The 142,658-nt window shown below is 49.7% G+C and overlaps 2 protein-coding genes, 1 long non-coding RNA gene and 1 other non-coding gene across 7 annotated transcripts; 2 read left to right on the top strand and 2 right to left on the bottom strand.

Annotated features, from left to right (window-relative positions):
* Nucleotides 1-22,173: 22,173 nt before the first annotated feature.
* MKI67 (marker of proliferation Ki-67) lies at nt 22,174-48,416 on the top strand. Its single transcript, XM_060126572.1, has 14 exons — nt 22,174-22,265; nt 25,237-25,315; nt 25,406-25,521; nt 28,604-28,670; nt 30,569-30,614; nt 31,061-32,131; nt 33,426-33,601; nt 36,554-36,875; nt 36,962-37,083; nt 37,191-37,362; nt 39,203-39,358; nt 40,303-45,587; nt 46,471-46,914; nt 48,183-48,416. Exons 1-14 carry the CDS (start codon nt 22,174-22,176, stop codon nt 48,246-48,248), a joined length of 8,214 nt encoding a protein of 2,737 aa, XP_059982555.1. The 3' UTR covers nt 48,249-48,416.
* Nucleotides 48,417-50,476: 2,060 nt separating this feature from the next.
* Nucleotides 50,477-50,583, bottom strand: LOC132507669 (U6 spliceosomal RNA). Its single transcript, XR_009536248.1, has one exon. It is a non-coding gene; the product is annotated as a U6 spliceosomal RNA (small nuclear RNA).
* Nucleotides 50,584-54,151: 3,568 nt separating this feature from the next.
* Nucleotides 54,152-99,897, bottom strand: PTPRE (protein tyrosine phosphatase receptor type E). 3 transcript variants are annotated; one of them, XM_060125623.1, is made up of 19 exons: nt 99,779-99,897; nt 92,370-92,475; nt 91,967-92,040; nt 90,202-90,338; nt 84,829-84,919; nt 80,334-80,410; nt 79,595-79,631; nt 77,685-77,782; nt 73,283-73,402; nt 71,884-72,047; nt 68,210-68,345; nt 67,784-67,933; nt 67,366-67,459; nt 66,286-66,362; nt 64,964-65,098; nt 61,535-61,660; nt 60,494-60,660; nt 58,967-59,102; nt 54,152-57,120 (listed from the first exon to the last, which is right to left on the bottom strand). In XM_060125623.1, the coding sequence occupies exons 1-19, from the start codon at nt 99,888-99,890 to the stop codon at nt 57,046-57,048; spliced, it is 2,112 nt and encodes a 703-aa protein (XP_059981606.1). In that variant the 5' UTR covers nt 99,891-99,897; the 3' UTR covers nt 54,152-57,045. The 3 variants fall into 3 exon arrangements, with proteins under 3 accessions (XP_059981606.1, XP_059981609.1, XP_059981607.1); XM_060125626.1 differs by lacking the exons at nt 92,370-92,475; nt 99,779-99,897 and adding an exon at nt 92,137-92,194; XM_060125624.1 differs by lacking the exons at nt 54,152-57,120; nt 92,370-92,475; nt 99,779-99,897 and adding an exon at nt 92,137-92,194 and having other exon boundaries at nt 57,154-59,102.
* Nucleotides 91,186-93,798, top strand: LOC132506857 (uncharacterized). 2 transcript variants are annotated; one of them, XR_009535976.1, is made up of 3 exons: nt 91,186-91,862; nt 92,046-92,115; nt 92,338-93,798. It is a non-coding gene; the product is annotated as an uncharacterized LOC132506857 (long non-coding RNA). The 2 variants fall into 2 exon arrangements; XR_009535975.1 differs by having other exon boundaries at nt 92,046-92,139.
* Nucleotides 99,898-142,658: the final 42,761 nt, after the last annotated feature.

Raw genomic sequence — 142,658 nt, 5'->3', positions numbered from 1 at the left:
GAGATGCCATATATACCTAATGGATGGCTAAAATCCCAAACACAGTACTTGACAACTGCAAGTACTGACAAGAATATGAAACTACAGGAGCAAACTCTCATTCATTGCCGGTGGGAATGCAAAGCAGTTGAGCTACTTTTAGATGACAGTTTAGCAGCTTCTTAAAAACTAAACATACTCTTATCATCTGATCCAGCAACCACGCTCCTTGGTATTTCCTCAAATGAGTTGAAAACTTACATCCACACAAAAACCTGCACATGAAAGTTTATAGCAGCTGTGTTTATAATTGCCAGTACGTGGAAGCAATCAAGATGTCCTTCCATAGGTGAATGGATGAACAAACTGTGACATCCATGCAATGGAATATTGGTGACAAAAAGACACAAGCCGTCAAGCCATGAAAAGACATGGAGGAAACTTCAAATGCATGTTGCTAAGAGAAAAGAATCTGTATGAATCCAACTACATGACATTCTGGAAAAGGAAAAACTAGGAAGACAGTAAAAAGACAATGGTTTCCAGTGATTCAGGAATTTGAGGGAAGGATGAATGGACAGAGCACGTGGGAATTTTAGGGCAGTGAAACTATCCTATATGATACTGATGGCTACACCTTTGTCAAAACACATAAAATGTACAACACGAAGAGTGAACCTTAAGGTAAACTATAAACTTCAGTTAATAATAATGTATCAAGATTCGCTATCAGTTTTATCAAAGGTGTTGCATCAATGCAAGACATTAATAATAGGGGATACTGGGCTGGGGGGAGGGGTGTTGAGGAGGAATATGGGAAACTATACTTTCCACTCAATTTTTTCTGTAGACCCCAAAATATTCATAAAATATATATATATATATATATTTTTTTTTTTTTTTTTTTTTTTGCAGTACACGGGCCTCTCACTGCTGTGGCCTCTCCCGTTGCGGAGCACAGGCTCCGGACGCGGAGGCTCAGCGGCCGTGGCTCACGGGCCCAGCCGCTGCGCGGTATGTGGGATCTTCCCGGACCGGGGCTCGAACCCGTGTCCCCTGCATCGGCAGGCGGACTCTCAACCACTGCGCCACCAGGGAAGCCCTATTAATATTTTAAAGAGGCTAGATGTGAGAACAAAATTGGAATTCCAAGTATGGAGATGTGAGCTTGAATTTTTTTTTCACTGTAAGCTTGTCATAATGGAAGGGGCAAGTGGTACTAAGGAAAGTCGAAATCCACCAGGAGGCACCGGTGTTAAACGTTCAGAGAGGTCTACAGGGACACAAAATTAGAAAAGTTTACTGGGTTTGTTAACAAGGAAGGAGAGCCATCTCTGAGAATGGGTTTCTGTTAGTGAAAGGCTGACATGGGGGCTGAAGGGTTAAAAAGGGAATGACTGGGCAGTGAGTGAAGTGTGTGCACAGACCTTCAAAAAGCTTTCCAACTAACTCAACACTATTGAGAGGACTAATGATAAATGAAGGGAGATTCCAAGATTCTGGACTGAAGACTGAAAACTGCTAAGATGTCAGTCTTCTCAAAATTATTATAAACTCAATATATGCATAATAACCAAGACAGCCTTGAAGAAGAATAAACCTGGAGGACATACATTACCAGAAATAAAGAGATCCAAAACAAAAACAAAACAAACAAATATATATATATATATATATATATATATATATATATATTTAGGGCAAAGTGACGCATCAATGCAGAGGAGAAAGGACAGTGCTAGGTCAATTGGATGTCCATTGGGGGAAAATGGGAAAATATATTGATTTATATATATTAATTATATATATTATTTATATATATTATTTATATATTTATATATAATACATATTATATTTTATAATATTTTATATATATTATATATCTTTATATAAATATTATATATATATATAGTACACACACATACTCCTATCTCAAACCATTCACAAAAACCAATGCTAGATGGATTGCAGACAAAGGTAAAATAAAACTTTTAGGGGAAAACTTAGGAGAACATTTTTGCGAACTTACAGGAGGCAAGGATTTCTTAAACAAAACCCCCAAAATACTACAAAGAAAAATCATTAAACAGGACTGTGTTACAATTAGAATTAAAATGAGAAGTGCCATTAAGAGAATGAAAAGCCAACCCACAGAGTAGAAGATTACACCTGTGTATATACTTATGTGTGTATACATGTATGTCTGCCTTTATCTGTATCACAAGTACTGACATTCTGAATATATTTTTAAACACAAATTCATCAGCAAAAGACAATCCAATGGAAAATTGGGCTAAAAACTTGAACAGAGACTTCACAAAAGAGAACAGCCGAAGGCCTTCAAAAATATGACAGTGTGCTGAATGTCATCATTCCACAGGGAAATATGTTGAAAACACAGTGAGGTCATGGTGACACCCGTCAGAAGGGCTCAAATAGGGTGTGGGGTCATCCAGGTGCTGCTGGTGGCTGTGAAAACTGGACAAACGCTTTGGAAAATGTTGTGTCACCCAGCGTCTGCTAAAGGAAGCATAGACTTTTATGCCTGCTAGAAATTGCCCTCTTAAATACATACCCAACAGAAACAAGGACATGTGCCCCAAAAGGTACGCACGAGAATGTTCGCAGCCTGCGACAAGCTCGCAGTAGCCACCATCAGAAATGACCCACTGTCATCAACAAGGGGATTAACAAAGACAATGTGATCTCATCACACAAAGGAACAGCACTCTGCAACGAGAATTAAAGATCTACAGCTGCAGATGGAGAGAGAGGGGGTTCGTTTTATACGAAGGCAAAAGTTAAAAGATAAAAGCCTCTCACACAAGTGTGAAGAAAAGGAAAGACTGCAAGAACATTCTGGAAAAGCTGGAGGCAGGTGGACAGGTGGTAACTGACTGAGCAGGCCCTGAAAGTTGAACTTGGGCCGAGAAGGCCAAAAGCTACCCTGGTTTACCCAGAGAACCCAAGAGGTTGGGGCACTCGTGGCACAAGGGCCCCTGGGAGCAGAGGGAGGGGTTTCAAGGGTGGGAGTGGTACTGAACGTAGGTCACAAGGCAGCGAGAGTCCCCGTCCCACTCTGCTTACCGGGACACTGTACCTCCCCCTCCAGGGGAGGCCAGAGGTCCATAACAGAGGTCCCTGGGCCAGCGGTCACTGGACACAGGTGAGGACAGGAGCTCCTGTAGGAACAGAGGGGTTAAGTGCACACAGCCCACGGATGCTGAGATGCCAGACTTTCTCCCACTGGGCAGCAAGGCTTGTCCCCTCCAGGCAGGGGACACAGGGAATATCCTCTGGGGGATCCGAATGTAACCGAAAGTGGCGTTCAGCTGCTCGCCACTCAAAAACCAATAAAGAGGCCAGGTTGGTGGAAAGGAAAGTTTGCTTTATTTTGGAGGCCAGCAACCATGGGGGAGGGCTGAGTCGACCCCACTGACAATCCGGGCAAGAGCTTTTATAGCCTGAGGAAGGGGGCTCCATGCAGAAACAGCACAGGCAGCCCAGACAGTCATGTTGAAATTGGTCATCAGTTTCATCCTGATCAGCATCATCTTGATTGTTTTAAGTATCAATATAATTAATCTTCAGTTCCAGGGTCGGTTTGTTCCCATCTCCTTGAGGCCAGTTCTCGGAACTGTGGCAGCTCATGTCGTGGTTACAGCCTGGTCATCATGTAGTTCACTTCTCCACCTGGTGGAGGCTTCAGTATCTCTAAGACAGCTCCCAGGATGTGGCTCAGAATATGATCTACAGCCCTTGAGGAGGAAGTAAAGGTCCTGGACTTTGCTTAATGACTAAACTATTATTGTTCTGTCCTGTCTGACTGATTTTCCTTGCTTCTGCATTTTCTCACTTCTCTGATTAAACTTCTTCTTTGGCTAAAGTTTTTCCACAGACAAAAGGCAGGCGGAGGACATGGGGGGCAAGGACCACAGGGTCCTGCTCTGTTTCACGACCACCCGTGAGGAAAGACCTACAGACCTTGACATGGGGTGGGAGCTACAACCCACTGCCCAGCTCCCAGCCCACAGCCCCAGGAACTCAGAGATGCCATGGGCATTATGTCATGTGTGTATAAAGGTGAGCAGACAGGAACCAGTAGAGGAAAGCAGACCACCCAGTAAAGAGTGACCAAAACAAATGCACAGAAAGAAGCCTGTTGAGGGAGACTGAGACTGTGTGTGAAGAAGGGAAAAGCTTTCCTTAATATGCCCGGAGAGAGGAGACCAGAGCTCACAACCGTATAACGTAGACAGAGATCATGAAAAGGAATGTTTGGAGAACAGAAGAGAGTTATTGGCAACTCAGAATATTATAAGAAAGATGGAAAAAAGTCAACGAAAAGATTGGGGCGCAAAATCAAAGAAGTTTCACAGAGGAAAAAAAAATTGGTTAACAGGAGAGAAAGAAAAAGAAAATTAAAGAATCATCCCAGAAGGTCAAATATCCAAATAATGGGAGTTTCCAGACAGAAAGAACTGTGAAGGCTAAGGGGAAGAAATTAGCTAACAAATCATTCTAGAAAATGTCCCAGATCACAAAATTCTGGATGAAAGGGGCTTACGAGAAGCCCAGTACAACTGATGAAGCTGGACCCATAGGAACATACACTATGGTGAAAATTCAGAGCTCTGAGGACAGACAAAGGATCCTTCGAACTTCCAGAGAGGAAGAGGCAAAAGGAAAAAGAGGCCCGTCTAGGGATCCAGAACCTTAGCAACAAACCAGGCAACAAACCAGGAGCCAAAGACAGTGGACAGAAGCCACCAAAGTTCTCAAGGGAAATTATTTCCATATTTTTCAGACCCAGGCTTCCCATGAGCCTTTCTTAGGAGATGACCAGCAGGTGTGCTTGAGAGTTAGAAAGAGAAAAAAAGCGTTTCTGGAACACAGGTGTCAGGAGCAAACAGTGCAGACTGGATGGCCCAGGACAGGAGCTCTGGGAGAGGTTTTCCTCAAGAAGGAAACCTGAGAGTAGGGAAGGCACCCAGAGGTCTTGAGGGTTAACACAAATGACCTCGTGATGAATGCACCACACTGACCGATTGGGAGAGAAAATGAAAGAACACTGACTCCTGGAAAAACAACACAAAAAAATGTGCAACAAACAGTGACCGTAATTTACTAAGTGGCTGAGCTTCGAACAGCATTTATGTAGTTGTGACGGCGGACACGGCTCTAATCAGGATTGCAGGGTAAGTATAGGAAGCGGACGGGTGGACATAAGGGTATGAGTGTGTAGGGTAGGCGTAGAGGTAGGGACAGGGGTGCATTCCAACCTTCACAGAGAAAAGACCATGCTTAAAACTGAGACGCCCGGGAGGAGTCATGCCAGCACAGACTACATCGGTACAATGCAAACGGGATGACCTCGGGGGGGGGGTATCACGGGAGGGATGACCTCGGGGGGGGGTATCACGGGAGGGATGACCTCGGGGGGGGGTATCACGGGAGGGATGACCTCGGGGGGGGGGGTATCACGGGAGGGATGACCTCGGGGGAGGTATCGTGGGAGGGATGACCTCGGGGGGGGTATCACGGGAGGGATGACCTCGGGGGAGGTATCGTGGGAGGGATGACCTCGGGGGGGTATCACGGGAGGGATGACCTCGGGGGAGGTATCGTGGGAGGGATGACCTGGGGGGGGGTATCGTGGGAGGGATGACCTCGGGGGGAGGTATCGTGGGAGGGATGACCTCGGGGGGAGGTATCACGGGAGGGATGACCTCGGGGGAGGTATCGTGGGAGGGATGACCTCGGGGGAGGTATCGTGGGAGGGATGACCTCGGGGGGAGGTATCGTGGGAGGGATGACCTCGGGGGAGGTATCACGGGAGGGATGACCTCGGGGGGAGGTATCGTGGGAGGGATGACCTCGGGGGGAGGTATCGTGGGAGGGAGGTGACATAGACAGGGGAGCCCTGAGTTGGGGATGTGTGCTTTTCAACAAACCTTGTAAAACTATTTTGTTTTTTTAAATCGGGTGCGTGTACAACTTTGATTTCTTTTTAAAAAAATTAAATTGTTGTTTCATGAGCTGTGTCACCACTGCAACGTAGTATACTTATGATTATGACCCTCTACAAAAGAACCTTCCGCATGGAGTTTTTGTAAACATAAAATGAGATGATCCCAGTGAAGACCTTAGCAGATGCCTGACACAGATTTCGCAGTCAATAAATGCCAATCTTTTCTTTCTTTCTTTCTTTTTTCTTAACTTCCAGGAGGACAGGGTGCTAGCCAGGCCAGCTCCAGGGCTAGTCCAAGGACTGCTGGGGAAAGGGTGAAGGAGCCTCAGCACATGGAAAACACCCCCTGGCCCCCTTAAGCTGAGCCAAGGCCACCAATCATAGGTTCTCCAGTGTTTCAGCAACCAAAGACCCAGAGACTTCTCCCTATGCGGCCACAGCTATACGGGCAGTGAGTGCTAGCAGGAATATGAATTGCCTCTAAAGTAAAAGAATGAAAAGCTGGAGAGTGTGAGGTAGTTACTGGCTTTCCCTAATTTAAAAAAAAAATGTGTAGATTAATTAAAACATACACAACGTAATTAGCATCAAACAACACACGTCTGTGAGCACAGTTTTCTGACTGATATCTGGACAGATCTACGGCCCATTTAGAAGGGAAACTGCAGTCAAGCCTTCCTGAATTCCAAGTCAACCTAGACAGTGTTGGACCACGGCAGATAACACATAGGAGCAATGCAGGTAAATCACTCCTAGAAAGCTAAAGGCGGTAGAGTGGTGAAGCTGTGCCTGTAGGGTCTCCCCACCGTAAACAGGAAGACATCATCGGGTCATGGTGATCCAAAATTCAACTAGGAAACAAACTCCTCAAACAAACAATGGGTTACCCTGCTTTATGTAAATCAAATCGTCTGGGTTTGTGAACCTTGTGATATTTTATGAAATAAATGTATGTGATGGCTCCATAACATCTGGAGCCAAAGGATACGTTCTTGCATCTATAAGATACACATGTTGCCCAAGTTATAAACAAGGTCATGAATAGGTACTGAGAAAATACCTGCAAACCAGGGTTAAAAAGCTATTAGGAAAATTTTCCATCAAGTTTCAAGTTTCATCAACTGAAGCGAATCTTCGGATTCCTTAGATGACTGCAATCATTATTTCACAAGTGGATCTCAGTCCCACGGGTGATTGCCAAGTGTCGAGTTAGTCACCACAGGCTCGCCCCTGCAACAAGGAGTCACAGACCCACAAGAAAGGCCTCTGCTCTCCTGTCGGTGGGCTCCTGGGGACCACAGACGTAGCCCCCTCCCTGATGAATCCCATGTCCCCTCCCCAAGCCGGTTCACAGTGTTTCCCAAAGTCATCTGACCATGGGACCCTTTTTCAAATGCAGTCTTTTGGGACTCTGTGCCACAGAACACACTTTGAGAAACAGCATCCGGATTCACTCATGCTGTAAACCTTGAGTGTGTTAGACATTGTCAGAGCCAAAATGAGCATGACACATTCCTGACCTCAAGAAAGTGACTTAATAAAATCAGGTGCCTCCCCATGAAAAGATTTCAACATTGCTAATTATTAGAGGAATGCAAATCAAAACTACAACAAGGTACCACCTCACACGGGTCAGAATGGCCATCCTTAAAAAGTCTACAAATAACAAATGCTGGAGAGGATGTAGAGAAAAGGGAACCCACCTACACTGTTGGTGGGAATGTAAATTGGTGCAGCCACTATGGAGAACAGTATGGAGGTTCCTCAGAAAACTAAAAATAGAACTACCATATGAGCCAGCAATCCCACTCTTGGGCATATGTCCAGACAATACTATAATTCAAAAAGATATATGCACCCCTACGTTCATAGCAGCACTATTCACAATAACCAAGACATGGAAACAACCTAAATGTCTATTGACAGATGAATGGATAAAGAAGATGTGATACACACACACACACACAGGAATATTATTCAGCCATAAAAAAGAATGAAATAACGCCATCTGCAGCAACACGGATGCAACTACCGATTATCACACGAAGTGAATAAGTCAGAAAGAGAAACAGAATCACGAACATAGAGAACTGACTGGTGATTGCCAAGGATTGGGTGGGGATTGGGGGAGGGATGGAGTAGGAAGTTGGGATTAGCAGATGTAAGCTTTTATAGAGAGAATGGATAAACAGCAAGGTCCTACTGTATAGCACAGAGAACTATATTCAATATCTTATGATAAACCATAAAGGAAAAGAATATTTTTTAAAAAGAATGTATATATATATGTATAACTGAATCACTTTGCTGTAAGCAGAAATTAACACAACATTGTAAATCAACTATACTTCCGTTAAAAAATATTGACAAAAAACAAAAAAAGAAAACTGTTGCTATTAAGGTGACTGTTATTAAAAAGTAATGATAATAATCAGGTTCCTCCCAAAAGAAAACAATAAAGAAGAAAAAGAAATCAGGACTTACTGCGGGCCTAATATACACTAGGCCTGGGAGAGCGGGTGTGGGAGTCTGCTGGGGCTGCCATCATGAAGTACCGCAGACTGTGCAAACAACAGAAATGGATTTTCTTACAGTTCTGGAGGCTGGAAGGCCAAGAGCAAGGTGTTGTCAGGGCCGGCTTCCTCTGAAGTCTCTCTCCTCGGCTGGTAGACGGCCATCTTCTCCCTGTGTCCTCACTTGGTCCTCCCTCTGTGTGTGTCTGTGTCCTAATCTCCTCCTCCTATAAGGACATCAGTCATATTGGATTAGGACCCACCCTAGTAACCTCACTTTAACATAAATTATCTCTTTAAAGACCTTATCTTCAAATACAATCACATTCTGAGGTACTGGGAGTTAGAACTCCATCAACGTATGAATCTGGGGGGACACAATTCAGCCCATAACAGCCATTTCACTCATCTTATCTCATGTCATTCTCAAAATAAACCCCCAAAGTCAGTATTATTATTGCTCTCCTGTGAAAGTTGGCACCACAGTGATGAGGGGTGAGGAAAGATGGTAAACCCAGGTCCACATCTCTCCAAAGCAGCTGCTGCTCCTTGAAGATGCATTTTCCTGCCAAAAGAAGACTTAACGGATATTATGCAGAATGTGAGAAAAAAACTGAATGTGTATCACTTTTGTAACATTTTAGAAGTGAACCTGGTCATTATTTCTCATTGGAATAAATATCCAATTACAAGCAGACATTGCTAATGAAAAAATAATATTTCCAAAATGTTAAGAATGAGGTTTTTTTTTTTTTTTTTTTGGCGGTACGCGGGCCTCTCACTGCTGTGGCCTCCCCCGTTGCGGAGCACAGGCTCCGGACGCGCAGGCCCAGCGGCCACGGCCCACAGGCCCAGCCGCTCCGTGGCATGCGGGATCCTCCCGGACCGGGGCACGAACCCACGTCCCCTGCATCGGCAGGCGGACTCTCAACCACTGCGCCAGCAGGAAGCCCAGTGAGGTTATTTTTAAAACAAGTACCAAGTGAGCTGTTCTGAGCTTCTAGGTGCCCACGTCCTGTCAATGAAAGAGCAGGTTTCCCTGAGTCTGCTCGGAGGCAGGTGGACCCCAGGACAGACAGCACAGCCCTGGTGCCGGAGGCTCTGCTTCTCCTTGGTCCTAATCTCACTCGCCGGCAGCACGGTTATCTCAGCACTTCCTTTAGGTCTTTCCACACCATTCACCACTTAGTCCACACTCTTTGAATAGGCCTTAGTGGAGTATCATCCTCACCACAAAAAACAGATGAGGCAGCGGCCACCTCCTTCACGTAGTAGTGCGTGAAGAGAGAGTCCTTTACACACAGAGAGGCTGCAGAGAGGGTGTCTGGAGCAGTGGAATCACACAAAGACCTGAGTGTCGCCTGCTCTGACACAGACCACTTGTGTGCCACAGACCAAGTCACTTCACCCTCTGAGCCTCAGGTCCCCATCTGTCAAATAGGGGTGGTTCTTTTCTTAAGTTCTTTTCCACTGTGGTTTATCACAGGATATTGAATATAGGCTGCTGTGCTCTACAGAAGGACCTTGTTGTTTATCCATTCTCTGTACAACAGTTATCACCTGCTAATCCCACGCTCCCAGTCCACCTCACCCCCGACAACCAAAAGTTCGTTCTCTATGTCTGTGAGTCTATTTCTGTTTTGTAGATAAATTCATTTGTGTCATTTTATATTCCACACATAAGCGATATCATATGGTATTTGTCTTTCTCTGTCTGACTTATTTCACTCAGTATGATAATCTCTGGGTCCACCCATGTTGCTGCAAATGGCATTATTTCATTCTTTTTTCTGGCTGACTAATATTCCATTGTATACATGTACCACATCTTCTTTATCCCAAATGAGGACGATTCTTCTCCCACGAGATTGTCACGAAGCCTAACGAGATAGCACAGGAAACGGGGGACTGTCCTGGCCGGCTCACAACAGATGGGAGACACTGCTATGACCTCCGACACGATCAGCATCAGTGTTTGTATTAAGTGACAATGCAAAATAGAGCTTCAGTCTGTGGCAAGTGCCAAGAGGCACATGTGGCCTCGGTGGGGTGGTGAGAGAAGAGTGAGGGCCGGTTCCCAAAGGACGGGCTTGCTGTACACAACCGGGCCCGTCCATGGCAGCTGCAGAAGCCTTTGTAACCACGCAGGACCCTGTGAGGCCTTTCCAGAACAAACCCCCACTCCTGTCCTCCGCCTGCCTTTTGTCTGTAAAAAAACCTTTAGTTAAAGAATAAATGTAATCAGAGAAGTGAGAAAATGCAGAAAGAAAGGAAAACAGTCAAGCAAGAAAAAATAATAGTACTTTAGCCATTAAACCAAGTCAAGGACCTGCAGTTCTTCCTCAAGGACTATAGATACGATTCTGAGCTACGTCCTTTGAGCTGTTTTGCAGATACTGAAGCCCCCTCCAGGCGGAAGAAGTTAACTGGATGCTGCCCACATGCACGCAGACCTCAGACTGGTTGGAACCAGAAGGTAGATGATGGTGACTCTCAATGACCTCACCACCAGCCAATCAGAAGAATGTGCCCGAGCTGATCACGCCCTGCTCCTTGAACACTGTAAGACTCCTCACTGCCCCCCCTCCAGCGTGGGACACACAGTCTTAAAGGCGTTAGCCCGCCGTGGCCCCCTTTGCCCGGCGAAGCAATAAAGCTACTTCCTTCTACTTCACCCAACACTCTGTGTCTTGAGATTTAATCCGGCACTGGTGTACAGAGGCCAGATTTCAGCAACACCTTCACCTGCCAGGTTGTACGCTCAGCCCTAAGGCGGCCATGTGCCTATGGCACCTAAGTCCCAACCCACCGTTCCCATCCAAGCAGGGACTCACAGCTCAGGCCCCCGAGGCTCCCCGCTGAGGTGAACCCCAGAGCCCTTCTCCACTGCTTTGTAATCAAGTAAAGCTGCTAACAGTGGAGATACCTTTTTAAAAAATGGCCAGGGATTCCTAGAGCCACAGGAAGAAACTACATAACCTAGGTGTTAATGGTAAGGAGGCCTGAGTCACACAAAGCCATAGGATTCATGTTCCACCTCAGAAACTTCCAAGCTGTGTGATCGTAGAAGCATTATCAACCTCTCTGTTTCCTCATTCAGAAAATGGGAACCAGGGCCAGATGAGAGAGGCACACATGTGGCTGCAGGGGGCCGGGGCGGGCATTGAATTTAAGGAGGGGCTCTCAGGGTCATGCAAGTGGAGGGTCAGCCTCTGAGAGCAAGTGCCATAGGGAAGAACGACACTGACTCCATGTTGGATCTGTTCCTTTTACTTTAAACTTTTGTGCTCTGTTGCCTGTGCTTAGCCATGCTGGCTCTGCATCTTTTGTACAAATGTTGTCTATAGCCTGAAATATACAGGATAACCTATTCTCAGGGCTCTGACCTTTAAGAGTCCATTCATACAGAGATAAAAAGTTGCAGAACAGAGGATAGCATTTGTCTTGTTGCAGGTTTACAGGAACATCGTGACCTGACCTCCCTGAACAGCTGTAAGAACAAAGGATTCCGACACCAAGAAATCTGCAACAACCAACCACACCCCCTCCCTCCCTCACCTTGCCTTTAAAAGTGCTTTGCTGAAACCCTTCAAGGATCTTGGGGCTTTGGGGGCACGAGCCACCTGTGTCCTTGCATGGCCCTGCAATAAACCTTTCTCTGCTCCAAACCCCAATGTTTCCGTTTGTTTGGCCTCACTGGGCATCGGGCACAGGAACTTGCATTGGGTAACACAAACCCTTCCTTAAATTTTGCACCCCAGGACCTCATACGGTCCTGCCGCTGGAGGGAAGAACCAGAGTATCTAGGGCAGAGGAGAAACCTGCAGTGCTTAGCAGAGCACCTGACATAGGGCGGACCCTCGATAAAAATTATAATCATGTTAACTAACTCAACAGTCGACGCAGTAAGCTCAGGAAGATAGATTCTAACCTCCCGCACACCTCTCTCACTTCAATCTCTCTCCAAAGTTTACCTGAAGAACATTCCCAACAGCACAGAAGTGGAACTTAACCAGAATGGGGTTCATTCCTATCCATACCCCAATGTGACATCTTTGGGGTGGTTACTGCTAAGTCTGACTACTGAGATCTTCCTCTAGAGGGCGCACTATTCTAATCCTATAAATAATACTCAGGATCCGCTATAGCAAGTGTCACACCCATCACACCCTATCAGTAGGTCTCTCGGGTATTTTTCCCCTGCAGGCTGGGTGCCTATTGACAACATGGAATGTCATATTCATCCTTTTAACACACTGCCTGACATTCAGTGGACACAATAAATGCCTAAAACACATAATGGCTAATTGGGCCAATATGTCTAAAGTTTCCAAGTTAGTAAATTTATACAAAAAGGTTAAAGTTTTCAGACAGTAAGTTATTATTACAGCAGTAGTAAATGATTCAAAAGAATTAGCTCCATGTTGCAATAATGATCCAAAGCCTTCATGAGACAGTTAAAGCCATTTCTCCCATCGTATTTTGGAACAGACTGGCACTTAATTCAGAGCTTTTCAGTTGATAACGGTTTATATCCCCATCAGTCCTATTCCGGCAGCACTTAGTTTGGGTTTGTTTTGAGAAGGATCCGTGATTCCAGGAAACCGAGCAGACTGAACCCCCTGGGTCTCCGGGGCCCACCCTGCCGGGCGATACAGCGCAACCCACGCGTTGGCATAGGCTGCGGGGTCTACATCCCCCTGGGTCAGCACAACTCTGAGAAGTGCAATTACCTCAGCACAAACGCTAGACGGAAGCATGGAACTGTCTTCCCTCCAAAGTCTCGTAACAGCGGCCTTTCCGGTGGTTAGCGCCAGTCACAGCGTCGCGGTTCTGCACCTGCGCTGACCTCGCCGCGCTCCCGCACCGGAGCCTGCGTTTCTACCCGAAGGGCGCAGTGGGCCCGCTGCGTCGCCAGATGGCGCTGCGGCCCCAGCCTTCGCGCTCCGGGGGCCGCGTGGGCTCGGGCCGGCGGGTCCCCTCCGCTTCCGGGTGGGACAAACAGAAGCGCCTCGGACCGGTGGCGCTCCGGTCACTCGGCTCCAGCAGATGGCGGAAGGCGACTGGGCCTGATGCGGGTGGACTGCTTTTTTTTTTTTTGCTTTCAAGGAAAGCCCAAAAGCTGGATTTTTGTTTGAAATGCTAGCAATTACTGTACTTTAAACATTTTAACAGAAACTTCTTTAAGGGATGGGCACGGGGCGGGGCTACGCGTTAGGCCCGTTGGGGACACAGCAGGACTGAGGCTGCGAGGCCCCAGGAGGCAAGTCCAGGCCCCGGCCTCACATACAGAGAGGCAGTAAGAGTAACGTAAGGAACCCCCTGTACCTATCACCCAGCTTCAACAATTGTTGTATGTGGGCATCTGGTGTCATCCATATACCCCCAGGACATTTCCACCTCCCACCTCCACTGATTTATTTTGAAGTAAATCCCAGATATCCTATTTCTTCCTCCATAAATAGGTAGTGTGTATCTCTAACAGTCAGGACTCTTCTAACATAACAATACCTTTGTCACAATAATAATACTATTATCACACCAAAAATATTTCCTTAATATCATCAAATACTCATTCAGTGCCCCAGTTTCTCCACTGCCTCATGGATGTGTCCTTAACAGTGGATTTTTCCAAATCAATTCCAAAAAAGCCCATGAGTTGCTTTCCTTTGATTTGAAAATGCTTTTTGAATTCCGGTAAAATTTTTCACATACCAAAAACCATACAGATCTCAAGTGTACAGTTCTCAGAGTTTGGTCAAATATAAATACTTGCGTGATCAACATATCAATCCAAATGTAAAAGCTTTCCATCACCCCTGAAAGTCCCCTCCTGCCCCCTTGCAATCCATCCTGCTACCACGCAGCCCACCAGAAACCACTGATCGTACTTCTGTTATCATAGAGGAGTTTTGCCGTTCTAGAAAATCACATAAGTGGGCAGGCAACATGTACCCATCTGTGTCTAACTTCTTTCACCCAATGTAATATGTTCTTCGAGGTTCAGTCACAATGTCCTATGTACCAAGACTTAATTCTTTTTATTCCTTTGCCATGTTTCACCGTGTAAATATAACACAGCTTATACTGTAACATAGCCTCTTAGGACATACCCTGTTGGTGTATTTGGATTGTTCCCAGGTTTTGGATATAGCTGCTCACACAAGTCCTTTTGTGGCAATATGCTTTCATTTCTCCTTGGCAAATGCCTTGGAGTGGAACTGCTGGATCCTGGGAAAGATGTATATTTGACTTTATAAGTATCTGTCTGAGACTTTCCAACCTGGTCACACCACTTACATGCCCACAGCAATGTCTGAGAACCCCACGCGCTCGGCAGCCTCCCCTGCATTTGCTGTTTTCTGTCTTTTTAATTTTAACCCTTCTGGTGGGTGTGTAACCGTATCTCCGTGTAGTTTTAAATTGCACTTCCTGGTGTTTGGGGAATGAGTTCTAGTTCTCTAGGTTCCTACTTATCTGAAAATGTCTTTATTTCACCCTTTTTTAAAACAGGGTGTTTTCCTTGGATATAGAAATCTAGGTGGACAGATTTCTTTTTCCATTGACTGCCAGGCCTTGCAGAGTCTTGCCCTGGACTTGGGAAGTCCAGCCCCTGGCTGAGGACCCTCAGCCGAGGTGTGTGCGTGCCTGCCCTTCTGCACACAGTCCCTCCTCTTGCAGCATCACGCCTGCCAAACCCGTCTTTCTCAGCAGCCCATTCTCCAGTCTCTGCTCCCACGGCAAGGGGAGATGCCTCCTCTCCACTCGGTCTCACCTCCCTGCACCCGCACAGAAATTGGGGCCAGGAGGCACATGGCTCAAATTGCGTGGTTTCTTCTCTCAAGGATGCCAGCCTGAGCTGGCTGTGGCCCAGTTCCCACAGAGAGTGCCTTACCTATTTTGTTGCATTTTATGATTGTTTGAAGTGGGAGGGTGAGTCTAAAACCAGTTTGCTCCATCATGGTTGAAGTCCAAGACCTTCTCATCTGTTCCTTTAAATAGGTTTTTTTGCCCTCTTGTTGTTGTTGTTGGTTTATTTTGTTTTTGTTGTTCCTTGCAGTATACTGAAGAAAGCAGTTCCTTGTCCTGCAGGCTTGCCCACATCTGGATTCCACCTCTGCCTCTTACTTGCCCCTCTCCCTCGTGTTTCCCGGACACTGGTATTTCCATCTGGAGGCCAAATCCCATTCCAGCCGATTTCTTCGCAGACCACTCGGAGGTCCAGGTGTATACTGCTCTCTGCTTGCACTCAATGCTCAGTCTCTTTCTGTGATGTGAGTAGCCTTTGATGATCATTGCCTGGATTTATCTTTTCATGAAGGATTTGAGGAATGGTGACACTCTTTTACAAGTTCCCTTCTCCTGTCACTTACTGAATGCATCTGTAAAGAGAAACTCTCCCTAATCAGCTGCGTGGTTGCACTGAGGCACAGCTCCTGGAAGAAACGCAGATGAAAGTTTGACCTTCTCCCTTGCTTTGCCAGAGTGGACTGGTTTCCTTATATCTTTCGAAGGTGTCCAGTGAGTTTCTTTTCTTTCTTTTTATTCTGAAGGAATCATTGTGAACTTGAGGAATTTAAATACATTTTGTGCATTTCAAGTCCCTGTAGTTATTCAATATTTTTTTAGCTAGAGATCAAAGTTTCCCCACTTGGGACACGGGAGGCCTCTTCACAGCGGCTCCTGGGTCCTTTAGGCCTGACCCCAGTAGTCTCTGAGAGGTATCCTTGCTTTTTACTTGTTGATTTTATTTATTTATTTTGGGCTGTGTTGGGTCTTCATTGCTGCGCACGGGCTTTCTCCAGTTGCGGTGAGCGGGGGCTGCCCTTTGCCCTGGTGCGCAGGCTTCTCACTGCAGTGGCTTCTCTTGTTGTGGAGCACGGGCTCTAGGCGCGCGGGCTTCAGTAGTTGTGGCTCGCGGGCTCTAGAGCGCAGGCTCAGTAGTTGTGGTGCACGGGCTTAGTTGCTGTGGGCACGTGGGATCTTCCCGGACCAGGGCTCGAACCCGTGTCCCCTGCATTGGCGGGCGGATTGTTAACCACTGCGCCACCAGGGAAGCCCCATCTCCTTCCTTGCTTTTGAGTGTGACAAGTCATTCCAGGCTTATCCTGCTCAGTTCTTGCACCTGATACAGGATTTACCATTTCTATCGGGAAACTCGGTTTTCTTTTAGTAGGAAACAGTATTGAGAGACCACAATCTAGGAAGTAAGGACACTCATGACTATTGGGTAAGTTCTAGGTCCTTCTGGGAATATATCAGGAAATATGTCTTCTCTTTCACATTTTAAAAGAAATATATACCATGAATTCATACTGCCATTCCCAATTCAAAATCTACTTACTGTAACAAGGAATCCAACTCTGCTTTTTGATATTTGACCGCTGACAGCTTTGAAGCCTCATCCCTTGCCTCCCTCCCCTCCCCCACCTCCCCTGCCTGACCCCACGTCTGAGTGAGCTGATAAGAAGGGCCAGATGCTCCCCGCTTCTAACCAGCAAGCCCCCGCCACCAGCTTACCCTCATGCCGGCCCCGCCTCCTGACCACAGCAAAACCCCAGCCAGGTTCTTTTACTCACACTCTCAAGCCATTTCAGACCTGGTGAGAGGCCTGCCCTGCTCCCCCGGAGACCTCAGTTATCTGAGTCATGAGACTTTCATACCCTCTGGAGGACGGACGCGGCACCATCAGGCCCTACACACAAATCAAACCTGAGGGGAGGGTCCCTTCTTTGCAGGGTATCCACAGAACACTTCACTGTTTGATTTCATATTTATAGCCTTTTTTCTTAGGCTGAAAAACTCTCTAGTGATACTCACGTAATTACCTATTTGCTTTCTCCCATTATAATAAGTTCAGAATAATGATATCAATATTACCACCAATGCAATTATTGAAAACTGCTTGATATTATTTTTCAGTTCATTTATATCCTTGGGGAATGGCTCTCAAGGGATGCACCATTCAATTATTGTGTTTTAAATGACTTCAAAGTATTGCTCTTCGTGTGGCTCTGTTGCTGCCTGAATGTTAGTTTCACTTTAATTTCTACTTTAGGGTTTTCTATATCTTTGATTCAATTGGTTTCATATTTATATAAATATTAATATGATTCAAGAGTCAAATCTATCAAAGAAGGAAAGTTCAGGGAAATCTAGCTTTTCTCCCTGTGCTCCCTCCTCCATTTTTACATTATATGTATTTCACATTATATGTATATCACATATATCATAATATATATATTATATACATATATATACATATGTAAACTATATGTATATTGTTTCATTTTAATAAGAGCAAATATGCATGTATATTCATAAGCCCATTTTTTAGCTAAACGTAGCATATGCTATGTGCAACTTTTCCCACTTTATCTTTTGCACTTGATAATATTTGGAGGCAATTACTCCATAGTAGTTTACAGAAATATTAAAATCTTTTTGTTTGAATAGGCCACTTAAAGCTATTGAATCAATTGATGTATTTGATACCAATCTTGTTACATTTTAAAATATACGTTGATATAGCTATGTAGTCTTTCACCATGTTATCTGTATTCTCTGTCTCTCTTTTCTGTATGCTTAGATATTTCAGAGTATTTGTAGTTATGGTCTAATGGCTGCACTTACACTGACAGCTTTACATAATATCTTTGTCCCTTCTTTTTGAGCCCACTGGTGTCTTAATATGAGCCTTCTTGATAATTAGCTAAAACCTTCTCTGACACAATATTTAATTTGAAGTAATATTCTTTTACTCCCAGTTCATACCTAGAAGGCAATCAGAGAGCTTATTTTCTTTTCCATATACCCTCACCTCTACCCCACCCCATTCGCTATTAGTTGGGTTACGTCTACATTGTCGGAGCTTATACCCTCTACAAAAGATATTCTTTTGCTTAAAACCATCACATAGCCTTAGTTCTGGACTTACGTTTATATTTAATATTCAACACTGAAACTTACTAAAGGTATCTTCAGTTTGGGGTTATCTGAAGCTTGATCACCCCAAGTAAGGATGTTTAAGACAAGTTTTCTGTAGCCTCTATACTTGAAGGCCTCTTTGTAAACCTATATCTTCCTGTCATGCTTCCCTTGTTCTCTAGGGAAATTATTCTCCTCACTGTTCTCTCTTTTGTTATGATAAATGTCTAGGACATTCCATTGCAATTCATTTCTTTATTACTTAGGTGACAGGGTTTTCCTACAGTATTAATATAGGAGGTTAGGACTCATAACTTTTTAGCTTCAAATTTCTAGGGGTCCCTATTCTATTCTTAGCAATAAGTGTTCCAAGTTGGCCTGTACTCTCTTCAGGTTGCTTGATGCACTGGTTTGTATATGGTTCCTCTCTCACCTTTGTACCTAGGGTCCCTGTCTTCCTCAATTTGGAGTCTATCACCCAGCGGGAACCATTGAGTCTGGAAACTCGGTTGCTTGTCAGTGTACAGTATTTGTAAAGTAAATATTTCAGCCTTGCCAATCACGAACTCTTCGATACATTGCACAGCAAAACTTCCTTTATGAGTGGACATATGTAAAGGACACTGTTTTAAAACTGGCAAAAGAGAAAGAGAGTCGATCTCAAGGAAAATCACCTTTCCCTACCCAGAAATTTCCAATGTTTCAAAGGCAAAATTTTAGTTAAGGCTGTAATGAGGGCTTTCCCAATGATAGATATACACCTAGAATTCTATAATCTTCTAATAACTACATATAAATAATCATTGATCATCTCTAAAGATTTTATTACAGTAAAAAAATAACACAATTACTATAGGATAGAAACTTGTCTGAACTAATTATTAGAGTATTGAAATTCTGTTCTCAAGCAACTCAAATATCTAAACCTAAACTCATAGATCTTTCCTTTCATTTTGCAAGAAACACATACTGAAAAGTGGTTCCAGGAGTTTCAATAATGACACACCCCTCACCTCCAGGAAAGAGGGTCTGTGAGATTCTCTCCAGGGGCACCGTCTGGCCCTTGGAGTCCAAGAATTATGAAGACCACAGAATTGAAAGGTTCAAATTGTTAGTTACTCAAATCTTTGACAATGGAAGGAATAATCTTTTATAAGAGATTATCAATTACCTATCTAGTTCAACTACTCACATATCATACACCTAGAGGTCATAACCTTCTCCAATAAAATTGTTTCCTTCTATGTCAGTTCCCCTTTGAAGTAGTGATTTCACTCAGCATCTTTTGGGGATCTAGATATGCTGGCAGAGCCCTGCACTGTCATCTGCCTGTGGATATGCCAGTGCTCCAACTTGAAGTGAAGCCATTCCCAGACAGAGATCATGGAATCCAATGTCCTTTCAAGGAATCCAGGGATCAAGGACCCCACGTCCTTTCTAATCTTATTTTAGTTTTATTTTCCCATAGTGTAAAAGTGAGGAAATGAAACTAATCCCCCAGAAGGTTAATAGTATCCAGGCATCTACACTACCCAACCCACATCAGCTCTGTCACAGAGGATTAGGAGTTGGGAATTCTACACATTCACGTTGTTTTTCTAGGTGCTTTCCCACATTGCTGTAGGCAATCTATCTCTGCGTTGTATCTCAGGAATAGAAAGGCTCCAACTTTTTGGTCTCAGGGTCCCTTTGAGCTCTTAAAAATCACTGAGGACCACTAAGAGTTTTTGTTTATGTAGGTTATTAACTGAATATTTTTTAAAATTTCATTTATCAATTAATTTTAAAGCAATGATGAACCCATTTCATGTTTCACATAGAAACATCTTTTTTTAATGAAAAATACCTCTATTATCCAAAACAAATTAGTGAAAAGAGCAGCATTATTTTATATTTTATATAAAATATATATTTTACTAAATCAAGTATCACAGCAAATCTCTGTGATACCTGATTTAATAAAAGACAGCTGGATTCTCACATCTGCTCTGCACAGGGGAAATGCCACCCTCCACACACGAGAAATGAGTGAAAAGGGCAAGGACCGTCTGTTATTACAAAGGTGGTTTTGACCTCCTGGATCTCCTGCAAGGATCAAAGAGACCCTCGGGTCCCCAGAACAGCAGCTCTCGATCAAGGAAAGCCAAGCTCCAAAGGTGTGGAGTGAGCTGGAGGGCGGCGGCCATCCCCAATTCACTTCGTACCACGAGGGCCTGCAGAAGCTCTCCCCTCCCCCTGTCCCATCACTCATGTGGAGGAATTCTGTGGCTAATTATTTTACAATTCATCCATTTTGTAGTGCAGCAGGTTTATTAATTAAATAATTTTTTCTAAGAGGAAACCATTGTAAACCTATATGTATGGCAATAGCAGAGATTAAATAAATTATGGTTTCTAAAGCCAAATACTTTGCCGTCATCAAAAAGAAAGGAGGAAGACGTACTCAATATTAATATACTCGGAGTTTGTGAAGCAGATAATACAAAGTACAGAACAATGTGTAAATTATGATAGTCTTCGTGCGTTTTTATAAGAGAATAATGCATGTGTTAACTGGGAAAAGACACGAGAAACTGCTTACAACAACTGGTTATTTTTAGGGACATATAGGAATTTTAAAAAATTGTAAACCTTCCAGCAATGAGTAACATATTATGTACCACTGTTAACTGTACAGTTGTGTCTGGTCCTTAGAGAAAAGAAGGCAAGAAGGGTTTCGCGGCGGAGGGACCCTGTTGCATTTCATACCCGTAGGTGCCATGGAAGCTGAGGACCCTCAGGTGGCCGTCTTCCGCGGATGCACTGGAGCCAGCCCGGCCGAGCCCGTCCGCCCCGCCCCGCCCCGCCCCGCCCCGCCCCGCCCCGCCCCGCCCCGCCCCGCCCCGCCCCGCGGAGCCCGTCCCGCCCCGCGGAGCCCGTCCCCGCTTGCTCCGCCCTCTCCTTTCCCATTGGTCTGCCTCCTCTCCCCTGCGCCCAATCGCAGCGCTTAGCGCCAAATTTGAATCGGTGTTATCGTTTGAATCTGGAGGGCGCGGCGGCGGATTTCCGCGCCAGAGCCGCTAACGCCGGGCACCTCCGGGACGTCTCTGGGCAGGGTCAGCGGGCCACCGGCGAGGGCGAAGGCGGGAGGAGCGGGGACTGGGGCCACGGCGAAGGTGGGGGCGGGCCAGGGGACTGAGGCCCGGTCCCTGCAGCGGAGGTGGGCGCGTCGCCGGCCCCTCCCGGTGCGGACTCGGGTTGCTCGCCGACGAGCGGCGGAACCACTGCTGTCGCCCCGGGAGACTCGTCCTGGGTGAGCAGCGGCCGGGGAGCTTCGGGGGCGGGGGCAGCCGGAGGGGCGGAGGCCGCGTGGACCACTCGGGGCTATGCGGCCACCAGCGCCGGAGCGCGGCCTTGGCCTGGCTCGTCCTGGGCTCTGGCGTGGGGTCTCGGTGGGAACTCCCGGGAGCCAGGAGCCTGGCGGGCGGCGTCCTGGACGCAGGTCTCTGGAGGGCGCTGGGTGGTGGAGGCAGCCCCGGGCCTGGCTGGGGCTTCCACCGGGGTCAGGTAAGGCGTGGGTCGGGGCGGCAGGGGCAGCGGTGAATAGTACACGCGACCCCAGTTGGTCACTTACAAGTAACTTCTTAGCTCTTTGCTTTAGAATAACCCTCACCCCCTGTGTGTTTTATTTTTGTTATTTTGTCAGTGGCGTGTAGTCAAAGGATTGCTTGTAAGTCGGCTTCAGCAAACCTTTCGATGCCTGACCTTCCGGTACGGATTATAGTCAAAATTCCTGTTTAGAAAATGGGTTCTACAAGACGCCTTGTTACCATTAAAAGGAGCGGGGTCGACGGCCCCCACTTTCCACTGAGCCTTCATACCTGCTTGTTTGGAAGGTGAGCCCTGCCCACCCGCGGACAATTTAGACAATTTAGCTTAAAAAAACCCCTCAATATTACTAACCAGAGATTAACAGACGAGATACACAGCTCCAGGAGTAGGCAGCCCTCGAGTGTGCTCAGGACTTCCTGTGTATTGTCAATGCTACTGGTTGTTTATTATGAAATAGAATTCGAAGACAATGTTTACATAGTTGTGTTTTTTCAGTCAAAGAAAAATTTTTAAATTGATTTGATAAAAATATAACTGGAGAAAAATGTAAAGTCCTGCTTCACTTCAGACTGTCTTTAGAAAGCCATTGTGTTCATCTGAAATCTCTCCAAACTGGGCATTCCTTGGCTGCTGGGGGATATTATTGAACAAGTGAAGGAAGGAATCTGTGCATGGCTTGTCGGTCTTTTTGGAAAAATGGAAATGGGAAGGAAAGTCCTTCTGGTTGCATTTTGAGAACTTCTCTTTTGTTGCCTTGGTGTTGGTGGTGGCAGTAACTCTGGTCCCTGTGTAACAGGCACCATTAATCACACCGCCTCTCCTTTTCTAACATGTGATGGATAAGTTACCCCCCGTGGAACCCTGTGTGGTGGAACCCTGACCCCCTTCTGCCCCACACCCCATCCTCCCACCAGCCCCACTCCTGCCACGTTCCACCACACTTCAAGCTCTTTCTCCCCTTGGTGCTTTTAGCCAGTTCGAACTTTCACCTCTGGAATTTCTCTACCCTCCTACGTGACTGACTGCTTTACAACTTTCAGAGACAGGGTCCATGTTACCTGAGAAGGAGCCTTTACTGAGCCCTACTCTTGTCTTTCCTAACCCCACACATGGTGATGAGGATGTGGCTTGCCTGTCTCACTACGAAGCTCCCCAAGGACAGGGACTGTCTAGTTAATAATTCTGTACTCAGTGTCTGGTGTGGGGCCTGGCATATGAGAGGTGATCACTGTTTAGCACTCTGGCAGTTGTCCAGTCATCACATCCGCTGGGAAATTGAGTTTGGAATCAGTGTGCGGCAGTGGTTATCAACTGAGAGCCGTATTGCCCCCCAGGAGCTATTTAGCAAAGTCTGGAGACATTTTTTTCACGTCACAATGTGGGAGGCACACACCACTGGCGTCAGGGAGCAGAGGTCAGGGTTGCTGCCAAACACCCTACAATGCACAGGACAGCTCCCGCTATAGAGAACTAGCTGGCCTCAGACGTCAGCAGCACCAGGGTTAAGAACCATTGATCTATAGCGTCTCCTGATGGCCGTCTCCTGCCAAACAGATTCTCAGTTCTAATGAGATCGTCTTTTTCTGTCTCTTGCTGGGATGTTCTGATACCTAAAAATCAAATTCTCTTCTTTGGCTTAAAGTAGCTGTTCACTTTCCACAGCTTCCACTCTCTTCAAAAGGGAAAAACAAAAAATATTTTGGTACCAAATAGCAGTAATTCTGTTATCATATTGTAGTGATTAAGTGTATTTTTATGCGAGATTTTATAATCCAGAAACCCACTCGTAAGTGTTTGGTCATGGTACAGGTAGGAAGGGATATTCTTAGACTCCAGAGGTTCGTATTGAGTACAGAGAGGAGGCATACGGTCTGTTCAAACATGTAAAACCACAGGATGGTCACAGGAACACCAGAGACCCAGAGCCTTGCTAAGGGCGTCTTTGATTAGTTTCTGTGTAGGTTTGGGAATTCTTCCTTCAGCTGCTTCCTACTGATGTTAGTTTTCTGTAAAAAGACAGGTTGCATCTAGATAATTTGTTGTTGCTCGTAGATTAGTGTCTGTAATGATAGGAGGCTTGTGACTGTCAGTTAATAGTGTAGTTTATTTATTTATTTTTGGCTGCATTGGGTCTTCATTGCTGCGCACGGGCTTCCTCTAGTTGCAGCGAGTGGGGGCTACTCTTTGTTGCGGTGCGCAGGCTTCTCATTGCGGTGGCTTCTCTTGTTGCGCAGCACGGGCTCTAGGCGTGCAGGCTTCAGTAATTGTGGCTCGCGGGCTCTAGAGCGCAGGCTCAGTAGCTGTGGCGCACGGGCTTAGTTGCTCCCTGGCATGTGGGATCTTCCCAGACCAGGGCTCAAACCCATGTCCCCTGCATTGGAAGGCGGATTCTTAACCACTGCACCACGAGGGAAGTCCCAATAATATAGTTTTAAAACAATAAAAAGCTCACAAGTTATGAGCATTTACTGTGTGCCAAGCAAAGGACAGACATGAGTAACATTTAATTTTCTGAAGAACACCATGATATGTTTGCCAATGGAGTCCTCTTTGTATATGAAGAAACTGAGACACGGAGAGGTCCTAGCATGAAATAACAGCACTTTAGGTGTTGATTAAACCTTGAAACATACATAGCATTACCAATAAACATACATAAACCTTTTTTATAGGAAAAAAGAAAAAAGCACAGAGTACAAACGATAAGTATTCTCCAAACTGATGTAAAGTACTCCTTTAGTTGGATCTTATAAGCATAGATATTTTAGTGAAAGGCAATTCAATTTTGTATTCTAATATTTTCCAGTATAATTATTTTTAAGTACTCTTAAGTTTTAATGATTTAAAATAGTTGCTTATACAATACTTATAAAAATTGGGGGCAAAATCATTTACATTGCCCAGTTTGTCTTTCCTTTATGTCATTACATTTACAGATCAAACATAGTGTCAGGGGCTTCCCAGGTGGCGCAGTGGTTGAGAGTCCATCTGCCGATGCAGGGGACACAGGTTCGTGCCCTGCTCCGGGAAGATCCCACATGCCGCGAAGCGGCTGGGCCCGTGGGCCATGGCTGCTGAGCCTGCGCGTCCGGAGACTGTGCTCCGCAACAGGAGAGGCCACAACAGTGATAGGCCCGCGTACCGCAAAAAAAAAAAACAAAAAAACATAGTGTCAGATGCTGTTTTATTTTGAATCACTGATGTAAGTTTTTTAAATTGCAGCAACCTAAAAAATCTTTATTCTTTTGAATTAAGGAGTATCGAGTGTGACATTCGTATTCAGCTTCCTGTAGTGTCCAAACAACACTGCAAAATTGAAATCAATGGACAGGAGGTGAGCGGGTTTTGGAAGTCTGTTTTCTAAAACTTTTCACTTTTTATCCATTTATTAGTTTACATGTTTTCCTCTCTTTTCTACTTGTAGGCAATATTGTTTAATTTCAGTTCCACAAATCCAACACGAGTGAATGGATCTACTTTTGATAAACCTGTACAGCTAAAACATGGAGACGTGATAACTGTTGTTGATCGGTCTTTCAGGTAGGTAAGAAATGGGCTAAAAAGAAATAGACCTTCTGATCCACCAAAAACTAGCCTCACAGTCCATCAGTGATCCTTCTGTAATGCGGGTGAATGTCAACATGTTTGAGGTTGCCATTCGCAACACAGTCTTTATCTAAATTCATACGGATCTAGAAGCAATGGCAGGTGAGGTTTATTGTGTGCTCCAGCTCAAAGATTAGAGAGCACGTAACTATGCCAAGGTGGCCAGGCCCCAAAGGAGGTTCATTTGGTTGCAAGTGTTGTGAAACTGCATTCATTTTATTTTTTTTATTTTAAAGTAAAATACACTCATAGAGAAAGTTACAAAACGAGATGTATGACCCAGCTTACCATGAAGTGAGCAGCCTTGTGATAATCGCCCGTCACGGACCGAACTGTGCTCTCCCTAAATTCCCAAGTTGAAGTCCTGACCCCCGCCCCCAGCTCCCCGGAATGTGGCTGTCTTTGGAAATAGGACCTTGAAAGAGATGATTAAGTTAAAATGAGGCCATTAGGCTGGGTCCTAATTCAATCCGAGTGGTGTCCTTATAAGAAGAGGAGATTAGGACACAGAAGCCAGGGAAGGAGGTGTTCAGAGTGATGACTGTGCCAAGCGGCAGCAGAGGGCGGCCAGAGCCCAGGAGAGAGGCCCCAAGGAAGCCAACCCTGCCGACACCTTGATCTTGGACTTCCAGCCTCTGGAACTGTGAGAAAATAAATTTCTCTTGTTTAAGCCACCCAGGGTGTGACATTTTGTTATAGAACTAATACACCACCCAAGTCATAAACAGCATTTCCAGAAGTTTCTTTCATGCATCTTCTAATCATTACTTCTTCCCCGCACCAAGTAAACCACTAATGTGGCTTTTCTGATAGCATGAAAGTCTTTAGAGTTCTACTACTAAGCATGCATCTCTAACTGCTATGGTTTTGTCTGCCTTTATCAAACTCCATAAAGTAGTAACTGAGTTCTGCTTTTACGGTTGTGGGATTCATAGCCTGGATTGGGATGGATGGATTCATCCCAGTTTGTTCCTCTCGCTGCTTAAGGATTTCACTGAAATAAGATCCACAGTTACATACACAATTAATTCATTCTGGATGGACATTTGAGTAATTTCCAGTTTCTGAAATGAGTCAGAGCTTGCTTTTTATGATCAGATATGGTTACATTTTTACTAATCTGTCCTGGGTGTTTGGAAAAAATGTGTGTTCCACAGCTGCTACATGGAGTGCTCTATCTGTGTAGGTCCATCAGATTCTAATTCCTGACTCTAGAATCCTAGTAAAATTTTCCCCTGATTCTTAGTTACCTGGACAGGTAAGCTGAAATCACGCATTGAAGTTTTTTTTTTCTTTTTGTTTTTTACCTTTGTCAGTTTTTTGCGTCCGATATTTTGAGGCCATACTATGGGTTTAAATTAAGAATTATCTCCTCTTGGTGTGGATGAAGCTGTATCATGTATCATTCTGAAATGTCCTGTATGTTTAGTAATGCTTTTTTTTTGTGTGTGCTGGACGCGGGCCTCTCACTGTTGTGGCCTCTCCTGCTGCGGAGCACAGGCTCCAGACGCACAGGCTCAGCGGCCATGGCTCAGAAGCCCAGCCGCTCCGCGGCATTTGGGATCTTCCCGGACCGGGGCACGAACCCGCGTCCCCTGCATCGGCAGGCGGACTCTCAACCACGGCGCCACCAGGGAAGCCCTTAGTAATGCTTTTGATGAGAGATTTCATACTATAGTTTTTTTGTTGTTTTTTTTTAATCACATTGCTTTCAACTTTCATAATCCTTAAGGTTTAGATGACCTTTTGGAACCAGCTGTTAGGTGCACTTTTGTCTATAACTGGTTGATCTTGACGGATTGACCCTTTTATCATTATAAAATGTGCAGTGTCTCTGTGAATAATTTTTATCTTACAGTCTATTTTGTCTGGTATTGGTACAGCCTCTCCACCTCTCTTCTGGTTCCTGTTTGCATGGTATATCTTTTCCCATCATTATCCTTTCATTCTATTTGTGTCTTTGACTCTAAATTGTGTCTCTCGTAGGCAGATGTAGTTGGATCGTTTTTGTCATCCATTCTGCCAATGGAACTCCATTACTGCCTTCATTTGTATTAAATAGATATTTTCTAATTTGAATATCCTGGTCGTTTCTTTTTCTGTGCTTTTTGTGAATTTGCCTTCATTTTTAAAGGGTATTTTTTATTAGATAGAGAAATAAATATTATTTCTAGGCAGGAAATATTTGATGAGGAATGGAGAGCAGAAGTATGTCCCCCAAATGAGATGCTGCTCAAATTAAGATTAGTTGAGATGACAAAATACCTCCAACAAAGACTAGGACATGGGTCATAGGAAGAAGGGCTTGATTCAGAACTCTGGTACCATGAGAAACAGTTCCAGACGATTGGCTGCTTCAGAGCTTACGTAGATGGCATCTAAATTCGAATCAGGCTGTCTCACCGAGGTACCAGAGTTCAGTATGTGTTATAAAAGTTTCTGTGAATGGATACCTGAGGTCTGTTAGAACAACCATGTCTCTTGCTAAATATCTTTGCGTCTTCCTAAAATGTGCCTGTCTTTGTTCAGATACAGATGGAGTAAGTGAGAAGCTGAAAATATCATAGTGATCTTAAAGTAGAGCTCTGTGGTTACCTGTGGTGAATGACATCACAGAGTGATAAAGGTGTCAGATGCCACCCAGCTTCTTGGTTGACCTTCCAAGCCATCAGATGATTTCCACGAACAAAAACTAGCAGACACCAGGTTTTGCTCTCTTGTGCATTTGGTTCCAACACAGGAGGTGCTCAGGGAAGTTGTTGAATCTTACAGACTAGTCAGGGTTCCGAAATTTAATCTGGTCCCAACCTCTGACCGTGGTGTTCCAGAAGAAACCAATTTACCTAAGTTTTTAGCATAAAAACACTTTCCTGATTTCTTTCCATGAATAAGGTAATACCTTGAGTAAAACCTGATCTTTGTTCCTTGCTCCTTGGACATTAGTCAGATGTGGAAGTTTTATCATTGGTTACAAATCTTTAATCTGAATATGTGCCTGTCATTCTGTGCACTTCAGGTATGAAAATGAAAGTCATCAGAATGGAAGCAAGTCACCTGCATTTCCAGGACAAAGATGGGAACAGGTGATGGGGGGATATTATGGAACTTTGGGCTCTGATTCTTTTGCATGATGATATGAAGTCATTTATATGCACTTTGACACTGATTTCTCACAAGGGAGAACGACTTACCAGTTATAGTAGGAAAATGTCGCTAAGGTAGTAAAACAAGGTGAACTTAGATATATTAAGATAATTTAAACTATCCTTCCTCTTTTATTCAAAACGAGAGTACTAGGTGTTACACTTTGGGCCCAAAGTCTCCTAAAGTAACTCGCAATATGATTTTGCAAACCTTTGGTTAGGGCAACCCTGACGCAGAACTCAGATTCCAGAACCACTCGATCTGGAGGCTCATTTTATGTCCCATTGTACTCATTGGTCTTTATTCATCCAGAATAATCACATCAGAGCTGTAGGTACCAATGATGCTTCCCAGTTTTGACAGACATGACCCACGACACTGGAGGAGAGTTACTGTCCTGTGTCTATCAGTGGAGAAAACGTATTCCAAACGGCCCACCTTATTAAAATGCAGTCTGGGCCCATCCTGGGAGATTTAGCAGGACTTAGAAGGTTCTGGGTTACTCCTGAGACTTCCTATCCTTCTTACTTTTTATGAAGCTACTCAAGCTATTCTCTTCTGACCAGGTTGGAATTCCCTGGCTTAAGAGTCTTAGCACAGATACTCCTGAAATCAGCAGTGGGCTCTGCATTTGAAGTCCCCTGCTCCTGCCATGTGCCCTTGCTTCCCCAGAGGACTAACTTTAATGTCAACCCTGCTCATCAGCTTTGGGGGAAAGCTAGCTTTTGAGGTATCCCACCCACCAACCAACGCCACTTCTAACTCGTTAGTAGGTATAAGGAAACCAACCAAAAAGCTGGACTATGGGTTAGATAAGAGGTCCCAGTGGTCTATGACCTGTTCGTTATCTGGATCGTGATAAAGTAAATATTGAAGTTGAATACTTAGAACATGTTATTTGACAGTGATTTTTATGGCTATTGGATATTATAGTACAAAAAATATGGGCTTGTATTTTGCACACAGTTTTAAATTTTAATTCATTTTTATTGGTCAGTCATATGATTCCTTTTGTCAACCTCAGATTGGAAGTTAGAAACCGAGCCCTCACATGGGAAGTTTGAGAAGCAGCGTATTCAATACCAAGATATCGGAAATTGATTAAAGAAAGAAGTTAAAGTATTTGCCTTTGGATATATTTTGTGATTTCCACCCCTAATAATTCAGAGGATATTATTTTTCCTCCTTTGAAACAATATTGGACTTTTATATCTTACATCTGTGTTATTCTGTAGTTGTTCCTTACCCTCTAAAAAGCTGCCTGGGAAGGAATGTGAAGGTGGCCCAGCAGGAGGGCTGCACCCCAGCCCCGTGCTCTGAGGGTACAGGGCCTCTGGGTGCATTGTTTTCGCTTTTGCCTTAACTTCTGGGCTTTCAGATAAACCCTTAGTACCTGCCAGCAATGAGCACACATGCTAAGTGGAGCCCCACTTCACCCACGGGCCCTTTAGCCAACTTCTGATAAAACAGTGTAAAGTCAATAATTCTGTGCCCTTGGTAGGTTCCCAGATACTGAGTGGATGATGTTTACTTTTAGCTTTGATTCTTCTTTCATAGAAGTTCAAGGAAGTTATAAAAAGTCACTGCCGTTCAATTTAAGCAATTTTAATCTTCAAGTTTGTTTCTTATTCTATTACTATATTTTTAAAAAATCAACTGAGAAATGCTTGTGTTATGAGTACCAGCCCAATGTCTTGGGCTCGTTTCTCAAAGTCGCTGAAAGTTCTCTAAGAACAGTTGGGTAGAGAAGGTCATCAAAGGAAGAACATTTTAGTAAATGTGACTGTCGGTATTTGAAAAGGCATCTAAATTGCTGTTCTTATCTGCCAATTCACAGGAGCCTTCGCGTCGGGTCTCAAGATCTAGCTTCCCTTCCAACCTTGGTTAGTAGATTTTTGGTTTTGTCTGGGATCCTGTAAGATCTGTTCTCTATGTAGCTTTGTGGCAAGGAAGGGACAGACATAGGCAGACACATGAGTTAACTTTTCTCACAAGTGATGTATGGGTGCCATATGCTTGTTGGAGGGTCCATGTAGAGACGAACTGTCATGCTCAGTTGTTGCCCCTAATTCTGAGCAGATTGATAGCATTGGATGTCTCCTGTTGGTTATAGGAGGTATAGGAGGCTAAAGTGATTTATTTATTTTCATCATGGAACTAGTACCAGAACACCATTAGAATACATTTTGGACATTAAGAAATTTGTAGGCTAAGTGGAAAGCTAGGTTTTTAAGACAATTTGAAATAATTTTAAAATGTGAATATTGCCCATGTTAATCATTGAGAAAATCTCGAATTTCTGCTTCCTATTTCATAACTCATTGTCAAGATGGAAAAGTTCAAGATTCCAGTGCCCGTTCAAAATTCACGGAAGACGCTGCTTCCGGAAGGCCTGTGGTGCATGGGAAGAATGTCACAGGAGCTGGTATTGTCTCAGGTGGCTCAGAAGATCCTGTTGCTGGGAAGACACCTAACAGCGCTCATTCCTCAGAACGTCCTGGAGATAACGGCAGAAATGCAACAGCTCCCACTGCTGGGGATTCTCAAGAAGGTTCCGGTGTAAGATTCGGGATCAGTAATGGAGAACTGAAGGCTTTTTCCTCTAGAAAGTGTCTTAAGGAGAGTGACCAAAATGAGTCTCCCTTTAGGAAGCTTTATGAGTCAATGAAGGTGGAGTTAGATGTGAAATCGGGAAAAGTCAATGTTCTTCAGAATCGCAGAAAATCAGGATCACAGAGTCATTGCACACCAGAAAAAGAAAGCACTGGTGGTTTACAGAGCGAGACTCTGGTCTCACTTAAATCCAGACCCAAATCGGGCCAAAGCCCCCAAATTAAGGCAGACCCTGCTTCAGGAGAACAAGGAAGTAGCCAGACTGAGGGGAAGAGGAGTGATGAGCCATTTCAGACGCCCAAGGAGACCAGGAGTCCCAGCAGCCTCTGCACAGAGATAGAGACGCCGCAAACCACGACCCCCGAACCATATTCACAACAAAGTCCCTCACGGAGTGGGCGGAGTAAAGACCTGAGTGTTGTCAATGGTGGTGCGTCCCTGAACCTCGATCAAAGTGAAGGCTCCAGGGCAGATATTAAAACGTTTCCTCCTCGGAAGTTCTTACCTAGTATTCAAACGCCCGTTAAAGTTGAGAGTTTTGGAAATACACCAGAAAAACTTTGCCCCGGAAAGAGGAAGAGGAATCCTACAAATGTTGACGATCTGACAACAGAAACAGAGATTCTGCATCAGACAGTTTCAGCTCCATTGGTCCCTCAAGTTGAAAAGAAGATTCAAAGCGATTTTCTCAACAAGCCTGAGACGCTGGGCATGGCAGCGGATCCGGTGAGCCCTGGGTTACCCGGTCTTAGCTCGGCTGATGGCAGCAGCTTTGGCGATTCCACGAGTAAGTTTATTTAACTGTAAATTTATCCCCCCCCAGGTTTACTTCTACCTTATGTCTAGGTATGATTAGTGGGACCTTCCTTCATTCACGAATGATTAGCTCTGTGAGGCACATAAAGGCCCATATTCATCATCTACTCATAGATTTGCATGAGGACCCAGATAACCAACCAACCAGAGCAGTGCTGGTTATTAGGGGAGAATTAGCAGGGGTCTAAGGAGATAAGCTGGTCCAAAAGCATATCTGATTCTTCTGTCTACCACAGAACAAAGGAGAATAAGCATAAGCATAATTGCTTTTCACAGAAGTTTAATTCTGAACTATAAGCTCTTTTATCCTATGAGTTTGATCCTCTAGAATAAGTCAGTGGAAATCCCTTGGAAATCTTTTCATGTGGGGTGGCTCTTAAAACACACCTGCCCCATCCCCATGGGTCTACGTGCCAGGTGTTCTTCTACGTGCCTTTCAGACACTCATTTCCCATCCTCTCTTCTGGCAGCAGGAGGGCCCACGGGACAGGAGTTTTGTTATCTTCCTTTTGCAAATGGGGAAACCAGTAACCTAATGGCACCCCATGGGTGGCAGAGATGTGACCCGTGGAGCAGGCGTGGCAGCTCCAGGGCCTCCCACGCTCCTCGGGGGCCCCCAGGTGTTCTGATGCTGTGCCCTGCTGTCGGCTCTGCTTTTGCAGGGAGCCCCCAGGGCAGGGGTGTGCGGCTCTGAAAGCAGACCCACGCACATCAGTCACGGAGTCCCCACAAGTCTTACAAACGGGTCGCCTCACTCAGGCAAGGGTTTATGTTGACAAGTGGTTCACAAAGATGGATAGTGGGGCTTGGGACGCGTGAATTGCCCATCTGTCAATATCACCAGGAGAGGTTTCCAGCTCGAATTCTACTCGCTGGGTAGGTCTGAGACCCAAGTGTGGGTCTCTTGGAAAAGTTTTCTCAGGCTACTGCTGAAGCCTCATCCCCTTCATCCCCCTGCTCCGAAGTGGGAGCCACTGCTCCAGGCCACTCCCTTTATTAAGCTCTGTCCGCATAGGACTTGTCAATGTTTAAAGAAAGTCCTTGTCCTGTCAGGTTGGGACTTGGCATTTAGTGGTTTGTTCTGGATCTTTCCTGAGCTCTTGAAGCAGCATCACCTTCGTCAACATCACAAGAGAGTAAAGGTGTGTGAGGTGCCAGGTTTCAGTGAATTTACAGTAAGTTTGTCTTCAATGGTAAATGGAAACAAGTCACACCTATGGTACTGTTCTCCTTTGCCCTCTCCACGTCTGTACCCGTTCCTCTAGATAAGATGGATGGGGTGTCCCTGAAGAGGAGGCGGGTCTCCTTTGGTGGTCGCCTGAGACCTGAATTATTCGATGAAAACTTACCTCCCAACACACCTCTCAAAAGAGGAGAGACACCAAAGCAAAGAAGGTCTCTGGTCACCCACACGCCAACCGTCCTGAAGAAAATCATCAAGGTGAGTTTACCCACTGGTCCCCGCTTCGGATCTGATGATAGCACACATCCTTGGTCCATATTCTTTCCAACCCCTCACACTAGTAGAATGACAATGAACACCTTTTTCTTTCTAATAACAAAGTAAAAATGTAAAAGTCTCTGTGAGAGCTCATTCATGTGGGTGTTGGGAACTGAGCACCTGGGTTCCTAACCATGGCCCGAGGGTGACTGAGCACAGGTGGGTCCTCAGGACTTTCCTTCTCTGCAGAGGCCTCCTGCTGACCACACTTGCAGGACCAGGTGGTCATGCTAGGGTTATAGTCAATACATTTGGAAAGAATCTGGAGGCATCACGACACAGAACCGTAAGGTTCTGGTGTTTTTCCCTTTTAGAATTACAAGGTGAAAAGAAAAATCTTGGATGGCAGCACACCCATGATTTTCATCATCAGCTCTTTACAATTTTTCATCACCTACCCTAGGCTGTGACCTTAGATCTCTAGAAAGGTGTTGGCCCACAGCTCGCCTTCATCAGAGGGCCTGGGAAGCCTTTAATTTCCTTTCACACTAACAGACGTGTGAAGTATGTCTCCTTTCCTTCCCTTTTATATGGGCTCCCGGAAGTGAGTGGCTGTCTTTCCATGCAGATCAAAGGTGGTTAAATTCCCATGGACGGTGTTTCCTTGGACTTAGATAAGAGCCTCACTCATGAGGAAGTTCCTTTCAGCTTTCCACCTGAAATACCCCAATTAAGATTTGTTCGGTGCTTTCTTCCCCCCCACCACCACTTTTTTTTTTTTTTTTTTTAAGTGAGAGACATAGACTCCCATCTCTACCATATACTTGACAGACACTGGTTGAAACGTTTGGTGCTTCCAGATTTAAACAGTTTGGGATTGACACGTACACACGGCTATATTTAAAATAGATAACCAACAAGGACCTGCTGTATAGCACAGGGAACTCTGTTCAATATTCTGTAATAACCTAAATGGGAAAAGAATTTGAAAAAGAATAGATACATGTATATGTATAACTGAATCACTTTGCTGTACACCTGACACTAACACAACATCGTTAATCACCTATACTCCAATATAAAATAAATAGAAAGCCTGGTGGTGCTGAACTCTCTTAGCTTTTGCTTGTCTTTAAAGCTTTTGATTTCTCTGTCGAATCCAGATAACATCCTTGCCAAGTAGAGTAATCTTGGTTGTAGTTTCTTCCCTTTCATCACTTTAAATATATCATGCCACTCCCTTCTGGCTTGCAGAGTTTCTGCTGAGAAATCAGCTGTTAACCTTATGGGAGTTCCCTTGTATGTTATTTGTCGTTTTTCCCTTGTTGCTTTCAGTAATTTTTCTTTGTCTTTAATTTTTGCCAGTTTGATTACTATGTGTCTCTGTGTGTTTCTCCTTGGGTTTATCCTGTATGGGACTCTGCTTCCTGGACTTGGGTGGCTATTTCCTTTCCATGTTAGGGAAGTTTTCGACTATAATTTCTTCAAATATTTTCTCTGTTCCTTTCTCTCTCTCTTCTCCTTCTGGGACCCCTATAGTGCGAATGTTGTTGTGTTTAATGTTGTCCCGTTTAATGCTGTCCCAGAGGTCTCTTAGGCTGTCTTCATTTTTTTTCATATTTTCTTCTTTATTCTGCTCTGCAGCAGTGAATTCCACCATTCTGTCTTCCAGGTCACTTATCTGTTCTTCTGCCTCAGTTATTCTGCTATTGATTCCTTCAAGTGTATTTTTCATTTCAGTTATTGTATTGTTCATCTCTGTTTGTTTGTTCTTTAATTCTTCTAGGTCTTTGTTAAATATTTCTTGCATCTTCTCAATCTTTGCCTCCATTCTTTTTCCCAGGTCCTGGATCATCTTCACTATCATTATTCTGAATTCCTTTTCTGGAAGGTTGCCTATCTCCACTTCACTTAGTTGTTTTCCTGGGGTTTTATCTTGTTCCTTCATCTGGTACGTAGCCCTCTGCCTTTTCATCTTGTCTCTCTTTCTGTGAATGTGGTTTTAGTTCCACAGGCTGCAAGATGGTAGTTCTTCTTGCTTCTGCTGTCTGCCTTCTGGTGGATGAGGCTATCTGAGAGGCTTGTGCAAGCTTCCTGATGGAAGGGACTGGTGGTGGGTAGATCTGACTGTTGCTCTGGTGGGCAGAGCTCAGTAAAACTTTAATCCGATTGTCTGCTGATGGGTGGGGCTGGGTTCCCTCCCTGCTGGTTGTTTGGCCTGAGGCGACCCAACACTGGAGCCTACCCGGCTCTTTGGTGCGGCTAATAGGGGACTCTGGGAGGGCTCACGCCAAGGAGTACTTCGCAGAACTTCTGCTCCCAGTGTCCTTGTCCCTTGGTGAACCACAGCCACCCCCCCACCCCCCTCTGCAGGAGACCCTCCAACACCAGCAGGTAGGTCTGGTTCAGTCTCCTATGGGGTCACTGCTCCTTCCCCTGGGTCCCGATGCACACAGTACTTTGTGTGTGCCCTCTAAGAGTGGAGTCTCTGTTTCCCCCAGTCCTGTTGAAGTCCTGCAATCAACTCCTGCTAGCCTTCAAAGTCTGATTCTCTGGGAATTCCTCCTCCCGTTGCTGGACACTCAGGTTGGGAAGCCTGATGTGGGGCTCAGAACCTTCACTCCAGTTGGTGGACTTCTGTGGTATTAGTGTTGTCCAGTTTGTGAGTCACCCACCCAGCGGTTATGGGATTTGATTTTATTGTGATTGCGCCCCTCCTACCGTCTCACTGTGGCTTCTCCTTTGTCTTTGGATGTGGGGTGTCTTTTTTGGTGAGTTCCAGTATCTTCCTGTCGATGATTGTTCAGCAGTTAGTTGTGATTCCAGTGCTCGCACAAGAGGGATTGAGCACACTTCCTACTCCGTCATCTTGAGCCTACAGAGAAGTTATATTTGTGGTGAGGTTTCTTATATTTGTGGTGAGGTTTCTTACGCACATTTAAATCTTGTCAGGAGCAGCCTCAGCCGTCAGGGAAAGAAGATTCTTCAGAAGTCTGTCTGGAGGCGACTGCACAGGATGCGTTTGTGAGGCCTCCAGCTCCTAACGCTGCTCCCGCTTCTTCAGATGCGCCCGGCCGATGCCGTAGCTTATCCAAGGCGTCTTCCATCTCCAGCGACAGCAAATCTCCACATCAGACAGATATTCCCAAGAGAGGACGGAGAAAAAGTAGCAACCTGCCCTCCAAGAGAGCTTCCGTGGATCGAAGCCAGCATGGCATCTTACAGATGATTTATTCCAAGAGAAGGAGTGGCGCTTCTGAGGCCAATTTAGTTGGTTAGTGTTTATCAGCAGATAGGTTTCAAGGTTGATTTTCTCGTTAGTGCCGGTTTTGAAGTCTCAACATCTTTTCCCTGTGACAGTGGCAAAATCGTGGGCAGACGTGGTAAAACTGGGCACCAAGCAGACCCAGACCAGAGCTGTTCAACGTGGGCCTCCACGACCCCTGAACAAGAGGCAAAGAAGAACCAATAATACCCCAAAGGTAGGTGTTCCAATGTGCATTGCTCTTTGATACATAATATGATTAAGGGATACATTAAGTGTGGATTGAGGCTTTGACGCTTTATTGACTTCCTGATTGTTTTCCAGAAGCTGACTGGCATCGTTCACAATCAATTTAGCACAGGCCACGCAAACTCCCCCTGTACCATAATAATAGGGAAAGCTCACATCGAGAAAGTGAACGGGCCAGCTCGGCCCTACAGGATGCTGAACAACTTCGTGGTCAACAAACCAATGGACTTTAGTGAAGATCTTTCAGGTAAAAGCATAGCCATGGCTCTTAGGAACCAGAACGCTTTCATCCTCCTGCGTGGGTCCACATGGGTGGGTGTCACATTTGTTTATCTGCTGTGCATGGGACAGGAGGATAAACAATCCAGTCAACTCGGAGGGTCATGATATTCAAGGAACAGGGTGCTGGACTGGAGAACAAGGCCAGGTCCCTGACAATTTGGAGTCACGTGGCCTCTAGGAAGCAGGTATGGCAGGAAATGCACATCTTTACCTGGGAGAGCAGCGCGGGTATACGACGTTGGCAGCGGCTTTATGGTGAAAAAGCAGCCTTGCTCTTATAATTGCCAGAGTCGGAGCAATAGGTTTGAGTGATGTTTTGCTTCAAGATTTCTTTTCCTTCCGTGTAGCTTAGCTGGTTCATGAAACAAAGGCTTCTCTGAGCCATTCATAGTTGAGCCAGTATTGCTATTTTCAGTAAAAGTGTGATGTGAGCTGCTGACACTTGTCCTGGATTAGAACCACGGCAGGACCCTGGGTTTGGGATTTTCTGCTACGTCGTTTGACCAGTGGTTTCCATTCTGAGCACCTATGGAGGGAGGTGACACTTGAATCCATTAGGTGGAAACTAGTTTTTATTTCCTGGCAGATTTTAAGATGGGAGAATTGTTGTACCACTTATAAAACCTATGCAAGATACCCTCCAATTAGAATCACATTTGGATCAACATATTTATTAGCTTTTTAAAAGCAAACTATAAAAATGTAGAACAGTGATAGCCAGAGTTCTGATAGCATGCTCCATGAGTAAAAAACAATTTGAGCTTATACCGCCCAATACGCAGATATCTGTGTATGCTTGTAAATTATGCACACCTGTGAGTGTACTACTATATATGTTATGAAGCATTGAAGGCAAATTCTCAAAAATATTTATAAGATAAGTAGAAGTTTAAATAGTACCTGGGATGGTAAATTTTTTCAGCCTTCCTTCAAAACATTTTTCTAGACACTCAACAAAGGCCACCCCTCGGTGTGAGTACTTTTATGACAAAACATTAATATGTGATGAAATATTAAATCTTGGATATTTTAAGTAAGGCCTGAACGGTGGCGGAGGAATGAGCTTTTTAAGTGAGTTGCCTGGCTTGGGCGCCTTCAGAACAGGCTTCCCGAACACAATTTGCAGACGGCTGCCAGACTGAGAGAGTCGGCTGCTGGTCTGTTTTGGTCCATTGATGTCAGAATGAGAAAAGTAAGGAGAACAGGAGGAGAATGAGAGTTTGAGAAACTTAAATCTTCCCTTTAGAGAACTGGATGGGTTTGCTTGTTTGTTTTCTGAGATTACGTTAGTACTACCTTTTGGTGTTAAAATGAAAAGATGGTGATATTAGTATTTGACCATACTAAAAATGGGCAGTCCTATCTCACTTTTAACATTTGGACATTTTATTTGTACATAAACTCTTGTAGTGCATAACCTAGGACTTATCGAAGGAGCCTGAGGGCCCTGGATTTGGGGATGCATGGAGAGGGACCCTGGAGGGCAGCCTCTGTCCTCTGGCCAATGCTCACAGCTGGAGTTCACTCTAGAAGAGGGTGGACATCAACTTCCTTCATTACATTCTTTCCAAGAGGAAGGCCAGAGAAGAGGCCATATATGAGTCTAACTTGCCATTGCCCTCTTCAAAATATGGGTTCACAGCTGATGCATCAACCTCTCCTGTGAGACCCTGTCTCCCGGAAGTTCTAGGAAGTGATCTGTTGTTTGCCTTCCGACATCTCCTCTGTTGTACGTGAGGACAGGCATGCTGATTTGCAGGTATGATCAGTCTGTTAACTGTTTTTCCACTATTTTCATGTAACAGGGCTGCCTGAAATGTTCAAGACTCCAGTGAAAGAGAAACCACAAAGGATGAGCCTGTGTCCCTCCACTTTTTCAAATTCAGAGGATTTGCTTGGAGAAGAGCTTCCAGTACCTCATTCAGGAGGAAAACCTCTGCTGTGTGCTTCAGAAAATTCTGGTGGGTTTCCTTTTTTTCCCCTGGCACTTTGATCTTTTCAGTGGAAACTGTAGATGGTCTTCTTTTTTCACAACAACTACTGTATTATTTCGCTACGACAGATATTCCTGATAAAGTACCATGTCCAGTTTCCCTGTCCCATTGTTCTTAGGGGAGGTTTCTATCAGCAGCTGAAGTAGCACTGGCTTTCAGAGACTTGCATGGAAAGGCATATGCCTGTTTACTAACCGTAAACTACGGGTGTACACGTGGCCTTCTTCATTTAGCATAAGTAAAGAGGCTGACAAGCAGGAAAGTGTAATGATCTCTCATCATACTTATATGTAAATTACTCAAATGTGAGAGTGCTGTCAATTACCAAAGAGAAAGGCAGCAGGTGTGCACCACACAGGTACTCCTGTTAATCTCTGGTTGGGCACCTGCCACAGGGTGAGAGTGAGATGTGAGTCTATTTCTCTCTCATTTACACTGGTCACCGAGTTTCTGTCATAGAGGGGACAGTGTGCTACACTCAAGATGCTTCCTGTTGCTAAAGAATTGATGTTTCCCATGTAACATGGACCCTTAGTGCACTAAATATAACCCATATTATTGCATTGGTGGTCCAGCAGATGAAACAGCCGTTTCTCACGTTTGATGAAAAAAATGTGTGTGTTCAGCTCACTGAGACCTGGCTGGCAGCCTAAGGAATGCTTTTCTTTTATCTGATCCCCATAGACCCTTACCACTGCCTATGCATGACCCCACTCTGTGTCACCCAAAAACATTGTTCTTAATTGTGTGTGGTTCATGTCAGGCAGATTTATGGCCACGTAGGCAGCCTCGTATCCTGAGATGGATGGGAGGCTGGTTTACTGGCTCTTAAATACCTCGTGAGGCTAAAACACCACATTGGCACACGGTGCACAGAATATACTCATCATGCATGTTTTAATTTCTTATAGGACAGAATGTGTCCCCTGGGACTCAAGATGCACCTAAAGAGCTGTCTGATCAACGTTCTGCAAGCCCTGCCTTAAGACGCCAGAGTATTAAAATTAAAATAGATGAAAGTATTACGGAAACTCCCAGGAACGTGTATAAAACAGCAGGTGCTGAGATGGAAACTCCAGTGTCTGAGGCAATGACACCAAAGACAACATCAAGTGCAAAGAAGTTGAGAAGGTCCATGGAGCTGAGAAGCTCACAGGCATCAGGTGTAGAGTGTAAAAACGAAGGCCCAAAACCTGACGCTCTTGAGAACGTCTTGGGAAGATGTCTGAGGAAAGCACCACAGCCAGAGCAGAAGCTGGAGGGAGACGCGAAGGACGGCGAAGCGCGGACAGAGCACATGGGGTCAAAAGGGAATTCCAAACACACGATAGCCGTGAGGGGACCAAGGAGAGCCTCAGAGCTGAGGTGTGAGCTAGCAGCAGACCTGGCCGCCCTCGAGAGCTTGCAGGAGACACAGCCTGAGGAAGACCAGCTGGACATCCCAAGTCTCCTACAGACCCCAGCTCATGCCAAGGAAGCAGTGGATGCAGAGAACAGAGCCACAAAAATGCTCTGTAAATCTCCCAGATCAGGAACAGTCGGCACGCCCACCAGGACAAACACACAGCTCAAGACACCTTCCTGGAACGCGGATGTAGAAGATGCCTCGGCCCTCGGAAAACTCACACAGACACCCGGGAAGACTATGCCCATGCACAGAGAACCAGGTGATGATAAAAGCATCAAATTGTTTCAGGAAACTCCAGAGCAGAAACTGGACCCTGCAGAAAATGTAGCTGGAAGAAAGAGGCGGCCAAGGACACCCAAGGGAAAGGCCCCACCCCTGGAAGACCTGGCTGGCTTCAAAGAGCTCTTCCAAACCCCACATCATGCCAAGGAACCCATGATTGATGACAAAACCCCCAAAATGCTCTGCCAATCTCCACAACTAGAACCAGTCAACACACCAAGTAGAAAGGGACGTCTCAAGACACCTTCCCAGAAAGTGGATGTGCAGGAAGATGTCTCAGCTCTCAGAAAGCCTCAACAAACACCAGGGGAAACCACACACTCACACAGAGAACCAGAGGGTGCTGCCAGAGGCATTGCAGTGTCTCGGGAAGCTCCAGAAGAAAAACTGGACCCTGCAGAAAATGTAACTAGAAGCAAGAGGCAGCCAAGGACACCCAAGGAAAAGGCCCCGCCCCTGGAAGACCTGGCTGGCTTCAAAGAGCTCTTCCAAACCCCAGATCATGCAAAGCAACCAATGACTGATGACACACCTACCACAATACCCTATAAATCTCCACCAGCAGAAGCAGTCAACATGCCAACAAGTAGCAAGAGATGGCTCCAGACACCTTCCCAGAAAGTGGATGTGCAGGAAAATGTCTCGGCTCTCAGGAAGCCCACACCCTCACGCAGAGAACCAGAGGGTGCTGACAGAGGCACTGCAGTGTCTCAGGAAGCTCCAGGAGGAAAGCTGGGCCCTGCAGAGAATGTAATTGGAAGCAAGAGGTGGCCAAAAACACCCAAGGAAAAGGCCCCACCCCTGGAAGACCTGGTTGGCTTCAAAGAGCTCTTCCAAACACCAAATCACACAGTGGAACCAATGAGTGCTGACAAAATCTTCAAAATGCTCTGCCAGTCTCCACAACTAGAACCAATCAACACACCAAGTAGAAAGGGACGTCTCAAGACACCTTCCCAGAAAGTGGCTGTGCAGGAAGACCTCTCAGCTCTCAGGAAGCCTCAACAAACGCCAGGGGAAACCACACACTCACACAGAGAACCAGAGGGTGCTGCCAGAGGCATTGCAGTGTCTCGGGAAGCTCCAGCAGAGAAACTGGACCCTGCAGAAAATGTAACTAGAAGCAAGAGGCGGCTGAGAACACCAAGGAAAACAGCCCCGCCCCTGGAAGACCTGGCTGGCTTCCAAGAGCTCTTCCAAACCCCACATCAAGCCAAGGAACCAATGACTGAGGGCAGAACCCCCAAAATGCTCTGCCGATCTCCACCACCAGAGCCAGTTGTCACATCAACCAGCATGACCAGACGCCTCAAGACACCTTCCCAGAGAGTGGCTGTGCAGGAAGACCTCTCAGCTCTCAGGAAGCCCACACACTCACACAGAGAACCAGAGGGTGGTGACAGAGGCATTGTGGTGTCTCAGGAAGCTCCAGGAGAAAAACTCGACCCTGTAAAAAATGTGACTGGAAGCAAGAGGCAGCCAAGGACACCCAAGGAAAAGGCCCCACCCCTGGAAGACCTGGCTGGCTTCAAAGAGCTCTTCCAAACCCCAGATCATGCAGAGGAACAAATGACTAATGAGAAAACCACCACAATACCCTATACATCTCCAGCAGTAGAACCAGTCACCAGGCGAACAGGTAGAAAGAGACGATTCAAGTCACCACCAGGGAAAGTGGATGCAGAAGAGCCCTCAGCGCCCAGGAAGTCCACACAGACATCAGGGGGAGCCAGGCATTCAGACAGAGAACGAGCAGATGGTGATAAAAGCATCAAATTATCTAAGGAAACTCCAAAGCAGAAACTAGACTCAGCAGAAAGTATAAATGGAAGCAAGAGGCCGCCAAGGACACCCAAGGAAAAGGTCCAATGTCTAGAAGATCTGGCTGGCTTCAAAGAGCTCTTCCAAACCCCAGATCATGCCAAGGAACCAAGGGCTGTTGTCAAAACTCCTCAGACGCTCTGCATGTCCTCCCAACCACAGCTAATTGTCACACCAACCAATAGGAAGAGATGGCTCAAGACACCTCTGGGGAAAGCAGATGTAGAGACAGAGCTCTCAGCATGCAGAATGACACAGACACCAGGGGAAACTAGGCACTCAGAGGGAGAACCAGTAGATGATGATAAAAGCATCAAATTGTTTCAGGAAACTCCACATCAGAAACTGGACTCATCAGAAAATGTAAATGGAAGTAAGAGGCGGCCAAGGACACCCAAGGGAAAGGCCCCACTGCTGGAAGACCTGGCTGGCCTCAAAGAGCTCTTCCAAACCCCAGATCATGCCAAGGAACCAACGACTGACGACAGACCCACCAACATACCTCGTCAATCTCCACAACCAGAACCAGCCAACACACCAAGTAGAAAGGGACGTCTCAAGACACCTTCCCAGAAAGTGGATGTGCAGGAAGATGTCTCAGCTCTCAGGAAGCCTCAACAAACACCAGGGGAAACCACACACTCACACAGAGAACCAGAGGGTGCTGCCAGAGGCATTGCAGTGTCTCGGGAAGCTCCAGCAGAGAAACTGGACCCTGCAGAAAATGTAACTAGAAGCAAGAGGCAGCTGAGAACACCGAGGAAAACGGCCCCACCCCTGGAAGACCTGGCTGGCTTCAAAGAGCTCTTCCGAACCCCACATCAAGCCAAGGAACCAGTGACTGAGGGCAGAACCCCCAAAATGCTCTGCCGATCACCACCAGAGCCAGTTGTCACATCAACCAGCATGACCAGACGTCTCAAGACACCTTCCCAGAGAGTGGCTGTGCAGGAAGACCTCTCAGCTCTCAGGAAGCCCACACCCTCACACAGAGAACCAGAGGGTGGTGACGGAGGCATTGCGGTGTCTCAGGAAGCTCCAGAAGAAAGGCTGGACCCTGCAGAAAATGTAATTGGAAGCAAGAGGCGGCTAAGGACACCCAAGGGAAAGGCCCCACCCCTGGAAGACCTGGCTGGCTTCAAAGAGCTCTTCCAAACCCCAGATCATGCAGAGGAACAAATGACTAATGAGAAAACCACCACAATACCCTATACATCTCCAGCAGTAGAACCAGTCACCAGGCGAACAGGTAGAAAGAGACGATTCAAGTCACCACCAGGGAAAGTGGATGCAGAAGAGCTCTCAGCACCCAGGAAGCCCACACAGACACCAGGGGATACGCAGAGAGAGCCTGTATGTGATGAAAAAGACAGCAAAGCGTTTAAGGAAAATTCAAGACACAAATTGGTCCTGGCAGAAAATGTAATTGGCATCAAGAGTCGGCTAAGAACATTGAAGGAAAAGGCTCAACCTGTGGAAGACTTGTGCAGTTTCAACGAGCCCTTCCAAAAGCCAGGTCAGGCCAAGGAACCAGTGAGCGATGGTAAAATCGCTCCAGTACCCTGCCAAACTCCACCAGCCGGACCAGTCACCAGGCCAGCAAGTAGAAAGAGGCGACTCAAGTCACCGCCAGAGAAAGTGGGTGTAGAAGAGCCCTCAGCTCCCAGGAAGCCCACACAGACACCAGGGGATATGCAGAGAGAGCCTGTATGTGATGAAAAAGACAGCAAAGTGATTAAGGAAACTTCAAGGCAGAGACTCAACCCTGCAGAAAATGTAATTGGCATCAAGCGTCGGCTAAGAACATTTAAGGAAAAGACCCAACCCATGGAAGACTCGTGCAGTTTCAAAGAGCTCTTCCAAAAGCCAGGTCAGGCCAAAGAACCGGTGAGTGACGTTAAAATCACTGCAGTGCCCTGCCAGTCTCCACCAGCTGGACCAGTCACCAGGCCAGCAAGTAGAAGGAGGCGGCTCCAGTCACCACTGGGAAAAGTAGCCCTAGAAGAGCTCTCAGTACTCAGAGAGCCCATCCCAACAGCAGGGGAAACCATGCACAGAGAACCAGTAGGTGATGAGAACAATACCAAAGTGTTTAAGGAAACTTCAAGGCAGAACCCGGACTCAGCAGGAAATGTAATTTGTGTCAAGAGTCGGCGAAGAACATTTAAGGAAAAATCCCAACCCCTGGAAGATCCGGCCAGTTTCAAAGAGCTCTCCCAAAAGCCAGATCAGGCCAGTGAACTGGGAAACGATGATTCTGCAGTTAAGAGAGCCCCAAAGCAAACAGCGGACAGAAGAAGACCTGTAGAAATATCCCGAAGAGTCCTCAGGGCCCCTAAAGTAAGGTTCATGGGAGACCTTGTGGGCAGCAGAGACCCTGTACAATCACCAGGTGAAAACTGCATCTCCCCATCCCCCAAGAGGAAACTGGGAGAAGATGCAAGGGTTGTGGGCAGGAAGAGGCTATGCCCCACGATGGCTGCACAGGACGCTGAGGAAGAGAAGCCCCTCCAGAAGAAGCAGAGGACAGCCCCCAGGGAGAGACGGGAGCCCCCCAAACCCTCGGGGGTGAAGAAGAGAAGTCTGCGGATTTTGGCACAAAGGACTAAACCTGTGGGAAACCTGCCCAACAATGACATGAAAACTAAAGCTACGGATCCACAAGGAGAAGACACTCCAAATAAGGTAATGGGTGGTGTGATGTCATCGTGTGATGTCATCGTACCATGTCATCTTGGGTGGATGCTCTCCATTCTGGTATAACGTTTGCTATAAATTGTACATAACGCAAATGTATGTGTGGGTACCCTTTCCCCACGGGGTCTGCATTCAGCACAGTGAGTAACTGCAGACCTTCGTAAAGCATCCTTTGGGGATTTCTAGAATAGGCTAATTTGGGAAAATAACTGGTCAAAATTATTATTACACATTTTGCCAAGAACTTCTCGGGAAGTGACTGAGTTGTGTTCATCTTCAAAGGTGTGGAACTTTGTGCCGAGAAAAAGTGGGCAATTCAGTCCTGCCTTGTTTCAGACACCGAGACCTGGAGTGCTGGGTAGAAGTACTATCTGCATCAGTATTGAAACAATTAGAACAGTTTACACGGGGCGTGTGTCTTGGGAAGACCTTAACTGTCAGGGTTGTCAGACAGAGAAGCTTGTAAATTCGATTCCAGAAATTGAGATTTTCCTGTCCTGCTCTATCAATGATTGTTAAAGGATTAGGAATTCATTTACTACCTGAATAATGGGGCATTCTCCTGGAATACCCTTTTAATGCTTGTTATAATCAGACTGACGTATATGACATTCAGACATTGTGATTGGAATTTATACTGAATTCCTTACTTACGGTTTATCAGTAGAAATGGTGATTCCTCCATTGGAACAAAGTGACAGTCACTCCCTTGACTCGATTAGATTACTGGCATCTTAGAAAATGAACCAATGGAAAATTTTCCAATTAATCCCCCTTTGAGTTCACTTTCGAATGATTTTCTCCATGTGGAGTTTTAAGATTTGTATTCCTCATTCTTGACGTTTTGGGGATGTCTTTTGAATTTTTTTAGGGAATGTCCCTGCGTACCAGGCGCCCCACTAAAACGAATATAGAGGAGCAAAGACCTGGGTCTCTTATATCAGCAGGAAAGGTGAAAATAAAGAGAAGTGAAAAGAAGTCCGTGGAGACCTCCCAAGAGATGAAGCTGCAAAGCCCAGAAGATGCAGCGGAGAATCCTACCTCTGGGGGCAAAGTTCAAGACAGAAGGAGGCCCTTGAGATCTGGGAAGCAGAATCAGAAGGCTCTGCCTGACGCAATAGAGGAGACAGCAAGGCAGGAAAGGGTGGAAATCCCCGTGAAGAAGCAGGAAGAGAAGGAAGTAACGGAATATTCAGACTTCAAGGGTTTGCGATCCAGGAAGATTACTCTCCGCCCTCGAGGAAACACTTCGGAGAATGGATCCGAGCAGAGAGTAACCCGGGGTGCCAGGAGATGTGCCAACAGCCTCCAAAAGGCAAGTGATTTCCTGTTTCTCTTTTTTTAAGTGCATAGAATGTTTCACTATGATTTTTGCCCCATGTTGCTAGAGCAGACACAACACATGATACGTAATAACACGCCACCAGCTCCCGGTTGGACTAAGGTAAGAGGCATGAATCTAAGCCACATTTTGTGTCTCTATATTCAGGTGTATCTGGCTTGGGAATTCCACTTTGAAAAGTAAATTCACATTATAAAGTCATCATTCAGGAAAAGCAAGGGATGGGACTTCCCTGGTGGTCCAGGGTTTAAGACTCCGAGCTTCCACTGCAGGGGGCTCAGGTTCAGTCGCTGGTCAGGGAACTAAGATCCTGCTTGCCGTGGCCAAAAATTTTTAAAAAAAGGAAGGAAAAGGGATTTATCCAGTTAGTATTTTCTGACTGCTCGTTGCATACTCTGTATTAAGATTCCAGGCAGCTGTCTTCAGTCCCTGGTTAGAGATTGAATGAAACTTCCAGAGGGGTAACGCCTGATTTCGAAGGCGTCCCTTTGGAAAGCTGGGATGAAGAGCAGGTGGAGGTGTGTTTAGGTGGGTAGCACTGTTCAGAGCTCCCACCCGGGAGGCAGTCTGGTGTCCTTTGTCCCGTCCCAAACATGCTCTCCGCTGACACTCACGTAGCATTGAGGGGTGGTCCCCTTCAAACACCTCAGTTGTTTAGAAGACCCAAAAGATTTTGGTCTGAGAAAAAAAACAGGCCGAAACCTTTTGGGTCTTCTGGTTTTTAATTTGTTTCACATCTGGTCAAGTTGAGATTTTTAAGAACCTCATTTTTTATTTGTAATAAAAGTTTACAGCTTGATTTTTTTCAAAACAGTCAACCAACTGCAAGCACCTGTTAATAAAGGTCTTAAATAATTGTCTTTGTGTATAAAAGAAAAAAAATATTTCAGCCTGATTATACCTTTGAATTCATTTTTTCTGAATGGTATTTATGAAAATTAGTGAAAATGTATGTATTTGTGTGGAAATTTTCTTTCTCCTTTTATGATGTATGAACTTAAAAATAGCTTACAAACCTTTCTATCAAAGGACACAGTATTTAACTTTAAAAAATTAAATAGTAAAAACAGTTTAAGGCAACTTTCACAGGCTCTATCTTAAAGTTTATTTCCAACCTCAAGGTTAATTTTCTAGGACTAAAGGCCTGCATCACACCTAGAAAGGATCGGGGTTTTTGCACAGTCAGTTACAAAAATTGTTCTTTTAAATTACTTAAGAGTTATACTTTTGTTCCCAAACAGGAAAATGACAATGTGGGTGTCAAGAAAATAAGAACCAGAAGTCATCGCGACAGTGAAGATACATAGCCAAGAAGCTTAAAAGGGAAAAACACGTAATGAATTTAGTTTAGCGATAAGTTGTAGTACAATATTTGCCGTACATTTTATAGTGAATTCTGTAAATAATGCTATCTGGAGGGGAGGGCAGGTTCAAGGGAAGAAAGCTTGGAATTTTCTGACTCTGAATAGTTTATTCAAAACCTCCATGTGGAGGTTATGAAGGAGACTGCTGGGTCTCCTAAACTGAAAAAAATTTAAAGCTTGGGTGGGTGGGGGGCAGGGGCGGGGGGCGGGTTGCCAAGGTGTGGCCTTCAACTTGGCGAGATGAAGCCCTGGAGTTTGTGACTTCCACGGTCAGCCCCCATTGGCCGTGGGCTCAGGCACTTGCCATGCTGTGTTGTAAATGTTTCTGTGTGTGTCTGTGTCCTTCATGTACATACCTCCTCCATCCAAATGTGAAAGGCGGGGCTTCTGTCATGCACCCCCAACACCAGGCAAGCATTCTGGAAATATGAATGAGTGGGTATAGGAAGAGAAAAATGAAAGTTACAAGGTGTACCTTTACACTGGGGAGACCTCGGGTCCAGGCACGAGGGCTGTGGGTCATCTGCACAGGACTGTCCTCTCCTTGGTGTCCTGACCACTTAAGGGAATAAATGTGTGATGTGGAGGACAGTTTGCGATGCCATTTTCAGGGTAACGAGACTTTGAGGAATGACGGGTAGCTTGCCTTTTCCACGTTGAGCATCTTTGTCTAAACTAGGACTGCTTTCATCTGAGAAGTCATCGCCCCACTCAATCTTAGGGCCATCGGCCAGGGTGCCCCTCAATTCCAAACTGTAGCACCCCTCTGAGCTTTCATGTCATCTGCATATTCTGAGCTTTCTGCAAATCTGCTCTCACCTGTTTTCTCTGACCACACCTGTTGGCCTGTCTTAGTCCCCAGCAGGTCACCTTGGACGGAGCAACACAAACCCGAACGTTTCCCCCAAGAGAGCGGCCATCTGACAGCCACAGAGCATGAGGCTCTTCCCCCACCATTTCTGAGTCACTTAACATGGGAGCCCATGGCTCCTACATCTCGTTTCAAGCCTGGACTTCCGTCTTTCTTCAGTTTCAGAGCCTCCGTCACACTGCTGTTCCGCTTTGTCCTCCTGTCCCTTTGTGTTCCCTAAATCAGAAATGAGCACACCTTCCCTCCAGTCACCTGTCCTCCCCATTCACCTACCTTGCCAGGTGGAGGTAAGGATGGAAGATAAGAAAAGGTCGCTGTCCCCTAGAGTGTGACCTGTAACACTGGTGCCCCTGTCTGTCTACTCTTGTAACCCCCGTGTCTGGCATGGATCCAGGTCCACATAACAATAAATGTTTGCTGAGCGAATGCATGAATCCAGGCGTGTCTGCTGAGTCAGTGGTATTTGCTTTTGCTATTTTGGCTGCTATAATACAGTTTTAGACAGTGTTGTCTGAAATCTTAAGGGAGGGTGAGTGACAGATGGAGGTAGGAGGGTTGAGGATGAAGAAGGGAGGGGACATTCAAAGAGCTGGGCCAGGAAGAGGGGTGGGATTCTGGTGAGCAGAAGGGAGAGTATTTTAGGAAACGCAACCCTCATTAGAAAAGGCACTCTATTTGAAGGTGTGAGTCACACATGTGTCATTTAGGTAGGCAAGATTCAAGAAATTGTAAAACAGGAATTTTCTATGATTAAGTTGTTCTGCCAACACTTCACATTTAGTAATAATTATGAACCTTACATATAGAAAAATTTCAATTAGCTGTATGCCTGGGGAATGGGATAAAAATTAATTAGAAAGCTCTTAGGGTTCAATTCTAACCAAAAATCTCACTGAAATATATCAGCATATTTTCTCGCCTTCGTAAGTACAGTATTTCAAGAGCATAAGAGTGGTTTTATTTTATAGGGTGCTGGATTAGAAAAGGTCATTCAAACAAGTGTTTAAAAGAGCCCATGTCCCCAGGACACAGCCTTTATTTCGCATCCTTGAGGGTGAAGGGTCAGAAATGTTAACCACTAATATTTAGCCAGGCTAACTGTGTGTTTGAGAACGGGGTGCAAGAGATAAATGCCTACCCGCTGTGTGGTTTGGTGCCTTCTCTGAGCCTCAGATTCCAAGTGAGTAACATCCCTCTGGTGGAAAGTTCTCAGTAAATGGAAGCTATTCTTTTTTTTTTTAACATCTTTATTGGAGTATAAATTGCTTTACAATGTTGTGTTAGTTTCTGCCGTATAACAAAAAATATGGAACGCTTCACGCATTTGCGTGTCATCCTTGCGCAGGGGCCGTGCTAATCGTCTCTGTATTGTTCCAGTTTTTGTATGTGTGCTGCCGAAGCGAGCACAATGGAAGCTGTTTTTACTTTTTCATCTCCAAGCTTTTCCGTGATACGGCTGCCACAATCTCTCCTTGACTTCTTTGCTCCAGTTCTGTACCAGCCAACTTTTGCCTTTCTTAGTTAAACCCCTCCACCCCCTCTCACACATACATAGACCTGCACACATATACACATGCGTATACATAAACATACATGGGTCCACACCCCTTCCTACACACGTATATACATGCATACACATTCATGCGTTTATACGCACATATACATGCGGATGAACACACACTCACACACACATACGCCCTGCTCTCTTCTCTGCCTCGGACTTTCCCCACCTCCTGCTTCACAAGATGGTCCCCTTCAGCCCCGAGCTCAGCTCCAGTGAGACTCCCTCGGAGAAGCCTCGTTCAACCCCATCCCCATTTCCCAGGCTGGGTTAGTCCCCCGTTTTGTATCCTGGGGTCTTGGTGTGCATCCTCGTGGGACGTAGTGCAGTGAAAACTAGACGCCCCCCTCTAGGACAAAGCTTTGTCCATCCAGGAGGCCAGACCATGGATGGACAAGTCTCGATACCCTGGTGACCCTGTGCAGGAGGTGTCTGGGATGAAATGATCTTAAAACCCATGGTGTTTTTTTTATTAAAGGGAGGGAAGGGAAAGAAAACCAAACCAAAGCAAGACAGTGAGTGGCAGACGGGGTGGGTCGGCATGGGCTCTTGGGCCTGTCTGCATTTCCCCAGCTCTGACGTGGCCGGACAGTTGCTTCCCCTCCTGGCCAGCAGGCCCACTTTGGTCCGGCAGGAACGGCCCTTGTATTCGGGGAAGGGGACTCCCACAACCCTGGCTCTGTCCTATTCGTCTGGACAGAAGTGGGGAGTCCAAGGACAGGGATTTGGTCAGGGCCACAGAGTCAGCAAACGAAGATGCATGTTGCCCCGAGGTTGGCCGTCCTAACGTGAGTAGATCGTGGGAGTGAACTTGCAGGCAAGTCAGCGGGTGGGAGCCCGTGGTGGGTCGGTTTGTTCCCAGGAAGAAGTCTGTCAGGGGCAGAGAAAGGCTTTTGGGTGTCCAGGCGTCAAGTTCATTACTATCTGGAGGGGCTGAGGCAGGAAGGAAGGGCCATCCTGAGTCCTAAACACAGTCAAGGTGGAGGAATTCAGGCCCCGGCAGATGGGCGCGCTGGGTGGAGGTGTCTGGTTGCCATGGAAAGTACATTGTAAATGTCAACTCCATAGTCAAGTCCAGCTACTGAACTGAAAACAGCATTAAGACACTGTGGCTGGGATCTGCCCATCTGCTGGGCTTTCTAGACGATTCCTCTAGAAGAGCTGGTGGGATCATCTTTCCAGACACAGATGCGATGCTCCAGCCACAGCCCGAGGGACCCTGATTCCGGTGCCGTGCAGACCCCCAGGCCTCGGGCCGTCTCCTGGACATGGCTGCAGTCTCCCCTCTCCTGCTACAGAGCGCCATGCTGACACACGGATGTCATCAACGTTGCTCTTCACAGGGGAACAAAAAGTGCCCAGGACTTGTCCACATGAAGCCCCTCCTGGCATCTACACGGTGATTCCACAGGCATGAATGTTTGGTTTGATGCGTTTATTAGGTGCCGCCATGCAAGGGCCACAGAGGGCCCTGCTGCCAGGCGGAATCACCCCCACACCCAGCAACCCTGTCGACAGGCTGGTAAGTCCCGAAGCTTCCTGGACAAGGGACGTTAGAAAGCCATCAAGGACAGTCTTTTATAAAGCATCGAAGGGAAATATTTATAACATGAATAACAAAGGGTTAGTCTCCACGTTTTCCGTCCATCAGAGTAGCTCTATGCCAGGAATGCCAAGCAGCCTTTAGACAGGATGAGGAAGCTGTGTATGTGCTGACATGGCCCGACCCTAAGGCGGGACAAAGGGGCAATTTACACAACTGGCCGCAGGTAGTGCATTTTGTCGTTTCTGAGATACCAGGTTTTTACATGTTAAGCTCTCGAACATCGGGATGCATCTCAAAACTGACGGTGTCTTGCAAGAAATAATTGGCAGTGTTTGCCTTCTCAGCAAAACAAAGTGGGTTTGGCAATTCTCTCATCCTGGACTTGATGATACACTGGGAGTTCGGCTCTGTTGTTTTTATAAACAAACAAGCAAGAGTCCGTGTGTTTATGTAACTGTGCAGGTTTAAGTCTGCAGATAGCTGTCTGGAAGGATGTACCCCAAAGCTACCAATGCACTGAGGTGGAGAAGAGGAACCGAGGGAAAGGCCAAGTTCGTGCACTCTTTCTGTTTGCTTTGAACTCGTACAACGAACGCATCTCCATCTGTGTCGCCAGGGTGACACCGTCCTTTGAGACCAGGGGCTGGCACCGCTGGAGAAGACCTCCAACTTGGGCCGGGGGTAGTGGCGGGGCAAGGCTCCAGGGTCCCGTCCTTCGGGAGGGCGACTCGGGGAGGCCCTCGGGCATCACTGCCGAGTCGAGTCCCCGGGGGTGGGGGTTCTCTGTGCTGCCCCTCCCGCCCTGTTCCCTCACTCGCACGTGCTGGGGTCTCCTCCCCATTAGCTACCTGCGCCCACGGGCTTGATTCAGGGCTTCTTTCGGGGACGTCCAACAACAGAAACCTTGGATGTAGGGGTCAGAGCGGGGGCGGGGTGTTGGTCTGCTAAGGCCGTCCTAACAAAGTGCCACAAACCAGGTGGTTCAAACAACCCAATCCTATTGTCTCCAGTCCTGCAGGCATGAAGGCCAAGTCAAGGTTGCTTCCTTCCGAGGCTGTGAAAGAGAAGCCACTCCCTGGTCCCCGGCAGCCCCCGGGCTTCCTAGTTTGCGGAAGCATCACTCCAACGCCTGCCTTCTTTTCACATGTTCTCCCTGTGCGTGTGTCTCTGGGTCCAAGTTCCCTCTTCTCATAAAGGCGCCCTCACACTGGAGTAGAAAGGACCCACCCTAATGGCCCACCCGACTCCTAGGCCCTCATCCTAATTAATCACATCTGTAACAAATATAACAAGGCTTATAAAATTTATTAAATAAATACAACCAAGAATAAAAAGCAGATGTTTAGATTTCCACATTAGGCCCAGAATATCTAAAAGAGGAAGCTGGGGTGTGAGCTGGGGAAGGGCGGGGAAGCTGAAAAAGAGAGCTGGGATCACCAGAGACACAAGGTGTGTAAAGGGAGGCCTAACAGGTGTTTAGGTTTTAGGAGGAGAAGCGACATTAGAAGGGCTCTCTGACCCCATCTGGCTGTGGACTTTGAGCATGTGGTCACCTTCCTCGTAGATGCTGGGAAACCACTGCTCAGAGCTCGGAGCCCTGTTTGGACCGGAGGAGGGACGTGGGCCCTCTGCAGGGCCGCTTGTGACTAGTGACCCACACACCCTCAGGACTTCTGAAGACCGGCCCACTGGCCATCATGCCCACTCCTGCCCGGGGGACTGTTTCTATACCATGTCTGAGCTAAATTTTACAAGTCCTAAAATTGTCTGCGTAAATCAATGCTTCCCTCCTAATGAATGTCTTGTCTCAAAGGATTTAAGGCAGAGGAACGAGATAAGGAGATTTCAGTGAAGAAAGAGACGCAGGCTGGAGTCAAAGTAAAGATTTATCCTCGCATCAGAATGTTTTGGATGTTGCAATTTGCATATACACAGAATTCAGCAGCATTCACTGGCATCATAATCAGTGCAAGATCAAGTGATAAATGGAATAAAAGAAAAAATGAAACCGGAATACATACATATATTATCAAGATTGCACATAAATTAACACAAACACAACAGAAGTATCAGTAATCACACATTTTAAAAAATAACATGGGCGTGACTCCAAATGCTGAAACAGAGGTGTCAGGCTCGTTTTAAAAAGTTTTAAAAAACACATAAAAATACCTTTTAAAACACTGGTATGCATTCTTCATTCGTAGAGCACATGGAGAGAAACAGTAAAGTGAGTCACACAGTGACTGATAAAAGCAAGGAGATCAGAATGGTCGTCTTCTAATCGCTATTTGGCGTTTGAATGTAGCCGCATGCAACGGAGAAAACTGGCAAAGAAAAATGACTTTACCAGCCTGGCGCTGTTTTGTTATGTACAATGGACTTTCTTTCACCGAAAGGGAGGAAGAGTCAAACTATCCCAGCGAGACAGAGAGGACAGGAGTCCCGGAGTGCCCACCAAGGCTGTCTGAACTGGGACCGGGGCCGAGGCTAGGAGGCTGCAGCTACTGGGAGGCAAGAACTGCCCCAAAGGCGGAGGGGGTCCTGCAACCCAGGGACAGTGGCTTCCGCTCTGTTCTCGGAACCATGAGGGCGGAACCGCAGCAGACAAGGGGGATACACCAAGGGGGCAGAAGAACACACAAACGGGGTGCTTCCCCGAGAAGGTCTACTTTAATCTCAAGACAAGAGATGCCAGTAAGACCATTGAAGGGCCTGAGGGATTCTCACTAAAGGCTCCTAAATTTGGACCCCAATCCAGGCGTCTCGACGCCTATATGTCGCCGGCTCTGTTTCTAGGCTTTGGTGCTCAGTTTTCTCTCTTCCCCTTTAGTCAAGAAAGGCTTCGGGCTTGGGACTTTTAACAGTGAAAACAAACAGGGCCACCAGGTGCACCTTGCAAAGCTCCCTCCATTTTCTCTTCGACCCAAATGCATAATCATTGTACCCAGAAGGGTGAGGGACGCATTCAGCTGTGTGTGGAGCTCAGGGCTGCAGGCTGGTGGCCATGGCAGCGTTCACAAAGTTGTGCTTTTGTCCGTCCAGCTGGGCACCTCATCTGACCCTTGGGTGGGGCTTGGAGGAGTGGCAGAAGCTTGATTACCCGCGGGCTTGTTATTAGGACGTAACTTACCCTGGGTTACCTTTGTGCAATCAGTTACCAGTGGAAATATCAAATAAAGGCCTTCACATTCACATCGCTTTTAAAAAGCAAAAAGTGTACCCAAAAATGCACATGTTAAATGTTTTCAGATGTCTTTTTTTTTATATTGTGCTCATCGGCTAGGTACCTAACAGCCACAGACAGATCACTGCCATTAAATCAAACCTTTTTACATTCATCCCTTCTCTTTTTTTTTGCCCCATAAGCCAATCCTGTCTGGCAGTGAGATCATTATTATCCAGTGTCAGAAGTCTCACTAGTAACCATTCAAAAATAAATTAGCCTTTAGATTAAGGATTTCTCTTTTTCTTTTATTAAATATCGAGGAGTGGGACTTTAAAAAAAACTGTATAAATCTAGATTTTAAGATTTCTTTTCTTACAAACAGTCTTAGCATTTACAAGAGATTTTTAAATACCAAAATGCTTCTCAGAAAGTTTAAAGCATAATTGCTTGCGGCTGCCCAACTGTTTCTACCAGGCGGGAGCCCCTTGCTTCCATGCGTGTCAGATGCTCTATCTGACCTTTTGGAATGGAAGTGGTTTTTTGTCATGCCTTGAGGCACAGCTCAAGACAAGCAGGGCAGAATGGCGGGGGCCGGGGGGCGGGGGGGAGTGAGAAGTGCAGTGGGTGTGATTCTCAGACAGACGGACAGCAAGCAGCGCCCAGCGCCGTGGGACTGAAACTCTGATAACTGGTTTTGCCGGACCCAAGGCCCGTGCGAACTGGACCACTGGCCTTTACATCTTTCTCATCTGGCCAAGATGGCACGACACAGCCTGAATAAATGCATTTTTAAGTATTACTATATAGTCACTGACTACTCCAGTGTGTTTTAGACTTGGACTCAGGTTGTAAAGTCTTCTTTGATCTTTAAAATGTAAAGATAAACTACGTGGGTTGAGACTGAGGACTACAGAATTCCCTATTTACACTGTATCTTCACAAACAGTTTGCTTTCACAAAACTGCCACTGGGGGGCTTCCCTGGTGGCGCAGTGGTTGAGAGTCCGCCTGCCAATGCAGGGGACACGGGTTCGTGCCTTGGTCCGGGAAGATCCCCCATGACGCGGAGCGGCCGGAGCTTGTGCTCCGCGGCGGGAGGGGCCGCGGCAGTGAGAGGCCCGCGTACCGCAAAAAAAACCAAAAAAACCAAAAAAACCTGCCACTGCTCAGGGCTGTAAAATCAGTGTCAGGAAAATGTATTTTCCACCGATTTCTGAGTCCTCGACTGTTTTCTAAGGAAGTTGTGGTTAGTATCTTGCATAAATAAACACACTTGTCATATTAAGAGTTTTAACATTTAGAGGTGCTGACTGTGTGAAATGAAATGATATGAATCTAATGAAAAATTAAAATATTTTTACTGATATTAGCAGAAATATATATTTTATGGAATATTATTTGACCTTAATACATTATTCCAGTTTTTAAAAGGGGTATTTAAGCTTTAATAACTTTACAGCAGGTGGCCTTTAAGCATAACAAAATATATACAAAGAAATTAGGAGGATATTAATGTCAACTATGAAATAAATTAACATGATTTTTACAAAATATACTGACCATTAAATTAAAAAATATTTTAAGGCAGGAATTTTCATTTGAAATTAGCATAATCAGAAAATATATCAATAAAATCTTGTACCACTTTGTAGCAGAATTCATACTGTTCCTGAAAAAGAAAAACAAGAACACATTAAAATAATATGAAAAAAAATTTGCCTAATTTAATTAGGAGAAACTTTAAAGACATAAAAAAGTCTGACCAGTTATTGAAATACTGTATATCCTACTGCGTATCAGCTTCTGTTATATAATTTAGTTTCTAGGCACATGAACATTTCCAAATAAAGCTGTTTTTCTACATAGAAAATGTCAATGTTCAGTTTCAACTTTAGCTTAGTGTATTTTGGACAGTCTGAGTGAGAGATCTTTAGTTTTCATATTTAAACTTAAAAATAACCACTTTTGAACTGAAAAAAAATGAGCATACTTAACATCAAACTTCAGCGTGTAATGAAAATAATCTATAGAAGTTAAATAAGACAGAAATATAGATTATTTTTAAGCCTAAATTTACACTATAAAAGGGCATTGCTTTATATCAATTTTACTAGAATTTAAAAGAAAACTGTGTTGCATATGTATAAGGCTGTTAACTTATTGGAACACTTGGATATCAGCTGACTCCAGACCCCCCAGTGGCTCTTTGAGGTGGTGAGACTAGAGCCAGATGGCGGGTTAACAGGGGACCAGAAAGCGGGTTGTGTGACACGGCCCATAACGGGCACTCAAAAGAGGAAATGAAAGAGCTGGGGAAAATGGCCACCGCAGGGCTTTCTTAGTGAGCCTACTGTGTGCCTCGGAAAACCATGCGTGCACAATGGTAGACAGGCAGGTTCAAGTAACAACAGCTACCCTAAAAGGGTCTGGTTCCTTGCAGACCCTGGTCATTTGCTGGCCCAGTGAACATGGGAGCTGGGGAAGCAGGGGGACCAAGGGCGGTTCCTCATCCCCCTCCCTCTTCTTTCCCAACACCTTGGGTTCAGCCTCTTCTCTAAATTCCCATTGAACAAAAATCTACAGGCTTTTGGGTTGGAAGAGGCCGAACATTAGCCTGTCTGGCCGTTCTGGAGTCTCAGTCCAGCCATCATGGGAAGGAGCTGGGCTTTCCAGGGGAAGAAAAGATGAGGCAGAAAACTGCTGTCCTGAGGTTGCAGGGAGGTTGTCAGGAGAGCCAAGAATGGACGGTGGGGGTCCTCCCTTCCAGCTACTAAGATTCCCACCCGATCACCCAGCCCCCGGACGGGAGAGGAAAGGAAAATGCCTGAGTCGGGACCCAGTTAGCACAGAGAATGAGTGGGCCGGGCCGGGAGGGCAAGTGCTAAAAGAAGAAGCCTTGGGGAAAACGACGGGTTATAACAGCCTTTGAAACTGACCTTGCCGTTGCAGAACAATCACCAAATTTGGTGAAGAGGCATCGCTTCCGAAAACCAGCAAGTGTGTGTTTTCACCACGAAATGAAAGAGAACGTGAGAAGGAACTGTGCATTGCACGGACTCCTTAAGTAAGCCCCCTGGGCAGTGTCTGGAGGCTGAGTGAGATCCAGCCAAGGAACAGAGTCCGCACGAACAGTGGAAGATCGATTACAAGAATCAGGACTGGAAACGTCAGTGCTATTTTTGAACTTGGTACATATTTAAATGCACATTGGAATCTGGAGGAACAGTTCACTCTGACATAACGGTTGCTATCATCTGTGCCTCTGTCCAAGGGGTCTTACCATCTGAAGTCATGTGTGTGCCCCTCCTCACGTGTCCTGCCCGGGGGACAGACGCCAGCCAGACGCAAGGGAAGAAGGGGGTCTGTAGAGCTTTACTGTGAGCTGACTGGAACCTTTAGCTCTTTTTCTTGGAAACTTTACCTCCCTCCTTCCCCGTGGACTTGAACTCCTTCAATGAAGCTACAGCAAATTCAACATGAGACCATTCTCGATCCCTCTGGAAACGGTTTCTTACCAGAGTTTGCACCATATGTGGCCTCTGAAGTCGTAAGCTCTTCACAGCTTGGAATACGTCTAAAAGTCCCTCAGCTTTGACCCGTTCCAGAATGTTGCTGAGTGCTATGAAAGTCCCTGTGCGCCCAGCTCCAGCACTGCAGAGAAAACGTGCTGGATGAGATACTCAAACTCACCCACGGGCACGAGAATCCCACAGCCTCCGCCAAGCCCTACACGTCAGTACTGGAATGACTGGAGCTTGGATTTTTAATGATCATTTATAGGTAGCTTAGCTTTGGACTAAGAGTCAGCAAACATAAAATTCCTAAAACACTTGCCTAATTACAACATGAGTTGAATCAGGACCAGTTACAAGTTTTTAAGCTGGTGGAACCATTTCCCTTCTTCCTTGTGTAGACCAGACCTAATGGAGGCGGGCTTGGCTGGCCTCTTCCAGGGAGCCCTCTGGGGCTGCACGGCTGCCCTCTGGGCCCTGGAATCCCACCTGTGGGCTGACTCTACGGCTGCTCTCCCTGCGTCTGCCTTCCCACAGGTGGGATGACCTTGTGGGTCTCCTTCACCTTTGCATCCCTGGTGTCCAACACGTGTTAAGTTCAGTCTGGGTTTGCAGAGGTGGAACAAAAAGGAACTCAAAACGACATCTACAAAGGCACCAGGGACTGGAAACCGAGGCGTGTGCTCTCCCTGCTGGCCAGGCCGGAAGTGCGCCAGGCGGGTCCCAGACAAGGAAAGAGGCCCAAACCCTCCACGCTGGGTGTTATTAGCTACAAGGCGAAGTGGGTCGGTGCCAATGGCAGTCGCAAAAACGTGGGAGCCACACGTGCAGACAAAGGAACAGAAGTGCAGCCTTGGAGGCAAATCAGCAGCCCCGAGATTAAACTCCCCAAACGCGAGGAAGAGCTTTGCAGGGGTGGCCAAGGCCCCTGCCGGCAGGGGGGCCTGGCCCAGCAAAAAGGTGAGCTGGCAGGTGTCTAGGTTCAGCCGGATTCACCCTCTACCCTCGTGATGCCGTCGTTCAAAGTCTTTGCTTGGGGGCGCCCAGCTGTGTCCAGGGGTCCCCCTAGTGTGTCCCTCTGCCTTTGGGCCTAACTCGGGAGCCGGGCTGAGAGGGAGGGCGTGGAGCGGTGGGCCCTCCGTTATGGACCCCGGCCTGGACATCCGTGAGAAGCTCAGAAGAGCCTCCTGCTGTGCTGGGTGGGCACACCAGCCAGAGTCAGACGGCCTTTCAAAACGAAGACGACTCAAGTTCAGGGTTTGTCGGAGCGGTGCTTGGCAATTTTTTTTTTTTTCAACAACTTAAAAAGCACAAAGAAGTGTGTGTTTGAGGCATTTCCTGACTCCTTCTGCCCAAATGCTTCTGCGTGTTATGGTAAGATGACACCTATGCATTTGCGTTATGTGATGTGCGTAAGGGAAGGGCAAGGATACCGTCCAGGCAAGTGATGCTACTGGGAGCAGTGAACTGGGCGTGGGGTCTGTGTCCGCCCCACCAGCAGGGCTGCCCGGGCCCCCAGGGGCCGCTCACCTGCAGTGCACGGTGATGGGGTGATCGCCCGTCTGCTGCTGCTGCTTCTGCACGGCCGCAATGAGGTCGATCATGCCTTTGCCCTCGGCGGGGATCCCGATCTCCGGCCAGCCGTGGAAGTGGAACTGTCGCACGATCCGGGTCTGCTCCTCCTGGCGGGCCAGGGGCTGCCGGGCGGGAAGGGCGCTTCAGTGCTGCCCCACCGCAGGCTCCCCTGCCCTCCCGGGGACTCGGGCCACGGTGTCTGGCGGCCAGCAGAGTTCCCATGTGGCTGGCCTCCCAGTCGGGGTGTTTGTAGGCCGTGGCCACCCTAAAGCAGAAGGCCAGCAGTGCCTCCTTCTGGGTGGGGATAGGACACTCAGAGGATGCGCCCCTGAGTCCCCAGGGCCCCCCAGACCCCTCTACAGGATCCTCGGCAGTTCTGCTGGAGCTAACAGGAATCATCCCTTTTTTTAAGAGGCCAGGACCCTACACGTCCCTTCAAGGCCGGAGATGAGGAGTTTCTGAGTCAAGCGGCCCTGGGTCGTTCTGCGACCCGCGTGGAGGAGAACAAGTCTTTGGGCAAAGCTGGGTTTCACTGTTATAACCGCCTTGAGCTCAGAATCAAATCCCATAGGTGGGTCATCTTACCCACAGTTGACACACAGCGTCCCCATTCTTGCCAGGGAGCAGTGCGCAAGACCCGGTGGGGAGGGGGGATGGCAGAGAGCCCCAGAGACGCCTCTGTGGATTCATCCACTCATTCTTCCTGCTCTCGGCCACGGTCTTTGCTCCTGGGGAGCGGGTGGCGGTGGGACGCCTCTCGGAATTGGCCACTTTGCCCCACCATCCCCGTGCTCCAGCAAGGAGGCAGGGGACCACGAGGTCACATCTTATGGGAGGTCGGCCACTTGATGACACAGCTTCATACTGTCCTCACTGGCCGTCGATACTAATCTAACTTGGGGCCCCGGAAAAGCCTGAAGGGGCAGGACACTGGTACAATGACAAGCAGACCCCGAGCGAGGCCCGCAGGAGATTAAAGGGCTTGGGCAACAATACCTGACTGAAAGTGACCAGGAAGTCTCGTATACTGATGGCTTCAGAAAGGGTATCACTCTTTATTTCGATCGTTATCTCTCCATGAGTCACTGAGCCCTCTGTTGGCCAATACTGGCAGCATTTATCCTTGGGGGATAACATAAAAAGAATTTGCTGCTAGCAGTTTTGACGATCTGGTGCAGAACTGCTCTCAAAGCATTTAACGTATTTCGTCTGACCAAGAAAATAACATATGAACACGAATGGGAATGCTACCAGTGCCTGTTGACCGAGGGAACAGAGCAGAGTCCAGAAACAGACATGCGTGTATTTGCAACTTTGATACAGAACAGAAGTGACATGACACAGAGGAGAGACTAGTCAGTAAATGGAGCTGGGAAATCAGTTCTCCGTATGGGAAAAGGGAACTGGATCCCTGACTCACACCCTACCTGGGCTGATACGAATGCCCCAGCCCCTCCTGGAGTTGGGCAGCGTAGAACTTGCCCTACCATATATGGTAGCCTTGAACCTTAATAAAAACAAACCAAGACAGGGTCAGACTCAACGTCAAAAATAAAACTGTGAAAGCCTTAGGAGAAGAAAATACCTTTTCATTTTGGGGGACAGATTTAACAAACAAGAGCCCCAAAGAGCAAACCAACCATGATACAGCAGATTGCAACATCAGATTATAATAAAATTAACTGCATCACCCAAAAATATCAAGAGAATGAAAAGACAGACCATCAACTGGGATGAAATATTTGCAATACGTAAAACCAACAAGGGATCAGTACCAAGAATATGTAAAGAAATCCTATAAATCAATAAGAAAAGGGCAAACCACCCACTAAAAAAATGAGTGAAAGGCATGAACAGGCACTTTGCACAAGACAAAACATGTCCTCTATAAATATGCATAGTGATTCCTGACCTCACAGGGATCAGAGAGGTGCAAATCAAGGACACAAAGAGATGATGTTTATACCTATTTAATTAACAAAAATGAGGACATCAGACAACCCTAGGGATGTCGATGAGTGATATTCCCCACTGACCACTTTGGAAACCACAACCACTTTGGAAAGCCATTAGGAAGTGTCTTACAAATTCAAACTGTCACACACACTCTCCAATGCAGCATTTTGTCTCTTTGGAACCTACTATTCCTTGTGCATCATGAGACATGTACAAGACAGTACCCGCAGCACTGTTTGTAAAACAACAGAATGGAATCAACCCAAATGCCCATGACAGGAGAAGGGGCAAAGTCAATGGATGCAGGATGTACAGTTTGTGTTGTGGAGTATAAGGAAATAATGATGAATGAGCCATAGTTATAGGCAGCAACATAGGAGAATATCAAATGCATAATTTTGAGTGGAAAAACCAACTCAACTTTCTTTTTTTTTTTTTTTTTTTGCGGTACGCAGGCCTCTCACTGTTGTGGCCTCTCCCGTTGCGGAGCACAAGCTCCAGATGCGCAGGCTCAGTGGCCATGGCTCACGGGCCCAGCCGCTCCGTGGCATGTGGGATCTTCCCGGACCGGGGCACGAACCCGTGTCCCCTGCACAGGCAGGCAGACTCTCAACCACTGCGCCAACAGGGAAGCCCCCAACTCAACTTTTGAATAAAGTTCAAAAGCAGACAAAACTAAACAGTTGTTTCTTTAGGAACACACACACGTGATATCAAAAGATTTTTTAAAAAGCTAAGAACACATCTCCTAGGGTGGCTTTAATTGAAAAGATAATGATAAGTGTTGATGAGGATGGCGAGAAAATGGAACCCTTGTGCATTGTTGGTGGGAATGCAAAACGGGGCAGCTGCTCGGAAAGCAGTCTGGCAGTTCCTCCAAATGTTAAGTGATATGAGTTTGCAATATAGTCATGATATGGCCCAGCAATTCCACCCCTAGGTATCTACCTAAGAGAAATTAAAAGTTAACATTCATGTAAAAACCTGTCCATGAACGTTCAAAACATTATTCATAACAGCCCGAGTGAAAACAACGCAAATATCCATCAACTAATGAATGAATAAACAAAATGTGGTATATCTATACAATAAAAAGTAAAAAAGAGTGGGGAACTGATTCGCGGATGAACCCTGACGACATTTACACTAAATGGAAGAGCTCAATCACAAAAGACGTGTATGATTCCACTTATATGAAATGTCCAGAAGAGGCAAATCCATGGAGTCAGAAAGTAGATTTGTCGTTGCAGGGACTGCGGGGAGGAAGTGGGTAAGTGATTTTTTTGTGGGTATGGGGTTTCTTTTTGGGGTGATGAAAATGATCTGGAATTAGTGATGCTGCACAACTCTGAATATACTAGAAACCACTGAATTGTATCCTTTAGAAAGATGAATTGTATGGTATGTGAATTATATCCCAACAAAACTGGTTTTAAAAAGCAAAGAAATCTGGACTTCCCTGGTGGCGCAGTGGTTGAGAGTCCGCCTGCTGATGCAGGGGACACAGGTTCATGCCCTGGTCCGGGAAGATCCCACATGCCGCAGAGCGGCTGGGCCCGTGAGCCATGACTGCTGAGTCTGTGCGTCCGGAGCCTGTGCTCCGCAACGGGAGAGGCCACAGCAGTGAGAGGCCCGCGTACAGCAAAAAAAAAAAAAAAGCAAAGAAATCAAAAAACACAAATTCAGGACAGTGGTTACCTCTTGGGAGAATCTGGAAAAATGTACATTATTGGCAAAAGTTTGGTTTTTCAGCTGGATGGTGGGTTTGTGACTGTTTATTACGTTATTAAATAAAAACAAGAAGGCTGGGGCTACCCTGGTGGCGCAGTGGTTGTGAGTCCGCCTGCCGATGCAGGGGACGCGGGTTCGTGCCCCAGTCCGGGAGGATCCCACATGCCGTGGAGCGGTTGGGCCCGTGAGCCATGGCCGCTGAGCCTGCGCGTCCGGAGCCTGTGCTCCGCAACGGGAGAGGCCGCAACAGTGAGAGGCCCGCGTACCGAAAAAAAGAAACAAAAAAAAAAAAACACAAAACAAGAAGGCCATGCATGGATCTTTGGGAAAAATGAAATGTTTAACTCATTCAGTTTTACCAGAACTAGACTAATTAGGTACATATATCAATACCTATGTCTTTCTGTTCCAAAAAAAAAGTGAATAAATGTCTTTTTCTTCAACAGGTTGTGACCAAATTTGTATTTGTGGCAAACCCAAGATGGCAGAATTTCAAGGCAGGTTAAATAAAATGTAGGCTAAGAATAAAGCCAGTGGGTAGTTACGATTAACTTGTGGTGGGCATGCTGATGAAATAAAACCTTTTCCATTTCCAGCCTCTCCCCCTCCTCAGTAGTTGTGGCCTGGCCTCACAGATGACAGCGGGTGAGACATTCACAAGGGACAGGTAGTCACATCAGGTGGGCTGCACCTGGTGTGTGTTAACGGCCCCACAGGTGGGCTGGGCGGCGCCCTGACCTGCTCTCTCTCCTGGACCTCGGTCAGCATCACGATCGTATGGCACTCCCGCTCCCAGACCATCCTCCAGAAGTCCTCCACTGTGTGCGCCAGGGGCCCCTGGGTGGCGATGAAGTAGTCCTTCTGCCGGTAGCCCTTCAAATGGGAGCAGAGGTTAAAGTCCGACTGCCTTCCAACCCATTTCCACCGTGGGACATGTGAGTATAGGACAGCCCAGGGCCGGATGAGGGACAGTATTCTCCAGGCTTCCAGGGCCTGAGCCAAGCACCAGCTGGCTCACGCTCAGAAGACAGGTCAAGATGCCCAAGCTAGACAGCCCCCCTTCAGCCCCAGGTCACCTCTGAATGGGTATCATGAACCCCTTGCTTGGGCTGGCTTTGATTCTAACATGTCAGTATGTGTCACAGCTAAGTTAGCATCGCAGTGGGGCAGCGAGCCTGGGCATGGAGTTAGAGGAAGCGGGTTCAAGTCCCAGGTCCTCCCCTCGGGCCCAAGTGACCCCTGGCACAGCATTCTCATCTGCAAACAAAAATCCTTGCACAGACTGGGCTGCTGTGCTCTCTCCTGCCCATTCATCAGCCAACTCTGCTATGCACGAAGCAGCCTAAGACTGGGCCTGAACACAACCGTGCTGTCCACGCACAGCACATGCGAGAGAAAGCGCGTGCAAGCACGGATAGAGGGTGGTGTGCAACAGAGAGGGAAAAGGGAAGTCACTATGTATTAAAAGCAGAATGGAGGGCTTCCCTGGTGGCGCAGTGGTTAAGAATCCGCCTGCCAATGCAGGGGACACGGGTTTGAGCCCTGGGCCGGGAAGATCCCACATGCCGCGGAGCAACTAAGCCCATGCGCCACAACTACCGAGCCTGCGCTCTAGAGCCCGCGAGCCACAAATACCAAGCCCGCAAGCCACAACTACTGAAGCCCATGCACCTAGAGCCCATGCTCCGCAACAAGAGAAGCCACTGCAATGAGAAGCCCGCGCACCGCAATGAAGAGTAGCTCCCACTCACCGCAACTAGAGAAAGCCCACGTGCAGCAATGAAGACCCAACACAGCCAAAAATAAATAAATAAATCAAAAAAAAAAGCAGAATGGAAAAATAGCAAATTATTTAGCAGCACACCTACATCCTCTATTTCCAAAGTTCCTTATTCATTTTCTTTAAGCAAGTGTCTGCTAATGAAATGGTTTGGATTTCTGTGGGCGTGTCCATCCTTTCTGATTGTGAAAGCAAGTTGATCAAGAGTCTCTGTGATTACAGATGAAGAGAGCATGCGTCCTCTCCAGGCACGCAAGCAGGGCCGGGCCGCTGCACTTACGTCTATAAAGGACGCGTTGATGTAATCCGTGTACTCCTGGCCCCTTTTCATGGAAAGGATGACGCGGTTGAAGTCATCTGCAAAGCAGTGTGTCCCCTGGGTCAGAACCAACCCCATCCTCCCTTGCAAACTTGAACATGCTGCTAGGAGCTTTCGAGACATAAAACTTATGGATAAAATCACTAAAAAAAAGTCAACTCAAAGGAAGGTTTACTTTCTAAAATAGGTTAATTCAAGTGGCCCAGGAAGCTGTCTTTTACCAGGGAAGTTCTAAAGTAATCCACTTATCGTTCTCCTTTGTCATAATTGAGGTAATTCCTACCAAAACGTAAGCATTAAAGTAAATTTAAAGAGTAAAAGGAGGGTGACCAGGCAGGCAACCCGGGATAGCCGGCCCGGGACATCACAGCCGCAAAGACCCTATAGGGTCGGAGGCTGAAGAGGACTTTCTCAGCCCACACACTGCCTGCCTGGGCAGGTCCACGTGAGACCCGCTCCTGCCCGAGCTTGAGCCCGGGCGGGGAGGTGGAGGGGACGTCTGGATGAGGCATCCTCTTCCCCTCAAGGTGGGTGCCCTCCCCTTCCCCCCAGGTTCCTCTGATGCTCCTGCAGGCCCCCAGACCCCGGGCAGCCCAGTGCCCGATGCCACCCTGCCCATGGTTCGCCCGTCCCCAGGCCCCTTCCTGGAAGGTCTCAGCTGAGTTTGGTCCTGCTACACATCCTGGGCCAGGACCCCTGCTCTGTGTACGTGGGGCTCCATGCCTCTGCCCAGGCTTGCGGTAGAACTGGATGACATGCAGAAGCAGGAGGCAGAGTCAGGCCAGAATCTCACCGCTTCCAGGAAGTCCTCCCCTCCTGCCTCCAATTCCAGGTCACAAGCTGCCCGCCTGACACCCACAGGACTGTCTGGGTCACTCGTGCCTTCCCCACACTTGACAGAGCTCCCAGAGGGCGTCCTGCCCTTGACCCCTGGTTTACAGGGGTGGGTGGGCAATGACTTCTTATCAACTGAAGCCAGAGGGTACCAGCCCGATCACGCCTGCCTCGAGGGCTTCCCCTCCGCGGCCCGGGCTGCCTTACACGGGATGATCTGGATGACCCTGGCCTTCTTCATGTTGGCCGGCAGGTTGCCTGTCCTCATGTTCTCCTTCATGATCCGGACATTTGTCAGCTTCTGCGGCCAAGAGGACACAGCCACGCAGTGAAAACCCGGACATTCCCGAGAGACCCCTCAGCCTCTAACAGCTCTACCGTCAAGGGCACCTGCTCAATGGAAACAGCTGTCTGCTTCTCCAGACACTTCCTGAGTCTTGGGAAATAAAAGTGTATGCACGACACGCCCCCCTGCACAGGTGGTTGCTAAGCTCTGAAAGTCCCCAGTACTCCTCCCTCGGAAGTCACGGGCAGGACGGCTCCCCTGCGTTTTCTGGGGTCAATCGTGGGGGGAAGCAACTGAAAGCAGCTTCGTGTAAGAGGTGGCCCTTAAGTCGGCACCTACCCGGAACTCCTCCTCCAGCCCGGCCTGGTCGAAGTGGGTGGTGGCGCCGTGCAGCGTCTGCAGGTGCTTCTCCAGGGAGGACACGTCCAGCTCGGTGTCCCCGTAGAGGTAGTACTCCAGTAAGGCTTGGTAGATGAACGTGTACTGCATCTGCGGGGAGACGCAGGTGGGCTCCAAGGGGGCCCTTCTCTTTTCTTTGTGTAAAGGGAAGGGGTTTGGGGGCAGAGTCAGATTAATGGCCATTTATAGCGAGCATCTGTGGCCTTGACAGCGTGAGAGCGGGCGTCACTGAGGACGTTCTCCCCGCCGGGCACCACTCTGCACGCACCATCTTGGGGAGAGGGCACACATCCTGGGGCGTCTGGGTTTGCTGTGCGAAGCTCACACCAGGACGGGCAGCTGGGCCCGAGGAGGGTTATTACTCACGTCCGTCTGAACCATCTGAGGCCGCTGATTGCGGATTCTGGACACAAAATCAAAGACGTCCACCTTCTGCTCGGCGTGTATCATGTCCATCATGGCATCGATCACTATGAAGGTGCCCGTCCGGCCCACGCCCGCGCTTGGGGAGAAAGAAAGACGCCAAGTCATGAGTCACATTTCCCCGAAATGAATGACGGGGCCTCGGAACACGCCTGCAGTCTGGACCGGAGGACACCCCGCCCTCCACAGAGACTTCCACTTCATCCCTGAACGCAAACTTTCCTCGGTTAATAAGGAGCAAATCCACGCGCGGCCACCAGAGGGCACCACAATCTTAGTGAAAAGACGTCAAATCTCTCCCTCTGCCTGGAAATTGTGTCCTAAGCCTCGGGTGAGTTGTACAGGTAATTTTTCCTCTATTACCAAATGTCATCTTCTCCTTATCACTTGTGTAACTGGATTTTTTATTGTCATGCTTGATATGGTTTTTCCAGGCTCTTCATAAGAGTGGAGAACCCCAGGCCAGGTCTGCTGGCCCTGGAGCCAAGGTCATGCAAGTGGGGGCTCTGTCTGGGATCCTAGCCCTCACCTCCGGGCTGGCTGGGGCCAGCTGGTCCTTAGGGGCTCCACGGAGAGGTCTCCCGCCTCAGGAAGCTGCCCGATTCCATTCCTGGGTTCGGGTTTCCTTCCCTCCCAGCGCTGTCCCCGCAGCAGTCTCCGGACATCTTCCCCACCACCACCCCACCTGTCTCATCTAGACGCCCACCAGCCAGTGCAGGCCGTCCATATGTGTCTCCCCAACACCCAGGGCTCAGGGGGCACACAAACGGGCTCAGCCAACATCCGCTGGACGAATAAAACCCTAATGGCCCAGACTCATATGTGCGGCATCGACCAGAATTGCACGTGGCGGCCCAGGTGTCTGTCGGGTTAGTTGGCCGAACGGGGCTTTCCCCCTCTGGCCTCTGCAGCCCAAGTGACGTTTTAAACGAAAAGGCTCACAACTTAATGAACGAAGTCCCCCACCCTGTTCCTCTTTTTGCGGGGAGGGTGGTACCGCTCTTTCCAGACCATTAGTCTCCAGAATGGTGCTAGGACAGACAGTGAAGCCCCTCGCCCTTGGAAGGACTCCCCGCTCATCACACCGAGGGGAGGGGAAGCGGGCGAGACAGGAGAGGCCCCTTCGGGAGCCTTGGTTCTTCACAAACGCAAAGTAAGAGAAAACCATCAGGTGCAGGGCCAGTTAAAGGCGCCCCACCCAACAGGGCAGCGGTAAGGACCAGGAAACAGAGGACTGGAGGCTGCGAGAGCCCGGGAGGCCCAGGTGCACGCGGGGCAGAGGGCAGGGGAGCACCTGGGAGCGGGGAAAGCGACGGTTCCAAGAGGAAAGGCCCTGGGCCGGCGCTCTTTCCCTCCTGGGCCCTGGATGCTGGTGCAGAGCTCACAGCCCTAGCTAGAGACCCTCCCTGCTGTTTGTACAGGGACCGCAGGCAGGCAGTGGGTTCTTTTAAGGGATTAAGGGGGAGACGTTGAGGGTGAGTGTGGGAGAGAGAAGGAAATCGAGAAACCTCCCACCCCCAGGCGATGCACATACTGGAGCCCCAGGAGACCCCGTGAGAAGATGAACGTGGAGGAATGAGGAGGTCTGGTCCGCCCCCCCCGAGACCGGAGGCTGCCAGCCCATGGGAGCCTCTTCCCCGTTCCAGGGGGGACTCTGGCTGGCCTGAACTCCTGGTGGGAACTGCTGTCACCACGTGACCCCCTGCAGGCAGCACCCAGACCACCCAACTGCCTGCAGGGGAACTCAGCTCTGCGGGGAAGCAGACCCCCAGAGAACGGCTTCCCTTCCACGCACACAAAAACGCGGGGGCAGAGCAGAGCACAGAGCAGCAGGGAGGGCCAGGACCTGCACTGGCGGCACGGAAATAAAGCATTACCCCGAGAGACTACTTCTGTGTTCAATGGCAAAGGCTGAGATTCACAGCCACAGGGGAACCGAGGATGGAAACCAAGATGAAGGGCAAATGCACCTGCCCGGGGCACCTGTGGTGAGGGAGAGGGGAGCAGGGGAGGGCCGCATACTGAGTTTTCACACGCACGGTGGACCCAGAGGCATCAGAAGAGAACAGCACTGAACAGCTGCCCGCAGCCGCCCCTGATGCCACACAGAGGCTGCTTCTTCATCCCCTGCCCTGCAGAGCACAGCCGGTGGCCTCCTGCAGCTGACGGGAACTGAGCACATAGCTCCCTGCCAGCCGCTGCTCCAGCGGAGGGCCCTTCAAACTCTCCACCCGATGACAAGCCGCCGGCGTCGACCCCACCGATTCGGCTACGCGGGCCCGCATCTCTGCGGGGCTTCTCAGAAATCCCCGTGCGGGAACCCAGGCCTGTGGCCCGGCTGTCCAGGCTTGAGGAGGAAGGGCCCTGCTCACTGGGTGTCACGCTGACTGGACACTGGGTTTCCAGCTGTTAAAGACAGGGCCGTTCTGAGCATCACAGCCCTGCCAGGGGCCAAAGGCACCTGCACCTAGTGACACAGGTGCTCCGAACCTGCCACACGGGTGTTCAGCAGAAATGGCATGCAGACCCTGGCTTCCAGGGCGTCTGAGAACAGGGGCTGCCGCCTCGAGGGGGCCAAGCGGGGCTCGACCATGTCCCACCCCCTCCAGTGCAGCTGCTGGGAGGAGCGTGCAGGGCCAGGTAACGGGACTCTTACAGGTGTCACCTGATGTGTAGTTGCTCAGCTCCCAGGTGCAGATCCAGGATTCCATCCCCGGCCAGGATGCCAGGCGCTCCCCCCCGCCCCAGCGACCCCCAAACCTCCCAGCCTAGGCAATGAGGGGCACAGCAGAAGCCCCTGGGCTGGGGCAGAGAAAAGATCTGGCCAGCACCTTCGGGTTCTGACCGTGCATCCACCAAAGAATGAGAAGCATGGCTGGGGAACGTTCTCATCTTTGTGCCTTTGTCTTAAAAAACAACACATGCACACGCCAGCCGGCCCCCCAGAAGTCCAAGGCCTTCTCATGACCGTGATTTTCGTGTTCGAAGCCGAACTGCATTTAGTCATGAGCTACAGAGGGGGTGGATTTGAGCCCTGACGCTATGGCTTGGGGAGCTCAGAGCAAATAAGAGCTCAGCGTGAGAACAACCAGAGGACGTCCCGGTATGCAGAGGCAGAGGGGAACATGCTCTGGGAGAAGCAATCACTTCATAACCTGCTCTTCCATCACCTTCGTTGCTGCGGCTGTAACCGCAGCCCCTCCGAGGCTGTCCTCCCCGTCACAGACGCGGAGACCTCTGCTGAGAGAGGTCAGGTGGACCCCCTATAGAAGCGCGGTTTCCAACTCTGTTCCTGGAGGTGACCTGAGGGTCCCCGGGGGGTGAATGGCAGAGTTCCATCCCCACCACCAACCTGGGCCTCTCGGCTCTGTGTGGTCCCAACATTAGGCTTTCTCCCCCGGTGGCACTGAGGAAAGGGCTCCCCCGCCCCGGATGGGGAACATCCCTCCAGCTCTTGCCCTGAGGGATTCTCTGAGCTGCACCGGTGTCTGGGAGGTGCCTTCGCATCGCCCCTGCTGCCCCTCTGCCCACCTGGCTCTCCATCCCCTGGTGATTTTCCCGTGAGGGCCTGAGTCCTCCCCGGAGGGCCCGCCCCGTGGCCCCCGCCCCGCACGTACCTACAGTGGACCACGACGGGCCCGGCGTGCGTGGGGTTGAGTGTCCTCACTTTTTTCAGGAATTTGAGCATCCCGATGGGGGTGAAAGGCACTCCGAAGTCGGGCCAGCTGGTGAAGTGCAGCTGGTAGACGAGCCGAGGGGCTTTGCAGCCGTCGGGGAGCTGCTGCGGGGATGCACGGAGGCGTGAGCCGGTGGCGCGGCCCCTGCGCCTCCCCAGCATCACGCTCTGAGAATGCTCGCTTGGGGTCCCCCTCTGCCATCCAGGCGTGGGCAGCCACGGGTACGGGTGCAGGGAGGGGCCCATCAGTGAAGGCTGGACACCCCAGAGTGAGAGACCCTGATTCTCACTGCCGGCTCTGGACACAGCACCATGGCAGCAGGGGCAGCAGAGCAGGACCCACGGTCACCTGTCCCAGGACCAGGCCAGGCCAGGCCCCAGACAGCCAGATACATCCCTACAGATGGCCCCAGGGCTCATGGACCCCGCTGGGAAGCAGGGTGGCTGCATCCCAGGGGGCTTAGCTTTTATGCCTGTGTAACTACCAACAGCAGAAGCTTTCACTCTCATAAGCGTCTTAATTTTCGGGGAAAAGATGTGGTTGGCCTACCCTCGGGAGACCCCTCCACCCCATGCCTCAAAGCCTCTCTCAGATTTTATTACCCAGAACCCAGGTTTGGTTCTCTGCCCAAAGCCATAAGGTGTACTGGGAAGCTGTGTGTGTGTGTGTGTGTGTGTGTGTGTTTTGGGGAGGCAAGCAGGCCGGGGATAGTAAGAACGATGAAGCTCATCCTCTTTCCTTTTTTGCTGTGGTTTCTCGGAACCTCGGACTCTTATTTTGTAATCTAACTACACCCCTCACTCTACCTTCGATTCCTGACGACACGACCTTCTGTCTTTTCTGGGTTTTTTTAATCTCTTAAACCTCTACTCCATCTGCCTTGCATACAGGTATCTATTGAAGACTGCCTTAAATCCTTTCTGGGAAGGAAGGATTAGCAGGAAATCAGTGGGAAAACTAATGAGGTGTTTCAGATATAATTTTGAAACTGCTAAAAAAACCTCACCTCACCATTCCAGCGTGTGAAATGACACTGTGTCACTGAGTGGGGACCCCCATGGCCCCCCCCAATGACTCGACTTCCTCCACCCAGAAAGGTCCCTGGGAGCCAGGAACATCCGGCACTGACTCAAGGCCCACGTGCACCTGTCTGCCATCTGCCCTGCAGACTCACCGCCTGGGCCCACTAACGACCGTCCCACATCCCCGCCCAGCACTTCCTCCAGCCTCATCCTCCACTCGTGAGAGCCGCGGGCAAAGTGCTTCCTATTATAAACGTAGATGGGTATTTACTCCCTACCCTGCTTCTCCAGAAAAGTCCAGGATGTAACGTGCTTACGGACTGAATGCAGAACTTCCGGATGGTATAATCCACCAGGACCACGCAATCCTCCACACACACCCGGATGCTTCCGTAGGTCCAGCAGCCCTGGTCCGGCCAGTACTGATAGCACTTCTCCTGCGTGGAACAATTGAACAGAAACAATAGGTCTGTGGGGACTTTGGAGCACCTCGTTGCCCCCTCCTTGGCCATGGCCACAAGGCCTCACACACACCAGCTTCCCGTGAAACAGTCCTCAGTTGGGGAATTGTGTTTCCATCTTATCAATGGGGAAACTGAGGCCACACAGCTGATGAATGGCAGGGCTGAGACCAGGATCGGACCATTTCCAGTTCATGTCTCATTCACTCATCCACTCGCTAACCCCACACATCGACCGAACCGTCTGGCTGAGTTGCTCCCTGCAGAGCCGGGGACCAGAGCAGAAGTGGTCTCACCTGGGAGGGGCCGCCCTAAGCCCTGGAGGACCACGTGCTCCCCAAACACTACCTGTCACACTCAGCGGGTCGTTTTTCCTGCCCAGCACTAAGGACGAACTAAATTCCAATCCCACCCGTCCTCTGTGGGAGAGTCACGAGCCTGTGGTCAGCTGAACATTCCTAATTTTTCTCCAGCCGGGAGGAGCCCGACGTGGGAATTTGCAGAGCAGGCGCGCGGTCACGGAGAGGCCCTTCCTTTGCCTTCCCTCCCCCCGCACTACCAAAGGGCCACAGGACAGGGTGGGGATGGGGCCTCCGGCCCCTGATCCCAGGTTGTCCTCCTACAAGGAGGACCTGAAGGCATGAGGCCTGCCTAAGGGGGAGACACCGGCTCCACAGCCACGGGAGAGGCCCTGGGGTCAGCAAGCCGTTTACCCTGGAAACTGCCCACAGGCCACAGCTGTCGAGTCACTAATAATCTTATAAAACAAGAGTCAGCTGGTATTCACCAGTGCCCAGAGCTTGTGTGATGACACCCACCAGACAACATCCCCTCCACGGCCCGGGCCCGGGTGACTCGGAAGGGACCCCGAGGAGAAACCAAGCCCTGAAGGTCCTGGTTCGGGACAGTCTTGGCCTCCTAGGGACCCTCCAGAGATTCTCACTTTGACAAACTCTCACTCGGGGACCCGAGGGCTGTTTCTCAGGCCCCCAGAGGGCTCAGTGTGTGCACTGTTTCCACGCCCTCGGCCTCCCGTCTACATGGCGGGTGCCGTCCCCTCCCTCCCATCAGATCATGAGATGCCAGCGCAGCTACATTTCGCAACGTCAAGTCAGGATGTTGAAGCCAGGGAGACCACAACAGAAGTGTTAAGCGATGAAGAAAAAGGGAACTCTATTGAGAAATGATTTCATCCGAAACGGTGAAAATCAAGACACAGAAGCAGGCCAGCTCTGAGTCACAGAGACAGAAAAATGCAGTAGGATCTTTCTGTAGAGAAAGATGGAGGGAAAATGTCAAGTAACGTAGCAACAGGATCACTGATGGGGGAGCTGGGGGCGTCTTCTGAGTCCCACCGCTTCTGCACTGGGCTCGTTGTGTCTCATGTTTATAAATGAGCCCCCAGAAGCCTGGTCCCAGGGGACAGCTGGTCCCAGGGGACACGGGGCTCCAGGTCAGCCTCCTCTTCTAGGGCCAGGTCCTGCCGCAGCAGTTGCCCAGAGCGTGGGGACACCTCCGGTGCAGCCACCCTCCCCCCCCGCCCCCCCCCCGGGGCCGTGTCCCTGCCCAGGAACCCCCTGTTCCTCCCCTTTCCGGTGAGAGAGGAAGGCCAGGGCAGGATTCACACACAGAAGGCTGGCCCTCCCCAGCCCCATCCCAGCTCCCTGGAAAACAAAAGAAAACCCCTCTCCTCTCCCCGACCCGAAAGTGTGTGTGGAGCCTCGTCCGGTGCTTTTTTTTTCATCTTTATTGGGGTATAATTGCTTTACAATGGTGTGTTAGTTTCTGCTTTATAACAAAGTAAATCAGTTATACATATACATATGTTCCCAAATCTCTTCCCTCTTACATCTCCCTCCCTCCCACCCTCCCTATCCCACCCCTCTAGGTGGTCACAAAGCACCGAGCTGATCTTCCTGTGCTATGCGGCTGCTTCCCACTAGCTATCTACCTTACATTTGGTAGTGTATATATGTCCATGCCACTCTCTCACTTTGTCACAGCTCACACTTCCCCCTCCCTATATCCCCAACTTCATTCTCTAGTAGGTCTGTGTCTTTATTCCTGTCTTACCCCTAGGTTCTTCATGACATTTTTTTTTCTTAAATTCCATATATATGTGTTAGCATACGGTATTTGTCTTTCTCTTTCTGACTTTCTTCACTCTGTATGACAGACTCTAGGTCTATCCACCTCATTACAAATAGCTCAATTTCATTTCTTTTTATGGCTGAGTGATATTCCATTGTATGCACAACCTGCCAAGACTGAATCAGGAAGAAATAGAAAATATGAACAGACCAATCACAAGCACTGAAATTGAAACTGATTAAAAATCTTCCAACAAACAAAAGCCCAGGACCAGATGGCTTCACAGGCGAATTCTATCAAACATTTAGAGAAGAGCTAACACCTATCCTTCTCAAACTCTTGCAAAATATAGCAGAGGGAGGAACACTCCCAAACTCAATCTACGAGGCCACCATCACCACGATACCAAAACCAGACAAGGATGTCACAAAGAAAGAAAACTACAGGCCAATATCACTGATGAACATAGATGCAAAAATCTGGTGCTTTTTTGGGCGGAACCAATTAGTGTTGGTGGCGGCCGCTAGGGCTGCCCCGCCTGCCGCCTGGCCTCCCACCCCTGCCCCAGCTGAGCTCCCCACGGCCTGTCACTTCCATCTCAACCGGCAGCCCCGCCCTCCAGCCCGGGCCCCAGCCAAGCTGCCTGGGCTTCGCTAGGGACAGGCCAGCCAGCCCCAGGCCAGTGCGTGATGATGGAGCGCAGGGCGCGGGGTTGGGGGGGAATCAGTGCCTCCGGGCCCGTGCCTGGCCGAGTGCCAGGACGCGCAGACCCTGGGAAGAGGCCAGCAGGACAGACGTCTCTCGCCAGGCTGGGTCTTCCTCTTGGCCTGCTCGCGCCCACCCTCGTGCTGGCCCTCACGCTGCAATCTGCGAGAAGAACAGTCTCCCTGCCGCCAGCGTCCGTGCCTCCAGCTCCCCATTCTCTCCTTCTGGAGAGCGAGCGAGAGCTCACTTCCTAAAGCACAGGCCCCTGCTTACTGCTGAGAAACCCGCCGAGGGCCTCCACTGCCCACCTGTCTCAGCCCGACGTTCAAGCCCCAAGCCCCGGTTCCCTGGTGCATTTGTAGCCGCTCTGTCCCCCGTGTGGGCGTCCTGGTTCTGGGTCCAGCACATTGCTCCCGGCCTTGCGAACACACCTCCCCGCCCCAGTGCCTCTCTCTAGCGGCATCCGATGCAGTCCCTCCCCGCACCAGCCCAGTCTTTGAGACCCAGCGACACCATCACCCCCTAAATGAGCCCTCCTGCCCCGGTCCTAGCCCAGGACCCACGGGGGGCCACCCCTCCTCTCCTCCACACCTCCAGAGCCACAGTCATGCTGTGTTCTGGTTTATCCTACAGGGGTCTGTTTCCCTTTGGCTAAAGAGTGAGTGACTCGCAGGCATGAGAATGCCCCGGCGTCTCTGCACCCTCAGCCTGGCCTTGCCTTCCGGGTGGTCTGTCCCTCCCGGGCCACCACTGTCCCCGTTACTCTCCTTTATATTTTCTGTCACCTCCTGACATGATCTACATTCACGTGCTCTCCGCTTGGCGCCACCCCCCGTCAGTGGAATAGAAATTGCGTGAGGGGTCTGCCGGGCGGCTGACTACATGCACCCGACCTGGGGCAGCCCTGTCCAGGAGACAGAGGCCAATGTGTACCCGTCCCCGTAGGAAATGAACCAGCTTAACCTAGAGATTTCAAGTTCTTATAATGTACATGCATTACATAATTAGCATAATTAGAAACAGCTAATTAAACACACTGACACGACAAATCAATATTACTTCAATACGCCTTGTTTTTTCAAATGCATTTCTCTGGTCTGAGTAATATGCGGGAAATCATTTTTTTTTATGGTCTGAGGCTCCACACATTATATGTCCAACATACTAAAGACCTCTATATTAAAATCCATCACTCCCACCATGGAGTAGCCCACCAGGGATGACCCTCAGCTGAAAGAAGAAAATTCTGCACCATTTTTACATCATAGTCTAAGACAGTGAGATCCTTGGAACACAGAGAATTTATTTCAAAATAAAAATGCTGTGAGCCACTGGGTGTTTCTTCTCTTCTGCAGTGATAAGCAGCGGGGGGAGCGGGGAGAGAAAGGAAAAGGAAGTGGTAAGCATACCCCCAGCAAAGCAGCTGAGAAGGAAGTGCCCGTGACTCAGAGGCTGGGCTTACCTCTTTCCTTTCTTTCAGGTTCGTCAACATGACGATGGTTGCAGACTTCTGCTCCCAGATCATCCTCCAGAAATCATTCACTGTCTCCTGTTTAGGGCCTGTGAGCAGACGATGGTCCCAAAGTCAGACCGAGAGGTCGCTGCGAGCCCCAGCCCTGTGGCCCTGGCCCTCAGGCCCCGGGAACGGCTCCCCCACCCGCCCCGAGGAAGGGGGTGATGGGCCTGCCGGTCCATCTAACACCCTACAGAGTCCCAGAACCGGAGTAGGTGGCAGCCTCTCCACTCTGTCCTGCCACTCCCCCCCGATGTCCCGCTGGGGCTGGGAAATCCTCAGGAGCTAAGTAAGACCCAGCTGGGTGATGATCTTCCTGGGCCATCAAGGCTATTCAAATGGGAGCTGGGTTTCAAGCTGCCTATCAAAGTGGTTTGTGGCCACTGGGGTGCTTGTCAAAGCCTCAGAATATGACCCTCCATCCAGAACTGCTGAAGCAGAGTGTGTGTGTGTGTGTGTGTGTGTGTATGAGAGAGAGAGAGAGAGAGAGAGAGAGAGAGAGAGAGAGAGAGAGAGACTGCAGGCTGAATGACTCGTGCGCCATGTCTAACCCCCCTTCCTCTGAAAACATCTCATCTTCCGGCTGCCCTGACAGCCAGTAACGCTGTCCAGTGAGATGTGGGCTGAAGTCCCTGGGGAGGGGATCTGAACAAAAGATAAAGTGTCCCTGGAAGAAAGTCCTCTGCCCAACGCCCTCTTTCCTGCCTTATTAGGGACACAGCGCCTCGAGGTGCAGAAGGCCATGTTGTGACCCTGAGGATGACACCATGGAGGGCGGAGAGGTATAAAAGAGGCCCCTCTCCCCTGAGCTGCCGCCCCAGCCCTGCGCCGCTTCCCCGGACGTCTGCTTATAAGAACGAAAAAGACGTTTCTATTGGTGTCAGCTGGTGTTTGTCAGGTTTTCTGCCATTTAAAGCTGGGCCTATTCCTGAGGGACGGTGGGCGTACGTGTATGTCCCTAGTTTTCAAGGAATGTGCATTTAAGATGTTGATCTACACTGAATTTGGGGACCCACAGCTCTAAAGACCCTTGCTGAGGAGTCAGGACGTCCAGGAAACCTAGTTTTAGCTCCAATGACACCCAACCGCACCAGTACTGGCTCCTGGGGATGCAACCCCTGGGCAGATGGACGAGATGCTGGATTGAAAGTAATCCCCAAACCCGACAACTTGGAAGCCACGTAGAGCTTAGCCAGCCGAGGGAGGTTCAAGGTTTTCTAACGCAAGTATCGACACGCTGAAGTGGCAACCCAGACCACTGGGTGTCTGGGTTAAATCACGCAGGTGTGGAAACAGATCGTGTGTCTTTCTGCACATACACATCGTGTGGCTGCACATCTAACATGCCTGTTGTATGACAGACGCCCCCAAACGCTCCATGTCTGTCTGCACTGACCACAGACGGGGGGCATATGCTCTCAGAGGTTCCAACTCTTCTGCTCCTTTGAAACCCTGCTCCTAGGAGGAGTTTCATCACCTCACAGTATAATGCTTCTCAAACTCTACTGAGCAGAATGACCTGGGAACGCTGGCCAAAATGCAAATTCAGGGACAGCAGCAGGTTGGGGGTGGGGCCTGAGCTGCTGCATTTCTGGCCAGCTCGCAGGGGATGGGACACTCCTGGCCAGTGAAGCAGACACAGTGAGTGGCAGTGCTGTGTGAGATTCATGACAGCGTTGAATTCTGTGCCTCGGGAAAGGCTAGACGGACTCTGATCAGATATTTAAATGTAGCAGCACACACACGTACAAAAAGCCGACATAAACCCTCAGGATGGTTGGTACCGGATAAAGAAGCAATCGCCTTCCGTGCCATTTTACCAAAATCATGTTCAGAAAGTAACTTAACAAAAAGCTTACCTTGAGCTGCTATGAATTTATTCTTCTCTTTATAACCCTAGAAAAATAAAATCAGATTTGTAATTTTTCAAAATTATCGTTGTGGAAGGATTTTGTTGTTGTTAGGAAAATAACACGTATCCATCGTGAAGAATTTGGAAAACACAGAAAAGTACGAAGAAAACTCGCCAGGAATTCCGGAAATAACATGCTATTTTTGTATATCCCTCTCCAGTATTTTTTCTGTGAATACCTTCCCAGACACACACACAAGCAGAAACACCGACACACACGTGTATATATATATATATATATGTGTGTATATATATATATTTAAATTGGTTAATATGTACACATTCTCTTATACTGAATTTTTATGATAATTAAAAATTTCTATTAAATGATCTTTTAAGGTTCAACTAAAATGGATTCTTAATAATCCATTGTGTATGATTTTACCACAATTTATTTAACTGGTCCCCTCTGTTCTGTTTGGTCAGTGATATAAATAATGCTGTAATGGACATCCTCAGGGCTTATCTGCATCTTAAGAACAAATCCCTGACACAGGTGCTAATTCAAAAGGCCCAGCACTTTCATGCTCTGTGCTGTGACCAGTGTGGCCACTGTGCTCAGGAAAGTTGTGACAAGTTACATCTGTGGCCCCAGAGAAGAAAGCGTCCAACGGTCATGATTCACACTCAACCCCCAATGGTCCAGGCATGAGTGTCATGCTGGGCGGGGGGCTGGGCGTACTTACATCTATGTATGAAGCATTGATGTAGTCTGAACATGGGGTTCCGTCCACCTGGCTTAAAATTACCCTGGAATGGTCATCTGCAAAAAAACCCAACACAAAAACCATGACGTTAGGACAAGGGAATCACATGCACAGTATTAAACACTACAAAGGACATAACCATGGTGATCACGGGACAGAAGGGACATTCTTCTTAGACATTCCCACGAGATCCTCAGTGCCCTGAGGTCGGGGAAGCACCTGTTGTACCTCAGCACTGAGGACAAGCCAGGCCCCAAACAGGAGCTCAATACAACCTGTGGGATGATGACAGGTAAGAATTACAGGGTCCAGGAGTCGGTCTGCTGAACCATCACGTAGACACAGCAGAACGTGCAGGACCCCTACAGTGTGATGGCGATATCCTCTGAACCCCAAACCAGGCCCCAGTACTGACCAGTGCGGGTACCCTCAGGACCACTTCCGGGGTCCAGTCTCCCAGGCTTTCCAGGAGGAGCACCACTCTGCCTCTGGACACACGGACACAAGGCTCTGGGGTTTGGGACTCCAGACCCCAGTCCTCATGTTCAGGTCTGCCCCAGAGCAGAAAGGTAAGCCACACTCACACGGACTGCCTGGGCAGGATGGGCCACTGCCTGGAGGATTCTGGCCTGTGGTACAAGCGGTTTTCCAGTGGGAGGGCCGACCAGGGAGGGCTGTGTGTGGTGTGTGTGTGTGTGGGGGGGGGGTGTACTTGTGGGGTGTATAGTGGTGTGTCTTGTATACAGTGTGTGTAATGTGTGTTGTATTTATGTGAGTGTGGTGTATATGTGTGTTTGTGGTGTGTATGAGTATGCTTGTGGTATGTATTTGTGTGTACACACATGTGGAAGAGTTTTCAACCAGGGCCCTATGTGACCTACGTGGGTCCACGTCACTTCTGCCTTCATGGGCCCCTTTCTCCAAGAGAAAAAAATTACACATTTTACTTTACAACTGTATTAGTAGTTGGTATAAAGATGAGTGTGAGGGGCTTCCCTGGTGGCACAGTGGTTAAGAATCCACCTGCCAATGCAGGGGACACGGGTTCGAGCCCTGGTCCAGGAAGATCCCACATGCCGCCGAGAAGCTAAGCCTGTGCACCACAACTACTGAGCCTGCACTCTAGAGCCCACGAGCCACAACTACTGAGCCCGTGAGCCATAACTGCTGAAGCCCGCATGCACCTAGGGCCCGTGCTCTGCAACAAGAGAAGCCACCGCAATGAGAAGCCCGCACACCGCAACAAAGAGTAGCCCCCGCTCGCCGCAACTAGAGAAAACCCACGCGCAGCAACAAACACCCAACATAGCCAAAAATAAATAAATACATTTATTAAAAAAAAAAAAAGATGAGTGTGAACCAGGCTGGATTACGTATATATTTTCTTCTGATTCACAAAGAAATTAGATGGTTTTATGGGTCCCTACAGGTGGTGTGGCCCCGGCCCTGGGTCTCCCCGCTGGTGTGTAAGTGGCCGGCCGCTCCCAGGAGTAGAAATATGAAGGATGCCCAGACTCGGCCCAGGGCCCAGGGCCCAGGGATCAAGTTGCTTCCGCGTTTATTATGCTGCGCTGGGCACAGCGCATGGTGGGTACTTCGTATGTATTTACTGCATTAATTATTGAATAGTTCCACGTCCTGGCCCCTGCTTTGTCCCCTCCTAGTCACAGGCTGTACGTCTCCCATTTACATGGAAGGAAGCTGGGTTGACTGCGAGCTGTCTGGACATTGTACCACTGCAGCTAGCGAGCACAGCCAGTGCAGCTCTCAGGGTCAGTCACAGCCCACACAGGGCTGTCAGGGTGCCCAAGCTCAAACTCACAGCCCACAGAGGCTCGGCCACGAGACCCTTCTGCTCAGGGGCTGACAGCCCTGAGGCAGAAATAGCTCTAGCTGAACACGTATAAAGCTAGTTGAACATAATTTGGACCAATTTACCCTTTTGAAGACGGCTATAGAAAGCAGGGGGTAAAAAATAGCGTTCTGGCTAGATTTAGCATCTTGCAGTTCTAAGAGCTTCCTGTCTTTTTACTCTAAAAAGTCGCACTACTCTTTCAAAACACTATTTCCTAACATTACCAGGTGTTGGCGCTTTTTTTCCAGAAAAGAGGATGCTCTCTTGCTACCGGCCGTGGAGCCCTGGGAACATGCAGCTTCCCAGCACACCCGGCATCTTGACCTCTGTCCTCAGAGCTCCCTAGAGCCACATCCGGGACTGGGCTCCTGCCCCAGGGGCACCAATCTCTGCTCGGGGAAGAGGGGGAGGGGCAGGGAAGGTGTACCGGACTGAGGGCCTTGGGCCCCCGCCCCTCTCCCTGCCCGTTGACCCTGACCTCAACCTGAGTAAGAGAAGGGTCTCCCAGCCTTGGGGTGGGGGAGCAGGCCTGGGAGCCCCCTGCACGATATCCCCGTGATCCAGCTGCCCAGGGCATCTCTGGCCAACTGCTCAGTTTAATCAGATATGCTTCTCCTACGTCTGGCTGATGCCAAACGCCAGATGCCACCCAGCTGGCCATCTCCAGGGCCCACCCCGAGTATCTCCAGGCCACTGCTCCGTAAACGCATCCTCCCACCAACATGAAACACTCACATTCTGGCAGAGGTCCCGTGGGCCCTTGGGGATGGCCAGCGCCCTCAATTACCTCTGACGTGGCACTCCTGGGCCAGGAGGCAGGACCCACATTTTCATACCTGCAGGAAAGGCCAACTCACTTCCACAGTACGAGCTGGAGGACACGGCTTAGAGATGCTATACCGGACCAGGTCCTGCTGGTCCCCGTTGGTGATCCTCTGGGGAGGCGGTGCCCACTCCCCCAGCCATCACATCTGGGAGCAGTGGTGGGTGCAGGTAATTCCTACACCTGGCTGCTAATTCCGCCCGGTTGAGCTCCCACCAAAACTACTCTTAATCAGCAATGTAATCGTTAGCTTTAAAAGATACAGTGTTCAGTGAGTGATAAGGACAGGAATGCAGGTGAGGAATCTGGGAAAGGGCTTGGCGCTGAGTGGGTCCTCCACGTGTACGTTCTGCAGTCAACGCATCAAGTAATTAATTAAGCTAGTTAATTCAACTAATACTAGATGCTAACTTCCAAATATCCCGATCTTTATTCGACCAACAACATTCCAAAGATTCCCAACCTCCTGCATGGTTTTCCTTTCCCTTGAGCTATTCAAGCCGAGAAACTTGCCTCCGATAAGCCTCACCCAATCTAACAGCAAGTCCCCTCAACGTGATCATTGCAGTGTGTGCAGAACCCGACCCTGGTCCAAGCCACCCTCTCAGCTCGGCTGTGTGACCACAGTGGCCTCCTGACCCGTCTCCCTGGTGCTCCCTTGGCTGCCTCTACAAATATGTGTTGGATGGCAGACTACTTAGTTATTTTCTCTGGTTTTAGCTGACCCAGGCTCATGGTGGGCTCTGCAGAAAACACCCACAAAAAACCAAAAAAACCCCAAACAAAACCACAAATAAATCCTATGCACGTAAGATGGGAAAGAATTGTTTCTATCAAGGGCCAATAATCCAGACACCACACAGACGACGTGGACCACAGCGTCTCCTACCTACAGAGCCGCGGGACTCAATTCTAACCCTAAAAATGCAACCAGGAGCCGCCATGCCGAGGGCCAGCACAGACCAGCTGGCTCCACCCCACGGAAGCACCGCCTCAGAAGGGAGGTGTTCCCTGGGACGCCGGGAGGCCTTGGTTTGGGGTTCAAACGTGAACTCCCTGGAGTTTTTTGAGGCTGCCCTTCTGTTAGCCCGATGGCAAAGCCAATAGGAGGGTCCAGGATGGAGGAAGGACATCACACACCTCCCGGGCCAGCTTCCACAAAGGCAGCTTGGAACTCTGGGGGTCTGTCTTGGCACCGAGGCCAAGGCGCAGCCCATCCAGCAACGCCCCTGGACAGATGTGTCTGCTCCCCGGCCCCCCACCCCCTGGAGGCCGCCCTCCCCAGCCCATGGCCACCTTTAGCTGTGGTGGTAAAGATCCAGTTACTTCTAAGCCTTCCCACCAAGCTGCCAATGTCAGACAGCTCTCTTATTCTGCCACTTCTGTCCTTGGTACAGAAGCCTTGCTGCTGGTGGCAGAAGCACTGAGTCCAAGACGGGAGATGCCCAGGGCCACCAGCTGCCCAAGACCCAGGCACAATTTGGGTCCATAGGAGGAGCCCTGCCAGCCGGTGCGGGGGGCACCCCTTTTGGGCAAATAGACCAGGCAGCGCAGGTCTCAACAGCGAGCACAGGCTTGGCAGCCAGACCCAGAGCAACACAGGCTACCCAAGTCCTGGGCGGGAGACAGACACCTAGACTCCCAGCTGCAAAGGCTGAGCCGCTACACTGACCCAGGCCCTGACCTCCAAGCCCCCGCGCATCTGCTGTCAGGACCGGCAGGGTCACCAGTAGCTGCAAGGCAAGGCTGAGTTGAGTCAAAATGCCACCCATCGCGCAACAAAAGTAAACGCTTACTGGGAAGGATGTTGGGGTATCTGTTCTTCTCTCTGTTTTCTTCCTTATTGGCCAGCTCAAAAGTTCCTGGTACGTGTCCGGACGGCAGAGACTAGAAGAAAGCGCAGGGTCAGCAATAAACGTGAGGAACCCAACACCGTGTTTACGTCACCTCCCGACTGAGCGCAGGAATCCGGAAACCTGGTCTCTGAGCACCTCCAGTGCTGGGCCCGTCTCTCTGCTCCTGCCCGTGGAAGTTTCTGCCTCAGGCGCTGGGCCGGCACTGGGCAGAGATGTGATGGAGACACAGGCCTGCCTCCCCTTGGGCCCGCTGTCTAGCGGGGCCAGTGGAGGTGCAGATAACCTGACGACCCATAGCTGGACCCCGAAGTGCATTAAGGCAGGGGCTGGCCCGTGCATTGCCACCAAAGCCCCAGGACTCACAGTCCTGGTCCAGAGCAGGCCCTGCACAAGTACGTAGGAACTGGCCACGGCAGAGCTCTGATCCGGGAGCAAGGACCCAGATGCTGGGCTGAAGGACGAGTAGAGTGATGGCGAAGGACCGTCCTCGAGCCCTCACCTGCTGAGGACTTGGTGTGCTCTGAGGACAGGCACAGCTGTGGGGCTCCTTGAAAATGCAGCTCTCAGGCCACCCCAGGCCCGCACAGCAGCTGCCCACTTCCCCAGGTGCACGCACCACCCTAACCCTCCCTTTGTCTTAGAGGAGGAAAATGAGTATAGGGGCTCAGCTAGGCCCCTAAAGCTGACGTGTGGCACAGCAGGTGTCAGCCCAGCGTCCTGACTTCTAGTTCTTGCCACGACTCAGAGGCCCTTGGCTCTTGTTAGCACCAACTGTCTTCCTGTTTGCTCGCTGCTGGTGAGGCTCCATGCTCAGGGGGGCTCCTCGAAGTGCACACTGGGAGAGAGCCTTCTGAACCCCCAAATCACATCCTTCAACGTTCAGCCTGACCGTCAGAGGAACCAGGGGTCACTGGTGTTAAAATCTATCGAGTGTTTACGACGTGCCAGGCACTGAGGGAGGAGCTGGGTCACCCGCCTTCACAACTTACCTATTATCAGGTGACACCAGGATCACCCCCGTTTTGCAGATGAGGAAAGAGAACCCCAGGGTGGCTGCAGGGATGTCCAGAGTCACGCGCCTGGCGCGCAGCAGGCAGCGGGAGGGCACGTGGAGTTGGCACCTGGGCCACGAGCAGGGCACTCGCTCCCTTAAGTGTAGGGACAAGCGAGGGCTTCCCTGCGTCCGGCTGTAGGTGCCCAGGAGACTGAGGCATAGCCTGGGATCGAAGCCAAGGCCCTGAGTCGGGTGTGCAGCCCACGGGGGCCCAGAGCCCCCTCCTCCCGGGTCGGGGGTTTCTCCATCACAGACCCAGCCCCGGCCAGCCCATGGCCTCTTTCCCCACCACACCCAGTGGCCACAGGCAGAGGCTCTGCCAGGGCCAGTGTGGAGGTCTGCCCGGCGGGCACCTGGGCAAGGCTGGTGGGCAGTTCTCCTCCAGACCAGCACCTCCTCCGCCGGGAGCTCTTCATCGAGCTGTCTTAACACTGAGTTTCTTGACCAAACCTCAACGTGAAATTTGTAGCAACATTCTAGAGCCTTCTCTTTTTCACCCCAAAGCTTTTCTGACCCCAGCACTGAAAACAAAAATGAGGCCTGAGACCATCGCGGGGGATGCATGACGTTGTGCGTTTGTCAAAACCCACAGAACGTGCAGCGCTGGACCCCTAACCCGGACTTTAGTTTGTAACAACGAGTCAATGTTGGCTCATCAGTTGTGACAAGTGTAACACACTCAGACAAGATGTTAATCATTGGGGAAACCGTGCAGGGAAAGATGGGGGATATGGGAACTTGGTACTTTCTGCACAATTTTTCTGTAAACCGAAATCTGCTCTAAAAAATACTCTATTTAAATTAATAAATTAACAGAACAAAACAAAATCAAGAAGCCTCCCTCTTCCTCTGAAAGTGAGGAAGGTGAAGGAGTGGCTGGAGGGGTCTGAGTGGTAAGGATGGACCCGGCTCTGCCACCCCCAGCCGTGTGGCCCCGGCAGCGACCGGAGAGCAGAACACGGTGATGATCCTGACTCTGTGGGCGGCAGCACAGGAGTTCACAGTGGAGGCAAAGCACCCTGCTCCCCGAACTTCTACCCCATTTCCAAGCACACAGAATGACCGCCCACACAGAGCAGGCCAGCACTTCCTCCTGCCATCAGTCATGTCTGAGCTGCTCCAAAGGCACAGGGCTCGTAAGAGAGCTCTGGGGCGGGCCGGGTGTGGCCTGCCATAGCTGGGTAACCCCTGCAGCGCCCCAAGTGAGCCGTGCAGCTAGCAGTTGGCTGATAACTACCTTGTGATCGATTGTCCGGTTACGTAAACTGGCTGAAGAGGGTTTGCTGGTTTGTTTGTTTGAGGTGACATTTTTAGGCACTGGGCTTAAAATAACCTGCCGGGACAAAGGCTCGTGGAAGAAGCTGTCTGGAGGGGGCCTTTTCCTCACCTGCAGGGACTTAACCGGGGGCCTGGAACAGACTCTGCTAGGTCAGCGTTCTACCATTGCGGGTGGAGACGGCAGACTGGACATTCACAGAAGTCGTCCTGAGAAGGACGGCAGCTCAGACTTCCCTCGTGCAGGAGCCGGGCTGAGCTGGGCACACACCTTACCTCTTTAACGTGTTAAGACACTCCCATGGGGGCTGGGAGGGCCTCATTTCATACACGAGGCCACTGAGGCAGAGGTTAAGGATGTCGCCCGAGCCCTCCAGGCTGGTAAGAAGCAAATCTGGGGCAGGCGCCCAGGCAGCCCGTCTCCAGCATCCATGCCTTGATCACCCCACTGAACGGATCCCAGTGCCAGGCCCCCATTTACTTCGTCAAGTTCACGGCAGCTTCCACTGGCCATACACACAAGTCCCAACTCATTCGGATCGACGACTTTGAGGTTCATCCGTCTCCCTGCACAGTTCCTGGGAGAGGAGCTCAGGACAGAGGGTGAGTAAAGAAGAGGACGGGCGTCGAGGGCCCAGCTCGAGCGTGTCCACCAGTGGAGGCAAGAGCGGGCTGGTCACGGCAGCTGTGATGCTCTCAGTAGAGCCTGCCCTTCACTTGAGAGAGGAGCAAACTGGGGTCCAGAGGGGGACGTGCAGCTGCCCTGGGTCCCCTGGAGCCAGGACCAGGCTCCATGCTGCTGGACTCGACCCCTCGACCCTCTCTCCCGGCCCTTCCCTGAGTGGAGGCCGTGGGCAGGAGGGCAGCTGGGAAGGTTGCTCGGTGGCAGGGGTGGGGAGAGCAGAGCAAGGCACTTGCTTTGGTTGGTACCCCAAAACCCAGGAATCAAGAAAAATCCCATTCAAATGCAACATCTAAAAAAATCTAAACGCAAGGGCTTCCCTGGTGGCGCAGTGGTTGAGAGTCCGCCTGCCGATGCAGGGGACGCGGGTTCGTGCCCCGGTCCGGGAGGATCCCACATGCCGAGGAGCGGCTGGGCCTGTGAGCTGTGGCCGCTGAGCCTGCGCGTCCGGAGCCTGTGCTCCACAACGGGAGAGGCCACAGCAGTGAGAGGCCCGCGTACCGCAAAAAAATAATAATAAAAAAGAAATAAAAAATCTAAACGCAAAAAAAAAAAAAAAATCCATGATAACCAAAATATCAAACTTTTAAATACCGTCAGGATGAGCAACAGTGTGGTGATAAGCCATGTCGGAGCCTGGGGCAACAGGAAACACCAGAGTGACCCTGTCTTTATTTACAGTTGTGCTGTTTTGTTCATCATGGATTGCTTGCATTAATTTTGATGATTTTTAAAAGCTGCATGAAAACAGAATTTATCCAGATGGCAGAGTGTTTTGGTGCCCCCTTAAATTTTGCACCTGGGACAAGTGCCTCACCTGCCCGACCCTCTTCCCGGGCCCTCGCTTTGGAGATGGTGGTACAGCCAGCGAGTTCTGACTCAGCCCTCCCTCGGCAAGGGCAGTCACCAGCCTCCCCGTGGAGAAATACAAGTACAAGAGGAAACAGGGCAAGAATGGACGTGGGGGAAATGGTCCTGTAGCTGCCAACTTGGATAGTCATTTGGAAAATGGAGAATTAACTTCTCTTGTCAGGCTGAGAGACTGCAAAACAATACTGCTTGGAGCTGTCTTTCACTATGACCTAATAGCTCAGAAAAGGGGATACATTTGGAAACAATTAAAAGGAAGCGAGATAAAGGCAGGTGAGGCTTGTGTCAAAAAATAAACAAAAGCACGGGTCTAAATGCGCCATCACCCTGCCGTGCCCTCGTGGGTTGCTTCTGGATAAAAAGTCACTTGTCTGCAGCAGGAGTCATGCTGTCCTTAGATGTCACAATTGTACAACTCTTTGCTGTTTACCAAGTCAGAGCCTCATATTTGACCTGTGAGGTCATCAAGGCATCCTCCCACCCCTGCCCCTTCACAGATGACGGAAGCTGCGGCTTCCAGGAGAATAACTGATGGGCCGGGCGGGGCTGCGGTGCCACAGGCAGGGCCAGGACCAGGTGGCCCCCCTGCTGGAAACCCGTCCTCTTTCAAGCTCAACACCAGCGCACGGCTATATACGATATGAGGAAGATGCAGAAAAGAAAACTCAAAACACGATCAGAGATCAACACTGGACAGCCAAACCCGAGACCACACTTCCCAGTGCGTCTTGTCTGCCTGCCTGCGCGTCCAAGCATCTGTAACTATCTGTCTATCTATCTATCTATCTATCTAGCAGATTCACAATTCATGGAACATTAAATTAAAAAATGAGCAACACAAGGGGAGGTGTCATTAATGTACATTTGCATTTTTGTTGATAGTAGGATCGGTTTGCTACCATCGGGCTGGACCAGTTCGTCAAGTTCATTTTAGCTGTTGCCATCATTAAGTTCACCCAGAACGGCGGTAGCAGGATGAACACACTGACTTGGGCAGAATCAAAGGGCTGTCCAGGCAGAGCTAGTGTCCCCTCAAGGCAGCCCCTCGACTGTTTAATTGATGTTGTGCAGGATGGTGTGGGGGCTCCTTTGCTCTCCGCGTGAAATTGTTATCCTGTGGTCCACTCAGGCCCTGGTCTTGCACGTTATCGAGATAACGGCGTTTCCGTCACACTTGACTTTTGAACACGGCACCCAGGGTGTCTGAGCTGCAAGGAGGTTCTGAACCTCTTTCTCAACCGTCTCATAAATAGGAATGAGGGTTAGCGGAGGGTCATCACGGCAGAAACCAGGTTTCCCTGGAGCCCCATTTTTGGGACAGTGTCTCGATGGACGCCAGCATTCTGAGCCTTTGGGCTAACTTATCCTGAAACACGACATCCCATGACCCGGCGCCCTTCCACGTGACAAGAAAGAGGGGCCCCAAACTCACATTGAACTCCTCCCGAAACCTCTTGCAGTCATCCGCCGACCGGACCCGGATCTCCTCCTCCAGGTGCCCCACGGGGATGGGAAAGTACTTCTTGGGCCCCGAGGGGGACCTGCTGAGAAGCATCACCCTTTGCTGCTCTGTGGGATCAACAGAAATACGGGGCTTATTAAGCCATATTCCCAGGTGGGTGACATTAACCAGACAGACGGACAACGTTCGTGGGGAAATGACACAGCTGGAGGGGGACAGTCGTCCCAGATCATGAGCAGCTGAAGCAAGGTCTGTCTCTTTTAACACACCCTGATCACCCATAGTGACAGACGGATGCCCCTCTGGCTGGCGTCCCCTGCTCTTACCAACCAGAGACGCCTCACCTTCCCAGCTCACTCGCCCACCAGCCACCTCTCCTTCCTCAAGGGATTCAGGTGGCTTCACACTCCAGCTCAACTGTCCAGGTTTGAAATGGAGCAGAATAACAATAGGTTTCTGGGCACAAATGGGTAACAGGCTGGGAATCAGTTCCGGTATGAGTCTCCCGCAGCCTTGTCTTCTTTGTAACAACTAGTCCTGGTTACTCAAGCCCCATAAGCTCCAAGAGAAACCACTGCTGTTTTTTTCTTTTTTTGGGGGGGAGGGGCTGGCGGCACTGAAAAGGAGAAGGGCCAGACTTCAAGGGTGTCCCCGGACAAGCTGCTTTCACAAATTCAGAGTGAGACAGCAAGTGACACCCTGGCATGTGCTTCTCTTCCTAGGGAACTGAGCTGCTGTTCTCAACAAGGTCAACACTACTTTGCTGTCACTTGCAAAAGGGCCTGTCCCCACCTGCAGAGCTGTTCTGAAGGCCAGCCAAGAACTCCCTCCAGGGCTCATTCCTCCTGAGACAGTCACTCTAGGATGAGCAGGTGGCCTAACCAGCCCCAACTTCCTCCTCCCATCCGGGCTGTTGGGACGTGCAGGGCAGGGAGAAGGGGGCAGGAAGGTGGTGCCTGGAGGCCACGTGTCATCATGAAACCAGGGTCACGGGTCTCCCAGCACGACAGAACTGCCCTCCTGGGTCTGGGTGAGGTCCTTTGCTGCCAATACTCTTTGTCGTGTGCCGGGTCGGTTTCGTAATTCATCTGAAGTCTGACGGCACGTCTGCTCCCGCAAACCACGGGACAACCAGGCAGCAAGCTGACTGCGGAAGCCGTAGTCACTGGTGTGAACAATAGTTTTCAAAGCCTCTGCCTCACATACCTTTCCTGGACATCTCAACGCGTGGGAAGAAAACCAATGTGCCTTTGTAAGCAGAATTTACAAGTTAGTAGCTGAATTCGGAACCTCAAAGAAAGGCAGGAAATTCCCCCTGAGCTACTCTGCGCCTCCCTGCTAAGCACGTTGGTACATCAATTCCCTTCTTTTCGCTGATGGGAAAACTGCGGATGCCAGGGTGGCCCTTTCGAGAACTGTAAATTGTGAGCCCACCTGTCTCAGCTTAGGACGATCTAAGACTGACTGATAAATTTTATATGTTGAAATCCTGGAAAAACGACAGGATATGAACAGTGTCTCCCCCAAAGCCACAAACTGAAATGCCTCAAACGTCTGTTTCACACCGGACAGAAAATGACAGTAGTTTTGAAACGGGGAAACTCCGGTTATAAAGGACGGCATGATACCAGGTAAAGCCAGATGAAAGTCGCAAAGCCGGAGGAGTCCATCGTCTAAGTGTTAAGGTGTTAGAAAGGCACGGCCCCCCCAGGCCCGGCCCAGCCCGGCCCCCTACCTTGCTCTTCTAGGATTCCATTAGGCATCTTCTTGTCGTTGGAGCTGACCACTGCCTTCCTCTGCTTCCTGAACCTTAGAGACACAGACGCGTGAGGTGTCAGCACAGGGAGCTTGCTGAGAGTCCAGAGCCCCGGGGATAGCCACCAGGTGAGCCCCAGGGATACCCACCAGGTGAGCCGAGAGAAGCTGTTCCTGCTGTTCATGGCTGAGCCCCTGCCCTGGCGCCTTGGCCCCGCCCCTGCCCTGGCCCCTTGGCCCCGGCCCTGCCCTGGCCCCTTGGCCCCGCCCCTGCTCTGCCCTCTGCCACCCGGCCAGCCCCCGCCTGCTCATCTGCAGTGACAGCCTCTCGCATCATTTCCTCCCCAGCAGGTGTGGGTGAGCCAGCGCCCGGACACTCCTACCTGAAGAAGTAGGCTGCAAGGAACAGGAACAGCAGCAAGGGGAGCAGCAGCCAGGCCAGCAGGGGCTGGGGCGCGCCGGGGGCCGGAGGGCCGGGGGCCGGAGCGCCTGGGGGCAGAAGCAGGTCCCCGTCAGGACCCGAGGCACAAGGGGAAGCGGGCTCTGGGCAAGGAAAGGTTCCCAACAGCAGACCTCGCAGTTTGCAAAGTGGCCCTCCCACCAGCCCCCCTTCCCTGATGCCAGACCCCACTTTAGAGGTCACCAATTCGTCCCCCCCATCCCAGCGGCCCAGGACACCAGAACCCTCCTTTACAGTTTACAAACTCCCTTCGTCAACAGTCCTTCTTCCTGGACACCAAAACCTCACTTCACAGTTTGCAAAGTAGTCACTCCCTCTCAACCCTTCTTCCCTGACACGAGAACCCCACTTTACAGTTTGCAAACTCCCTCCTTCATCTGCCCTTCTTCCCGGACCCCATTTTACAGTTTGCAACTCAGTCCACCATCCTGGTCCATTGGGTCCACAAAGGCCCCTCTACTTAGATGAGCAGCGTTGACACCAAGAAGAAGCTGAGCTGACGATGTGATGACCTGACGTGTCCAAGGCCCCCTGCTGCTGGGTAGTGAAGGCCCAGACCCCCGTGTGACCTGTTTCCCCAGGTCCCAGGGCACCTGTCCCTCCCGCTAACGGGAGGTGGAGGAGGGTGGGAGTGTAGATGCCCTGCTGCTCTGTCCCAGGACAGTGGCCCGTGGTCGCATGGTGACCCGGCCTCCCGGAGCCGTGAGCTGCCGACCTCACCCGCCCAGACGAAAGCTGCTGACCAGGCACCACCCGCGCTCCCCTTTCATCTGTCTTTCCTGGACCAGAAGGTGCCACGTCCCTGGACCCAACGTGGCTGCCCAGGGCCTGGCCCGCAAGCCTGAACTCCAGGGGGCTCTGGTGGCCCGGCCGCCACCCTCAGAGCCCACCCCTCCCCCAGTGTTCTGACTCAGCTCCTGTCCCCTCAGACTGCCCTGCGGCGCCCTCCTCTCCAAAGCGTCCTCGCCCGCCAAGGAGCACCTCAAAGGCCCCTCGTCCACGAAGCCCACGCAGCTCCCCTCCAGTGGATCCCAGAGGGGCTCTGTGTGCCTATAGCACACAGCCTATTCTCCTGGGGGGAACAGGACCGGGGGGCCCGCCTTCACCCTTGTTTCAGTGGAAGCCCCTAGAAGGCATGACTGGACCGTCATCGCTCTGAGTCACAGAAGCACCAACAGGGCCCCTGAGCCCAGCGGGGGCTCCACAGCCCCGCAGCCCCCCATCTCGCACCCCTCCCCACGTATCCCAAAGTTGTAACGGGTATCTCACCCCTGGGCCGGGAGCTCTGCCGCCGGGGCCCTGCGCTGACGCCAGCACCCTGTGGGTGGTCAGTGCTATATTCCTAATAAATGAAGGACTCTTACAGACCTGAGTGACTGCTAGACGTGGAAGTATTAAAACCTGAGGACAGCGGTGAGGAGGTGACCTCAGCCACCGTAAACCTGGCCAACCTACGACACGCCCCCGCTCCAGGCTGCCCCACGCCTCTGCCACCCGAGCTAGTGATGTTCAGGGACCACCGCAGCTGTGCTGGGAGGCTGGGGATGCCAGGCTGAGATCTCTGCTCAGTCCCTCCCTGGGAGCCCCTCCGCTACAGAGGCTCCTCCCCGACCCTAGGAGCCGACCTGCCTGTGGCCTCCCGGCCTGCAGCTCCTTGGAGCACCCCCGAACCCTGCCAGGGCCTTGGAGCAACTCAAGCCCAGACTGATGGGGGAGACGCCTGCTACCAACGGGCAGAGCTGGGCCCAGCCCCAGAGAGGCCACTCAGCTCCATCCCTGCCCATCCAGATGCAGCCGCAGAGCCTGGCAGGTGCCCTTCTGCTCTCCCGGGGCGTCCCTTCTGTCGAACTCCCCACTTCTGCATTTGCTCAGCTTAACCTTGGCAGTGACTGACGGGCCAGCTCGTAGGTCCGAGGGCTGGATGGGCCTAGCTGAGCGTGCAGGCCTGCCGGGAGCTTCAGGTGGGCACCGGGATCACAGACAGCCCACCCCTGGGGCCGTCAGGGGCTCCAGGGTCCAGCCTCCGCTTTCATGCTGCCCGGAGTCAAGGCTGCAGTTACAGACGTGGGCAATTCCACGGCACACCCTCAAGGACCAAGGCGGAATGACCCAAGGCCCCCAGAAAGGGGCCGTGTACCCGGACAGAAGCGATGGGCCACAGGGACAAATGGGTTCCCCTGCTCGGGGTCTCTGTCAGTTGTCAGCAGCCGCCTCTGTTATGGAAGATGGAGGTCAGGCGGGAACAGTCAAGGACCAGCAGGCCCCGTGAGGCTCCGGGAACTGGCGGGGTGTCCATGCCCTGTCCGCGGGGCTGGCCGCGACGCGTCTTAGCCCCAGCTCACGGGGGCCAAGGAGAGGTGCACGTGGCGTGCTCAGTTCTTCCAATTTACCGAAGGAAGAAATCTATATTTTTACGTAAAAATTATCTGATTTTTAAATATTGGTAAGCAATTCAACCCAAATACAATTTTGAAAACGAATGTGGGTCAGAAAAACCCTCCGCAGGCTGGGCTGTGTTCCCGGGCACCAATGGGCTCCCGACGGGAAGTCAGGGTGATGACTAAGAGGAAATTCAAGTCTCTTTCTGTTTTCATTTCACGGTGATGTGACTCAGACTGGGTGGGGCTGAGGGTCACGGCTGGGGAGCAGAGCGGGGCTCTCCTGGAGGTAAGTACCCCGGTGGTCCACTCAGAGCAGCCTTCTCCCCAAATCTCCTCCAATTCTATGCAGCCAATGCTCCAGGTCAGGTGCGCATGGATGTTCGTGCAAATTTATGCCCATGCACGCCTGAGAAGTGTGCACACGTGTGTGTCGGCTTACATGGAATCTGGTCCTGGAATTTGAAAGTCAGGGGCTGCCGTGTGAGTCCTGACCTCAGTCATGAACCTGCACGCTTAAACTTGTGCGGCTCGCCCGCTGTGCTGGACGGCCCTGTGAGGTGAGGGTGGGCAGCAGGGGGTGTGAAGGCCCCTTGGTTCCCCCCTCAGCCCCAAAGAGTTCTGTGTAAGGCCTTGACAAAGGGACCCCCCCCTTCTGGGGTCCCCTCTTGTAGGAAGGGGGGTACTGGATGATGTTCCTCCAATGCGGATGTGCCCTGCCTTGGGGGTCCCTGGGGGAGGGAAGAGTTGGGGCAGGGGTGGGAGAGAAGAGGAGGGAGGGGAAGAAGGTGGCAGAGCAGCTGTGTTCTGGTTGGGGGGCGGGTGGGGGGGGCGGTGGGCAAGGTCCCTGCAGGACCCGCTGTTTACCAGCAGAGGGCGCTTTAAAAGTCTGCTCCCACCCTGTACCTCGTGCGTTTTGCTGGGTTCTGGTCGATAGGAGAATCACAGGGATCCAGGCCTGCTGCAAAATGTTCAGACCAAACACAGCACAGTCACGGGCAAGAGCCACCCCTTCTTGTTCCCAGAGTTACACGCTGTTAAACCCGTGGGGTGTATCTGCCCTGACATTTTCCCTACACGTTTACATTCATAAACCTACAGGTTCGCTGATAACTGGAGTCCTAACGACTCTCTCATCACATCTAAGACTCCACGGATCGTAAGATGTGCTATTACTTTATGAACCACTAAGAAAGGAAACAAGATATTAAGGCACACTTCAGGATACAGTGATGTGAAATGTGGGGAAGAAAAAAAAACAGATGAAATACGGTATCTGGCAGCTCTGCGACTTGCCTTTCTTGGGTCGTCTGTCTTGGAGAGTTTCAGTGTCAGCACACAGGAGCCTCTTCATTTTGTTTAACTGCCCCTTGAATTTCCACTTTTTGGATAAACCAAGATTGGGATGGACACTTAGGTTGTTTCCAACTTTCTGGCTATTACCTACAATTCTGCAGCTCATGTCGACATCTTTGTGTATCTCACAAGGGTTTCTGTAGGCGAGCTCCTGGAAGTGGACCCTTTGTATTCTGTCCACACACGTTAAACTGTAATCGAAACTGCAAACTGCCAATGCTTCCACCTTCTACGCTCACCTGGAGTGTACGATGGAACCTGTTTCTCCCAGATATTAGTAATTCTTTTAATTTCTGTCAATCTGATAAGTAAAATGATACCAGTTAAATTTGCATTTCCCTAATTTCTAGACGGTTAGGCGCCTTTTCATGATTCACAAACATACTTAATTAGATATTCATATTTTGCCTGGTCAAATTTTTTACCGTTTTCCTACTGTCTTTTTTTTGTTTCTTGTTAATGTTTAGGAATCCTTCGTATCATCTGGACAATACCATTTTGCTGTACAATTTATAGATATTTACCTTCAGCTAATTGTGTAAAATAATGTCTCCTGATGATAATTTAATACATTTTGTTCAGTGAGCAAATGAAATGATTCCCGGTTATTTTGGAACACACTGGCAAAGCACTGTGATCATCCCAAATGATGCTTCATCCTTCTTTTGGGGAACAGGTGAAGTTTCAAAGGGCACCTCACACGGTCGTCAGGTGTCCTCCGGAATTCTAGGCCACAGGAGCCCATCTACTTACATAACAGGGGCCCTGAGCTAGATGATTTCCCTCTTGGAAGTGACCAGAAGCCACTGCCATGCCTGCAGAGGCTGCAACAGGTGACTTTCACATGCGTTCTGGTGGGCACCAGGTCACACAGCCGTCCCACTTCCTGTAAGGACACCTGACAGCCACAGCCAATTATCAGCCAGGCATTTTGTTTTTAGGTGAACCCAGGAGTGGGGAGCCCGTCACCCTGACGGTGACCACAGCGCCATCTGCAGGTGCATTCACACAGCTGCAGTGTCTCTTCCCCACTTTTGGGCAAAGGATGCTCTCTGCCTGGTTGAATGTTTTGTTACATGTTCCTGCAGGTGTTGGGCACTGGGCCAGCCAGAGGCCAGCTCCCCTCCGCCCATCCCAGGGAAGCACCGTCCTGAGCATCCCGGGCTGCAGTGCTCCACCAAGGACCCGGCACCCAGAGGGCCGGCTTGAGACGAGGCAGCGTGACGAGCACAGTTTCTATTCACTGGGGCTTCTGGTCTTTCTTTTCTGTGGTTTTGAATTTCTCTGGGGTTTCAGTGTGAAGAGGGTGCTGCTCAGTGCAGAAGATGGCCAGGAGCCTAGAAGGGCTCTCCTGGCTGGGTGCTCAGGTCAGCAGGGAGCCTCACTTGTCCCTGCTCTTAGGGGCTTTAGTAGGATGTTTGTCCAGGGTTAGGAAATCATGTAAAGCCCTCGGGCTGGATGGGGATTGAACTCTTGACCCCAGGCTGAATGGTGTCAGCTCTAATCACCTTGGCCAACTTTCTCCTGGAGGGAAGTTGATAATTTTTGTTCTCCCGAAGGTCTGTGATGAGCAAGTTGTGAGCCTTCATGTGTCAACTCGACTGGCCACAGAGGGCCCAGATATTGGGTCAACGTATCTGAATAAGCTGGGTGTTTCTCTAGGGAGGCCATGTGGATGAGATCCGGCATCTGAGCTGGTATTCTGAGAAAAGCAGATTGCCCTCTGCACTGGGGGTTGGGCCACATCCAATCAGCTGAAGGTCCGAATAGAACAAAAAGCCAGAGCCTCCCACGAGTAAGAGGGAATTCTTCCTGCCTGCCTGCCTTCCAACTGGGGCGGCGCTCCTTCTGTTTCTACGGCAGCCTGCCCGTCTTCAGGCAGAGACTGAAGACGGGCAGTTTCCACAGGAAGACTGGTACCCTGTCTCTGCAGTCATGGGAGCCAATCCCTCGTAAGAAATATACATATAATTATATATCTTATTGATTCTGCTTCTCCGAAGAACCCTGACCAATACACCAAGTGATCCCTATCAGAGAATTCCTTGAGTTTTATGTCTGGGAGTCTTGGGGGAAGGAGGGGATGGGGATGGAGCAGCAGGTGTGGGAACTGGCAACAGGTCTGGGTGCAGAGCGGAGGTCCAGTCCCTGCTGGTTACAGGCTCCTGCTGGCCCTGCCATGGGATGGAGCTGGCAGACACAGACAGGCCTACAAGTCTACCAGGGAGGCATGGCGGTGCCCAGGAAACCCATATCAACTCCTTGGGGACCTGGAACCCACCCAGCTGGGCCTCCCTCTGTATCAGGCACATGTCCAAGAAGAAGATACCAAAAGATACTGAACAGCCAACTCTCGGTTAAGAGTCTGGCCGGATGACCTACGACATAACTGTCCCGCTAAAAACGGCCAGCGTCGAGGAGTCCTCTACACCCCAGCACGGTTACCTCTCTTAATCCTCACAGCACTGCTAAGAAGTGGGTACTATTATCACCGCCATCTACACCTGGGGATACTGAGGCACAGAGAGGGTCAGCGACTTACTCAAGGTCACTCAGCCACTAAGCTGCAGAGCTAGATGTGAACACAGGCGGGCGATTCAGGGGCATCTGCTCTTGCTTCTCTTCTCTCCCTCTCCTCTTCTTTTAACTGTGCATTTACATTGTTTTATGGAGGTAAAGTTTCCAAGCTCTAAAACACACCCATTTTAAGCATACGACCCAATGACTTTCAGTGAATTCACAGAGCTGTGCCGCCATCACCACAGTCCATCACCTCCGCTTCTCCATCAACCCACTAAGACCCCTCCTGCCACGTGTGCTCACTCCCCGTCCTGCGCCCAGCCCCAGTGATCTGCCTGTCCCGGGCGCTTCACATACGTGGAAAACACAACACGTGCTCTTCCCTGTCTGGTCACCTCGCATGTTTCTGAGATCCACGCATATTATCTCATGTATCAGGCATTCCTTTTCCTTTTCTCCTTTTTAAATTTCAAAGTATAAAAACAGTGAGAGACTACAGTAACGAACCCCCACGTATCTGCCCCCTGACATTCTTGGATCAACTGTGTGCGTCTGTGGCCTGCCCCGCTACGCATTCTTTTCCAAGTCACTCCTAGATATCTTGTCGTTTCAGTTGTCAACATTCGAGTATGCGTCTCTAAAAGGTACGGACTCATTTTTTAAAATAAACCTAACTACTACACCAATATCTCGCCCCACAATATGAATTTCTTAATGAATGGCATCAACTATCACGCCAGCGTTTAAATATCCCCCACTGACCCATCCATGTTTGTTCAGGGCTGCTTTGAGTTGGGTTCAGCACAACGGGGGCCATCCTGCCCTCCGTCCCACCAAGCTGACACGGGCTCTCAGCCCAGGGCAGGGGTGGGAGCTTATGTCCGCTGCCTCCCGAGTGCTCAGCTTTGCTCCAGTCAAATACGGAGCAACTGCTCTCCTAGCCAGCCTGCCCTACAGACGTGCAGGGTCAGAAGCACACTTCCCACGCACCTGCCCATCACCCCGCAAGGCCATCAGGAGGCGGGGCAGTGGGCAGTGCGGGCAGGAGGGCAGGGAGGAAGAGGCGGGGGGCCCTTACCTGCGGTCGTGGAGGTCCAGTTGCTCTGCGCGGTGGTGGTCTCGTTGCCCTTGAAAGCCTTGGCGAGGGGCAGGCTAACACCGGCCAGCAGGAGCGGACAGAAGGGCTCCATGGCAACCCTGCAAGAGGCAGAACGGGCTCAGAGGGCTCGCCCGCCACCCACCTGGGGATGGCCAGCCTCCACCGAGGCGGGAAACTCAGGGAAGACACAGAGGACTCGGGAAGAAAAATAGTGGGCCGGGGATCGGGGTGACAGCGGGGACCCTTTGGGAGCGTGGCTTTGTCAGTCTGCGGTAGGCGGGGGGTCTTGGACTGATTGCTACCTGCACTTGGGAAGTAGCCCCACCTTAGAACAAGCCAGGTTAGTAGCGCCATAACCACCCGCAGGTTATAAAAGCTCCTGCTGTTTTTGTTTGTCTGTTTCCGGAGGGAGAGAAGAGGCCAAGGACGTGGAGGTGCCGGGGGAGAATAAACTCTTCAAACATCGCGAGGTCTGCGATTCTGAGAGGCAGCCTCACAGACCCTGCAAGAGGCCCTGCCACCCTGGCTTGAGGATCGCCGACGACAGTAACGTGTTGAACGTGTAGGAACATTTCGCTGTGCCCGTGGTGACACGGTGGAGTATTTCCGTGTTGCATCACAGCAGCCCAGAGATGCATCAGCGCCCTCGGTTACGTAGCCTATGGCCACAGGGCTGGGGGGCTGGAAGGGGGGTCCAGCCACCTGCACAGGGTCCCCCTTTGCTGTCCCTCGGCCACAACCACAACTACACCCCGGCCCTTATTCCGGGTGCCGGCCTTGAGTACCTCCTACCAGAGCTACAGGAAAAGGTCCCCGAAAAACTCCAGCCCCTGGCCATCCACCTGTCCCACACTCCGGAGCCTGATTAACTGTCGTGAAGCTCAGCTCAGTCCCCTGCCTCGTGAGGTGTGAACAGTGACTTGGGGATGAAGAGCTGGCGTCACGTCACTGCTCCTCTGAGCCAAGCACTTTGCCGGCAGCTTTCCTGTATCATCCCGTGTAATCTTCACGACTCCGAGCTGATATCAGGCCTTGCATCTGGACTCTGCTCCGGTCTGAGCTCTCAGGGGAAGCAGAGGGAAGCCCCCTCCTGGAGGAAGGGTCACGGTCAGCTCATCTCTGACAGACCCACTTGGGCACCTCGGGGATGGGGGAAGGTATTTATTGGGTGGATGGGCAGACGTGCTGGGCAAACCCAGACTGCAACACGGCTCGACAGAAAAAGGCTCTTTCGCCCAGGAGACCTGCAGGCGGTCACCTGGGACCCCCTACTCAGCGCTCCGTTTCGGCAAAGACACCATAAATCCTTGGGAATCATGATAGTGACCTCTTGGTGGTACAGAAACCCCTCCCGAGGGCTCCCTGTAGCTGAAGGTGGGCAGTGGCACCTGCCGGGTGGGATCTGGTGCTGATGATGCAGGCGTGTCCTCCCTCCTGGGCGCCCTCCTCCGTTTCCATCCACGAGCCCTGTCCACAGTCAGCCTGGGCGCCCGGCCCTACAGATGGCACGTTCCTGCAAGAAGCCTCCCTCGGGAATACGAATGGACCAAAGCCAAGAAACACTTGTAATTAGAGAAGGCTCTGAATGAACGCAAAAAACCCAATCATTTTCTAGCAATCACCACTATTAAAATGAAACCATTCTGAGCACATTATGACAATTATCCCAGAACAACTACCACAGTCATGATCAACACTTTTAGTTCCTTCTTCTTTTTTGTTTCCAAGATATATTTTAGATTTACTAAGTAAGCCATACATGCAAAATAGCTCTCGCTCTGTGAGCACCTACTGTGCGCTACACCCTTTCTATGGGTATCACCCTCACAGAAATCCCTCCAGGACGGAGCAACTGAGGCCCCACGGGGGAGCTGGTCCATATCCAGTCCAGAGGAAACTCAGGAGCCGCTATTCCAATCCTGGGCCGCTGGAGACAAAAGCCCTCAACCCCTGACAGGCACTCTGCATACACTGCATTAAAAAGTTGTTATTGAGCACTGTTATGATACTCTTAATATATGGATAAAGAAGATGTAGTACATATATACAATGGAATATTACTCCTTTCTAGAACGAAATAATGCCATTTGCAGAAATATGGATGGATCTAGAGATTATCATATTAAGTGAAGTAAGTCAGACAGAGAAAGACAATTATCACATGATATCACTTATATGTGGAATCTAACAAAATGATACAAACGAACTTATTACAAAAGAGAAACAGACTCACAGACATAAAAAAACAAACTCGTGGTTACCAAAGGGGATAGTGGAGGTGCGGAGGGATAAATTAGGAATTTGGGATTAGCAGATACACACCACTATACGTAAAATAGATAAACAACAAGGACCTACTGTACAGCACAGGGAACTCTACCCAATATCTAAATATAAAAATATAATATACATAAAACTGAATCTCATATATATAAGAATATATATATATAACTGAATCACTTTGCTGTACTTTGCTGTACACTTGAAACTAACACAATATTGTAAATTAACTATACTTCAATAAAAATGAGAAAAGGAAATAAGATCACTAAAAAAATATATTTGAGTAAATTGTAGTGTAATTGATTAGAAGGTATTAATTGGTTTAATACAACCCAGAGAGGCAGAATTCCTAGGTGGAACATTTTTCTCTTCCATGCATTAATTTAAAAACCCTCCTTTCCAAATGTTCAACGATCTAAAGAGAGGCCAGACAAGACCAGCTTATCAGGAATCAGACACCATGAGTTCTGCAAGGGCCTCCTGGAGCAGCAGGTGATTTGCCTGGTGTGACCAGCAGAGGGCACTAAACGTTGCAGAATTCAAACCCAGCCCACCACCTAGAGTCCCTTAATCATAGCACTTAAGAGGCCAATGACAGCTTGCCAGTCCCTGGCCATTCACCCTCAAAGGGTTTGCACAAGCTACCTGATAAACACAGACACGAATCAGTACAAAAATAATGCTTCAAACAGTAATTAAATCTATACTGACTTTGAGTGATTCGTATTTAATCAGTGCTTGTGTGCTCACCAAATGGGAAGTACTGTGGGGCATAAAGCACGTTGCTCTCCAAAACTGAGATTATCAAAACAGATGATTTCCAACAAAGCAGACTTTATTTTTACACCCTTCAAAAGTCAGCGAGCTATACATTTGATTAAAATTGTCTTTTTCTAAACCCCATTTGATGCCTTTTCAATACTATTCTTTAGGAAATGGCTCTGGGGCAGGCAGCCCGCTTGGTCCTGGAGATGCAAAGATGAATACAGACCTGTCCCTGCCCTAAAGCAGCCCTCCTGAGCTGGAAGGACGAGTGGCAAACAGCTACCCCTAAGACACCCACTCTCACGCTCTGGAGACGTGCGGCCACAGCACCAAGGAAGGAAGATGGGGGCAGTGATTCACCTGGGAGGTCACCAAGGCTCCCCAGGGGTGGAGGGCTAAGCGGTCCCTCCAGGACACAGAGGGGACGGACAGGGGCTTGAGGGAGACGACAGCACGACCTACTGTCCAGACAGTGGACGGTTTGTTCTGCTGGACTTCTGGTACGTGAAGGTAGCAGGGATGAGCGAGGCAGAAAGATGGGGCTGAGTTGAGAAGGCCCTTGAGTGCCATGGTAAAGCATTTGGTTTGGTATTAAAGGTTCATTTTCCATCAACAACCTAGACTATCAGAGCCCCCTCACAGTACAGTGCTTAGGACTCGGTGCTTTCAATGTTGGGGCCCAGGTTCAGTCCATGGTTGGGGAACTAAGATCCCACGAGCCTGGAGGTGCAGCCACAAATAAATAAAACCCCCCAAAACCAAAACAACCCCCGCCGAAAACCTACATTATTAGAACCACTGGGGGCATTAAACAAAGATGCCAATTCCTGGGCCTAACTCCAGATTCCAGATGTTGGAAATCCAAATACATGGGCAGTGATGGGTTTTACATAGACCGAAGCTGAAAACCTTGGCTCTGAGCAATGAACCGCCATGGAAGTTTCGAGTGACTGGAAGCCATCAGGAGCCACTGTTAAGATGGGGAGGGAAGCGGGGGGTGATGTAGCCTTTGCTGCCCCAGGATGGTCCCGGAGCATGGGCTTCACCTGGGAGCTGGTTAGGAATGCAGGATCCAAGGTCCCACCCAGACCTCTCACCCTCTCGGAAGGTCCCTAGGTGGTTCCTATGCGCGTTACAATTTGAGATGTGCTGGTCTAGGCAATAGATGGAGTAGGTCTGGACTAAAGCAGGACCATGGGAATGGAAGGGAGGCAGCATGTGAGGGGGGTTTCAAGGGTGGAATCCACGTGGATGGTAATCAGCTAGACGTGGTGAAGAGTCGGGTGTCAGAGGCGCTGGGATTTCCATATTGGGAGGTGGATGGGAGGGGACATCATTCATCAGCTGAGATGGGGGAGTGGGGCCCCGCTTTGGGGGGCTCCTATGACGTGTGACAGGCTAGCTGAGCTTCCTCCCCCACCCTCACCGAAATCCCACGGGAAATGTCCTGCTGTCCTTGCAGCGGGACGACAAGTTGTATTTCAGGGGGCTGTGGGCCATTCTAGTGGAGACCACCAAGAGGAGGGGGGTCTGGGGATTGGCTGGAAGGGAGGGGTGGGCTTGAGTTCACTCCAAGGGTAAGTGGGAGGGAGACAGGTGAGGATTGGGGTGCTTGGCTCAGGGACGGGAAGGGGAACTGGGCGGGAGACCGGGCAGTGGCAGCTGGGGGACAGAAGGAGGACAGAAGCAGATGGAGGTGGAATCAGAGCAGGAGAGGGCTTCTCCCGCCCCCTGCCCACTCCCCCCAGCCCTGGCTCACAAGCTTCCCCTCACGCGCGACCCCATCTCTCCTTTCCCTTGACTTGTCCCATCAGCTTCTGAGGTCCAGCAAGTCTGAGACCGACGCTTGCTCCCTGGGGTCCTGCCACCCGGTGTGAGTTACAGTCATTTGGGTGTTGGGTGACCCAAGCAGACCGGGTACTGTCCCAGCCACCCCAGACGATTGGGATCTTCAGCGCTTTGAGGGCTGGCGCCTTCCCTGAGCCGGTGTTTTTGAGGAGGGGCTGCCTGGCTGACCCCTCCTGCCCAGTGGGGCCTGGAAGTGCCCTTTCCAAGTAGCCCTGGGTGTCCTGGCAGACTGAACCAGACTGCCCCCTGCGTCCCCAAGAGGGTAGTGTTTTCCTTCTGCAGCTCCAGCCCCTCCCAGGTGGTTCTTCTGTTCTCGATTACATTGATAAAACACACGAGGCTCCTTCACAAAGGAGCAGATGAGGATTTGGGAGCCATCGTGCTCGAGATTTAAAGCCATGGCACTTACAGCCCTCAGAATGGGCGCCGTATACCTCCTCATCCAAATCAGGACCCTTTTGAGAGTGAAGGAGGGGCTCAAACAACTAAAGCTATATGCTTTCTAAAATAATTATTGAAGAGCATTTTGGTCTTATTAAAATGGGAAACTATTAAGGAGTTCTGTTCAAAAACTATTTTTTAAACTTAAGAAAAAATTCTAGACAACAAAATTAACGTATCAATGCACATTACAGCAATATTTGGGGGGAAAAACCTTTTTATATTGTCTTTATGAAAATAAAATAAAAACATGAACAGAATATTTATTCTCAGTACATGTCCACCTGCTCCAATAAGTTTCTTAGCCTTGTCTGTTCTTAGTATGTTTCACTTTTAATATATTCTTCAATATCCTTAATATTTACATTTCCTCATGAAATTGTAATTTTTTTCAAAATAGCATCTTGTGAGCTCTCATCACTGAATTTGTTTATCCCTTCCTTGCTTTTGTAGGAATTTTTATGTCTTCCTGTTCATAAACTATGTTTTTAATACTTGTAATTCTATAAAAGTCTCAAAGCTGCGAGTTTTTGCTTTTGTTTGGTTCTGTGGTTGTGTTTTTTGGTGTTCTGTTTGTTGATGGCTACTATTAAATATTTCCAACTAATTTATAACAGAATGAAGCCAACATTTAGGGCCTCATTTAGAGAAAAGTTCACCATCTTTGGACTCTCAGATTGATTTACAAAGTAATTCTTTGACGGCCTAAACATTTCTGAAATATGATGCTCAATAGAGAAGGGAGAATGCATGCTATCAGCCGAAGTATTTTAGAAAATTCAACATCGGCTTCATTACCAAACATTTTTAGTTCAATTATTCTTGTAGTTATCGCCATTTATAAAGTCTGACGTCCTCAGCTTCCATTTTAACGGACAGAACATCCCGTTGCTTTGGACACAATTATAAATGATTTGTATACCACAATCAATTCTGAGGGGGATACACTTACCACAAACATTTATATTATCCTACAAAACAAATAACTGTATCACAGATGTTGAATTCTTTCATCAAATTTGCAGTAACATCAGCAATCATGTCAGGTGCTTATCTTTGACGGAGCAAATTTTCAAGTTGTGGTTGGATTCCGTGAAATGGAAAAACCACTGAACTAAGATTGGAATTAACTGATTTTCTGTTTGAAAATCACTATTTGACAATGACTCTGATCTCAAACTCGTTTGATGCTTTGTGAGGTTCGTCTGCTATGGGAGCATTAACACCTATCACTTCACCTTCAGTAAGTGCACAATGACACTTGGAGCTGAAAACAGGCAAAATTAACGAAGAAGAGCCGTTTGATCTAAATGAAAAGTCATGCTTTGCGGGGCACTACGTCCTGCATCTTCCATCCGTCATCCTCAGGCACAGAGCTCCTAAAACAGCTGCTAAGCAGATGCGGATGCAGCAGTGCCTTGGGACTCAGGGGAAGGATAGCGATAAATGGGTCTCCACTGACCCTCCACTCAGCAGCGCAGATGACAGAGGAGAAGGTGGCCAACTCCAAGGGCCCCGCGGGGTGAACCTCAGACCACGCTGCTTCCACCCACCTGGGATGAGACGTGGAGATGCCTACAGACGGGGATGGGTGGACTAAACCTCGGTGGCTAGGTTTACACACACGTCTGATTTCAAAGGCATGAGTTTACTGGCTCGTTGTGTGAACCCTGTAAACCTGCAACGATCTGTTGCGCTGATTATTTGTTCATTCGTTCTTTCCTCTTTCAGTGATATTTACCGAGTCGACTGTTTGCCAAAGTCTGCAGAGACAACGGAACAAATCGAGCACCGCCTTTTCCTCCCTCAGAGCTCATGTTTCAGCAGGAGACAGGAAATAACTAAATAATGACAATGCAACTCTGAGTGCCAGGAGGGGGCCACACACGGTGAGGTGGCAGCACCTGGCGGGGACACCTACCCTGTGCAGGGAGGTCTGAAAAGCCGCCTGGGGAGAGGGGTGTCTTCTCAATGAGGAGTCAACCGGTCCACGGGGGGAAGTGGGAGGAGGAAGCAGGGGGGCCCCCCATGCAGAGAACGTGGTCCTTAGGAAGCCCCAGGACCTGCCCAGGATAAGGAAGCCCGAGGGTCTCTCCTGGCAACGCTGAGGAGGGTTACCTTAAAGACATCCAGGAAAAGCTTTCCAGCAGGACTGTAGTAGAGCTCACTCCACTGGGCAGAATGACCCCTGCCCCGGGGCTTCCTGAGGGCGGAGCTGCTCTCATGCCTGCGTCCATCTGACACAGGGGAGATGCTCAGGGAACATGGTGGAAGGAAATAAACCCCTTAGGCAAAGCAGAGCAGGTTCCTGTCCATCTTCTACTGGGACTGAAGGCCCAACTGCGTTTAGTGTCTCTCTGTCTCTGTATCTCTGTTGCTCTCACCCTCTCTCTCTTTCTCTCCTCTCCCGCCCCCACGCGGATGAAGGTCTTTGCCAGCCCACGTCACCTCTCTGACCTTCCTTCCCAATTAGTAAAACAAGAGGATCCAATGAGATAATAACTGTGAGTGAATCTTGTGAACTCATCGGCCCGGGCTGGTTATGAGAACTACCGGGGCACCACGCGTGCTGCAGGGAGACTTTAAACTCAGCAAAGTGACGGCTACTATTTCCCGAGAAGACCTCCGCCCCATCACTCCCCCGGAAGCAGCCAGGGCAGTGGGCACAGCCTGGGGCGGGGAAAGCAGCTGCTATTTCCACGACAGAGCCCGCTGGCCCGGAGCCTGGATCCTCACTCGCTCTGTGGTCCTCGTCAAGAACGTCTGTGGAGGTCGTGCTCTCCTGGGATGGTCTTTGTCGAGGGAGATAAGCTCCCTGTTGTCCCACAAAAGAACCATTTCTCTGCAAACAAGCTTCAGAAACAGCTTGGACAGATCCGGCTGTGCCACACTGATGCCCGGGAACCACCCATGCACGTAGGTGGGGCAAGGCGCCGGCAGCCCCTGAGCCCAAGTGCGTGCGCCCGGCCCGGCTGTGCAGGGGCCTTAGCCAGCCCATCATCAGAGTCCCAAGTCGGCCCCAACCCGGACACATGGCTTCTCTCGCTTGTCCCCCTGGGCTTTAGTGACGGGTCTCTCAGCTGTGCTGGGAGCTGCGGGCCAGGAGCAGGAGCGGTGCGAGCCTCCTCCAGCTAGGCACAGCCCATGCCCCTTGTCACCTACTCAGGCGGGGCAGAGCCAGGGCCAAGGGCACTGCGTCCCCTGCTCCCCAATCTTTCCTGGGGAACGCCGGTCACAGTGACCTTCAGAGGCAGCTGGAGAAAGGAGAAGGTGGAAGAGCTCACGGTGGGCGACTCCGCCTGCTCAGGCGGTGGGCTCAGGTCCCAGAGTGGCTGCGTGTGTCCTCCCGGGGCGAGGCCTCCAGGCTCCACAGAGACCCCCCCACACACAACCCCGGCCCGGAAGCAGGCAGAGCCGTGCAGATCCTTCATCTAACTGCAGACAGAAATGGTTCCTCACCTCCCCTGAGCACCGTGGCTTAGAACGTCTGCCACCCGCCCTCTCTGGAAGTTTCTGAGGATAATGGATGAGACAGGCTGGGGAAGCTCAGTGCTCTCTAGGAACCCAACCCATGCTCCTCTGGTCTCCAGAGCAGAGGCAAGCTGCCAGGCCCCTGGCCAAAGTCGGACGGAACCACCCGACGGCCTCCCTCTGCCTGCCCGGATCTCCCTGCAGGAGGCTCGGAGTACACACGCCCTTTGCCCCCAGGCCTCTCGGCCTCTTCGCTCCTGCCGAAAGAAGTCAGGCCCCTCGGCAGCCTCCCGCGGCTGTCACCCCCGGTCATCTCAGCCGGCCAGGTTTGCCCGACTGGAGAGGGCATCTCTGGCGCAGGTGAGGGGCTCTCTCTGCAGCTGCTTATCCAGGCCCTCAGTGGAGGGCAAGCGGAAAGAGAAAGGCCAGCCATCGGCCCCTCTCAGGTGACCCCAAACTGCTTTACGTACCCTTCAACGCCACGTGTGCGCAAAGCCTGGCGGGTTGTATGTGCAGACGGAGAGTTTCACACGCTCCCAGGCCCGCAGTTACGCACACGCTGCCCGCACCCTTCCGGGCAAGGGAGCAAAGCGAAGGCCAGGAGGACGAGCCTTCTGCCTGCTGACAAATCCCGAGGGCAGAAAGGCAGCTTCAACCAGGAAGATCACACATGGTACCTCAATGATCCCAGAAAGCCAACAAGCACTGCTGTTCACCTACAGTCGGGGTTACCGCTCGACACCCGTGGGGTGCGGGTCGGTGAGAGATGAACCTGGGGCTCCGGGCATCCCTCCATCCCTCAGGCCCCTGAGAAAGGACTGTGCTTGGAAAACCGCCGCCAGGAGCACAGACAGACAGTGGGTTTCCTCAACTGCTCGCCTGGGAAACAAACAGGACAGGGCAGCACCAGTTTTCTGAAATGACCCCTAATAAGACAAGTCAAGCCCTTTCTGCCTGCCGGGCACAGAGCTGAGCCCCTCCCAGCCTCCTGATAAACCCTTGAGAAAGCAGGGACCGCTACATGCCTTGGGGCCTTGATTACCTAGGTATCTGGTACCTGATCCCACCACACCTGTCTTCTAGAAAATCAGGACAATATTACCCACGGGGCAAAATTATTACTTTTCTATGCATTGGGGAAGAATAAAAAGAAGAAGAAAGATGTATTTTCACGGTAAAGGAGAAACAAGCCCAGACCTTTCCCAAGCTTCAGGGGTGAATATACTTACACATGAGAGATTTCAATAACAATTGTAAGACCCCCTAAAGCAGGAAAATGTGCGGACTCAGCAAGTTCCCCCTGTATCCACAGCCATCCCGCCTTTTCAGAGAAGGCTTTGCTTGTTAAAAAGGAAAAGATGCAAAAGGGTACTTTTCATCATAGCTGCTGAAGGTTGGAACTTAATTGCTTTTGGACAAAGGTAACTGCACAGGTCTAAATGTCAAACCCTTGAAACATCATTAAAAGGAGACTAGCAAGGAAGCCCATGTGTTAGGAGAGAAAAGGGGGGAAGACAGCCAGGGGGAAATGAAGGAGGCAAGCCTGGGCAGTTCGGCCAGGCAGGGCCTGCGTCGCCCGTCGTGTCCCCCAGGGTCCCCTCGTCTGAACCTCCCCTGACAGCTGCCCAGAGAGGCGGGCGCCACCGCTGCCTCGGACAGACAAGGACAAGGGAGGTCAGAGGGTGAGTTGCTGGCCACCACCCAGGCTGTCAGGGCAGAGAGCACTGAGGGAATGAGGGTGCCCTGTCCGCAGCCTGAGACACGTCCTGGGCTCAGCGAATCCCCGAGACAAGAGAACTAGAAAACTCAGCTCAAGGAGAGGCTGAGTCCTGAGTGAGAGGACGCAGCGTGGGGAGACGAGTGTGAGGAAAGCAGACGTCACGGCCACCGTTAGGTGACGTTACTTGGCCTCAGAATAATGGATACCACAGTCTTTTACCAAATTTGAGGCCACGAGTTCTCAATCCATTAGGAAAAATGGCCCTTCCGCAGAGCTAACTAAATTCTCTCCCTTTTAATTGGGGGAAAATATTGATACAATAAAATCAGCTGATGTAATAGCATCTGAAAATGTATCTTGCCGTTTGATGACAAAGTGATATGTTTAGGAGACAGAGTGCTGCCTGCTTTTAGGAGCAGAAGGGGCCTCTCTGCTCTCCTCTGCTCTCCACTATCGAAGGTTTGCGTCAAGCTCACCGAGGTCCACGGGCCTCACAAAGAAAAGTAGATCCTGAAAACTGCGAGCAATGAGCACGTCGACCTATCGTCCAAGCTCCCTGCGTGGTTACTTTCCATCACTATCCTCAGAAGAATGACTGGAGGGACTTTGAGAGTTCTCACCTCAGAGAAAAGATGGGCCACGTGTTTAATTCAAGGACAAGTGAGTCCTCGAAATGGAGCCCAGACGGACGGGTGTGGGTCAGCCCTCAGACACGGCCCCATTGGCTCCGGGCTTGGGCCACGCGTGCTGTCTCTGAGGTTCTCCGGGGCTCTTTGCTGTCTGGCAGGAAGGTCTCTGAGCAGAGCCACCCTGGACCAGTGCGGGTGAGAAGTGAGGGCAGCTCGAGTCTGTGCAGCCTCCCAGCTCCCAAGGCCTCGGCGGCCAGCCTGGAGGGCGGCTTACAGCGTCCCAACCAGGCCGGTTCTAACCACAAACGGCAGAGACACTTGGTGTGTGGGACACAGTGGGGCCAGAGCCGGAGAGGAAGTTGCCCTCCCCTGTGAACACCACGGGGACAGGCCCAGGCTGGCCATCCCAGCTCCCGGAGGCCCTCAGTCCCCACACCCGGCGCGGGACTCTGGCATTCGCCCGCTCCCACGGGGCGCACACGCTCGTGTACTGCACGGCACGTGGGGCTCGGCTTTTCCCCCCCGCAGGCCTCTTCCTCCCCACTTCTCTGCGCTCCCGAAGGGCAGCTTCCAAAGTGTAAAGATGCGCTATGAGGCTGCGGGCAGCGTGGGCAGGTGAGAGGTTTGTCGCAGGTGCAGGGAGGTGGCGCTGGGGATGCTGAGTGGGGTGTTCCCTGTCACTAAGGCTACAGCAAAGCAGTCTGCCGACCTTTCCACCCTTGGGATTTTGGGGGGCTTTCCTTGCCGGGGCCCCTCGATTCCCACCCCTGTCTGTAAACACACACCCACCTGCAGCCCATTCATGCCCAACCCAGAGTTCACGATTTACCACCACTGGGGAAGCCCAGAGAACTCACGGCCACAGGGCAGGTGAGAGGCACCCCCTGCAGGCCGGCACACTGCAAATCCACACAAAGGGCACATGTTGCCGTGAGTGGGACACGCCACAGCAGAGGGCCAGCAGGCCGGCCGCAACGCAGCAACTTACTTTCACATATTTTATCTGCGAGGCCCTTTGGCTAAATGATGGGTCCGGTACGATGAGTAATTCAGGGCCGCTGGGACTGCTCGTCATGAGCGGGCAGTGACACAGCCACGCTGGGTGGTTTCCAGGTTTAAAAGCCTTGCACACGGGAGAGGATAGGGTCCTGATGTCTCGGTGGAGCTCGGTGTGTCTGGAAGACAGCAGCACCCACGCAAGGAATGGGAAGGATCGGAAATGCGTGCCCAGAAAGACTGGAGGAACACTGGGAAGTAGGGCTGCCAGATAAAACGCGGAGCACCCAGATATCAGTACGCCCCGAATATTTCACGGGGATACTTATACTCATCCGCTGTTTACTGGGAACTCACATCTCGCTGGGCTTCCTTTGGCTGGTTTTAATTTGCTATACCTGGTTCCCCTATCAGAGGGTGTCAGGGTCGTGGTCTGTAACTCGCTGGAAGGAGGGGCGTATAGCCCAGAGAACAGAGAGGAGCTCTATGGAGAAAGTGACCTCGGGGAGGAGCTGGCTTGGAGGAGGGGCGGGACAGTGCCTTCAGGGTCAAGTTTGCAGCCCTGTGGGCCACCCGGCAGGTCACGTCCATCAGGCAGGTGTGACGCTCCGAGGGGGTTCTGGCTGGAGGTGGAGCTTGGGAGCTGCCAGCAGGCAGGTGACCTTGGCAATGGCTAAGGACCTGAGAAAAGCAAAAGTGAAAGAAGAAATGGGGCATGGGGTGAACACTGGGACCACTGACGCCTAGAGGCTCCCGGAGAAAAGAAAGCCAAACAGACTAGGAAGGAAGGGTCAGACAGATCTGGGAGAACCAGGGGACAGGCAAAGGAAGGGCTGATCGCTGCGAGGAGGTGGGAACCGGCAGGGCTGGCCCCTGGGCCCCAAGACCTGCCCGCCAGGGGGCGCAAGTCCTTTCTCCATGGTAGCTGTGACCCTGCAGTGCAGGGCTGTTGACGTCCTTTCTCCTCCAGTGGTCATGGCAATGGAGATTTCCACGTGTCCAGTTTGGGAGTTAGTCTGCCGTGACGCTGACTTTCACTCTCCTTTAGAAAACTACAGCACAAGCTCAGATCATTCACCTAACGGGTCAGATTTTCCAGATTCTGGGTCTCACTGAAGTCCTGGCAATTCAGACCCTTCCAGACATGGGGCCGGAAACTGCACTACACCAACGCTAGTGATGAACATGGTCACGAGTAAGTGGATCTCTGGCCAGTCCTTGGTCCTGAGCTCCCCTGGCCCAGCCCAGGCAGACGCAGACAAGGGCAGCCCCAGACCCTCAGCTGAGATTCCCTGGGAATGTGGGAGTTTTCCCAGCAGAACTGGGAGTTTTGTTACAAACATCACAGGCTTGGTTTGAGGACTGTCTAAAGTAAAAGTCTCAACACGAAATCCTTTCTGTTTAGTAAAGTCAGTAGAATTTAACATGGTGATTGGACTGGGATCTTTCACCACTCAACTTTTTCCTAAAAAGTAGGTAATTTGTCCTCCATGGCAGGGCAGAGGGTACATGACATTTACTTTAATCTCTCTCTTGTCCTCATGTCACGTTCTTCTCTTGTGTTCATGAGACTGGGGGCTCAAAGGAGACCAGGTGTGCAGGAGCTGCCTGTAAACGGGCACTGATTGCTCAGGTACGCAGGGCGAGGCCGCGTGGACGGGCTCAGGTCTACAGGGAACATGCAGGCACGGGGCGCACAGGACCCGGCTTCCACGCCCGAGTTGGCTCCTGTAAACTGAACTTTACATGATTCGAGAACAAGATTTGATTTGCTGGATGAACGGGTACATTCTGGAAGAAGAGGGTGTACAGTGTGGGGGAATACGAGCCCTGGAAGTTCAACCTCTGCCCAGATGTGACTGGTCTCTTGGAAACTTTCAGTTATTAGATTCAGGGGGAGAAAGCAGGTGGCTGTGGACGGATGTCTCAGTTTACTTGTCTGGAAAGTGGGGTAATAAACCTACTGTTATTCCATCCTCAGCTGGCCGTGTGCTGAGCTTACCTCCTTAGTGCGAGGCTTAGAACCTGGAGAAGGCATTTCCCTGAGCAAAGCAGGGGCCCGTCAAAGGAACAGACGGAGGATCCCAAGCAAAGTGTCCGCACTGGGAATTCCACCAAATCTACTACCGCTCATGCCGACACAGCAACAGAGAGCGGCAGCCGCTCTTCAAGGAATTCAGGAAGTCCATTACGTCTAAGAGTGAAAGGTCCTTTATAACTCATCTCTGTGCTTTATTTTATACGGACTCCTGAAGACCTGTGTGCACACGTGTGGACTATAGGCTGAAATGGATTTCATCAAAGAATTCTGAAAAATCACAAGGACGACATAAAGCCCCTGTGTATCTGAACCTCCCCTGTACTGGTCCACACTGAATCCCCTGCCTGCCCAACTGAACAGGGCCTGATACTTGGGGCAGATCAGCACAGCGAGGGGCTGAGGACATGGCAGCACTCTTCCCTGGCCACTAGGAAGGACCCGTAAGAACACAGGCGTGTCTGTAAGTCTGTTAGGGGATAATTTCAATTTCCTACAGAAGTTGCAAGTTCCAATTATGCAACGTGCCCTCTATGAAGAAAAAGTGAAGAGCTGCTTCTGTAAGAATTAAGTTTTTCTCCATTACAATAGAGACAACAGACTGACAGGTGACTGAAGATCCAAGGAAGCTTCTCCAAAGCACATTTTCACCGACCCCAAAGCTGTACTTGAATGTGTTTAAACACCAACGAGCCCACCGACCAGTCACCTATTAGAGAACATGAAACTGACCATGTTTCCACAGTTGGGGCCAAATAAGACAGGAATGAAGTACAACTAGACTTTTATTGCAGAAGTTTTTTTTCCCTATTGAAAAGAAAACCATCCTTCTTCTTATCAAAAAAGAACAAAGGAAGAAACCCCTGAAAACCTCTAAGTGTAACTCTCCATCCTGAGTGGCAGTTACGTAAAACCAGAGATGACAGACGAAGGTTCTGCTGCCTCACCTGAAATATTGTGAACAATGTCTCACAATCAATCGTTCGTGAGCTTCACGAATTACCAATAATTAATTTTTCCTACACTTGCAGTAGCTGATTGTCATTTCACAGAAGATATAACATCACTGAATCCTTTCTTCAATAAAAATTACGACCTCAGCAGTGACAAGACAGTTCTGTTGGGATAGTCTTTAGATCTTACCAAAACCAACCAAATTATTATTGCAGAATAACTGTTTATGAGCCAGACAAAAATGCCCAGAAGACAGAAAGTTAACCTCTACAGATATAAGCGAACAACGATTAATAGACACCGAGGATCCTGCCCCAATGCCTTCTCAGCTCTTGTTACTATTTCAATCAGAGATCGCCATGGCCCTAGGGGAGGGTGCTATCAACTTATGTGTAGCAAATACGAATGGTGATCTTTACTCCCTGGGAAAGGTACTAGGATTCTTTTTTGTTCTCATCAAATTGTACCTTAATATTCACGGCGATGTCCTGGTGCTACAGCCCAAAGCACTACAATCTCACTGAGGGTGACTCTTCAGCGATGGTGGTTTCTTTCCACCCGAGCCGTCATTTCGGGCCTGTCCACGCGGCTCTCCTGGGCGGACGCCACCCATGCCTTCGTCCACTTGGGCAGCGCACCGACCTCCAGGGCCCTGTCCCTGCCCCTGCCCCTGCCCTGGGAAGCTCTGCTCTCTCCACCCTAGCCCAGCGCCCTGGCGGTCTCTGCTGGTGCCTACAGCGGGTGGGCTTTGATCCATGTGGCTTCCCGTCTGCTCCCTCTTCTGAACTTGAACGTGATCTCCTGGGAGTCATGCCATCTTGGGGTCTTGCATTTCCTGAGGGCGGGGAGCGTGGCGGGGAGGTGCTACACAGGGAGAGGGCAGAGTTTGCAAAGCATCCAGTAACATTGTAGGGACGTTGCCAGAAGGAGGCCAAGGGAAGGCCTGGGCCTCTGCCGGGGGGACGGCTTGGGGTCGGGGAAGGACAGGCCCTCACCACTCTGAAGCTGCCGTGCCTCCTTTTCTGGACCCGAATTTCACTAACAGCCGGAAGAACACCCATCAGGGCCACGTGGATCCACCTGCCGATGCAGGAAGATTCTCAGAGGCACAGACACCATTTTCAAAGAGCCCGGGGAGCCCTGGCCTGCCCTGCTTTCTCACTCGGCCCTCATCTAGGGTCCTGCCTGACAAGCGCACCTGCAGGGAGTAGGTGTGCTGGGTGGCCCTGGGGACCCCAGGTGCTGCTGAGGGAGGAGGGGCTTGTGCTTTAAGTGAGGCATGTGAAGAGTTCTCCGGGGCTTCAGAATATCGTCAGGACACCTCCGAGGGGATGATCAGGTAAGACCACTTCCTCTACCTTGTGACTTCCACTCAGCTTTCACCTGGGCTGTGTCAGTAAATCAGTTCGTGACGTCCTTCAAACAGGGTCCGTAAATAAGCCAACACTTCCATCCCTACCTCCAGGGACGGTAAGCCAACACCCTCCAGCTAATTGCTTAGATATCCTTGCTGCAGCCTTGGGTTAATTGAACTCAGCAAATATGCCGATCGCCTGGGCACAGAGCTCGGCCAGTGATCAATAACTAAATGCACGTTCTACAATCGTTCCTGAAAACTGAGGTTGATTACACTGGAGATCAAAGCCCTTGGGAACAAGACGCAGACTCGACAGAAACGTCAAATAAAGATGGCGACTCTTCACCTAAAAGCAGCCTCAGGAGAAGCAAAAGGGGAAAGATCCAGTGAGAAACTTGGAACTCCAGCATCATTTTTTTCCTTCTTTGCTTCCCCGCAAGAGCATTTTTAAAGGTGTCTTTGGACCTTTCTCTTCCCCTCTGTAGCAGGCAACCTAGGTCCTGTAATGGCTGGTGGCCAGACTCCTGGGCAGAGTGCAAGAAAGCAGAAGAGATCGCTGTGTGACCCTGGGTCCCGGCAGGAGCGTTGGATGACAGACTCTCGGCTTTGGAGGGGGCTGCAGCTTGACTTTCTTCCGAGTGCTCTGCTTGGGCTAATTCTGGAAACAGCGTGCGTTCCGGAGCGCCCACTCCCTGGGGAAGGGTGGAGGTGGCCCCGGGAGAGGGGCTGCAGAAGCCGCCCTGAGGCTGCAGGTGTCTGTGGAACAAGGTGCCAGCCGATCACTGCACTTCAGCTTCCATTAAATCCAGCCTCTGCCTCCATTCTGGGAGCAGCTCCCAAACCCGCAGGGCTTTCGCTCTGGCTACCGAGGCTCACAGGATGGGGACCCTGGCCCCGCCGAGGAGGCCACAGTCTCCTCCACGCCAGCACAGCATATGGAGGATGGACGCCACCTGCACCCGAGACGCTGGCTCTCAGCGCCTGGGTCCTCTCCCCTCCTGCGCACAAATGCCCTCTCCTTGGGTTGAGCAGGGCTGAGATACGGTTTAACCACGCCTCTCAACTCAAGTGGCTCCCAGTAAAGTCCATCCCTCCCGGTGGCCCCAGGCTGGACCAGGAGCCTCAGCGCTGTGAGCTTGTCCAGGGCTGTGTTCTTGCTAGTTCGATCCACACGAAACCGGAGGGAAAGGCACCAGCTGGTCGGAGTCCCGGAGGACAGTGGAGGCAGGGCTTCCCAGGGGGCGGGCCAGCTGGCCAGGGGATCCACAGAAGCCACTGGCCATTTTGTCATTCCAAAGCCCAGTGTGTCGTTTTGTTACCTAATATAAACTGAGGCGAGGTCAGATCCAGAGTTATCTAGTCATCCAGGCTCTAAAACCCAAATACCGACCCACGGCCAGGCTAAGGTGGTTTCTCTTGTACACTGAACCGTCCTTAAGTAGGTTTCTGTTGCTGGCAACCAAACGGCAGAAATTCAGTGGAAGAAAACTGCTTGTATTTGTGGTCCGATGATATTATATCTGGATCTGGGGTCAAGAGATCAATCAGCAAAATCAAGTAAAAACTGGCTTTGCATCAGTGCAAGATGTCACCCTTGAGTCAAGAGCAAAGTCGGGATTTTCTGAGGCACAACTGTGCACCTTGTCGCATCTAAAGCACATCACTGGGTTGCTTAAATTCTGACACCTCGGTAAGAAGGCCCGCCGTCAATTACCAGCGATCAGTTTTCCTGGCTTTGGGCATAATTTCTCTGCCTTTCATTCCCACAGTAGCCCCTTGCAGAGCGCGCGCGCGCGCGCACACACACACACACACACACACACACACACACACACACACACCTTCCACCTCCCACTAAAGCCTTTTGGGAGCCCAGGGAGAGAATCCTGATCTCCCTGGAGAGGCTCCTGGTGCTTCCTTGTAACAAGGGTCCCTGCACAGGGACCATCACTGAGTTTGGGCAAAGCCAGACTGTCCATCCTCACAGCTCATATGCAGCAGGGCAGGGGTCCTGGAGGGGCACAATGGGTGCTGTCACCCTGCACCTCCCACGGGACCCTGCCCTAGCAACCCTTCCCACCTCCTCTCCATTCACCAACTTGTCTTTGGTCTGAAACCCCGGCCCAAGGGGAGCCCTGGGGACAATCCCAGGGCACATGGTGGGTACTCATTTGTTGAGCAATGACTAGATGAGTGAATGAGCAGATGGGCCGGGCTTAAGCAGGGCACGCTATCAAAGCGTCACAGAGCGGCAGACCCGTGCTCCAGGCTGACGCTCTGGCTATGAAGGCAAATCCTACAGAAGACCCTAGACGTGCAGCATCTAGAGGAGCAAGAACACCACAGAGCAGAGCCTGGCCTGAGGGCTCACTCCCCAGCACTTGGTGCCTATCGAAGGCCCAGGACGAGCCTGGCAGGGACAGAGAGGGGGAAACACCGCGATTATGGCGCAGTCTTCTGGGCGGCTCAGCAGTCCCACCCTATCCCACTAAACTTCTGGGAAAGGAAGAAATACGTGCATCGCCAAGGCTGCACAAGTATAGATTTTGGCTGCGTGAACAAGACCTGTTTTGACTGGACCACGACACGGGAGATTCAAGAGGCAGGACGGCAGGGAGCTGGCAGAGGAAGGCACCATGTCTGACTTGGAGCCAGAAGCTGCCGGGCAGCCTGATGGCTCTGTTTGCTGTTTGAAAGGCCCCTGAAGACGTGCGTGCGACCAGGAGCCCAGGAAGCAGCATCGGGGAGCGAACGGAGCTTCCCATCCAGTCAAAGACTGTGATTCAGGTTTTTGGACAGGACGCATGGATCTAAGAAGTCCCTCTCATGCTGCCCACTCCAAAGCTCCCATCGCCTCCAGAATCCAACTCCATCAGTCATTTGCTCTCTGAAAATGTCCAGAATGCACTCTCAGTCTGGGGGCCGCGTGTGGCGGGCAGCAGCCGGTCTGCGGGCGTGTCGCGGGGATGAGAAGCCCACTGAATTTGGGGCCAGATCTGTGTGCGGTCCCTGTGGGACCCGCAGGGCAGGCAGGAAGGGGCCCCTCTGAAGCCGGCCTTCAAGGCTGCCAAGGTCGCGATTTTCATCAAATGAAAATCCTGCCACATCCTTCTCTTCAGTAGCTTCCACTGCCCTCAGGGTTGAGGCCAGACGGCTGGGTGGGTCTGGGCGGTGGCCCCATCTCCCCTTCCAGCCCCCCCTCCCCTCCCCCCCGCACAGCAAACATGCCAGCCTCCTTGCTCCCCGTAGATTACTGGCTTCTGCTGTTTAGATCCCCCTCTGCACTTGCTCTGCCAGCCAAACTCCTCTTGGCTCTCAGCTCTCTGATCCCAGCCAAGCTCTCCAGCAATCCGTGCCCCGGGAGACCCGGGTACCTGCTTCCAGGCCACCCGCTCCCCACTGTGCACCCTGAGCAACCGCCTTGTCCGTCTCCCCCGTGTCTGAGCCCCTCAGCTCCTTGGCTCTGCGGTCCCACGAACGCACAGCAGATGTTCCATGCGTGCGCCTGGACGCGTCTGCCTCCTTTTCTCTTGGACGGGCACCCTCCTCGCCCACACTCCCTACACCCTTGCAGAGGAAAGGAGGAACAGGACGGACTCCACTAGATGCCGGGCTGACTGATCCAGAGCAAAGGTGGGCTTTATGCCCTCTGTCCCTCTTCTCCCAAGACCCCAGCCGGCACAGGTCCCCCGACCAGGAAGACAGGAAGGCTGACAGGTCACTGTCACTTGCTCTGAACAAGGTGAACACGTTCCTCTAAACTGCATTTGAAGGAAAGTCGAAATCCTAGCAATAAATTCAGAATGGTGCCACTGCATGGGCTGGGCAGCAACTTGGCGAGGGGGACCCTCCTGCCCATCCCGCCCGCCCCTATCACATCACACCACACCTGCTGGTGAGGGATGTGCTTCTCCACCTGGATGCTTCGAGGGGTAAAAATCCACTGAAGCACGGAAGTCACAAACCCAAGCCTCGTGACGCAGCGTGATCCACGGACAGTCTAGGTTTGATGTGCGTTGGGTTTTGAAAGTTTTTCTTTTATTTTTAAAGATACAATTTTAAAGATATAATTCCACGCAGTCAAATGCAGACCTTTAGCCTATGGTTTGATGAGTTTTGACAAATGTATACCCCCATGCAGTCAACATGAAGAGCACTGGCCACTTTTCCAGAAACTTCCTTCTTGTCCACTCTTCCCGCACCCCAAGAAGCACGCACTGTTCCGGTTTCTATCTACAGAGACGGTTAGCTCTGCCTGTGCTTGAACCTCCTGTAAATGGAAACACAATACTCTTCTGTGTTCAGCTTCTTAAATTCAACAGGTTTCCAAGGCTCATCCTCGTGGCCATGGGCGTCAGAGGTCCACCCCTGTCCACTGCTGAAGAGTTTTCCACTGCACGACTACCACATGTTGCTTACCCATTCTCCTCTTGATACACACTTGGGCTGTTTCCCAGTTTTTTGCTATTATGAGCAAAGCTGTTATGAACTTGGGTGTAAGTCTTTTTTGTGGGCAAGTGTTTTTCATTCACTTGAAGTGAATGCCTATAAGTGGAATCGCTGGGTTCAAGGAGTAGGTGTATGCTGATGACTTAAAAGGATTTAAATTAGTTTGAAATATTTAAAAAGGGGGAGAGTCTACATAAAGCCTAGAGATCTGGCTTCTCTTGAGAAGAGCAGGTCTGCCTGAATTCCTGCTAGGCTGCGTGAGCTGGCCCCTTACCAGGAGCCTGGATGGGCAGCGTGCCACACGGCTCCCACTCCACCTGCTTCATCACACAGCCTGTGGCTGCCACTCCACCAGGGGACACCTGGGCCCGGTGTCCGGATTTAAAGTGCCTCTCCATCCCCAGCACTCTCGCTCAGAACGCCAACAGATGATTCTGAAATCGGGGTTGGGGGAGCCTGAATTTTCTCCTGACTCAAAGCAAGAAGTTGTAGTAATTCCAAGTGAAACACTTCCTTTTCAGACCACGACTATCCACAGCAGTGGGAGGATTTTAATTTGGTTCGATCTTCTTTAATATGCGGCAGATACACAGTTTTTAATCTTCTTTTATTAAAAGTAAATCCACCCTCCTCGTCCAGGTCTCTTGTGTAACTGCCTAATTAGGGCAGAAGCTTGGCCCAGCTCAACAGGGTGGGTCGCTGTCCCTTAAGAAGGAAAGACTTCAAAGAACTGCCGGCATCTCCTGAAAAATGATAATTGGGAAACAATGTGCATGAATTATTTATAACCGCACCTCTGGTTATTTGGAAGAAAATTTTGCCTGCAAATTGCAACTAAGAAAAGAGCTCGCCATATTTCGGAACTCAAAGAAGCTGCTTTGGAACCTCCCTGCACACCTCAACCATGGTGGATACACACACTGTTCGTGTCTGGAGAGGAGGTAGGGGCCAGGGTCCCTTCTGAAGGCCTGGCCCACTTCACGCCTGAAGCAAGGTCGCTTGGGTCTAATCTAAGTAAGTCAACTGTTGCTTCATTTATTCATTCATTCAACTACTTACTGGCACTTACTGTACAACGGTGAACGCAATAAACAAGTCCTCCGTCATGGACCTTTCTTTAGTTATTTATCTTTTAATTTTTGTAAAGTATTTACTTATTTTTGGCTGTGTTGGGTCTTTGCTGCTGTGCGCGTGGCTTTCTCTAGTTGCGGCGAGCAGGGGTCACTCTTCGCTGCGGTGTGCGGGCTTCTCATTGCGGTGGCTTCTCTTGTTGCAGAGCACGGGTTCTAGGCAGGTGGGCTTCAGTAGTTGTGGCATGCGGGCTCAGTAGTTGTGGCTCACGGGCTCTAGAGCGCAGGCTCAGTAGTTGTGGCACACAGGCTTAGTTGCTCCGCGGCATGTGGGACCTTCCCGGATCAGGGCTCGAACCCGTGTCCCCTGCATTGGCAGGCAGGTTCTTAACCACTGCGTCACCAGGGAAGCCCCAGGGACCGCTCTTTAAACACCTTCTCTTAATAATGTGGGACTGTTTGATTACAGGATTGTTTTTCTCAACAGGCTCTACCCCTGAATGTTGACTTCTATCAAGATATTTTCTACCACCAGCTCCCAGTGGCACTCAGGATTCAGACTCTCCCTCCATTTCTAAATCATCCCGACAGGTTTTCTAATAGACAGCCTACCTGCTATTTGTTTAGATCACACGGATTCAGATCCGTAGGACAATTCTGTGTTTCCCCTCCTTATAGTTTTGGGGGAGTCTATTCTCTCTGCCACCCTCCACTCAGCTAACTGATTAGTTTCCAACTGGTAAGGCTAAACACTTTAAGTAAAATAGTTCCAGGGTTACAGTTTTCGTTATCGATGCTCTGCCGGTAAACTACCATCAACACCATATAATTATGGAAAATTATAACAGCAGCACAGCGGTAAACCAAAAAAGGTACCCTTTGGGAATATTAATAAATTGATACTCTTTTCTTTAATGGAAAATTCATGCTTATTTCATAAAATGGTTTGCTCTCACTCTGGGAAACATGATGGCACTCATGAATTTTTAAAGAAATGCTGATTTGAGTACGACCAGGAGCCAGTCATAGGGATTTGTTTACGTGTTTATTCACTCAACAAATATTTACTGAGTGTCTTCTGGACACAGAGCATAGGAGGTGGCCTTGTTAATCAACAAGGTTAGACAGAGATGTTGCCTTCGGGGGATTTCTACTCTGGCCGGGGGCCAGCCCTCTCCTGAAAAGAACTTCGGTGGGTCAGGGTGGGGCTGTGGGGAGTGACCACACCAGACCTCTTGAAGGTCTACTCTGCTTTTGCCTTCGATATAGACGTCCTGGGTACTGGGGATGCCTCAGGGACCAACGCCCCATTCCTGACTTTGGGAAGTTCCTGTGGACAGGAAACCATGCCTCTACCTTGCCGAGCGCGAAGTACATGAATCATCACGACCCCTGAATTGAGCAGAAATCCAGGCAGTCAGCGGCATGGCTGTCGGGAGAAGCTGATGGTGGGCTCCTTCCTGAGGCTGGAGTCTCCCCCTGTTCCTACCTTGGTCAGGAGCTCCACCTGGGGTTTAGGCAAAGCAAGAGAAGAAGGTAGCAGCGGATACTTCAGCTGTTGGGTCCTGGGGATGCTGCGTCTGTCAAGAGCAGAGGGCAAGGAGAAGTTGGGCGTATTGGCCAGGAAGCTGCTGGGCTTCTCAGTGACCAGGATGGCAACTCTCCTCGGGGCATTTCATTGTCCCAAAATTGCCTTTGTGACTCACTGGGAGGCTCCAGAAGGTGGCCAGTCTAGTGCAAAGAGCCCTGACACCTGTTTCCTCTACCTGTCACCCCGGGCCAAGTCTCTTGCCCCCCTCCTCTGTGGTCTGGGGGCACAGGGCCTGCCTGTTAAGACCCATAGGGAACGCAAGTGAACTCTCGGCCCACGTTCTGCTCTGAGCAGGTGGGAGGGAGCAGCTACAGACACAACCCCCGTGTTCAGGGTGCCGCCCCTGCGCCGGCACGTTCGAGGCATCCACAGCTGCGTGGTACCCTCCGGGGGTGCAAGGTGCCCCTAAGATGCTCACAGCCTAATGGGACAGACGGACACACAAAAATGAGCGTGGAGTTAGAAAGCGGAATATCCCAGAGGGACAGGAGTGTCCAAGAAGGAGCTTTCAAGTGATTCAAGTGTTATAATTCTATAGTTTGTTTTACTGGCTCAACTTGCACCCGAATCTGGAAGCATCAAGAATGCTGGCGGGGGCGGGACCCTGCCTCCACGCATGCGCAGTCTCTGCAAACCCGGACGCGATGGCAGAGATGACCAGCAGGTGGCGCAGGCGGGGAGGCCAGGGAACAGCCCATCCGCACCTGTCCGGGGCTCCCAGACTCCAACCCAGAATGTTCCCACCTCCTATAAGGTCAGGCTCTCACCCACCCAGCATCCTTCCAGGGTCACTCCAGAAACGGGGTTTCTGGTACCTGCACAGCGCCGCACAGCAACCCCACAAGCGCCAGGACCATTATTTGTTCTCTAATAATCCTCTCCATGCATTATAGTGAAGGGATTAGTAACTAGCATTGTGAGATGCCTCTGAATTCTCCTGAATGGTCACCCTCACACCTGTTTCCCAGCCTGGAATTCTATTTCATAATCTGTGGACACTCTACCTCTCCCTCAGTTAAGAAATTTAACACTTGAACAGACTTTCCTCGCCTGAAGTGAGAGAGACTATGAATCAGACAGCATGCCACGTGCAGGAAACTGGCTTTGTTCCCGCCGTAGCGATTCTTCCAAACACGTTAAAATTAATTATACTGGAAACTATAACTCAAATTATGTACAAATAAAGTGGTGGCCGAGGGCAGAGGTAGCAGTTAATTAAGACGGAAGACTTCCAGGACATGCTGGCCTATCACTTGCTTCCATGTAATGGATCAGTTATCAGTTATTTAATAAACTGACTGACGACAACTGCTTTGATATTTATGTTTGGGGGGAAAGCGATGGAGAGAGCAAAAGAGGCCGGGAGGGCAGGGAGGAAAGGAAAGGGGGCAATGTGAGGGGGGAGGCCAGGAGCTGGACAGGGTGGGGCCTGCCTGTCCCTGGTGTGGTGACGGTACCTGTGCCCCAGGGAGCAGCTTCGTATTCCTCAGTCCAAGGAAAAATGTCAGCTCCCGAACCAAGCTGCGCTCTGCTCTCTCTTGCCGCCCGGGCTGGCCTCGGGAGCCCCGGCCCTGCCACTTTGTCTGAGAGCCTGCCTGTCAAGTGGGGTGTCATCTCCACGTGAGGCTCAGACGAGGCCGTGAGTGAACAACACATGCAGATGTGCTCCAAACCCACCAGGTTTCCAGGATGGGATGTGGGTCTGGTTCACGACCAGCAGAGGGTCTGGCGCCCAGGGGCTGCCCAGGAGGATTTGCAGAGTGAATGACCCTTGTTACTGTGAGCAGAGGGACCATACGCCCTGCTTGCCTTGGATGGTCTCAGTTATGCCGTCACCGGCCTTATTTTCCATAGTGTCCTCTTTCCCTCTCAAAGCCTCAGGGCTCCACAGACCCACTGTGTGTCCACCTGACTAGGAGAGACGGATGGAGGTGAGGTCACCAGGCTGGCATGAGACCTGACCCAACAGAAATGGCCTAAAATCCCCCTCAATCTAATTAATGGCATTTAAACAATTAGGGAATTCCAAGTTTTAAAATCCCCAATTATTTCATTCCTTTCAGCATCCTTTAAACCACAGGCTGCCCTTCCGGCAGCATGGAAAGCACTGGAAAAAGCCTGGGCCACCAGTTCAGGGCAACCTGAGCTCTGGTTCTCTAGCTGTGTGGCCTTGGGCCAGCTCTTTCCCTCTCTGAGTGTGTAAAATGAGCAAAACAATGACCTCACGAGACTTGGGGGAGAGTCCATAAGATAAGAAGCCTTTCACACCCTTTCTGGAATGCGAATAAACACTTTAAAATATGTTCAGCTCAAAGGCAACCAAACAAGAAGCAACAGAATCCATTTTATTTCTCTTATTACAGACTGGTGTTCTGAGTCGGGGAAGGAAACCTAAGAGGGGCCTCAGTTTTCAGTCCCAGAGACATAAACCCCCAGAAGGGCCCGGCAGTTCCAGGACAGTGAGATGTCTGGGGTTCACCCACCCACCACAGCATCTACCAAGCATGGCTCTGCCCAGGCCCTCAAGGATGCCTGAGACCTGCCCGGACAGCACGCCTCTTGGACTCCACAAGCCTCCATGCACCGTCCCTGCTGTGCAGTGTTCCCACGGCAGGTGCTCATGGCACAGAGCCCGCTGTGCTGTCCCTTGGGTGGAGGCGAGGGCAGACTTCTTACCTGGGGGCAGCTGCCTGCTACCCCCAGTGTGAGCCCTGTGTGCGGCGGGGAGACACCAAGCTTTGAGTTCCACCCCAAGTCAGCACCGGGAGTAGGAAGTTCAGCCACGTAGCACTTGGGTACCGAGACAGAACTTGTGCCCTTATTTCAGAGACAACCATTTCCAGAAGCACAGTGAGCCGTGCAGGTGAGGGTCAAGTAAGGATGCTGAGGCTGATCGTGATGGTGACATCACAGGGCACTTGCTCCGGCCCAAGACATGGGTCCACGCACTTTACACACAAACACACTTGACCCTCATGGCAGCTCTCTGAGACAGTATAGGCACTCATCATGCCTGTCTTATGGCAGAGGACTTTTGAGGGACCAGAGAGATTAAGTAACCTGCCCAAGGCCACACAGCCATAAAATGGCAGAGCCTGAATTCAAGCCCAGGCAGTCTCAAACAACCAGACTTTAGAAAACCATGTCTCCAAGGTCAAAGTGAGCTCACCAGACCTGGGAAGTATTCTGAAACACTGTTATGTTTTATCAGGACAGGCACAGGGAGTGCAGGACTCCATCTAAACTAAAAAGCATTTCCTTTCAAGACAAATGGACACACATTCTGTAAATTCCAAAACTTCACTGAAAATATTTACTTTAACTCCGCACCCCACCCCAGAGGGGGTCATGGAACTCCATGAACTGTTTTGGCACTAACTGATGTTAGCATGTTGTGGGTTTGGGATTCCAAACAGGTCTACTCAGAAACTTCATTTTATCTATTATACCTGGGAAATGGCCCTGCATCATAAAATAAGTGCTTAATAAATATTTGTTCATTGAGGGAATGAAATGGCCAAAAAGTTTACTAAAAAAAAAAAAAAGCCTGAGTTGAGCTTTATTTTCCCCAACTGCTATCTCTATAAACACCAGCTGCATCTCCTCAAATATTTATCAATATAGAATCGCAGAACTTTACGTCCTTTGAGAGAGATTCCTTGTTCTGTTACTCCAAAAAAGGAAGAAAAGAAACCTCAAAGGAAATGGATGTCCCAATCTGCTACGAAGTCAGGTAACAGGAAAATAGGAAACAGGCCCTGAGAATTTGAGTTTATTCAAGTGTGTTTAGAAACGCTGAGGCCAAGCAGAGTCTGGCCGCTTTAAGCACAGCGACACTGGACCTGGCCGTGTCAGAGGGGAGTCTCTTGAGCAAAGAGCATCCTTTTATTTGAATGCCGATGATGAGAAGGAGGAGAAGGCTTTAGGGCAGAGCCACCCAGAAGGCTTTTTTCTGGTGAAGGAGCCTTTCACAGGGCTTTGGCACAGTCATGGGGGCCCGGGGGTGCGGGCCTTTCAATTCCCTGCGGGAGGCTTCCTTCTTTATTTTAATCCACCCAAAAGCCTGCTGATCGCCTTCCTGCTGTATCCAGGTCTGGCAAAGTCACCCAGATGGAAAGAAAGGACAAGGGTACTGATCAGGTGTCTTCCGACTCCATGCAGGAAAGTTTTCAAAAAAGACGCAACTCTGTATCGACAGAGCATCAATACCGCTCCATTGCCGGTTTGCATCTAGAAGCTGTGGAACGATGCAGCAAGCTTGAAAGACTACACTTCCCGACTTCTCTGTGGCTCAGACGGGAGGAAACAGACTTAAAATTAAGCAGTGATTTTCAAGTCAAAGTTAGTTAAGTACCTAAGGGGCTCCTAGAAGTGTGTAAAATTCTTGTGCTCAGATTGACCTTTGCCTGTGAGAGTCTGCTTTCTCCTTGGTCTGTGAAATCACGCCCACGGACCCCGAGGGTGCTGACCCTAACTGAGCTCCAGAGAGAAGGTCCAGGGACTCCCTTTGGTCTTAGGAAGCCCAATAATATCATTACCATTCCCAAGATCCGCAGCGGAAAAGGACAAGCAACAGATGCCACAGTGCGCTGAATCGTGCTCCCCCCAAATTCCTGTCCACCTGGAACCTCAGAATGTGACCTATTTGGAAACAGGGTCTTTGCAGATGTAATTCGTTATGATGAGGTCATAATGGATTAGGGTGGGCCCTAAATCTAATGAGTGGTGTCCTTATTAGAAGAGGAGAGACACACACAGAGAAGGACGTGCGACACTGTGATTTATAACATGCAATATACATCTGATCTTCCTCCTGGTTCCTGGCACAGGGCTCCTAAAATGCTTTGAATGGCCTGGGTGATGGGAATGTCTTTTGCTCTAATGAGGCAACTCTGGGGGAGCTCCTGGATGGGGGCTGGTCACGAGAAACACCAAGTCATGTTTAGAAGCTTGACGTTTTCAGCCCTGCCCACGCCCCTACCCCCCGCCCCATTCTCTTGAGAAGGGAGAGGAGCTGGAAACGGAGTTAATGATTGCTCATGCCTGCTGAAGAGTCCATACAAATCACAATAGTACAGGGTTCGGAGAGCTTCCAGGTGGGTGAACACGTCTATGTACAGGGAGGGTGACGCACCCCAACTCCACGGGGACAGAGGCTCCTGCGCCCAGGAGCCTCCCAGACCTTGTCCTGTGTATCTCTTCATCTGGCTGTTCATCTGTATCCTTTATCGCATCCTTTAATAAACTGGGAGATGTGTTTCCCTGAGTTCTGTGAGCTGCCCTAGCAAATTAACTGAACCCAAGGAAGGGATTGTGGGAACCTTCAGTTTAGAGCCGCTCGGTCAGAAGCACAGGTGCAACCTGGACTTGTGATTGGCATTTGAAGGGGCAGCAGTCTCGTGGGAGGGATCCCTTCACTTGTGGGATCTGATGCTATTTTCAGATGATGTTAGAATCCAGTTAAATTGTAGGATGCCCAGCTGGTGTCACGGAGAATTGCTTGGTGGGGGAAAACCTCCACATGTTTTGTGACCAGAAGTGTCAGTAGTGAAGCGTTCTGTGTAGACGTGAAGGAGACACATAGGAGGAAAGAAAGGCTGTTTTTTTTCCCCTAAAACACCATGTGAAGAAGGAAGCAGAGATTGAAGTGATGCAGCCACAAGTCAAAGCTCGCCAAGGATCACCAGGAACCATAAAAGCTGGAAGAGGCAAGCAAGGAACCTCCCCTGGAGCCTTCAAAGGAAACAGGGCCCTCCTGACACCTTGATTTCAGAGTTCCAGCCTCCAAATCTGTGGGAGAATCGTATCTATTGTTTAAGTGACTGAGTTTGTGTTCATTTCCTACAGCAACCGTAGGAAATGGATACAGACGCTGAGCTAAGAAAGTTGTGAAGAGGTTTCTAAAATGCCTCTAGTTCCCTGTCTGCCCGTCTTCCCCCTTCACTGGCTGTGGGATCCTTCCAGATCCTTCCAGGTCCTTCCAGACCTCCTTCCTGCTCATCCCCTACATCCATCAGTCCCCAACCTTCCACATTCTTCTCACAGTCGACTTGCCCACTTTTCGCTTGCTCTGTCTCTTCACCCTGAAGGTCAAGACCTTCTTCACCACACCAGGCAGTCATCAGGATTAAGTGAGGAACCAGAAAGAGCGGGGCCGGGTACACCCCCTAGGACACCCCGGGGAGGCCGTGGTGGCAGCCAGGTGGCCCTCCCATGCCCGCTCAGCCTGGTACCTGCGGTCCACCCTGCACCCCATCCCCAGATGGGTGGTCCCACCCACCCCTCCTCTGTGCCCAGGGACCTTCAGGCAGTTCCCACGCATCTGTATCCTCTCATCACCATCACAAGCTTTGTCTCATCGTTCACTCATTTTCCTAAAAAAACCAAATACATGTATTTAAAAGGAAACGCTTTGTTTTAAATTTTTAACATCTTTATTGGAGTATAATTGCTTTACAATGGTGTGTTAGTTTCTGCTGTATAACAAAGTGAATCAGCTACACACATACGTCATATATCCCCGTATCTCCTCCCTCTTGAGCCTCCCTCCCACCCCTCTAGGTGGACACAAAGCACCGAGCTGATCTCCCTGTGCTATGCGGCTGCTTTAAAAGGAAACGCTTTGTCATTAGCGTAAATGGGAAAACCAGCATCGCTAGCCATATATAGTGATGATCTTGACAATCAGCTCAGTGGAAAAGGGGAAGTAATTCTTGCTAAACACTGGCCCCGTGGAAGGCTCTTGGACCAAAGCCTGTTCTCTTTCTGTTAAAAGATGTGTGAAGGTGTTGAAGACACAGTAGCATCAGACTGAGCCTCTCCCCGCTTTGAGCATGAGAAAGACTGGAAGAGGATGAAGAAGGGAAGAATTTCTCCCTTCATGATTCAGAATTGTTCACTGCTATGTTCTGTTTCCACCTAAAACCATCTCAGGACTTTTGTGCATCAAAGGGTACTAGCAAGAAAGTGAAAAGACACCTTCCAGAATGGGAAAAAGTATTTGCAAATTATGTTTCTGATAAGGATCTAGTATCCAGAATATATGAAGGGCCCTTACCACTCAAGGACAGAAAGACAAATAACCCAATTAAAAAACAAAGGACTTAAATAGATATTTCTCCAAAGAAGATACACAAATGACCAACAAGCACATGAAAAGGTGCTCGACATCACTAATCGTTAGGGAAACGTGAACAGAAACAAAACCACAATAACATACCACTCATGCCCACTAAGACGACTAGACTTTAAAAAAAAATAGAAAATAACAAGTGTTGGCAAGGATGGGGGGAGGAACAGGAATCTCATACTCCGCTGGTGGGAACGCAAAACGGTGCGGCTGCTGTGGAAAACAGTCTGGGGGAATCCCTCCAACAATTCAACACAGAACTACTCTATCCCCAGTAATTCCACTCCTAGGTATATATCCAAAAAACTTAAAACAGGAGTACGATAACTTGGACACCACTATTCACAGCAACATGCTTCACAATAGTCAAAAGACAACCCAAACGTCCATCAACTGATGAATGGACAAACTAAATGGAACTGTGGCATGTCTGTACGATGGGATATTAGGGCAGCCATGAAAAGGAAGGAAGCACTGACACCTGCTACAGCCTGGGTGACCCTCAAAAACATAATGGTAAGTGAAAGAGACCAGACAAAAAGCTCACATAATGTCTGATTTCATTTTTCTATGAAATACCGGAATACATCAAACAATAGAGACAGAAAGCAGATTCGTGATCCCAAGGGACTTGGGCGAGGGGGAAATGGGGATTGTCTGCTTAAGGGTACAGAGGGTTCCTTCTGGGGTGATGAAAATGTGTGGAACTAGGTAGGCACAATAGCTGCACAACACTGAATGTACTAAATGCCATTGATTTTTACTCTTTAAAATGGTTAGTTTTAGGTGATGTGAATTTTACCTCAATAAAGACAGAGCATCCCAGGACCACCCCATACTGTACTTTGGGATAAAAGCCACCCTCCCCAGCCCGGCATCCAAGATCGTCATGCATGACAACAGTCACAAAAGTGAGAGTCGGCGAGACACTGGTTGAGTGCTGCATACCCAGGGCTTTCCATTGTCCACTCATCTAATCTCCACGGCAACAATAAGAGATTGGGACCACTGTTGTCCCCACTTCACAGATGAGGAAACTGAGGCGCAGAAACACTGAGTAACTTGCCAGAGTCACACAGCTCAGTAGCTGACGCAGCTTCCTCTGGGGTGGGGCCGGAAGGGGTGTTGGAAATGGTGCTACAGGCGGAATATCCCAGTGGGCACGCACGGCTTCTATACAGGATTCCAATCTCCAAACTTCATCCCTTTCTGCATTAATCATTTCTCTTGATTAAATACTAGTCCTACATTCCGTGGGTCCCACTGTGCTAAATTACATGGTGAGCATGCATTGCAAATTACACTCATTATTAGAAGTCACACGGCAACATTTATACTAATTAAGTTGGGTCCCATTTCTTTTGCTCTACTTTTAAAACCCTGGCAGAACCCCAGCACCTTATGTCTGCGTGTGAACAGCCATAAACGGATGGAGTAAAAATGCACTTTTAACTTCCAGCTATTTAAGATTATTTTAGACTTAAAAACTGCCTCAGTATTATGCTGCTTTTAAAATCGACAGAGCAAATATTTTCTTTAACACATTAGAAAACATTTTTGAAAGTTTGTTTCCCCCGAGCGTGGTTGACTTTTTTTTTTTTTTTTTTGCGGTAGGCGGGCCTCTCACTGCTGTGGCCTCTCCCATTGCGGAGCACAGGCTCCGGACGCGCAGGCTCAGCGGCCATGGCTCACGGGCCCAGCCGCTCCGCGGCATGTGGGATCTTCCCGGACCGGGGCACGAACCCGTGTCCCCTGCATCGGCAGGCGGACTCTCAACCACTGCGCCACCAGGGAAGCCCGTGGCTGACTTTTTAAATGTGTTTCCCAAAGAAATACAAATGACTGCTACCCAGTGCAATTAGGAGAATATGAAGGAAGAAATAATAACAATAATAGTGATGCTCTACAGAGGCTGCTCAGGGCCAGGCAGTTTGCTGAGCGCTTTACAGGAATCATCTCATCTCAGTCCCTCAGCCACTGAAGAGGAAGGTACCACCTTCCAGAGCTCAAGTCACTCCCGAAGTCTCAAAGGAAGGAAGTGACAGGGCAGGATTTCAACCCAGCCTCTGATCCAAAGGCTCTTGCAACGCTTTTCCATACTTCAAACTACGTAGCTACGCATGCCTGTTTGTAGGGAGGCAAAACACATCACACGTAAGACGTATCACCCCCAAGTACTGCAGAACCAACCGAGGTTGCTTCGTTCACCAGCTCATGTTCGTTTATGTAGAAGCAACTGCGCGAACACCTGCTATGCGCCAGGCAGGATGCCGGGAGCAGGGACGACGACAGTGAGCAGAGAAGCAGCAGCCCTGCCTTCCTGGGTTCTGAGGTCTCCGCTTTCTCCGCTCTTCCGGTCAACGCGCCCACTGCTGCGTCTTCCCTCCTCGGACCCCCCCTTGCAATCGCTGGGGCCCTGAAGCAGAGTGATCCCCACCCCTGCTTCCTCCTGAAGAGTACTCTCTCTCTGCCCTGGTACCTCTGGAGCCCTCCTGCACGGGGCGCCACCTTTACACAAACTTCCTGCAAACAGGAACCTTCATCACCTGTTCCCGGGACGGGCTCCCTCCCGCAGCTTCCCCGCAGCTCAGGTAAGCAAACCGAGGTGCGGTCCAACGCGGGGAGACACTCACACTCTGTTACAGCTCAGCTCTCCGCTCAGCAGACACACGGCTCTGGATTAGGGAGGGGGCGAGGGCTGGAGTGTGCCTGCCCAGGGGTCACAGACTGTAACTCAAGTCCCGAGGCAGTGGCCAGCCCTCCGGACATCAGACAGGAGGAGCGCTCTTCCTGCAACATGAATGAGGGAGTTTATCTAGGGGGGCCAGGGGGAGGGGAAAGCAGGTGAGACCATAAGCCCTTCAGCCCTTACACCCCTTATTACAGAGGAACGTCAAGCTGCCGCGTGGCAGCCCTACTCAGCAGGGGCTGACTTTCACAGATTCCGTGTGTTCCTGGTTCTGAGAACTTCCCCATACGTTATCTCCCTCAGCCCCCCCGGGAGGTCCCCAGGGGCAGGAAACGGAAGGCGCAGTCCTTAGTCTGCCTGTGTTACGGAGCGGGGCCCTGAGCCCACCCAGGATCTGGGGGACAGAGTGGGAGCTACCCCAGGCCACCTCACAGCCCCCAAAGCCATACTGGGAGTAGGTGGATTTAAATCACATCAAAAGGCAGAAAAATCGTGCAAAATTCACCCTGTGCCTGATTGGGATAAGGTACCGTGGGAACAACAGCTCAGGTTCTCCTAACCGTGAGCCTTTTTCCAGGACGCCAAAACCCACGCCACTCAGTGTGAAAGAACAGGAATTTATGACTGGATGCTCTTAGCTTCCAACTCCCAGAGAAGTGGTCCCTTGCTCTTTTCTGTGTGCTGCCCCATACACAGCGCGCGCAAACACACACACACACACTTCTCTTTAGTGACGAACAGCCAGACGGCACCTAAGTTGGCTGGAAGGTAAGGGACGCACTTTCACCTAAGAGGCAAAGTGCTATGAAGTTTTTCATTCATGATGTTTCTGGGGGCCCACATGCACAGGGGTGCCCTTCTAACGGGGCTCCCGGGGAGAAGGCCAGCCCTGGCACGGCAGTTTCCAGCCACCGGGCACAGGCGCCGCCAGAGGCGTGGTCCCAAGTGAGCGAGCAGGTGCAGTCCTTACGGCAACACTGGGATGAACGGCCATCCCTCCAGGAGTGTACAGAGCCTGGAAGGGTTCCCTCTACTTTGCCGGGAAAGACTGACATTCCAGGATAAACTGATTAAATGAACCGCCTCGTAGGAAGCAACCTAATGTTTTTTTCTCAGCAGGAAGCCTGTTCTCACCATATGTATCCAAAGTAGTTCAAAGGCGAGTTGTGTCTGAGTTACCCACAGAGCAGCATTAGCAACTGAAAGTAATCTGAGCATCTATCAAACATACAGTCACTGTGAGAAAAGGTGCAATTACAAAATGATACAGCCTTAACTGTAGCAGTAGGAGAAAAAAAAGAGAGAAAGAAGGCAGGAAGAAAAAGAAAGAGAGAGAGATAGAGAAAAAGAAGGAAGGAAGGAAGGAAGGGGGGAAGGAAGGAAGGAGGGAAAGAAGGTGACAGAGAAAGAAAGAGAGAAAGAGAGAGAGAAAGAAAGAAAGAGAGAGAGAGAACGAAAGAAAAGAAAAAGAAAGAAAGAAAGAAAGAAAGAAAGAAAAAATGAAAGAAAGGAAGGAAGGGAGAGAGAGAGGAAAAGAAAGACGGAGGGAGGAAGGAAGGAAAGAAAGAAAACAGCTAGAAAAAAATCTCTTCCTCCCTTTTTTTTAATTGGTTAGTCGGCTTTCATGTCAAATATTTCCTAAAATGTCTTTATAATTTCCACGTTAGCTGAAAGATGCATGTCCAAAATGTTAAGCACGTTCTCTTTGCTTAAAGAACATTTAGATATTATATTTTAAGTGAAAGAGAATACTTATATGTTAAATAGCAATTTAACGCATAGGAAGACAGAAAATCTGCACAAATCGTTCGTAGAAACTGCTCACCCACCACCTGCACGGATGTTCCATTTCACAAGCTGGTCGCATAAGCTCACACACAAACTTGACCAAGAATAGAAGCGCTGTGACATTCTTAAATTAACAGTGAGAGGCAACATTAGATATTACATTTTAAAAGCTGTTGGAAAACGCATTTTTCTCCCAACCAAAACCAGCGACATAAAGAACATTCCAGAAATCCCTTTTCCCGTCTGTGTTGTGCATCCCCAGATACTTACAGAGCATGGCTTTCTGAACAGCCCCTAGGTGATCAACTCATTCAAACCCATGTTCACAGCACTGGAGTCTCGCCGGTTGACAGTTTGAACATTTCCAAGCAGGCTACTGATGCGAAAGGCAATACGTAATTTACGCGGGGATTCCCTCTGTAATTCTCCTTCTGAGGCTAGTGGCTGCAGTACCCAGACTATGTCATCAGAAACTAGAGCCCAAAATCCAGCAGGGGAAAAAGTGTCAGGAGAGAGGGCTCATCTCTAGTTGAAATCAACACTTGCAAATAAATGTATAATTTGCAGTGGTGGAGTGCCCTTTTTTCCTTTTTTAAGTTTAAAATAAATCAGGAAGAAAGGTGGCAGAGAAGCAGTTTGGCTGCTGGAAGCAAGACAACCCAGCTGCTGGCTGCTGCAGTCGGCGGTCCCAGCTGGGTCATCAAAACCCTCCGGTGCACTGCGCTTGAAAAGGCAGAGGAAGGGAAAACACCCAGCGCCCAGGACAAGCGGGGTTCACAGCCCGGAGACAGCAAGCACAGACATGGCCAGATCATGAGTCCGGCATGCTTCAGATTCAGTTTCCAAATAAAAGTTACCACTAATGTTATCCTTTCCCCCGAATTCTTTCAAGGCAAAACTAAATTGAAAGACAACTGAAAGTGAAGAAAACGTGCAGGAAAACTCTTCCACACACGTATGATGCGAGCCTTTCCCCCAAATAGGCTTTAAAGGTAAAAATCTTTTATTCTAGAGTTTTCCACTTAGCTTAGAGAAAATTCTAAGAGAAAATTCTATTCCGGGCATGATGCTGCTTTGAAGAGAGAACTTCTTATAGCAGAAAGATCTCTGTTTTCTCTCTAGAGCACTTCCTAAAATAAAAAGGGAAACGGACTCCCAAGTGTTACTCTCAAGCCTGTTATCTGAAAAACCGAAGCTGCCGACTGCTTGTTCTCACCAAGTTCTCCTTCTCTTGCGTTAAAGTGGAAGTTGTTTTTTTTTTTTTTTTTTTTTTTACAGAGCTTCTTTATCTCACATTCTGTGGGTCAAGCTGTATCCCTGGAAGTGTGGCCCCTTCATAAAGAAAGTGCCTTTCCCATGGACACGGTTATCAGTGCACGAGGCAAAAGGCTGTGCAGACAAGTCTGACCAGTTGCACATCTTCAGGAAGGAGCACCGACGTAAACGCACCAAAGCGGCACCCAACGTCTCGAGGATGGTTTGCTACGTGTCACCTCTGCTGCTGTCGTTGTTGTCAATACTATCAATTCCTCCGACCAGCCCCAGGCACTTTCATTTCGTCCTGAGAATTTGATGTGAAGTACTGTTTACAAAGTGCTTCCTATGTACCAAGGACTGTGCTAGGTAGTCATATTCTCTTTCACTGAATTCCCAATTATTTCTGCCTCCAATAAAGCAAAAAATCCAGACCGAAGTGAAAAGCCTACAAAAGAAGCACAGGTCGACAACAGTCCTACAGACGTGTTCTGTGTAGCAGGGCCAGTGACCAGGCTTCCAGCAGCTACTGGAATAGCAGTGCGCACGGAATAGATCGCCACCCTGCCCTCCTGGGTGCCTGAGATGAGCACGTTAGTTGCCTGTAAATCCATTCATTTTCTGAAAACGCCACTTCTCGTTCATTTTCTGTTGATAAGGAATTTCTGAAACAATCATCAGAAACCATCTCTACGGCAGACAGCCAATGCTACTCGCCTGCAACAGGAGTTGAGATCTCTTTTATTCCCGAAGGGGGCCATTATTTCCACCGGTTGCCATGGTGATGCTGCAGTATCGCTGCTGGGGTTCCACCGCTTCCCGATGCAGTCACGCCACACACTTAAACCATTTGTATCACCCTGCACGGGTTTTTTTGGAAAACGAACACCTGGCTGCGTCAAACTTAGTTAATTGAACTCATCTGCAGCTCTCGGTGGTGACGGATGGGGGCGGCCGAAAGCGTCCGTGTGCGCCAGCACCCACGTGCGCAGCAAGATCTCAAACAACAAGAGGAAACATCCAAAAATTTCTCATTTTTTTCCCTTCATTAATTTAAGGAGAGATTTCTTACTATTTCCAATGACTTGAGAAATGCTTTTCAAAAAGCAAAAGTAAGGAGTTTAGGATGAGCAGATCACACTACTGTATATAAAATAAACAATAAGGACCTACGGTATAACACAGGGAACTACGTTCAACATCTTGTAATAATCCATAATGGAAAAGAATCTGAAAAAGAATTATATATATACAACTTAATCACTTTGCTGTACACCTGAAACTAACACAACGTTGTAAATCAGCTTTACTTCAATAAAAATAAAAAATAAATTTTAAAAAATGGGAAAAAAAAAAGATGCAAAGCAATTAGTTGCCTGAATCTACTTACACTGGTACTCAACAAATGTTTCTTGAATGCAAAAAAAAAAAAAAATAAAGGCAAAAGTAATACGACTAGAAATGAGGAAGTGTACATTTTTATTGTTGGGAGTTTATGTTAACTGAACCTCTGCCGTATTCATTCTTAAAGTCTCCTATCTTACTTTTACTTGTAACTAGTAGACACACAACTGCACACTAATACATGTCCATGTACTTATTTATTAACTCCTGAGGTCTCTAACCTGTGAAGCTTAAATAAACGAAACTACTGATTTGACTTTTCAGTCTTTAAGCCCTGATTTCCTGAGCATGAACCGTTCAAGGGCGGAACTCACTTTGAACTCAGAGATGCTGGTTCTCTGAGGCTCTAGCCCTGACTCCAGATTGTGGGAGGGGTGTCCACCGCGTGACAACCCCAAAGCAGAGGAGGGAAATGGGAGATCGCCAGGAAAATGGCAGGTGGGAGCCTTCCTTTGGAGCACACGGACTTCACCACGTTTCCTTCTGAGCAAACACACAATTTATCTGGACGCTCAGGGTGAGCAGTCGGCTGTCCTTACCTCCTACTGCAAAGGGTCTGGAGAGCCGGCTTGGACTCCTGACACCACAGTGTTCATCGAAAGGGGAGAAATCAAATCACCGGGATTGGATTTCAGAGGTCACGTTTTGGAAAAGGCAGGTAGGTCATTTACCAAAGCCAAACTTCAAGGAAAATGCCACATCTAAGTTTGGCCCCAATTCATTAAGTTAACCTGAGTTGAACTCATGTTACCTGTGCACTCTGGTCTTTTTTCCTTCCGACACTCTATTTGTTTGGTGTTTGTTTTCTTTTGCCTTTTTCCATTTCTGTTTTTGCCATGACACTAAGATTGGCCAGGCTCAAAGCTGAGAAGCTTGTTGTTTTAGGGACAGAAAGAGCACTCTCTCCACGTAGGAAAGAATGCCGTGGGGGCCTAAGAAACTGAGGCTGCAGTGATGAATAGACACACTTCTCACAACTCCCACTTCATAAAGAAATGAGGGGGAGGAGGTGGGGGAGGGATGGCGTGGGAGTTTGGGATTAACAGATGCAAACTATTACATATAAAATGGATAGGGACTTCCCTGGTGGCGCAGTGGTTAAGAATCCTCCTGCCAATCCGAGAACATCCCACATGCCGCGGAGCAACTAAGCCCGCGAGCCACAACTACTGAGCCTGCTCTCTAGAGCCCGTGCTCCGCAACAAGAGAAGCCACCGCAGTGAGAAGCCCACGCACCGCAACAAACAGTAGCCCCTGCTCACCGCAACTAGAGAAAGCCCGCGCGCAGCAACGAAGACTCAACACAGCCCAAAATAAATAAATAAATAAAATAAAATGGATAAACAGCAAGGTCCTACTGTATAGCACAGGGAACTATATTCAATATACTATGATGAACCATAATGGAAAAGAATATTTAAAAAGAATGTATATATATGTATACACTACCAAATGTAAAATAGATAGCTAGTGGGAAGTAGCCGCATAGCACAGGGAGATCAGCTCAGTGCTTTGTGTCCACCTAGAGGGGTGGGATAGGGAGGGTGGGAGGGAGGGAGACGCAAGAGGGAGGAGATATGGGGATATATGTATGCGTATAGCTGATTCACTTTGTTATACAGCAGACACTAACACAACAGTGTAAAGCAATTATACTCCAATAAAGATGTTTAAAAAAAAAGAATGTATATATATGTATAACTAAATCACTTTGTACGGCAGAACTTAACACACTGTAAATCAACTAAACTTCAATAAAAAATTAATTTAAAAAATAGCAAAAAAACACCACCAGGGCAAGTCGAGAGAGGCTGTGGAAGAAAGGAACAAGCTTTATATTTTAAGACCCTTAGTGCTTTTTTTCTGCTTTGTGTGCCTTTTTCACTGTGCACTGGGAAAGAAAGAAAGGAAGGGAGGAAGGAAGGAAGGAAGGGAGAAAAGAAGAAAGGAGGGAGGGAGGGAGGGAGGAAGAAAGGAGGGCTGTAACATTCAGAGTGATTCCCGGCAGCCAGGGCGCATCAGCCTGGGTTTGTGAGTACACAGCCTGAGCGTGTGTGGTCTGAGCCATCTCTGCACCTCTCTGACTCCTCCTTCAGGGGAAAGAAGGGTCTTCCTGAGCTCAGCCTGGACACGAAATGAGGCGGAGGGTGGCCGCTGAGAGCTGGGGGGTGTGCTGAATGGAGGGGGACCCACTGACTTGGCTTCCGTATTGAGGCACCACAGTTATAAAACCTGGGGAAGCCTCCAGGGCTGATGTTCTGAAAAAAAAAAAAATCCTTAAGCTGGAGTCTGTATGGTTAGAATCCTGAGCAATTTGAATAGACTTTATCTAAAGTTAGTATAATGCAGGAGAAATGGGGAAACCACTATCTCCCTCCACATGCCACCCCCTGGTATGCAGCATGCAGCCTGCCCCCATCCCCAATCTTCTCCTAGGGGGTTATTTTCTACGGTGGAAGCAATGTTTTTATCAGGGCAGGTTGAAGATATGCCCCTCTCTCTACTATCATATGCACGAGAGTCTTCAGCCCAATTAACTGCCTTTGGTGAAACAGAAGTTAAGTTACAATGTTGCGGAGCGACGGAAGCTTCCGACACCATGCTTCTTAGAGGAGCTTCTTAGAGGAGCTCTCCCCCTTCCAAACAATTAGACATCATTCACTGCTCCGCATCCACGCTGGGAATAACATGTGAGACTTTACATCATCTTGAAATGAAAAGTGAATGGTGTGCTTCCTGGCAACAAGATGTCCATGACATGAATTTTCCCAGAGAAACCTGGCACTCTAATACCCAAGGTTGGCAGCTAAGACAGAAGCAGGTGGAGTAGACTGCTTGCTGAACCCTCAGAGAAAGCTCCCTGTTTCATGCTAACACACATTTTAGAAATAGAGGTCAAAACCATTTCGTTCAAGGTGGTCTGGGATTTTTTTTTTCCCAGTGTGTAGCCTGAGTGTAAACACGGACAGAATGCCAAATGAGACAAGTTAAAAATGATTAGGCTCCTGACCTGACAATTTTCCTCTCATGCTCAGCAAATTCACCACAACTCCAAGCAGTGCTTGCTTCGGTCATCCTGTGATGCCATCCAGAAGCATTAATCAAATATTGCAGCATCATTGGAAAACAGGGGATTTCACAGGTGTTTATAACAATCTATTGCACGGAGCTATCTGAAACTACAGAAGCCTTGGGTACCGTCCGGTTCCAAACCCTGCCTCCAGGCTCTGGGCCATCAGCTGAGTACCAGTAGTTCTGTGGTGCTATCCCGGATCCACAGACCCCGAGAATGTAGGGGCCTCTGGGACCTAAGTCCTTCACATGGAGGCCCTACAGAGCACAGGACTCACTGGTTGTCAGGCAGCCCCTGGTGATTGAACTTGGCCTCCGGGCTGCGACACCCTGAACTTGGCCTTCGGGCTGCGACACCCACATTCTGGCAAGCCCCCGGGCTGCACCCTCTCCTCCTGGAGAGGGACCACCATGACCTAACCTCCTCTGCTTCAGAGGGAGAAAAATAGCTCCATCCAGTTCCGATGTATTTCAAGATTCAAGGGCTATGCCCACCAAGCAAAGCCGCCTGCCGGCCTTGAAATCCCGTGCCTTGAAAAGGGCTATGTTTAAATCAGTCAACTGAAGATGCAGTCGGAGATGAGAGCCTGTTATCAACCACAGGTTTTACACACCAGGAAGAATCACTCTGCCCTCAGCACCGATCCCGTGGTACCACCTTCCATCAGAGCAGAGAACTCTCCGCAGCCCTTTCCCAGGAGTCAGGATGACCCCAGTATTCAACCCCCAGCCACACAGATCCGAAGCCATCCTTCTCAGAGAGGAGAAGCCCAAGCATGGCTCCTGGCTTAAGGTGCTCTGAGTTCTGAGGATAAGGAGATGTTGAGAGGCGCCAAGTCTACTCGTGAGATATACCAACCCACTCGGCTATAGGCAGTTCCCTTGTTTTTGTTTTCCTGGATTTTGCTCCATCCATTTCCCTGGAGAGATGGTGTGCTTTGCCTCTTACTCAACGTGTCTGAAGCCCAGGCAGCAAGGAGGAAGGCCCCTGCAGCCAGGAACTTCCGGGATGTCACAGCCAAGTCCGAGGTCCAGGCTGCGGGGCTCATGAGGGCTGTGGGTCGTGGAGGGGATGGCGCTCTCACTCTCTAAAAATACAGCGATGTGGTGAGACTCGGCTTCTGAATGTAACTCCTTCTATGACAGTGGGCTGCAAAAGTGCTAACAGCTTACCTGCCTGAAATTCAGGGGGTTCTGACCAACCCCCCCGAGGGATAACACAAAACACACTGGCTTTTTGTTTTGTTTTGTTTTTTTATTTTTTTTACCTCTTTATTGGAGTATAATTGCTTTACAATGGTGTGTTAGTTTCTGCTTTATAACAAAGTGAATCAGTTATACATACACACATGTTCCCATGTCTCTTCCCTCTTGCGTCTCCCTCCCTCCCACCCTCCCTATCCCACCCCTCTAGGTGGTCACAGAGCACCGAGCTGATCTCCCTGTGCTATGCGGCTGCTTCCCACTAGCTATCTATTTTACGTTTGGTAGTGTATATATGTCCATGCCACTCTCTCGCTTTGTCACAGCTTGCCCTTCCCCCTCCCCATATCCTCGAGTCCATTCTCTAGTAGGTCTGTGTCTTTATTCCTGTCTTACCCTAGGTTCTTCATGACATTTTTTTTCTTAAATTCCATATATCTGTGTTAGCATACGGTATTTGTTTTTCTCTTTCTGACTTTCTTCACTCTGTATGACAGACTCTAGGTCCATCCACCTCATTACAAATAACTCTGTTAATTCCGAGATCCTATCCTACTCCACACCGCAGGGGCAGTTCAGGCTAGCATGACTTATTTTGCACATTCAGGTCTTTTTCACCTAATTTCCTTGTATTTTCTTCAGTTACCCATGTCACCTATTCCCCCAGGACTGGTGGGAGGGTAAGGCTGCGACCAGCAGCTTGGTGTA

The sequence above is a fragment of the Lagenorhynchus albirostris genome, chromosome 16, assembly GCF_949774975.1.
Source record: "Lagenorhynchus albirostris chromosome 16, mLagAlb1.1, whole genome shotgun sequence".
NCBI lineage: Eukaryota > Metazoa > Chordata > Mammalia > Artiodactyla > Delphinidae > Lagenorhynchus > Lagenorhynchus albirostris.
This window is presented reverse-complemented; position numbering and strand designations above follow the sequence as displayed.

Coding starts and splice junctions, on each gene's coding strand:
- MKI67 (XM_060126572.1), top strand. CDS start 22,174: ATGGGTTCTACAAGACGCCTTGTTACCATTAAAAGGAGCGGGGTCGAC. Junction 36,876..36,961: donor TTCTGAGGCCAATTTAGTTG/GTTAGTGTTTAT, acceptor TCCCTGTGACAG/TGGCAAAATCGTGGGCAGAC. Junction 37,084..37,190: donor GAACCAATAATACCCCAAAG/GTAGGTGTTCCA, acceptor ATTGTTTTCCAG/AAGCTGACTGGCATCGTTCA.
- PTPRE (XM_060125623.1), bottom strand. CDS start 99,890: ATGGAGCCCTTCTGTCCGCTCCTGCTGGCCGGTGTTAGCCTGCCCCTC. Junction 90,339..91,966: donor TGGAATCCTAGAAGAGCAAG/GTAGGGGGCCGG, acceptor TTGATCCCACAG/AGCAGCAAAGGGTGATGCTT. Junction 66,363..67,365: donor GGTCATCCAGATCATCCCGT/GTAAGGCAGCCC, acceptor ACTGCTTTGCAG/ATGACTTCAACCGCGTCATC.